The sequence below is a fragment of the Chenopodium quinoa genome, unplaced genomic scaffold, assembly GCF_001683475.1.
Source record: "Chenopodium quinoa cultivar QQ74 unplaced genomic scaffold, ASM168347v1, whole genome shotgun sequence".
Lineage (NCBI taxonomy): Eukaryota > Viridiplantae > Streptophyta > Magnoliopsida > Caryophyllales > Amaranthaceae > Chenopodium > Chenopodium quinoa.
In genome coordinates, this window is record NW_018743919.1 from 2,945,219 (window position 1) to 3,089,397 (window position 144,179).

At 35.3% G+C, this 144,179-nt stretch overlaps 14 protein-coding genes across 14 annotated transcripts; 6 read left to right on the plus strand and 8 right to left on the minus strand.

Moving 5' to 3' along the window:
- Positions 1-4,589: 4,589 nt before the first annotated feature.
- LOC110687521 (glycine-rich protein 5-like) lies at positions 4,590-4,934 on the plus strand. Its single transcript, XM_021864180.1, has one exon. It carries the CDS (start codon positions 4,590-4,592, stop codon positions 4,932-4,934), a length of 345 nt encoding a protein of 114 aa, XP_021719872.1.
- A 19,566-nt stretch (positions 4,935-24,500) lies between these two features.
- LOC110687522 (glycine-rich cell wall structural protein-like) lies at positions 24,501-26,342 on the plus strand. Its single transcript, XM_021864181.1, has one exon. It carries the CDS (start codon positions 24,501-24,503, stop codon positions 26,340-26,342), a length of 1,842 nt encoding a protein of 613 aa, XP_021719873.1.
- Positions 26,343-27,708: 1,366 nt separating this feature from the next.
- On the minus strand, positions 27,709-33,010 carry LOC110687389. Its single transcript, XM_021864036.1, has 7 exons — positions 32,792-33,010; positions 30,887-31,152; positions 30,674-30,793; positions 30,402-30,560; positions 29,369-29,541; positions 28,431-28,536; positions 27,709-27,909 (listed from the first exon to the last, which is right to left on the minus strand). The coding sequence occupies exons 2-7, from the start codon at positions 31,121-31,123 to the stop codon at positions 27,880-27,882; spliced, it is 825 nt and encodes a 274-aa protein (XP_021719728.1). The 5' UTR covers positions 31,124-31,152; positions 32,792-33,010; the 3' UTR covers positions 27,709-27,879.
- Positions 33,011-33,677: 667 nt separating this feature from the next.
- LOC110687388 (dihydrolipoyllysine-residue succinyltransferase component of 2-oxoglutarate dehydrogenase complex 1, mitochondrial-like) lies at positions 33,678-41,345 on the minus strand. Its single transcript, XM_021864035.1, has 15 exons — positions 41,167-41,345; positions 40,897-40,946; positions 40,710-40,793; positions 37,765-37,825; positions 37,649-37,676; positions 37,439-37,506; positions 37,276-37,350; positions 37,100-37,155; positions 36,969-37,013; positions 36,575-36,859; positions 36,363-36,457; positions 35,335-35,425; positions 35,107-35,217; positions 34,246-34,440; positions 33,678-34,159 (listed from the first exon to the last, which is right to left on the minus strand). The coding sequence occupies exons 2-15, from the start codon at positions 40,939-40,941 to the stop codon at positions 33,968-33,970; spliced, it is 1,431 nt and encodes a 476-aa protein (XP_021719727.1). The 5' UTR covers positions 40,942-40,946; positions 41,167-41,345; the 3' UTR covers positions 33,678-33,967.
- A 1,993-nt stretch (positions 41,346-43,338) lies between these two features.
- LOC110687523 (probable F-box protein At4g22030) lies at positions 43,339-44,604 on the minus strand. Its single transcript, XM_021864182.1, has one exon. The coding sequence runs from the start codon at positions 44,602-44,604 to the stop codon at positions 43,339-43,341; it is 1,266 nt and encodes a 421-aa protein (XP_021719874.1).
- A 4,277-nt stretch (positions 44,605-48,881) lies between these two features.
- On the minus strand, positions 48,882-52,923 carry LOC110687390 (peroxisomal membrane protein PMP22-like). Its single transcript, XM_021864037.1, has 7 exons — positions 52,620-52,923; positions 52,375-52,473; positions 51,231-51,332; positions 50,520-50,595; positions 50,067-50,137; positions 49,549-49,634; positions 48,882-49,428 (listed from the first exon to the last, which is right to left on the minus strand). Exons 1-7 carry the CDS (start codon positions 52,692-52,694, stop codon positions 49,377-49,379), a joined length of 561 nt encoding a protein of 186 aa, XP_021719729.1. The 5' UTR covers positions 52,695-52,923; the 3' UTR covers positions 48,882-49,376.
- A 4,295-nt stretch (positions 52,924-57,218) lies between these two features.
- On the plus strand, positions 57,219-58,553 carry LOC110687524 (probable F-box protein At4g22030). Its single transcript, XM_021864183.1, has one exon. It carries the CDS (start codon positions 57,219-57,221, stop codon positions 58,551-58,553), a length of 1,335 nt encoding a protein of 444 aa, XP_021719875.1.
- A 2,473-nt stretch (positions 58,554-61,026) lies between these two features.
- On the plus strand, positions 61,027-62,705 carry LOC110687089 (probable F-box protein At4g22030). The gene has a single exon (XM_021863715.1). The coding sequence runs from the start codon at positions 61,446-61,448 to the stop codon at positions 62,412-62,414; it is 969 nt and encodes a 322-aa protein (XP_021719407.1). The 5' UTR covers positions 61,027-61,445; the 3' UTR covers positions 62,415-62,705.
- Positions 62,706-65,592: 2,887 nt separating this feature from the next.
- On the plus strand, positions 65,593-66,858 carry LOC110687525 (probable F-box protein At4g22030). Its single transcript, XM_021864184.1, has one exon. It carries the CDS (start codon positions 65,593-65,595, stop codon positions 66,856-66,858), a length of 1,266 nt encoding a protein of 421 aa, XP_021719876.1.
- An 852-nt stretch (positions 66,859-67,710) lies between these two features.
- Positions 67,711-70,282, plus strand: LOC110687391. The gene is made up of 2 exons (XM_021864038.1): positions 67,711-68,377; positions 69,530-70,282. The coding sequence occupies exons 1-2, from the start codon at positions 68,083-68,085 to the stop codon at positions 69,901-69,903; spliced, it is 669 nt and encodes a 222-aa protein (XP_021719730.1). The 5' UTR covers positions 67,711-68,082; the 3' UTR covers positions 69,904-70,282.
- A 72-nt stretch (positions 70,283-70,354) lies between these two features.
- LOC110687393 (S-type anion channel SLAH4-like) lies at positions 70,355-72,684 on the minus strand. Its single transcript, XM_021864039.1, has 2 exons — positions 71,678-72,684; positions 70,355-70,931 (listed from the first exon to the last, which is right to left on the minus strand). Exons 1-2 carry the CDS (start codon positions 72,569-72,571, stop codon positions 70,662-70,664), a joined length of 1,164 nt encoding a protein of 387 aa, XP_021719731.1. The 5' UTR covers positions 72,572-72,684; the 3' UTR covers positions 70,355-70,661.
- A 2,337-nt stretch (positions 72,685-75,021) lies between these two features.
- Positions 75,022-76,534, minus strand: LOC110687090 (mitogen-activated protein kinase kinase kinase 18-like). Its single transcript, XM_021863716.1, has one exon. The coding sequence runs from the start codon at positions 76,459-76,461 to the stop codon at positions 75,175-75,177; it is 1,287 nt and encodes a 428-aa protein (XP_021719408.1). The 5' UTR covers positions 76,462-76,534; the 3' UTR covers positions 75,022-75,174.
- A 2,735-nt stretch (positions 76,535-79,269) lies between these two features.
- LOC110687394 (aspartic proteinase A2-like) lies at positions 79,270-85,626 on the minus strand. Its single transcript, XM_021864040.1, has 14 exons — positions 85,438-85,626; positions 83,857-84,228; positions 83,703-83,763; positions 82,825-82,919; positions 82,629-82,741; positions 82,158-82,326; positions 82,034-82,073; positions 81,778-81,842; positions 81,187-81,300; positions 80,714-80,778; positions 80,216-80,375; positions 80,013-80,132; positions 79,679-79,767; positions 79,270-79,582 (listed from the first exon to the last, which is right to left on the minus strand). Exons 2-14 carry the CDS (start codon positions 84,220-84,222, stop codon positions 79,498-79,500), a joined length of 1,542 nt encoding a protein of 513 aa, XP_021719732.1. The 5' UTR covers positions 84,223-84,228; positions 85,438-85,626; the 3' UTR covers positions 79,270-79,497.
- Positions 85,627-100,072: 14,446 nt separating this feature from the next.
- Positions 100,073-103,927, minus strand: LOC110687395 (probable WRKY transcription factor 31). Its single transcript, XM_021864041.1, has 6 exons — positions 103,138-103,927; positions 102,368-102,466; positions 102,090-102,263; positions 101,549-101,944; positions 101,337-101,450; positions 100,073-101,112 (listed from the first exon to the last, which is right to left on the minus strand). The coding sequence occupies exons 1-6, from the start codon at positions 103,561-103,563 to the stop codon at positions 100,411-100,413; spliced, it is 1,911 nt and encodes a 636-aa protein (XP_021719733.1). The 5' UTR covers positions 103,564-103,927; the 3' UTR covers positions 100,073-100,410.
- Positions 103,928-144,179: the final 40,252 nt, after the last annotated feature.

Sequence of the window (144,179 nt, forward strand, 5' to 3'; positions counted from 1 at the left end):
TATTATTTGTTTTAGAGGTAACGGACACCTCCCAGAATTTAACAGCCACGTTAGCTCATATCCACAATTGATCGAGTAAATATATATTCTCATTCATCAAAATGTTAGCTGAAATAATGTCAATTATATCTTTTAGTTAATCAAACTTTAAAGGTGTAACAATAATCAAGTCATATAGTCTAAGGTACTTCAAAGTGATCACACATCTCAGAAATATGTGCCATTAATCAAGAGTACAGTGAAATCCCTTACTTTTTTTTTAGTTATTATTTTCTTTTTCTAATAAACGTGATAATGGTTAATTAGGGGCTACTCCGAAAATGATTCTGCAAATAATGGGGGTGAAAGGCATAAGTTTATCTCATGTGAAGAGTCATCTTCAGGTACTCTATTTAATCAATAAAATTATATTAACCAATTTTTTTTATACTTGTTGTATAGTTTTCATGTCTCCTATAATTCTAATTTATTCACATTCTATATTTGTAAAATAGATGTATAGAAGCATGAAGCAAGAGCAAATTATCAGAGGTAATTATTTTCTGTATGATATCCTTATGTTGGCAAGGTAATTATCATACATATTGAAGAATAAATATGAAAGAGATTACAGTAATGATTGGATAGTACACATTAGGTCTACTAATTATATTTTAAGCACATACTCGTAACTAATTAATATATACTATAGAGTTGATCGGACTAATTAAGTTTCTTTTTCTTTTTAAACTAAACAACCGCTAAAATTTAACCTAAGATTGAGTATCAAATATGATGGCGAATGTCCCAAAGAAGTATGAAGTATTTTTTTTTAATAATTGTGAAATATTATATATGTACGTTTATCATTTCATTTTGAAGAAAAATACATGAAATCAACAAAAGTCTTCAATTAAAATATACTAAAACTAATAAATATAGGAAAAATCAAAGAAGATAGGTGCCATACATTCAAAATTATTATTGTTGTAACATCTGTTCATCTTCAAAAAAATATACTATGCCATAAATATATAATATTAATCTTGTTGTAGGTAGGCAATAAAATATAATTAAGCAATGTCAATATTACATTATACAAGTATATAATTTTCTTAATACATATTTTCAAACATTTTGTTACAACGAACTATTCATACGTCTATAGTCTCTACTAAATTTAATGAAAGAGCTCCTACGTAAGGTCATACATACGACAAATTTTCTTACACGAGAGGAATGTTTTTTTGTTCAAATATTCCTTGTAATAAAAGTAATTAGAATCCGATATTTCTGCCTTGGAATTTTCATGAAATTAAGTGGAGCCATAATCAAGTTGTGGAATTTTATTTTTACTTTAAAATGCACAAAAATATATGCCCAAAAACAGCCAAATTCGTGTGACTTTGGTTTAATTTCACGTGTATTGAACATTGAATAATAGAATAGAAATTACCAAGTAAAGAATTGACGAATTAATTTCAAACTACTACGAAAGTTCCTCTTTTTATGACTAACTATGTAATTTTCAAAATATACTATAGATTTAATGATTTTATCATCTAGGGCTTATTATATAAATTTGAAACCAAATTATGGAAAAAAAAAACCTACGGAGTACTTAACAGAACAACAATTAAGAAATACGTAAATGTAAGGAAAAATGAATATACCAAATAAATCTTTTATATTATCTCTGTCACTTTGTGTATACATCTATAGGATATCTTATTTAAAGAAGCGTTTATTTTTTACTTCGTATTACATCCTTGCACATTTACGTATTAATACGATGGTTGATTATGATGATAAACCCCAAACATGAATAAGCTTATTGAGCATATATATATGAAGTATGATGGATATATTAAAACAATGAAGGATTAGGAATTTAAAGGATTGAATGTACCTTCTAGACAAATGATCGATAACACCAATTTCATAATAGTGTAACATCGACCCTTTGTAAAGCTAGATATACAACCAAGTTATACCATATAACTATTAAGATCGATATAAAGAAGCGACATAAGGTTGTAAATTTAAAATGATAGATTATGTATTCTTTATAAGAATAATTGAAGTTTGTGTATAATATATGTCCATTCACTTCTAGAACAAGCTAAATATCATCGTGCAATGGTGTATTAAATTATGTCAAGAACAAAAAAAAAGAGAGAGAGAGATAGAAAATGGTTTTCATATAATCCATCACATTTACTTCGTAATATACATCCTCTATATTTCCTTTATTATAGAATAACATGAAAATTTAATTATGAAACAATTTCATCAAAAAGTATCTTTTCACCAAAAATATTTATTTTTCGAATATTCAACAAATAAATACTCGTATGAGGATCATGGAGTGGAGGGACGGTTTGTCCCTCTATCTTCCCCAGAAGTGACCTGGGTTCGATCCTCACCCCACCCCTCCTGTGATAGGAGGGACACCCCCCGTATCTTACCATGTAAAAAAAAAAAAAAAAACTAATTACTCGTATAATGTTATCTCCTTTTATATTTCTTCCAAAAAAAAGAAAAATACTTCGTATATTGGAAATGTTTGTTTCGGTTTGATTTGTTTGTTGCCTTGAATTTTGTTTGACAGATATAATTGAAGATCCGAAGATGAGTACAATTATGCAGGAAAACTTTCATTTCACTCCTTCACGTCCATTTCACTGCAGAAAAACTAAAATACCCATGTTTAAGGCCTTGGTTGATCAAAATATACTTGTTCATGATCATTTTACACCCCATGAAAATATTCCCATCAGTTGTAATTCCATGGTAACATCTCCTCATCAAGAGATAGCTACCACTTATAAGCAAGGTGACACGATACAACGTTCACATCCCTACTTATGCTTCCACGATTTCCTCAATAGTTGCCCTAATCTCGTAAGTGTTGCAATTTTTTGTATATCTATATACTCGATCTATATATTAGTTAGCTAGCTTAACTGGTAAAATTATTGAATCTTACATTTGAAGAATTTTAGCCTTGAATTGAGTCTTGTCTCCATTATCAATTGTAACCTATATACTCCATACAAATATAAATCCAAGAGATTTTATTTATTTTTTTTAGTTTTTTATATGAACAGTTAATTTTACGATGTAGTTAAGCTAAATAATGGACCAATGTATTAATTAGACTATTAGTGATATAATATAATTGATAACCTAATTATTTTTTTTGGTAGGGGCTAGGCCCTGAAAAACTAAAACAATAAAATAGAAATTAGGGAGGGAGGGACAGAATGTGACATAGCTACACCTACAACATCAATATGTAATATACGATCTAAAGCTAGAGGAGGGACTTATTGATAACGTAATATGAACTTAAGGTATAACTTTCGAAGTATATATGAGTATTACAGAAGAAGGTGGCCCACTTGTCTATACATCATCTTCAGTCAGGCCCATTTGTTGTGGGCTAAAAAGAGTCCAATATAAGTTTGCTGGATCTTTTTCCTATATAAGTGCCCAATACTCATTATTTAACCTTTTTTTTTTTTTTTTGGCAGAAGGGTTACAAGCAAGGTGAAGTGTCTGGATGTACGTCTTCATCATCATCGTCGTTATCGTTGTCGTTATTGTTAGCAACAGATGATGATCAAAACTTGAATACTGAAATTAATTTAGATTGGAACTCATCATGTAGGATTATGGCAGCTGGTGTTCAAGATGTTTCCCTAGACCTTACTCTTTCTTAGCTAATTTTATGAAAGTCATGTTTAACTAATTAAGAGATACATTATATATATATATATATTAGAACATTATAATAGCTATGTAAGCATGCATGTTGAAAGTACGTAGAATGGTTTGTAGCTTCTAAGAAAAATAATCTTCTTTATTAATTAGTGTCTTGAAATTAAACTCGAATAGTCAAACCAGATTATACAAGTAAATAGTATCGTTTTGTTAGTAAAATTGTTAGTTTTTTAGAGTAGAGAGAATAACAAAACGCAATGATATAGCCGAGATTTGATTCTATATACCCCGTAAGCTCTAACCAACGGATTTATGTGACGCCCATACTGCAATATACATCTAGCTAGCAAGTAGCAACTATCCCATCCACGCGCACTTCGATTTATCCACAAAAAGAAAACAGGAATCAAGTGATTCTCTTCAATTCCAACCGCTTACTATGTCATATATTCCTTTACTATAAATGGAAATGCATAATTGTAGTATTCACGATGTTTCTGTTGAGTACAAACCTAACAAAATTAATGTTTTGTACTATAACTCTTGTCGAAGGTACAAAGAACTAATCCCGACCATAAATATTACTATGAAAAGGAAAAATGACTGTTAAATTTGGAAAAAAAAATGGTCATATGTAGTTTTCAGAGCATATATATGATGTAACATAATATATACTTACCATATTTAGTAGGGCAAAGGTGGCACGGGCATCGAATGACTTAGGAAAAAAATTGATGTGTTGAATTTGTCAATTTTCCCTCATCTAGTTGCCTTGAAAATTTAATACGTAAAGTACCTATACATCTATATATATGCCCTTATTTGGAGCTACATTATACATCATCCATTTAGGTATAACGTATTACTATATTGTAAGAAAAAATATGGCTAGCAAAATTGTTGTTTTAGTACTCATGAGTGCCCTTGTTTGCACCACCATTGAGGCTAGGAAGCTCGTTGGTGGACTTGATGAGCAAAAGACCTTCCTTCCTAGTGAGCCTCTCCTCCCTGGTGGGGTTGGAATCGGGACAGGAGGAGGGCTCGGTTTAGGGATAGGTCTTGGTCATGCTGGATTGGGTGTTGGTAGCGTGTTTGGAGGTGGAGTTGGGTTTGGAGGTGGGGGTGGAACCGGAGGAGGGCTTGGCGGTGGTGTTGGTGGTGCCGGTGGTGGTCTTGGTGGTGGTGCTACCGGTGGTGGTGGAGGGCTTGGAAGTGGAATCATCCCCTAGGCTAAATATTCTTATGCTATTAACTAAATTTATTGGCAAATGTTGCTAGTAATTATTAACTTTAGTACATCTACTATTGTGCTTTCTAATTAAGCTTATTAGGCTATGGGTTAACTATGTTCCCAATGGTTAACTTTAGTCATTTGAATTATGATTATTGTTGAGTATTTGTTGTAGTTAAATCATCTGCATTATCTCCAAGCTAAGTAAAATAAAGTTATAAGTATGTATCAACTAATGTAAGTTGTGTACTCGATCACTTTTTAACGTGTTATGAGCGATAAAAACATGTATGTAGATTATGCGCCTTGTTATCTTTGTGCTTAATTTGCCTTTTTACATTGTTAGTTTTTAATTAGTGTATACATTCAAGCATATATGTTATTAGGAATATGATGTCAATGAGTTGATAAGCTCATAAACAAGCTTGTCAAAAGCACGTTCAACGACAATGGACAAACTTTTACTCATAGAACAAAATTTCAACCTTATTTAATAAATTAATTTGTGTTTGACATGTTTATTAGGCTCGTGAACAACTTATTTGTGTATAAACCAATAAAAAAGCTCGTTCAAACTTGAAAATAAAATTGAAATGATTGTTATTCATTTATAAGTACATCGACCACACCCTAAAATTAAGGTTAGAAAAATCAATGTCTATGCTAATTTTTGTTACTTTCCAAAAAACTTAAATTGTATTCTTAAAATTTATTTTATATTAGAAATTTATAATAGAGTTGTAAATTCAAGTGACTGGGTTGAATTCGATTGGATCTACACTACCTCTATTTTTATGCGAATTGAAGTATAATACTACTATGCATATACTTGTTATCAAAGCTGAACTTATTTTTTATTATTAACTTTGTGTGTGTGTGGATATATCTATATGTTTGTTATCTTGCTGATTGATAAAGGCTTGTTTATCAAAACTCCGTGTAATTTTGATCTAGCTCAGCTTGTGTTCGAACCTAAATAAGCTATTTGTGAGCCAAGCTCGAACAATAAAAATCTCAAACAAACCAAACTTGAATTAATAGGAAAATTACAATCTTAATTAGTTGAGCTTGACCCAATCGAACTCTTGTATCTCTTATCAAGCCTAACTCGGCTTGGCTCAGCTAGACACGTTAAAATCCATAATTATAATTACAGTACAGTTGCATCTTGTATATATGTAGTTTCCAAATTATTATAAAATTGTTAACATGTTGAAATTATATATCGAGACGTATAATAAGATTACACCTTAATATATTTTTCATATATATGTAGCGATGAAGACTCATCGTCAAAATCTTACTCTATATAAATGGAATAATCAATCTATATGTAGACAAATATTAAGAAACAAAGGGAGTAATTATCGAAGGAAAATCAAAAGGTAAATTAATATATGAGGACTATACAAGTGGTTAATTAAGTACTTTGCATTAATTAGCACTTAGCATAACATGATGCATGCTTCAAGAGCTAGATATTTCTTCATGCATACAGATTAAGTTAGGGTTCCATGTGAGATTTATATGTTTGACTTTTATAAAATAATCCTTTGATTAAACTAATTATCACAATTATAATGTAGATCAAACTAAGATCGTATTCTTTATCCTAATAATAAAAATTTGGACAACACTTTAAGGAGAAAAAATTAAGGAAATAAATTACATACGCTGTATTACTTTTTGCATGTTAATTAGTGAAGAAACAGCTGCAGAACATGTATGCATGTTCTACTTAATTAGCTCCTAATTATCGTAATAACTACTAATAATTATCCTGATATGCATGTTCTACTTAATTAGCTCCTAATTATCGTAATAACTACTAATAATTATCCTGATATAAATAATATAATATGGTTTAGTTTAACATACTTTTGGTTGTATTAATTCTTAGTTAATTATATTAATGAATAATTAGCCGCGGCGATTTGTTGGTTGTTAAATGAGATCCATATTTCTGGGATATTTGCTATTTGAAATAATAAATTTCAAGGTTTGCATGCGACATTTTATGGTGGGGAAATCTACTAATTTGAAATTAATACAGATAAAAAATATGAATATTAGATCGTATTTCAATGTAAAGCGGATCTTAAGCTATATCATCAATTATTGTTAAATTGCAACTACATAGCTTTACAGGAGAAAAATTAACATTACTATATGTAAATTAGATAAACTTTTTGGTCGGTTTGAATTACAAATTTTAGAGAACATGAAAATGATATTTGACTACTACCCAAGAAAAAAGGAGAAGTTTAGATCACTTATATGTCTAAAGAAGGTTTCATCCTAAAACTTATCAACTTTGAGAATTGATTAAATACGGAGTACTTGTACTGATATAGTTTAGCTAGAAAATAAGTTCATATACGAAGTAGTACAGTATAATTTTGGAGAAATAAATTAAGCCAAATAGATTAACTAAGCCCGTCTAGCTCAGTTGGTAGAGCGCAAGGCGCCAAGGCTCTGAACCTAACTAAGCATACTTGGTAGAGTTGGTGTAGAATTTAGTCTAACTCACCTTATGACTTTGAGGCCTGGTCACAGGTTCCAGCCTCCATTTATATTTGTTTGGGAGATGGGGAATTCCCTTACCCCTCTCTACTCTCAAGCGTTAACTTGCAGAGTTTGTACCGGCTTAACCTGTGAAAGGTGCTGGTTTAATAGGATTATTATATTATAAAAATATAAAATAAAGCAAAATAGAGTCTATGTAATTAGTTGCTCACGTGATTCTTGAAAACCAATAAGCTGGAATGTGAGAGATAGGGCGGCTGGAAGGTTGCCTAGCTTATTGTATTTGTATACTAGAGTAAACATCGTATAATAGATAGTGCAATAGATTAATTGCAAGGAAGTCTAGCTTAGCATATATATAGTTGTTTTGGTACTACATTAATTAAGATGCATCACAAACAAACGTCTAAGAGGGACATTTTAGTCTACCCTTGAGAACGCTTTTTTTTTTTTTTTTTTTTTTTTTTTGGAGGAAAACATATGATAGGAATATTATAAATCAGAATCTGCAAAAATTACAAGACTCTGGAGAAACGGATCCATACAAACAAATTCCGAGCAACTACGACTCCATAAGTATCCCATCTTGCTACAAGGTGACCCTTCTAACATGACCAGAAATAAAAACATTAAAAAACTTAGGTAGATAACATGCTAATATAATATTCCTTGAAAACGTTTAAATTAACACATGTACATATTATGCGATAAATTGATGGATATATAATAGAACCTCCTAATGATTTGAGAGATATTTGACAAATTAAAGCTTGGCTCAAGATATAACCTTCCTCCTTGCATGTCTTGCAAATTATTGTATGATTACAAAACATTACACTAATATATACTAATATACAAGTATGAGTTTAAATATAATTCTATAAAGACAAGGAATTCCACTTAACTGCACATCAAAATTGAGATTCGTGGTACTTGCACAATTTAAATTGATCTTTCTAGAACATATAGTAATTACAACAACAAAAAAAATGACATTCTTTTGACAACATTGATCTTATCTTGTAGCTAGCTTCAAAGTCAATGAACATTAGGTTGATAATATTGGTGGTATGGGTAGCACAAAGGTAGTGGACCTGCATGCATGTGTGGAAGCAACGATAAGCTAGACTAAATCAGCTATAACTTGGTCAATAGCATAATAACATAAATTTGATCTTGATATATTATGACAAAAAGAAAGGTTTTTTTTTTTAGAATAATGCTCTCATGCCTAAAAGGTAACAATATTGGGTTTACTTTAGTTCAAGTTCTTCCAAATCTAGTACCAACTCCCACTAGTCTAATTGCCTTAGGAAAAATGAGAGATTAAAATTAGTGAAATTTACTAAAACTTTGAATAATATATCCCAATCTAGCTACTAACTTTGCTTATCAAAGATCAGCCTTAAATACTACCTTTGCCTGAATTTTGTTGTCATATTACTAATTTGACTAGCGTCATATAAACATATATAACACGAGAATGGATTCGAGACTAGCTAAAGTATAAATTTATAAAAGTTTGTTGTATTCTATCTGATCCAATATATATGCTGCTTTAGACAATTCATTTGATTCACATTTATGTGTCATTCGAATATTACTTAAAATTTAACTTTGATATATAATGCTGTTTAATTTTATCTTTTTAATCAAATTATCAATGCATGAAAGTGGCTAACATTTGTAGGGAAAAAAAAGTAATTTGTACTTAATTAACAAATATCTGGGACCAAGGGATGTTAAATTAGATTATGAATTATATATTATAGCTAATTCTATCTTTGAATGCCAGATAATTAAAAGATTGTAACTACATTATTTTGAAAATTTAATAATGTAGTCTATTATTTTTATTATCAAATCTGATAAAAGTAATGTATTATATTATTGAGAGACAAAGACAAAATTGTATAAAGAAATTAAAATATGAGTGAAAAATTGTAGAAAAGCAAAAAAAGTAAAAATACAAACAAAAACCCAAAAATTTAATAATGAAAAAGCATATTTAGCTAGTTTCTCAAACAAGGTGTCACATGGGCTTACTACCAAGGAATGTGTTTGTTATTAATAATTTCTTTCTCTTCCAATTTCTATCAACACAAATCATACACAATTTGTGCAGTTATGCTGTCTTCCAATGTCTATTAAGCAAGACAAAATTACAATGTGGCCCACTATTTGGATATGTATGCCTGCCAATGCAAGTTACTATAAAAAGTGCTTTAGATTTTATTTTTTGTAGAAAAAATACCCATGTTTGCACCATTTTATGAGTTAACCCTAGTTAACCTGTAAAACTCATTAAACACAATAATTATGAAAGCAATATCATTGTGATTTAACTAAGACTCTGTTTACTTCACCTCATATCTTATAAATTGAATCCACACATTAAGTATGTCTGATTGCCTAAGATATTGTTTAGTTTAGTAAAAAAAAAAAAAAAAGTAGTAGTGGAGCCTTAAATAAGAATAATAAAACCTCATTTATTTCACCGAGTTTGAAAAAGCAAATGTAAATGCAAACGATTGCTAAGTATGCGCGGTTTTAAAGCGATTTAGATATCTAAATGAATCAAATAATGAAATTAATTATTGATTAAAGAATGGAAACATTGTCACCCAAATTATACTCTAAGCTGAGCTTTTAAAGTTAAGGGCTACTTATAAAAATGGGTGCAAATGTGGGAGATATTTTACAAAAAGGCTTAAATAATATACAAGTATAAGGTTAATTTCTATCTTATTTATAACATATTAATTTTTACGTGTCAACACATACCATTGATTTACATATCTATTTCTTTGTTGGTAAATACGTAATCTTCGATCAAATAAAGAAAACTTGAAATTTGTGGTACTTGCACATATATGGAGTAGTAATTTTTATTCAATTTGAAGAAAAACAAAGAGCATTTAACTAAGAGATGTTACATATCTCGGCTTAAGTATTTGAAAATATATATGAGAGTTCTAGGTGTTTTGTACTTTTTTTTTTTTTTATATGAACTTTGATTACTTGCCAACAATGAGATAATATTCGTATTTTAAAATTTATTTGAAAGGACATTCCTATATATATATATTTTTTAATCTACTTTCGTATATTCATTAGGTGTAGGATAATTAGAATTATTTAGGAAAAAAAAAAATTATAGCTTTTAGGTGTATTTTGATACAGACTTTGACATTTGCTCAAATCATTGGTAGCTGGTGCTAAGATGACCAATTGGTCTTTGCTTCGAAGGAATTTCATGAAGATACGGTTACCCACTCCACCATTTCTTGTTTCATCAAATATATAGTATGCACATTAATTAAAATCACCTATTTTTTGCCTACCTTTATAAAATAAATAATTCAATAACTTTACCTGATTATGCTACTATTATTATCTATAAAACATACAAAATAATCTAGTGGAAATATGTGCTAGGCAAGAAATTAATGTTGGTTTTCTAGTGAAGAAAATTTTAACATTTGACTAAAAATCAAGTGTGTACATCATGTAGCACAAACGATTGCTGACAGTACTACTTGATTAGGGGATTTTGCTCCCACCAATCGGAATGCGCCACGTGGGCCAATCAGGTCCTGCCAAGTGTTCCCCATTTGGACCTCTCAGGGCTTGCCACGTGGCACACGCTTATTCGTCCGCCTTGGACCTATTATGTCATGACACGTGGCATACTCCATGCCTAATGGAGAAGTCGGCCACCCAGGCCCAACTTCCGAGGGAAGCCCAATCAGCCCAAGGTTAACCTAAACCTAGATTGGCACGTTTCCCGAGGTTATAAATACCTCCCTTAATCCTCATTAAGGGAGATTACGCAGATTACACACATTAAACTCTCTCACCTAGAGAGACCCAATCACTTTAATTTCCGCATTAATTACTCCTTAATCAAGTACTAACTTGACCGTCGGAGGCGGATCTCCAATCATCCGGAGCATCCGTTTGTTTTGCAGGTACAGGCGTCCGGTTCCAGTCTCGGAATTGTAACTCTCCCGCAGGACATCAGAAAACCCCGAAACATTTTGGCGCCGTCTGTGGGGAGAGTACTTCTGAGATGGCATGCACGTTTGTACCGGCTCCTGAAGAGAGACGTCCCCTGGACGACCCTCTAGTTTAGTCGGACCACGATACTGAGAATGAATTTGAAGTTGAAGCTCACACAGCTTCAGACGGGACCCTAAGGGCTTGACGTACCCGTCATACCGAAAGGGGGGAACGGGAACATCTTCAAACTGGAAGCGAGCCAGCAGGCGCACCGCCTGTTCGGCAGCAGCCGACTGATGGGTGTGCTCCCATCACAAGGAACGAACTCATGACCTTCATGAGGAACTTCAAGGGAGAAATTCAAGAGTTGATCAACAAGAAGCCGCCTGCTCTGGACAAGGAGCAGTCGGCTAAGAAACCCTCCACTTCACGGAAGAGGAAGCCAGTTCAAGGGCGAGAGGCGACCCCTCATCCTAAATCTAGGAAGTGGGAGCCACCTGCCCTTGATTTCACAAAATACCGTTTTCCTACTCCAGGAAATAGGAAACCTGTTCGTCATATTCAGGCGGACGGGTCGAGGAAAACATACACAGACGCTCGGCTATTGCTAGAACAGAAGAAGAGTGACCGATTGTCAGAGTCGGCCTCTACTTCAAACTTCCAAGACAGTCTGCGAAATACCTCGATGAGGCATACTCAGTCGTATCATGAGAGTCAGTCAGGCGGCACCTCCCGTCAGTCCGGCTTTCATAGCGACCAGGCGGTACCAAACTTACCGTTTGTACCGCAACAACAGTATTTTTTACAGCCACCTCCGTTTGGTGGACATGCAGCAAAAAATGTCCAACCTATGGACTGGCAGCTACGGTTGCTTAGACTTGGTGAACAGTCGTCGGCCTTCTCCAAGGAAATTACTGAAGCCGCTCAGCCGGCCAAAGTGAAAAATGTATTAGTAGGCGCCTATGACGGCACTACTAACCCAGAAGACCATCTGATGGCATTCACCAACCTGATGTACCTTCAAGGGTTGGATGATCCCACTTGGTGCAAGTGTTTCCCAGCGACTCTCAAAGGAATCGCACAACAATGGTTCGGCAACCTGCCGACTGGTTGTGTAAATAACTTCAAGATGCTTGTTTACTTATTCACCTCCAACTTCGCCATGAACATCCCTGCGAAGAAGACGACCCTTGATTTAGGAACAATTCAGCAGGGCGAGAAGGAGGGGCTTCGTTCTTACATCAGGCGGTTTAACCTGATGAGAATACAGATTCAAGGGTTACCAGATGAAGTAGCCTATACTGAATTTTTCAGAGGTCTCAAAGACGGGTCGACCTTCAAATTTGATTTGGTCCGAAAGAGGGTGGCGACTCTTCAAGAGGCCTTGATTGAAGCGGAAGCTTATATACAGGCGACTGATCTTTGTAGTACGGTAAAACAGTCAGACGGGAGAAGGTCCGACAAAAGAGAAGGACGACAGAAACAGTCGTCAAACAAAGACGAGAAGAGAAAAGAGGTCTGGGCGGCTGATTCCTCTAAACAGCCGGCCCAGAAGAGGAAAAAAGAGTTCAAACCATACTCCCCAAAGTATGCGTTTAACAAGGATAGCCAATTTATCCTAAAGGAAATCAAGGGACGGATCTCAATTGAGAAGCCGATCCCCATGAAGGGTTCTGCAAACAACCGGAACCAAGAAAAATTCTGTGATTATCATGAAGATGTTGGTCATCACACCAATGAATGCATCAGTCTCATGCGGTATCTGGACCGCCTGGCTGAGCAAGGTGATCTTGACACTTATGTCAAGAAATCTACGGGGAACACTTCCTCGAAAAAGCAGTCGGCCAAAAAGAATCAACAGGCCGACAGCTCCGATACAGATGATGCAGTCGTCTACACCATTGCAGGCGGCTTCTCAGGAGGCGGCCCCACTATTAGGGGCAACAAAGACAATATCAGACGGTTAGATGTAAATTCCGTTCACCAAGAACGGCCCTCCAAATATTCATTTCCTGAGATTGTCATCACTGAAGAAGATCTAGGAGGGGTAAGAGGGCCGCATGACGACCCTATCGTTATTGAATGTAAAGTGGCCAACCAGAGAGTTGGACGAATCCTCATAGATACCGGAAGCTCCTCAGATCTCATCAGTAGCAAATGTCTGTCGAAACTAAAATATCAGACTGATTGCATACATCCGGCATCCCACCCTTTAGTAGAATTTGGAGGAGGAGGAGTCCACCCAGTGGGACGAGTGGATTTACCCATCCGCCTGGGCGAAAAAGGGGAAGGACGACACATGGTATTCCGGTTCCTGGTAGTAGAAGAACTCTCGCCCTACAACATGATTCTGGGACGACCAACCCTGAATAATTCCAAGGCTGTTATAATCCCATCTCTTATGTTGCTCAAGTTTGAGAGGGATAATGGAACAGTCGGGTCCCTAAGGGAAGATCAGAGGATGGCCCGAGAGTGTTATCTCTCGGATGTCAAGCCCACTGTTATGGCCACTGGGTCGAACAGTGGAAAAATAGACCTTGACAATGTCAAGGAGAGTGCGTCTGTTCAAGAAGCAGGCGGCAAGAAGAGAAAGGCATCCCAGACAGGGGCCGCAAGAAAAGACAGAAAATAGCAATCATTGGCAGAGGAGCGGTCGGATGAATTCCGCCCTCAGCCAGCTGGTGAGCATACGGACCTGATCTTAGATGACTCGCGTCCTGACAGAACAATCAAGGTTGGGACGACTACTCTAAGGGACCTGGGTGACGACTTTCACAAACTATTGAAAGAATACAAGGACATCTTTGCCTTCGAAGTCCATGAAATGCCAGACATTAGTCCTAATCTGGCGGTACATAAACTGGCCGTGGATCCGAAAAAGAAGCCGGTACGGCAGAAGAAGCGGAACCATGGCGAAGAAAGAAGTCAGGCGGCAGCCGCCGAAGTTAAAAAATTACTTGATGCAGGGTTCATTCGGCAATGTTACTTCCCAGACTGGGTTGCAAATGTGGTGCTTGTTAAAAAGCCGAATGGCACCTGGCGAATGTGTGTAGACTACACAGACTTAAACAAGGCGTGCCCCAAAGACAGTTACCCTCTGCCTAAAATTGATAACCTGGTCGACTCAACAGCCGACCATGCTTTGATGAGCTTTATGGACGCCTACTCTGGTTTCCATCAAATTCCTTTATGGGAGAAAGATCAGGAGAAGACGGCCTTCGTCACTGATCAGGGGTTATATTGTTACACGGTCATGCCGTTTGGTCTTAAGAATGCCCCGGCCACTTTCCAGCGAAAAACACTGTGTTCTTTGACCAGATTGGGAGAAATGTCGAGGCATATATTGATGATATGATTGTCAAGTCTAAACTTCAGAAAGATCATATGTCGGACCTCCGAGAAACTTTCGCCACACTCAGGCGGCACCATGTCATGCTCAATCCCAAGAAATGTGTCTTTGGAGTTGAGTCTGGAAAATTTCTCGGATTCCTTATCAATCAGAGAGGAATAGAGGCGAACCCTGAGAAGGTGCAGGCGGTCATCGACATGCAGTCGCCTCGTACCATCCGAGAGGTTCAGAAGTTAACAGGTTGTCTGGCGGCCTTGGGAAGATTTCTAAGCCGATCAGGCGACAAATGCCTATACTTTTTCCAGGCAATTAAGAAAAAGGCAAGGTTTGAATGGGGGCCGGATGCTGAGGCGACCTTCCAGAAATTGAAAGTTCACTTGCATTCCTTGCCGAGGCTGGTCATCCCTTTGCCCAAAGAAGTACTCTACATGTACCTGGCCGTCTCTGATCATGCGTTAAGCGCTGTTCTCCTTGCTGAAAGAGACGGCTGTCAGCTCCCGGTCTACTTTGTCAGTCATGTACTGAAAAATGCCGAGTTGAGGTATCCCTTAGTGGAGAAATTTGGTATTGCACTCTTCATGGCTGTTAAAAAATTGAAGCCCTACTTTTTGGCACATGCAGTCGTCGTGTATACAGACCAACCTATCAAGCGGCCACTGACCATCATGGAGTCGTCAGGCAGAATGATCAAATGGGCCATAGAAATACAGAGCCTCGAAGTTACTTTCGAGCCTAGAAAAGCAGTGAAGGGGCAAGCCTTTGCTGACTTTATTGTTGAGATGACTCGTCCTCCTGACTCTCAAGTTACAGACCAAGTCTGGAAGGTATATGTGGATGGAAGCTCTACTTCAAATGGTTGTGGAGCAGGAGTCATATGTCAGTCGCCAGAGGGCGACAGGTACGAGTATGCTTTACGCTTCAGTTTTCAGGCCTCAAACAATGAGGCAGAATATGAAGCTTTACTAGCCGGAATCCGCATGTGCAAGGCGGCAGGAGCAAGAAAAATAGACGCCTGTTCCGATTCACAATTGATAGTGAGTCAGTACAATGACGAATACGAAGCAACCCATCCGGCCATGATCAAGTATTTACAGGCGGTCCGACAAGCAGTCGGCTCCCTTGAGGATTTCCATCTGACCCAAGTGCCGAGATCAGAAAACAACCAGGCGGATGCACTTTCAAAATTAGCATCATCCGCCTCCTGTGATACTCCTCGAACTGTTTTTTGGGAAGTAATGGAGAGGAGAAGCTCAACCTGGATGGATCCAATCAGGGCATATCTGAAAAATGGTACCCTGCCGGATGATCATCAACAGGCGGCAGCACTGAAAAAACGAGCAACCAGTTTTGAAATAATAAAGGGAGAACTTCACAAAAGGGGGTACCTTCAACCCTTCTTAAAGTGTGTTACTCCAGAAAAGGGGCGAGAGATACTGGACGATCTTCACTCTGGTTACTGTGCTTCCCATATAGGCGGTAGGACGCTTGCTCAACGGGCAAGGCGGCAGGGCTACTTTTGGCCTACTTTAGAAGCAGATGCGATGGAGATGGTGAAAAAATGTGACAAGTGCCAAAGGTTTGGCAAACTAATTCACCGTCCGGCTACTGACCTCACTACCATTCATAGCCCACTACCGTTTGCTAAGTGGACATGTATATTCTGGGTCCATATACGCCTGCTACAGGCGGAAGGAGGTACATACTTGTTGCCGTGGACTACTTCACTAAATGGGTAGAGGCGGAGGCTGTAAAGGGAATCAAGACGAAGGATGTAATTTCATTCATTTGGAAAAATGTCATCACTCAGTTCGGGGTTCCCATGTCTATGGTTTTTGATAATGGTCCCCAATTTGAGACGCCTGTTCTCAAAAGCTGGTTGGGTGACCAAGGAATTGCACACTACTTTGCATCTGTCGGCCGTCCACAAGCAAACGGCCAGGTAGAAGCCTTTAATAAAATCATCTCAGACGGTCTCAAGAAAAAGATTGAACGATCAGGCGGCCTATGGGCGGATGAATTACCACATGTTCTCTGGGCCATTAGGACGACTGAAAAAGGGGCGACTGGAGAAACTCCATTCCTCCTAACTTATGGTGCGGAAGCTGTTCTTCCAATAGAACACTACGAGCCGACTCTTCGAGTAATGCTATATGACGAAGAGGAAAACTGGGAAGCCATGCGCCTGGAATTAGACTCACTTCCTGAAAGGAGGGGCAATGCTGTCTTGCGCCATGAAATTTACCGCCTGAGAATGACTAGATCATACAACAAAAAAGTACACAGGCGTCCACTCAAAGTGGGGGACTTTGTACTTAGAAAAATGGAAGCAGTTGGAAGGGCTAATGAGTCTGGAAAACTAACTCCCAACTGGGAAGGACCCTACCGAATCTGTGAAGAGGTCAGGGACGGTACCTACCGTCTGGAAACACCAGACGGCCAACCGTTGCCTCGAACTTGGAATGCAGATAATCTTAAGAAATATTTCTTTTGAATGATATAAATAGTCAAGGGCTACTTAATAAAAGTTTGCATACTTAATATTCAATTTTGTACTAAGAGGGGCACGCCTACTAACAAACAGTCGGCTACTCTCCATACTCAGTTTTCATTTTTACTTAAGAGGGGCATGCCTACTGACAAACAGTCGGCTACTCTCCATGTTTAATTTTTATTCTTACTTAAGAGGGGCAGGCCACCTATACATTTACAGTCGGCTACTCTCCATTGAGTATTTTACTCTATCTTCAGAGGGGCATGCCGTCTGTACCTTTACAGTCGGCTACTCTCCATTGAGTATTTTACTCTATCTGCAGAGGGGCATGCCGCCTGTACCTTTACAGTCGGCTACTCTCCATTGAGTATTTTACTCTATCTTCAGAGGGGCATGCCGCCTGTACCTTTACAGTCGGCTACTCTCCATTGAATATTTTACTCTATCACCATAGGGGCATGCCGTCTGGATATATAGTCGGCTACTCTCCATAGAAGAGGGCCGACTGGTTCCAAAGCACACAGCCACCCCCCTTATACTTAGCTAAAAATGATCAGGGCCTGGCCGACCCTGTGCCTAAACAGGCGGCTACCCTCCTCTTACTTAGCACCTACGTTCACCAAGAACTAACCAATTCCACAAGCCGAATGATCAGTCCAGGCGCCAAGCCAACTGATCCAATCTTTAAACTAATTCGACCTGTCCCAACATCATAGCAGGCGTCCGGCGGCATCCCTCTGGATGAAATTCGTCGCAGAGAGCAGCTCCCTTTTGGGTGGAACATTGCTCTATAAACTAATTACACGGCACCTATACGACTGTCCCCAAGGGCAACCACGTAGCCGTTTTTGAGACAAGGATAACTCTATCACTAACCAAACCAGTGGTAGCAGTTGACATCTGAGTCAGATGACCGCCTGTATTACTTGGGATAAATGCAGGGGATACCTCTTGAGTTAATAGCCAACAAACATTGGCGAATCAAAAGGTTCAGCCGGCCTCCGCCGCCTGGTACCTTTACTACTCAAGCAGGAGTGACGGCGACTGAGTAACACCAAATTTAACTCATAGTCACTCTCTCAAACTTAGTATGGAGCCTAAAAGGTATGAGTCGTCCGCCTATTTTTAGCAAACAGGGGCTCTCAACCACTACTCCTGCTAGTTTAACAACATACGAGTTAAAAACCAACAAACATTGGCGAATAAAGGGGAACAACCGGTACCCACCGCTTGATACCTCTACTACTCAGTTACTTGGTCACACTAGATTAAATATGACGGGGAACAGTCGGCCTAGACGGCCTAAAGTCTCTAGCCTAAAAGCATGACAAGTAGGAAACCACTTTCCTACTTGGTTAATTTTACAAATGACAGGACCGCCTGCCTAAAGGGGATTCAGTCTTTAAGATGTTTCGAATACCGATTGGATAAATGGCCGACTGATCGTCTAGCCTGGAAACAAACAACCAGTCGTCCAGGGGCATAGGCGGCGTGACTAACTATCCGTACCTGTCTGCAACTATCGGCCATGTAAAACAGTCGGTATAGTGTACAATTAGATATCAGAATATTCAATACTTAAACAAATTTGAAGCAAAACAAAAATATTCATTAAAAAGAAGCCGGTCATTAAAGACCGGCAAAATATTCAGAGCCCCGGCCCCCTGGCCGGGTAAATACAAACAAACGGCACGCAAGCCGTGGAAAGAAGACATAAAGCTTAAGAAGGGGGCAGATCTTCAATATTAGCAGCTGCCGCCTGGTCAGCACTCTTCTTGCTGGACTCGGCTTCAGCTGCATCCTTCTTTGATGCATTACCCCCAAGCGGCACAAGCGCCACTACCGGCTGCTCCTCCTCCTCCAACGCCTCTTCCTCAGCAGCCGCCAGGATCTCTTGATTATATCTATCAGAACACTGGCGGTACGTTTTTTCCCATGAGGCAAAGTCGGCATTGGGGAAGAGGCGGCCCCAAGTCATGCGCTGGATTTGAGCAGAGTCTTCCATCATCTCCCTGACCAGCTCTTTCTTTTCTTGCTCGGCCTTTTCCGAGAGCTCCTGAGTAAGACTCTTCTCCTGGGTCACCAGGCGTACCTTTACGCTCGCCAAGGATTTCTCCAAGGTTTCGTATGAGGACATCTTTTGGCGAAGAGGTCTCAGCTCGGCCTTGAGGTTGTTGATGGTCGCCTCCAGCTCGCTATTCCTCTTCTGGGCCGCCTCTAACTGAGCCCGGATAGCGGCGGTAGCCTGCGCTTGATAATAAAGAATATCAATGGTCAGAACTTCATTTTGGGCAATTTGAAACATTGCCTTATCACAGTCAGAGGCGGCCATAGCTTTTGCAGCCTTTACCTCTTTGTTCTTCCGGTCAAGCGGCTTGCGAAGGCCGTTCACTCGGAGCAGGGCCTAAGTAAAAAGGGGAACATGCGTCAGTTTCCAAACAAAAAAAGAAAACAGGCGTCCTGGAATTCAAATACTCAAAAATATGCTAAGTATACCTCAGCAAGGACCCCTGCAATCCCGTCTAGGTCAAGGGTGCCGACACCCCTGACCGCCTCCCTTTCAGCTGGAGGAACGGCCTTGATCATAGACTTGGCCACCTCGACCAAGTCAGGCTCCTGAGGGCCGGCTGCATCAAGCATAAACAAACGGATTAGACCTAGTAAAGAAGGGAGCAAGTCTAAAATTTACAAGGATAATTTCATACTTCTAGGTGGCCCAGCTGGAGTTTTAGAAGAAGTGGCCGACTGTTTCTCAGCCGCCGCATGTTTCCTGGCAGAACCAGGAGAGCTCGCAACAGTCGCCCTCCGGGCCTTGGGGTCCGGCTGTTGGGAAGAAGAAGCTCTTGGAGCGCCCGTCTAAAAAAGAAGAAAAGAGTCAGTATATGCATAAACACAACTCCAAAAAGAGGGTGAAAGGTTCGAAGCCCAACAAGGGTGCCCCCTTGTTGGGGGAGTCGGTTGAAGACTGTTGCATGATGGAGGCCCGCAACATGGCCGCCGCAGTCTTGGAGGCGGTAATGTTGCTCATGGCGTCCGCTGCAAAAACAAATAGCAAAGTTAATAAAAGTCATAACAAGAAATGCATGGAACAACAGAGTATTCGACAGGCCGGCTACCTCTTGAGCACCGACTGTTGAGGCCACAGGCGGCCAAAAAGTACTCGTCGTAGAGCCATTTGAAGCTCGGGACGCAGTGCAGGGGTACTTGCTCTCGTACCCCTGAAGTAGAGTTCACCTTTGACTCTACTTTGAAGAGTCCTTTATCTAGGATCTCTTTCTTAGCCTTGGGGGGAACAGGCGGCATGCTGCGGCCGCCTGCAAGAAGGGGCAGATTCCTGTTCCACCTGTTGAAGCGCTTGTTCAGCTCTGTGTCTGAACTCTCAATGATAAGGAAGGTGCTCCGCCAGTCCTTCCATTTGTTTGCTTTACCTCTCGTCATGAGGTAGCCCCTGTGGCTCGTCAATTGATACCAGCCGGTACCGCCTGCCTTAGGGGTCCGGCTGAGGTAGTTCATGTGGGCGAAAGCCTCGAAGTTCGGCTCCACCTCGTGCAGTTCGCACCCGGCCACATAGCCGAGTACGTTGACCCAGGAGTTCGGGGCTAACTGCCATAACCCCAACTCATACCCATCCAAGATCCGCTGAATAGCCGGATGTAGTGGGAAGCGCAGCCCAGCCTTGATGGCCGCCTCGTAGCAGCCAAAGCAAGCGCCATCATAACTGGTACCAGCCGGCCAGACGACTGTGTCTTCTGGATCCGGCACGAACACTAAAAAGCCGGGGCCCATTGTGTGGTTTGCGATAAAGCTCTTCACTTTCTCTTGCATGGCTGTGATCCGGCCCCGAGGTACCGTGCAGTAGTAGGGGGTATTTTGCTCTCGGTGAGAGGCGGATGGCTCCGCCCAATCGTCCCCCTTCTCAACTGCGTGAGAAAGCCTCGCCTCTTGTAGGCGACTGTTTTTCTCTTCTGTGTCCAGAGAAGCATGGCCAGAAGAGCTAGACTCGGAATCGTCCTCTGACGAGTCCGAAGAGGACGACTCCTCCCCTCTCCTGGAGGGGCCCGCCTCCTCTCCTTTAAAAGGAGCAGGAGAGAATGTAGAATTGTCAACTGTAAAATGGGAAGGGGTCACTTTGACTCCTCCCTCAGAACTGCCGGCTTTCAAGCCGCTTTGTTTCACTTCCACATCTGGCGCCTGGTCAGATGTTTCACTAATCGGCACCCTGTGGGAGGAGCCGTCTGAGTTTGAGATCCTGGCAGTCTTTTTTGTTCTGGCTATCATGCTCTGCATAGACACAGATACAGTCGGACTTTGTATAAAGGGCAAAGATGGGTCCAGAAAAGGGCAGGCGGCACTCCTAGTCCTAGATTCAGCCGTCCCCGGTGACCGGCTGATCACTAACCTAGGTCGTGTCGTGTGCTTCCGTGGTGCCATTTCAAAAAAGAATAAAGTAAAGAGAAAATTAAGAGTAAGAGAACCGACGGTTACCTGAACGAGTGACGATTGATGAAGTTCTGAAAATCCTTTGCAGTCGGCTTGTCAGAGCAGGCGGTAGGCAGAAATGGTCCAAAATGTCAGAGCAAGTTCAGGGGTCCGAATGTTCTCTCACAAAGTTTTTAAGTGTGAAAATGACCGAAGTCAACACTCCTTTATATAGGCGAAGTGAGAAGGCGAAGGGTCACTTCCAGAATTCAAAATTTTGGCGGGAGAATCTCTCGGCCTCTCGCCGAGTGACACCTGTAGCAGGCCGTCGCCTGTTACAGGGCGATATCTGTCACAGGTAACACGTGACCAGTCACGTGCCACCTGTGAGGGGCAAATGATTAGGGGATTTTGCTCCCACCAATCGGAATGCGCCACGTGGGCCAATCAGGTTCTGCCAAGTGTTCCCCAGTTGGACCTCTCAGGGCTTGCCACGTGGCACACGCTTATTCGTCCGCCTTGGACCTATTATGTCATGGCACGTGACATACTCCATGCCTAATGGAGAAGTCGGCCACCCAGGCCCAACTTCCGAGGGAAGCCCAATCAGCCCAAGGTTAACCTAAACCTAGATTGGCACGTTTCCCGAGGTTATAAATACCTCCCTTAATCCTCATTAAGGGAGATTACGCAGATTACACACATTAAACTCTCTCACCTAGAGAGACCCAATCACTTTAATTTCCGCATTAATTACTCCTTAATCAAGTACTAACTTGACCGTCGGAGGCGGATCTCCAATCATCCGGAGCATCCGTTTGTTTTGCAGGTACAGGCGTCCGGTTCCAGTCTCGGACTTGTAACTCTCCCGCAGGACATCAGAAAACCCCGAAACACTACTGTTGACATTTTTGGAGAACAAATATAAGTACACATTATGCATTTTATTCATTATATATGTATATTTAATTGTACATTATTATATATTAATATACTCGTATCATATATGTGTATTTGATCTTGGTAAACAGTCTAAACACTGATAAAGATTTGTACATGATCATTCTCTTTGTACTTCCTCCGTTTCTTTATTAAAAACCTATTTGGTTTTTTCACAAAAATTAAAAAAGTTGATGGAAGTAATAAGTGCACGTGGGGTTAAAGAGAGATACAGAGAAAAAAAAAGTGGTTGAGAATAATTGAAGAGAGTGAGAGAGAAAGTGTTGGAAATTGATGTAAAAAGTCATTATTAATACAGAAAAGTGATGACAACTCATCAAAAGTAGAGAATATTCTCAAGTAGTACAGCCTTAAAATAGAAATAAGTCTTTAATTTTGATTTGCCAAAAAAAGAATATAGGTGTATAATAAAAGGATGGAGGGAGTACAATACAATCGGTGGTACCCTATAAATGGTATAACCATGTGGTTATTTCTTTACCCACTTGTTTGCGACTTGTGAACACACGTGCCAAAAAATTGTCTTGGTTGAAAATCTATACCAGTTGTATAGTGAGTGTATATAAGTTCATGTTCATGTACGTAAAGAGGGTAATAGTATGACCATCACTGTGTCTTAGTTTATCTTTCGCCTTTAGGGAGGAGAGGTTGTTGATTAATCTTAGTAGGTTATACCGTACACAAAAGTATTATTAACCTTGTGTTATAGATCGATAAGACAGAAATTGCCTATGACTTTTCTCCCATTATATCAATAATAATAATAATTATTATTATTATTATTATTATTATTATTATTATTATTATTATTATTATTATTATTATTATTATTATCTCCTAATATATAAGAGATATTAAGTGTCATATGTCAAATAATAATAATAATAATAACTCAAAGAAAGGGTTTACAAATATGTGAATGGTTCGACGTGAGATGTTTGCACTTGAGATCTAGGCGATGATTCTTCGTTAAATTGAGTATATATACCTCAATTGGTATTATTATGAAAGAAAGACTTTGTTCTACTAAACTTATTTTCGTTAAATTTCTCTTGTATGTTTGTTGAAAAATAACATTTATACTTATTGGATTAAACTATTTGAAACCCTCCAAAGAAATTGGATAAAACTATTTTATATAAGCCAAGTTGAGCAAGTGACCTCCAAAGAAAGTTTAAACTTAATGCAACCACTAAAAAAAGGGGAATTCCCTGTTCTTCGTTGTGAGGAACAGGTTTTGTTCCTCATGGGATATGTGTCGAGATCTGAAAGTTCCACTCATTACACATAGGCGGTCCCCACAAGTGAAAAATATCACATTATTTTCCAAAATGTTATTATAAAGAACAAAAGTGTTTCTCATAACGAGGAACTAGGACTCCCTCTTACAAAAATCCTTAAAAGGGAAGGAAGATTAATCATAAATAATAAGACAAGAAACTACGATCATATCTATCTAATGTTGTATAAAGAATAATATTAAAAGGAATGTCTACTTAATTAAAGAATAAAACAAGAAATTACTAGAATTTTATAGCATTATACCCATAGTGATATAGTGGTTAGACTAGGCAACTCATAGAATTGACCAATGTTGTATAAAGAATATCAAAAAGAATGTCTACTTAAATCTAATCAAATCAATGATTGAATAAATGGTATTTGTTTATTGGAACTTGAGACACTTGACATGTGTATATAAAGTACGGAAACCTGGAGCAAAAAATCATATCTATCAAACAAAGTAGGAGCTAGTTACTACAAAGAGAATCTAATCATATTATCACTTACATACATAATAAGTCCCATTAAGAGACATGGCTTTGTCTGCCAAAGCTCTCTATTCCATTGCACTTCTTCTCATTATAACACTTACCTCTTTAAGTAATACAATTCATGGTGACGAAGAAGATGGTGGTGGATTATTTGGTCATTGCGCATATCGTTGGAGAGGTTGCGGAAGCTTCTTTAACAATGCATTTGGGGGTAGTAGCTATGGAGTTGGTAGTGGTCAAGGAGGTGGTGGTGATGATACCGAAGGTGGCGGGTCAGCTTTAGGGCAAGGGTTTGGATTCGGAGGTGGCATTGTTGGTTATAGTGCTCAAAAGACTATTAGTAGTGGTTCAATAGAAGGTTTAGGTCATGCAGAAGGCCATGGAGAAGGTGTTGTTGGTGGAGGTGGAGGAGGAGAGGGTGGTGGTTTGGCTGAAGGAAAAAATGGTTATGGGGAGGGTCATGGAGAAGGTGCTGGTGCTGGAATTGGAGACACAAGTGGCAATACTATTGGTGGAGGTGGAGGAGGAGAAGGTGGTGGTTCAACTGAAGGAATAGATGGTCATGCTGAAGGGTATGGAAGTGGTATCGGTGCTGGAGTTGGAAGTACATTTGGAGGTGCTGTAGGAGGAGGCGGAGGAGGCAGCGGAGGAGCAACAATAGAAGGATCAGGTGCACATGCTGAAGGGCATGGTCAAGGTCTTGGTGTTGGAGTCGCAAGTGGAGGCGTAGCCGGGGGAGGTGGTGGTGGAGGAGGAGAAGGTTCAACAGAAGGGTTAGGTGGACGTGCTAAAGGTCATGGAGAAGGTATTGGTGCCGGCATTGGTGTTACAAGAGGTGGTGCAACAGGGGGTGGTGGGGGTGGAGGAGGAGGAGGTTCAATAGAAGGATTAGGTGGTCATGTAGAAGGACATGGAGAAGGTGCCGGTGCTGGAATTGGAGTCACGGCTAGTGGTGCAGCAGGGGGAGGTGGTGGAGGAGGAGGAGGTTCAGCGGAAGGGTTAGGTGGACATGCAGAAGGACATGGACAAGGTCTTGGTGCTGGTATTGGAGTCACAAGCGGTAATGCCGTTGGCGGAGGTGGCGGTGGACAGGGAGGTGGCTCAGTAGAAGGTTTAGGTGGACATAGTGAAGGGCATGGAGAAGGTTTTGGTGCTGGTGTTGCACACACAAGTGGTGATTCTATTGGAGTTGGTGGTGGGGGCGGAGGAGGAGGAGGAGGATCATCATCACATGATTTAGGCGTTCATGCAGAAGGGCATGGAGAAGGAGCAGGTGTAGGTGGTGGAGTTGGAGGTGTAGGTGGTGGCGGTAGTTTTTCACAAGGTCTAAGTCATGGTGAAGGACATGGAGAAGGTGCAGGTGGTGGGTTTGGCAGCTCAAGTGGAGGTGGCGGTGGTGGCGGTGGAGGTGGAGGTGGAGGTGGAGGAGGGGGTGTTGGTGGAGAAAGTGGTGGTTTTGGAGAAGGTTTTGGCCACGGTAGTGGATATGGTGTAGGAGGTGGAGTAAATAGCTTTGGTGGTGGTGGAGGCGCAGGAGGCGGAGGTGGTAGTGGTAGCGGCTTGGGTTCAGGGAGAGGATTCGGTCATGGTTTTGGCTTTGGTGCAGGTTTTGGAATAGGTGGTGGCGAAGGTGGAGGAGGCGGTGAAGGTGGTGGAAGTGGGGGTAATGGCCAGGGGTATGGTCAGGGAGAAGGTAGGGGTTTTGGGGTGGGTGGTACTAGTGGAGGCAATACTGATTTGGGGCACGGTGGTGGAAAAAATTTTGGTGGCAACCAAGGAATAGGCATGGGATTTGGTATGGGTATGGGATTTGGATTTGGAATGGGTGTAGGTGCTAATAAACGTTTAGATACTAATAGTAATGTTGAAAATCACAAGCACTAAGTATCTAAGTAACAATATTCTATCACATTTTTCTGTTTGTCGATTTATTTATAGGTTAATTGTTACAAGTCTTACAACTAGTTAGTATAGTAAAGTACAAGAAGATGAAGAAAATTAATCGAAGAATTATTCTTCCATATGTAGAATATCAATATCAGAATTGTATTGATAAGATTCAAGAATAATAAAAACCTAGATTGATATTTTTCACGATACTTTTCTCAAGTTTAGTTTAGATTATGCATATACTTCTTTTATTATTGTAGTTACTTGTATTTTTTTTTTACTAACCTAAACTGCAAACATTTGACCATTTCTTTTTTTCTTTTTATAAAAACGCGACTGAGACTTTTAATTTTAGTCAACAGCTAGACAATAGTCTGCTATAATATAATATCTTCAACAACACAAAAAAACCACATCCAACCCAAACTAGTAGAGAATATTATTGGGTGGAGATGAGCTACAATATGAGCCGCCTTATAAGCTTCTCAAGTAGCTAAACAAATAATCTCTTACAGTAACACTACATTAGGAACCATCAAAACTCTAGATTTTAGCTTGTTTGATCAGCTGATAGCAGATTGTTGCTCTCCACCACATTATGTTTCGTACTGTACAGTAGAGCCAGCTGCATTCCAAGCTTCCAACAATACAGGTAAAAAAAAATTGCGTATACATAAAAATTAAGAAAACTTTGTTTATCATCATTATTATTTTTAAGAGAAAAACATACATTGAAACAGTATTAACACTTTTACTTGGATTAAGAAACTGTTCAAATGACACTGTTTGATTTTGAACTACTCTCTAGTAGCAATTTTTTCCTTCACGATGGAGTAATGCGTTAACAATTCTTAGTGGACATTGAAGTATTGAACCATATATATTTACCCTAAGACTTTGATCCGTTTATCCTATGTGATAGAAAGCAGACCTTATTAGAGTATTAGTGCTATAATAGGTTTACATAATTATATATTTGATCCCGACTTTGAGATAATATATTAAATATGGTGAGGATGAGAAATATATTATGAATCGGATAAATTCTTATACATACACCTAAGTGTTTGGTACATCTAAAGTGATACTTGACTATAGGTGCACAACACACATTAGCACTTCACATGAGTGGCGCCACATTAAATATAGCATTAGTTTAGACCATACACTTATATTTTTTGTTTTGTGCTAAGTTTATTAATTCAATTCAGTTTTATAAAGTTTAGACGCTTATTAGGTCACTTTTTGTTGAATCTTGTTCTCTTGTTTAAAACTAATGATATATCTATCCCCCATAAATTGCCGAGTTACTCAAAAAGCAATTGAAACCCAAAAAAAAATAATAAAAAAAATTAAAAACTAAATAAATTAAAGAAAATTTATAATAAAGATCGATGAAGGGTTCTTTGAAGCATACACTATAGAGCAATATGATATATACTCATTACAATGCACATATAGGATTTACAACCGCATTTTTGCCACTGTGAACAGATAACTAAGATCCTCACCCTTCAAAAATGATGTACAGTTACGCCTGAGGCCACTGTGGACTAACCACCTGCATTAACCAGAACTTGAGTAAGAATTCTCGGATTAACATAAAATCGCGATAGACAGAATCCTGGGCACATTATTTTTATTGAGAAAAGTAAGCTCAAACCTAAGAGTCCTCAAAAGTCTCTAAATTGAAGGAGAAAGGTGGGGTTCATCACTATCAGGCTCCTTACTTAAACCTTTTCTACCCCATAACCACTAGCTCTAAACCTTTCATATTACGAGTAATCATCCTCAGATCAAGAAGATAAAGATAAGCGCAAAATGAGATCAGCAAATTCTAGAGATTTTATACGACAGACTGTTTCTGATGTGTTGACTATCACATGTAACTTAATTGAATCATGCCCTTTCAATAGAAAATTCTACCACCGAAAAAAGTTCACACAACTTCTGCATGTCAAGTATGCTTTCAAGCAAAAGCTCACAACAGAATGTCATGAAACAAACAACTATGTATTGAGGCATCCTACAATGAAGAAAGTGGCAGCTATGGAGAGGGAAAAAGAGAATAAGAAGACTCACCTCAAGGGTACTGAATACCAAACGCATTCTACTTGCAACAACAGAAGGTTCCTCAGCATGCCCCGCCACTGCCATCTGCTCTAATTGAAGAGTCTTGACAGGGAGCCTTTCAGTCATGAGAAAAGGAGCCTCAGTAAAAAACTTGTAGTATAAAATCATCAATTGGTAGGAAAGTAAACACTATATTTGGAACAAAGTGAAATAGCACATACTATACGAGTATGCAACATTACTAAAATGGAACTATGTTTAAAAACAAGTTAGGCCAATGAATAGCAAATGGAGTTTATACAACATTTGATAAACGTATGTTTGCTAAGATCTTCACCTTTTCGAATGAATAGGGATTCTCTTCATTTCTTCAGTAACTGAGAATCCAATTACTGGGGAATTTGGGGAGCAAGTTTTCTTCAAAAAGTTCTTCTATAACATGGATGGTATCATGGTATGGTAACTAGAGAGAAAATTCACTCCTTTGGAAGGCAACCGGTTAAAAACCATAAAACCCATGGGCAATTTATATTGGATAGTTTAGCACTTTAGTTTTGATGAACAGTTTCAAATAAGTAGCTTGGCCTCCTGGATCTATGTTACAGTAAAAATCTTTTTAAAGTAACGCTGTATAGAAGAAAGAGAGCTACTTTGAGGAGTTTGGGGTACACCACAAACCACATAACATTTTCGCTATTTTCTATAGAAGGAAAAAAAAAAAAAGAAGATGAATAGTTCAATGGATATATTGACCGGGAAAAGAGTGCCAAGATAGGCAAAGTTTCCTCAGCATATGAAATCATTCTTCAGAACACAATAAGATCAGTGGAGATTGTGGACTAAGGAAGAGGAGCAAATGTATTAGGTGAACCCCACTACATTGTACGCAACAATTCAACATGATAAATAGTTAATCTTTAAAATAGATGATAAAAGATATCACTTACCAAGCCATTCCCCTCATATAATATGCATTTGCAATGATTGCACAAAAGCCTTTCCACAGGTGTAATACATCTTCAGAAACTGGAGGTGAAGCAGACCATCTAACAACTGTTGGTTGTGGTGTACACAAGATGGTGATGAATATAATGCTCAACCAAAGAATACACTCATCAACCTGCATTAAATATGCACAAAAAAAGTGCACTAGTCAACAAATCCCAGCTCAAAAATACAAAATGACCAAGATGTCGAGAAAAATATTCGCCTTTTAGGCAAGAGGTGGGCAGCAAGGCTACTGGTCACTTATAATCAGATAACAGAGTTTTGAGCATCTAAATGTCAAAAACACACACAGAGGAAAACATATAGATCAGAGAATAATAACTTTTGAGTTAGAAACAAATAAAGTCCTAATGATAGGGCCTAGATTTGATCATTGTTAAACAACTCAAAAAGTAGGAGGTGAAGCCCAAAGCCCCAAAGTGTTCTGTGTTTGAGTTGAAAGATAGGGCCAAGCTACTTTCATAGGCTCGGTAGCCGGTACACAGTACACTAATTACCTTAAAAGAAAATTTTACACTTTGCATTGACCAAATGGGTGAGAGGTAGTTAAAGTGTTGAAATACCAAAGGCAGTTAATTTTCTAATTTTAGAATTAGTGTTTAACTGTACACAAGTTTAAGCAGAGAAATGGTAACATAATAGGCACTTGTACAAGGGGTTTTAAAAATCTTGCTAATGTCTCCAACTGACAAGAAGCAACCTTATATTGAAAACTTTGGGTCCTGCCCAATCAACTTTCAGACGGAAATTATTTGATTAGACTTGCAATTGATCCAAACCACACACTAACTAAACCATAACTAACCTCATCACCTGTTTAAGGGGTCTAGATGTAGCACCATATGAACCACAGAAGCCAGTAAAAATGGTTCTAAAGCAAAATCACAGGATTCCAGAACACAACAGAATTCATCAACCACTCATTTAAAGATACATATAGCAGTTCAAGGTGCAATGGTACGCACAACTCACTTCCTCAGATAATATTTTAGACTTCAGACTGGTACTTCCTCCATAATTTTCCATTGATTCTATTGTAACTCCAGATTCCTTCATATTTGCCAGCTCTTTCCTCAAACCTTCATCAGTGCATCCTAATGCATATGCATTCACCCCAGCTTCAATGAATTCCTATATCATCAAAGCATGAAAGGAAATTCAAAGAAAATATTAACTAAATATAAAATGAATATAGTATAGCAATGTGAGTAGAAGAAAAATATAAGTTTAAAGGAATTCCTAACCTTTAAATTATCAATGCCACCACGATCAATCACATTTCTGTACCGTCTAAATAAGCTGACAGCAATATTAGTTGATGAACGATATTCATCATCTGATGAAGTTGGATCTGAAGACCGGCACTGCATCAAGTGATACATAAATATGTATGTATATAAGCAACCAAAACCAGATTGTTAAAAGGAATATTTAAATTTAAAATCGACTATGCATACCAGCCACCTCTTGGGAAGAGTGTCCTGAGAGACTTTCAATCGTCCATACCCTTGTCTGGAAAGAAAGCACTTGCGCAGACCTTCGGTATTGGAAAGACTTGATTGACTAGGACAGCTTAGAGGACTGAGCAATGGTATGACATTTGCAGTCTTGGGAAGGCCGAATTCCTGAAATATATTGCTATCCACGTAACTCAAGCAGTTTCCAATAGCTCCCCCGGCATGCACCGTCAGCATGGTTGAACCATGATATATGTGTCTTCAAGCTGCAAATCGCCAATCCAAGACCAAAAGTGTTTTAGAACCACATACACTAATAGTTTCTTAAAGTCCGTTTTAAAGTTCACAAAAGTTCATAGGTTTGTTTCTTAAAGTCTTTACTTCATGTAGGTGTTATTATGGTGAGTAGGTCAATGATACATAGAGTCATTCCTAGAATAAGTTAAGAGTCACTCAGAATTTCTCTGATTATTAACAAGTAATGTGCAAATTTTAGTTCTGTATCCTTATGAGATCCAGAAATCAGCTTAATGCCAGATCATGCTATGAGGAAAAAGTCATCAAAGCTAGGGGTCTAGGGATGGCAAGGCTCCCTATTGACCAAACAACTGGAATATACAGAGCATTGTCCAAATCCCATTATAAACGGTGTATTCTGTTAAAATAATTCTTCCAAGAAAAATAATCTTTTATCACCAGCTTTTAGAAGCCTTTTGCGACTAAAGTAGTGCTTCTCTTCAAAGGCACTACTTATAGTGTAAGTTGTGTGCTTAGTCAATCACAGCAGATCTCATACCAAGGTTTTATGTTTGCTGTAACTTCATTCAGTTCTGTAGGTTTATCCTGCTAGACCTCGCTAAACTAGTACTATTTGCTCACATAGAAAACCTTAAATCATATAGTTATGTAGATAATGACCTCTTCTTTCAAATTCACATCTCCACACTTCGGGAATGATTCCACTAAAGCAAGCCATGAGTCACAAGATAAAATTATTGAATCATACATTTACTTTTCCTAGTTCTGACCTTACAAAATTGTAAGGAAGGGCTACTATTCTACTAACCCAGCTCGTGGCTAGTAAATAAAGGTTTGGCTGCATCGACAACCATCTCTCTCACACAGGAGTACTATGGGACAATAAGTTAGGTAAGCAGCATACATGTAAGCACAACCATGCTTTAACAGCAGCAATCACATTTATAAGGAAAGAAGACTTTTTTGCTTGGAACAAAAAATTAAGATGTTCACTTTGCTAGACACTCATTAAGCATGACCAACATGGGATGCCTCCATAAGTTGCTGCTATTCTTTTAAAACCAGACCACCCAAACTCTCTGGACCCCCAATATTAACAAGGAATTCCACCATTGGATATAGTTGCCTTTCGATGAGATTTAATAAGTCCTCTATAGTTGAACCCTTAAAGACAATCCTAAAAATGACTCATCATCTAACATTGATTCATGCTGTTTCCACCATCTCGGCAATTCGACTGAAATAAACTTCATATCAAAGCCTTATCTTACTGGTTATGATTGACCTGGTATAATTGAATCATCTCAGACTAAGTTCAGAACCCAAAATGCAGAATAGCTTCTATGATATTGATTTAGGAATTCATGACATAATCAAGCGTTCAACTATGCTATTCAGCATATTGTATACTACTAATTATAGCTTCTAATACAGTTATCCATAGTCCTTAATCAGAACTAATAATAAAAATTACAAAAGACTACAACTTTAACATAAGAATAAATGGCATAAATCAAAGCATGGGTAATGAAGAAAATGGCAAATAATCCTAAGTCAAGAATATATAATATCAAGTAAAAATCAAAGCAATAAAAAATGGCAAGTTATTCACAAAATAAAAAATAAAAAATAAATAAATTAAGTCACCTTTTCTGGGGAAATATGATTGCCTGTGAAATTACTAGAGCAACCTGAAAGAAAAAATAACCTTGGACAATTATTTAGAGAGAGGATAGAAGAAGGATCAGTTGGGGATTTATGCAAACCACCAACTTATTGTATGGTTCCAAAATATTTTTGTGGAATTTTGAAATATGATTGATCGGAAAATGAAAGGAAAGATCTTTTCTCATTTTTTTTCTGGTGATAGAAAGACTGAAAATTTTGACTATCTATTTTCTCCAGATCGCTGCATTTGTCGTTGTTTACTTTATTATTATTATTATTATTATTATTTTTTTTTTTTTTTTTTTTTTTTTTTTTTGGCTAAACTTAACAATGGTCTTAGGCTCATAGGCTGTGCCATGCCGCTGGACTTAACCTAAACCCATTGGTTAGATGTCCCAAGCAAGTTCATGTTCACATTCACGGGTGCAAAGTTCACTTACTCGGTATTTTTATTGGGTGCACTATAATACCTTGAACCCTAAAATTTTGCAACTCGCATGTTCACATTCAGTCCAACCAAGATCAAAATTCACAAATGTTTGTGTCTTGTATTAACAAAAACAACGAATATACTATAATAATCAAATCTAACACAAAGTATAAATTTGTTTCTGTGTGTTATACTGTATTAGCAACCGAAACCACTTACACAGTTACACTCCTTTTAGCCGCTTAAAAAACTTCTTTCACTCCATATTTTTTGTATTCTGATAAATCAGTGCAATAATAACGAAGCAGTGATACTCTACTGAGCACTCTCTTGAGCACATAGGGAAGGAGACTTCCTGCACTCCAATTACCTTCGTCAAAAGCACATGCCATTAATCCACGCACAATTACGCTGTTAAAATGAAGATAAAAGCAGTTCATCAATTCAAGACCGAAATCATCAACTCAGTAGTCATTATTGCCCAAAAATTACAAACTATTATAAGGGTGTATCGTACTCTTCCTGAAAGAGTAAAATCTCAAAATTTTCAGAATAATCGAGCAAGGGAGTCTACAATTACATCCCTAGGTACTTGAGAAATATGCCAAAAACATAATGCACCAGTTATAAATAAAGGTAGGGAAGATCTTGACCCCCAAAATTATGTGATTACAAGACATGGAAATTTATTTTACTATGACTGAAAAACGGAACCACATTCCCTCTCATATATCAAGAAGCAACCTTCTGGGATCCTCCACCACATCCTTGACGCGGCGCAAAAAGAGGACAGCCTCTCTTCCATCAATCAGCCTGTGATCATATGTCAGAGCAACATTCATCATTGGCCGTGAAACTACCTGACCACCAACCACCATTGGACGGTTCACAATTGAGTGCATGCCCAATATTGCTGACTGCCAAATTGAAAAGAACATTAGACTGATAAAAAAAGTTTGTGCATTACTCTCTAATACATATGAAATATGAGAAATCCTCTGACCTGTGGAGGGTTGATAATTGGGGTACTCAGAAGGCTTCCATAAACACCACCATTAGATATTGTGAATGATCCTCCAGCCATCTCATCGATCGATATTGTGCCCTCATTGGCCTTCTTGGCAAGAGAGTTGATTCCCTTTTCTATATCAGCAAAGTTCATTTTGTCCGCATCTCGGATAACAGGTACCACAAGACCCTAGAAGCAACAAATCAGTATCCAAGTTAGAGATAACTACAGTTGACGTCGTGCAAAGGCACCCTAAATGTTTGGGTAACTAATAGTAGATAAATGAGCACATCTAACTTTAAGGAAAATCATATAAACCAAATAAGCCAACTCCACTTGACTTTACAGCATATGCGCGATATAATTGTATGTACAAATTCAATACAGTTTATCTGAATGTAAAGATGGTAAACCACTCAATGAAGGTCATGATAATATTAATATTCTCTCAAGCTGAAAAATGACTAAATGAGTGAGAAATGACAACAAATGTATATTTTAGAATAGTGGTCTCGATCAATGATTATGATTTACACATCACTTACAAGAGAACAATTCTTCTGGTTTTCCAATACTGTATTCTACTCCTCCATAGACCACGTAAAAAATGAAGAGTGGTAATCTAATTCACTTATTATTTGGCTTTATAACACAATTCAATGCATATCATACGGTATCTACAGTGTCCAGTCCATCAGCAAGTTTGACAAATAGCTAGAAGTATGGAATTTGTCGCAAATTTACAAAGGCATTACATTGGATCCCTAAGTGTATAGATATCTTTTCTTTCCAGGTTTTAATTTTAAAAAAATGTATATATAAGAATATACTAGATATGATGGATCAAAAGCAGACCTTAGGAGTGCCCACAGCGATACTAATATCAATATATTCTCGGTATATGATGTCATCCCCATCAATAACAGCATTAACAATAGGTTGGCTCTGGAGTGCACTCACTGCCCCCTAGAAATCACAATAAAAAAAAAAAAAAAAAAAAAAAAAAAAAAAAAAAAAAAAAAACAGCATTAGCAATTCTAACCAATCGCATAGCAAAAAACCACAACAAAGAAAATGACGTACTTTGACAAATCCTGACATGAATCCCAACTTCACTCCATGCTTTTCAACAAAGGCATCTTTATAATCAGAGCGCAGCTTCATCAAGTTTGTCCTAACAAAATTATATTGTCCACATTAGGCATATTAAATGACAAATCATTACCCTCTCAATGTAGAGATGCAATAATAAGCTTCTACTACAACTTATTTAAAAAGATGGACTTCTAATTTGAGCTGTTAGAAAACATGGTTAAAATTACATTGGATTGTGTAAAACCAAAAATGTGTCCTTAAGCATTGGTAATCACACTAATCAGTGAAAAGTATGCATGAATATATATTTCTTTGATATTCCTTTATATATTTAATACATCAAAATGTATCCAATTTTCGGGACAAGGTGTGAGGTAAAAGTGACACATTCATTTTCTTAACTAGAACTGTTATATTAAATCACAGAAAGCACATAAATACTACTTACTCGCTGCTATAAAAGCTAGTGATCATTCATTCATTCCATTTGAATGAACCTTTCTCGGTGGAGGATTGAGTTAATTTAGACACCAGAATGTGTATACACCTCTAAAAGGCCAACGAAATAACTACTGTACCAACAGTTTTTGGTTGCCACAGGTACACAACACCCAATTTTATGGCTGTTACTCCAGTGGAGTATATGAAATTCCCAGAGAAGAAAGTTCCTTCGTTATAAACTCATCTATGCCGTAGATGTTAATCATGTCATGAAGAATAGAGTTTTAAAAATGGCAGAGAAGAGAAACTACAATGATAACTAAAGCTGCGAAATCAGAGATTTGTGTAGTACCATACGTCATATTTGTTAGTTTTTTCAGCACAAGAGCACTACAAAATTACTCAAAATTTGGAAGTGAATCAACTAATTACTTATTATTTCAATATTTACAGTAAATTTTAGATTTTTTTTCCCCCTTGCATTACAATATACAAGAAAATTAATGGTTTAACTTAGCAAATTTTAAACAATATATTCAACTTATATTAATTACATCAGAGAAGTTATAGCTTACATATCAACTTCATTGAAAGTAGTCAACATGGCATAAGTGTTCTGAGAGTCTTTCAAACGGGTAGCAACTCGCTTTCTTAGTCTTGTCATTGGAACCTAAATATAATCACAAGTTCAAAAAACAATGAACTTCTAAATCAATGATTCAGTCATCAAAGATTTACGAATACAAGTAACCATCCCAAATGATTTTGGCAAAAGAAATTCACATACCCTTCTCTCTCTGTCCTTGGGAGGTAGTTGAGGTTCTGATGGTGAGGGTTTTGTAGATGGTGGAGAAGGAGCTTTAGGCTTTTCCTTGGGAGCAGAATCTTTTGATACAGGCTTTTCTTGAGCAGGAGTTTTAGCTTTTACCTTCTCATCCGTCTTGTCCTTATTAGTTGCATCAGCCTTGTTGGTTGGTGCCTCGGATGGAGCTACATGTGCGTGATCGCCAGATTTTGAAATGATAGCTATCTTAGTGCCAGGCTCTACAGTATCACCAACTTTGGCCAGAAGCTAAAGTTATAGGAAAGCCACATTAGTCAACAAGTGGGTGCAGTGTTCAAAAAAGGACCAGAGCATTACCCAAGAAATATAGAATAATTATTGAGACTAATTCACATACCTGTTGAATGATTCCAGCTTCAGGACTACCAACATCCATAGTGACCTAATAAAATACAAAAATTAGCCTACCCCTTTTTTAATCAGTGAAAAATTACACCAACAAGGTGGCAATATATTCCAAAAGGATACCTTATCTGTTTCAATTTGAGCAATTGGCTCATCAACTTCAACACGGTCTCCAGGATCTGATTAAAGTACGATATTGAGTTGCATGAGATATAATTTTAAGAAAAGATGAGCCTAAGCCTCCTTGGCCAACTAACTAAACTTTTCCTCACAAAACATTATGAATCAGAAAGACATACGCTTTAAAAATGAAGCCAAAGTGCCATCAGTAATAGACTCTCCCATGAAAGGTACAACGGCTTCCACAACATCACCTGTATCGGAAATAACAAACTTGATTATATAACCACCAGCTAGGTGCAAAGAATATCAACAGGGATCACTAAATAGACATTATCCCACCATCTGATGAGTAGGACCTCTTCCATATTTGCCTAGAAGGACCAGGTTGCAAACAAGATCCAACTTCCCTGCGCATCCATACATAAATAAACAAATATAAGCTAAGTCCAAATGTCATGGATGAATTGACATCAGCTCATATAGCAACATATAAATTTTTTGTCATTAGAATAGGTAAAGGAATTATTTAAGGCAAAGCGACAAACAAACCTTAGCGACCTAAGACTAGTCTGACAACCTGTGATAAGTATGGAGGACGATTTAGATTTCAGAACATGCATCATACTTTCATAATCAATTAGTTTGTTAATTGTAAGGAGACATACCCAAATTCCCATGTAAACCAATAATCCTGACGAGATTCGATCCTTGTCTGAGATGCAAAGTCTACACAATAACATGCACATTTAGCAAATAAGAATTACTAAGTAATCATCCAAACAAATCTCTGCTAATACATGAATTGTTAGTCAGGATTAAGAATATATGATTATATTAACCACAACCACACCAATAAAGATACACTCTTAAATGAACTTGGTCCACACTAATTTATTGTGGACCACTAATATTAGAGACACTATGGTTATTTTAGATATAAAAAAAAGATCACTATATTAAAATAAAGGTTATTATGTTGAAATAAAAGTCATTGTGATATTATTAAGGGTATAAGAATTATTTTATTTGTTTTAATAAAATTTGTTATATACCGGTCAATATAAATAGTAAAGGTTACTATGTTAAAATTAGGGTCACTATGTTTAACATAACGTCGTATTTCAGGTTCACAATGATATTAAATGTCACACAAGTTTTAATAAAAGTTATTATGTTAAAAATTAGGTTGTTATGTTAAAACTAGAGTCACTATATTCCATTTAAAGTCGGTTACGTGTGTATAAACCTCGGGTTCACAATAATATTATTGTGAACCAGGTCCACACAAGATTTTTTGACCAATAAATTAATATCGCAGTCCGGTGATTAGCTACTTTACATTTATAACCACCCAGATAATTGAGAGATCTAAATATCTGTTTTGCAAGATAAATGTGAAATTATCTCACTTCTTGAATCATGTCAGTGCATACTGAGCTGAGCATGGAAAATCAGAAAACATGATAAGAGTATAAGACAGTAGAGATTTTATCACAGCCCTAGCCAGTCTATTTGGAAATCATACTATATCTGGAGCTGTCCTTTCCAATATGGCAATATGTGGACTAGAGGACCTAGTTTCAAGGAAAGAATTAGGGACTTGAGAATGTTTGGAAGCACAATGTACATATTTCAAGTTGCACTAATTTGAAAAGGTATTGAATAAAAATTTAAGATCTTTAGCTGTTTGAACCTTGTTTGATGATTAAAAAAAATGCCAATAAGGCTTTCCAGAAGCTTGTTAAATGTCAATCAATGCTGCAAAATGACTTCAGACTTATTTAGCCAGTGATGTATATCTAGGAAGTACAAATATCCTAGCCTCGAGCTGAAGATAGCCTTTGAGGCAACAATCCAAGATCAAGTGGCTAAAAGAGTAGGATCATAACAAGTTTGTTTTCATGCTTGTAATACTTGTCCTGGGTAGGGAAAAAGCAGAGTCATTTTTTTTTTATCAAGGATGCCAAAGGTGCAGGACCAATTATCTTTGTGATGTGCCTTACAACATGCATAGACTATAACAACAGTCCTCTTGTAATTGATGTTATTCATAGAACTGCTGTAAATATTACACTAGTTTAAGTAAGCTACTTATCATAATGCTATGATGCGAATATTAGAATCCCAGACATGTCTAATATGCAATAAGATCAATTTGGTAAGGGCTACTTTGTCTTAAAAGAGAATTAAGGCGGCTGAGTGTGATGCTCTTGTTGAAACGTTGTTTAAAGGGAAAAAATATGGAGAGTGAAGGCATCCACCTTTGATGGGCAAACTTAAATTGTCGAGCTTTGTTATGGTGCATATGCATTCTTATTAGGCTGATTTAATTATGCTCACCAGCTTGCGGTTGGAATAAGCGTTGGATCATGCATGGCTTATTTGCTGGGTGACAGCCAATTCACCCCAAGAATCTCCTTGTAGATTGGGAAGTCATTAGTAAAATCAAGTCCATAAAGGACATGGGGTTGAAAAGTGCTTCATTTTGAATATTTCTGGTCTAAGGAAACATGTTTGACATCTTGCTTATAGACTGACCTGTGAAAGAGGGTTCATATTTTAGCCAGGGTGACTACTACCCTAACAGTAATGCAAACTGGACTCAGAAATGAGTATGTGAGTTGTTGAGCTAAAAGAAAGTATGAAAAATGGTTACTCTAGCAATGCTTCAAAAGATCAAAATCATAAATGATATTATAAACAATGGTCATGAATGATATTTGGGCTATGAAAATCATGTTTAGTGCAAGGATAGGTTTGAAGCTGATAAAAATGAACCTATACACAATTCTATTTGTTGTTTATCAACTAGACCAAAACCTAATGCAGAGGAAAATCTTAGCAAAATTGAAGTTTTTAATGGCCAATATCCGCACAAACTATTGGCCATCAAATCAAAGCATCATGTTTCCCTAGCATGTAATTATGTAAAACTTGTCTAAGGTGCGTGTACTGTGTAGACTGTTCTTGTATAATACAAAGTATTTGTTTTGGTAAGGATATATTCTCACTCACTCACCCAAACAAGAAAAGGTATTAGGCATGAAATTTGAAAGAAAAATCATTCATAACAATTATCTTTATCAAAATCAGCATTTCTTATTCTGATACATAATCCCATCCCAAAATTTAGCATGCAGAAAAAACATCAAAGATCTTTTTTCCATCCAAAACAATGGCATTTATAGATTAGGTTCCGGAATTACAAAATCAGGAGAACTATAATAATTACATAAAAAAGTACTCACTACTCCACAAAACAAAACAAAACCCTCAACCTCGTCCATACAACATGACATACACAGGGTCACATAGCAAAAGGTACTGTATCGACTACAAAAACAAGCCGCTTTCATACTTTCACAATCTACACAGCAAAGATTGGCATAAACAACAACAGTATGACTACTACATGAAAACATTCACATTCACATTCGCAACCTAAACCGCACCCCGTGAGGTGACCAGTCTAGGGAAAACCACACTCAAACAACATAAATTCCAGCTAAAATCCTCAACTTAGCAAAAACACACAAATTCCAGCTAAAATCCTCAACTTAACCAATAAAAACACAAATTTCCATCTAATTGACCTTTATCTAAGAACTACCTCTTTCGCAGCAGTGGCATAGCCGTGAGATCCGAAAGCTGGAGCAGATGGTCCAGAATTCCTCTGAATTTGACGCCCTAGCACCTGAAAAACATCGCAACAACAGCAATTTTCCATCAATGCCAAAATCACACAAACATTAAAAAAAATACAATCAAGAGAAAAAAATCAACACAATTTATTTTACCGAAACACCACCACGAACAGCTTTTCGCCGCGCAATCCCTAACATATTGTCTACAACAACAAAATCAACGCAACTTATTTTCAATATTTCTCTAATATCTGATTTTGAAAACTCAACAATCAAAAATTCATACAACAAAATTCGGATCTAGAAATTTTCGCTTATTTTTCCAGAGTCTTCAAACATATAGTAGATGACAAAATGAAATCGCATAAATCTAGTCTAAAATCTGAAATTTAATCAAACATTAAATGGTTACAATAAGTTTACCTAAAATGAATAATCGCAATTAGTTAATACGAAAAAAAGAGTAAGAGTTGCAGATAAAGTCTGGGAGAAAAATGGTTTCCCGTATTCGTCGGTTGTCTCCGTTTCGCCGAGCGCCGCGTAGCCAGGAGAAGAAAGGGGTTGAGTTTTTGTTTGTGTGTTTCTTCAAGGCTTTACTTGCGAAGGTTCTATATTTTGTCTGAAAATAATTTAAATAAATTTTTTTTAATTTTTCTCTTGGGCCATTGACCATGTGTCGCCGTTGTTTTGTTTTTTAATCTCTGTCCCTAAACAAACATTAAAAAAAAAATGTACATTTGTTATAATGTTACTTTAAAATGATCAAAAGTTACCCACTATATATAAGTTACTTGATATGAATAAAAGTTATTTATGCTTTATTGACAAAGTTATCCAAAAAAAGTCTAAAAGTTACCCAAAATTCAATAAAAGTTACCTCGTATCGGATATATACAAAAGTTTTTGTTGTCCCTTTTTTTTTTTAATTGACACGCTTTATTATTGTTTAAATTTTAAATGGTCGGGTTCAGGAACTCATTGAACCTCAATTGGATCTGTCATTGGAGTATGCTAGATTCAACCAACATGATGAACAGAAAACAATCATTCTTCTATGCTAAAAAATTGAGTAACAGTTTCTATCTATGGCTATATTGTCATGTGCTTTATATTCACTTTACTAGAAAAAAATACATTTTTTTTATCTAATTTAATGAGCTAGTAAACGAATGTCACAAGGGTAGGTCTTTATAATCACGAAAATGTTGCTCTCATTATGAACTTTAGTATGATAAATAAATGAGACAAATTTTCAGAAAAGATGTTCAAGCCAACGATGATATTATGCTTGTTGGCCAATCATAGTTCTTTGATTTGCATGAATACACTTTTTTTACTTGAACCAATATACTTTGTCACTTTGTTTACCTGCTTCGATTAGGGTTTTATATATGACACAAATCGTAACACAAGATGAAGATTAACATTCAAACTAGGAACATACAAGACAAACCTCAAAACTTGACCTTCTTTTTGGCGTTGTTTGATTACTCGATCTTGGGTAAACAACCTAGAGAGAAAATTATGTACACACTCTTGAATAGATTAATATTCCTAGTTATATGATTCTAATAACCAGTGGTCAATAATCCATGAGTAGAGCTACACTTATCAATTTACCATCAGATTTGCTAGAAGCATCATTGTTCTTTGAGGACATTAGCATATCAAACAATTTGCTTGTAGCATCATTGTTCTTCGAGGACATTAGCATATCAAACAATTGTTGTCATTGTTTATCTAATAATTGCAGATCCCACTGCAATCAACCTCTCCAATATGCTACCTAGTTGAATTACTACTGCCTAAGGCATTTCCATTAGTGGCCTCCGCCCTTGCCAGGCCAATGGCAAGGAATTCTTTTGAATGTGCCTTTCCTAGTTGCCTTACTACAAAAGTGTATGAGCCACTAGTGAGAGGCTTATCACTCCCCTTGCCATGTGTAAATCCACGCCCATGACTCCATGAGCAGCACCTTAGGCCGCAAAACTGCCTTGTTTTCTTATCTCCTTCGTCGAACAATGGAGTGATGTCTTTCCTCAAGCACTCAAACAATGCATTCTCGTTCTTTAACAAATGCAACATTTATATCACACTTCAACCACAAAAATTGACGTGTAAAATAAAACTTGTCGATTCATCTATCCCAGAGGACAACATAAAATATCTCTAAACTAATTTTCTCTCAGCTTTAATTTTACATAGAAAGAACAAAAGAGAACAGATGCAGTCTTATTTTTACGATCAAATTTTTAAAAAATTTGTCCATGAGTAAACTTGTATCCAAAAATTATTCTTTGTAGAGATTTACAAAAGTGTTTCGTTAGGAAGCTAACAAGTTAGTCATTTACAATTATCTTTACGGCTTTTAATCATAAGTTATGTTATTTTTCTCTTGCATTCATACATAAACTTGCTTTCACATTTATATGTACATCCAACTGATGACATGCAAGTATTTTCATTTCCCTAAACGTGTGCTATATACAATTTCATGTTCATACATCAACAAAATCACCTAAACATACATTAACAAACTAAATTTATGAAAGAATAAAAGAATTCTCTAGTTACAATTGCTCAACAACTAACAGATTAAAACAACTTGCTAGCAAACTCATCAACAGAACCTCCATTTCTTCTTGATTTGTCGGCGAATTCCCGGAGTTCAGACAAGCTCCGACCCAAATGCAAAGCCATCTTCAACTCGAAAACCTCTCCATTTTCTCTCTTTTGTAAGTCTCCTTCTTCCAAGGTAGACTTTACAGTTTCTTCCAAGAGCTTAAAAAAACCAGCACAATTTCTGTACATCTCAAACACCATTCCTACTTGTCCTCCATGCTCTATAGTATTCACTGCAGCTGCCATAGACCCCGCCACACCCGCCACGAGCCCTCCCCACGGTCCACCATGGCCTAAACAAGCAGCTCCCATGGCCGCAACACCGGTCAGAAGTGGCCCCGAGACAGCTAACATTTTGCTCAACTTCAATGCCTTGTTACCTAGCCTAACATAATCCTCAACATCCTTGCTCTTTGTCACGCCTACGATTTCTCGTATATCATCCTCCAACTCCCTAGTCCATCCATTCTGTTCATTACCTTTAGAAGAACTATGTTTTAGTGATGAAGTTGATCGTTTCTTACACGGCCACCACACAGCAGGCTCTAAACTCTTGGGGTACTTATCGATCATGGCGCCTAGGAGAGGCAACGGGTACGCTCTATCCAAGGCTAACACGCTCGCCATGGCCTCCTCGACATCTTCTTGAGTTGGTGTTCGGAGAGAAAGTGTAGTTTGGATACTATTTTGAAGCCTCTTGAACAACCTTACCGCGTTTCTTTGCTCTTCTACCAACTGAGATGGTTGAATCTTATTCATTATTAAAAGAATCCCTGTGCCCGCAACAAAGAGTAATGTTGCCGACACCTTCAACCCTAACCCGTGAGGTCCACTAGCCTCGGCTAGACCGGCCATTGTAGCCGCGGTTAAGGTGATCATGTTAACGGAGTTTAACAACAAGGAGTTCCAATTCTCACGTTGGTTACCGATGTTTTGATGCATCTCAATCCTATCACTAACAGCTTCTAAGATTGTATATAGTTTGATAGCTTCTTTCGTGTTTTTCGTGGTTGTGATGGTAATTGGTTTTGCATCTCTTAAAGGAAGGTTGGTTGTAAGCTTATCAAGCTGTTCAATAAGCTGCTGTTTTTGAGCATGATTTGGTAGTTTTGGGACTGTAATTTTGGGGTACCTTAAGTATTTTGGACCACTAATTGAGCTTGTGATCATTGATTTGTTTGAAGAAACCGAATTCAATGAAAATAACGAAAAAGTAGAGGATTTTTGTAAGGAATCCATGTTTTTTTGAAGATCTTGAGTTGAAACTTGTGTTTGTTGAATAATGTGGTGTGGTTGGTGCTGTTGATTATATATATAAATACTTGTGGTTCAAAGGTAGATCTAAGGAAAGGGCCAAAAAAAAAAAAAAAAAAAAAAAAAAGGAAAACTTGGTCAAAATGTTGAATAATATGTTAAATATTGACTAGTAAAGGAGAAAACTTTTTCATGGATTGTATACCATAATATTCAACTATTCATTGATTTGGATAATACGAGTAATTATAATGGACCCTTCAAAGTTTAACATTAATGTAGTAAAACTCATGACACTTTGATTTTTTCTAATTTAGAGGCTGCTATCTAAGCTTATAATTCACACTTTACTGCCATATAGCTAAATGAAGTCTTATATTTGACATGTTAGTGCTTAATTGGCATTGACATATACAATGTAATTATGTCACCAACGTTAAGAATTCAACTAAGATAAAAGAAGAATTACATCAAAATACTAAAGGTCAAACAAAGGTGTATAAATACAAAACGTGAATTTAACGCTCTTTCTCAATAGGGTTGACTTTTGCTGCTTTTAAATGTGAAATTCAACACCTTCCCATTCTCGGCTATGCATGACCAAACCCCCTCCTGACCCTTTCTATTCACCTACTAAACATTGTCCGTACAAAAAGTAATGTTCCTTTTTACTTCAACTGTATTTTCATACTCAACTAATTATCTAAAGTTACATGGTTTAAAACCGACCTTTTGCAAGTTGGTATGTAATTCTGCTTGAAAAAACTTAATCACAGAAATTGGGCAGCTCACAATCTCATTATTACCTCTATACTCTATTAGGGCAGTTTGGTTCGCAAAAGGTAAACGAAAGGGATTTGTTAAACGTCGCCCGCAAATCTCCACATAAAGCCCACAAATATTTTTACTTTGACTCTTTTGCCCTTTTTCTAATTTTTACCGAAACCGTAATTCACTCTCACGAAGAATGTGGAGCTGGAGTGGATCGCCGAGGGACACCGAAGAGCCGTCATCGTCGCCGGAAAGCGAGATAATGCGGGGGAAAAATTACGAAAAGTAGGGGTGGCGTCTGGTCAGGACGCCGCCACCATGGTTGTGGCGTCCTGGCCAGACGCCGCCACCATGGCTGTGGCGTCCTGGCCAGACGCCGCCACCATGGCTGTGGCGTCCTGGCCAGACGCCGTCACCATGGCTGTGGCGTCCTGGCCAGACGCCACCCCTACTTTTTGTAATTTTTTTTTTTTTTTTTTGTAATTTGTTATTTTTTTATTTATTTTTTTTTCTTTTTTTTTGTAATTTTATTTAAACTTTTTGTAATTTTTTTTAAAATTTTATTTAAAGTTTTTGTTTTTTTTTTTATTAAACATTAACACAAAAAATTAAACATTAACACAAAAAATTCTGATTTAAAAAAAAATATATACATTAGAAATAAAAACATTAACACATAAAACAAAAATATTAAACATTAACAAAAGAATTCTGATTTTCCAAAAAAAAAATATTAGACAAAAAAAAAAAAAAAAAAAAGTGGTAGGGCGCCTGGCCAGGACGCCCAGCCCCTGGTGGTGGCGTCTGCTCCGGCCGCCGGGACCAGGGGGCTGGCGTCTGACCTGGACGCCCAGCCACGGCGGTGGCGCCTATGGAAAACGCCACAACCGTGGCTAGGCGTCCAGGTCAGACGTCAGCCCCCTGGTTCCGGCGGCCGGAGCAGACGCCACCATCAGGGGCTGGGCGTCCTGGCCAGGCGCCCCACCTCTTCTGATTTTTTTTTAAAAAAAAAATTTTAAAAAAAACCCTGCCACCGTGAGCCGTCCTTCCCTCCGCCGCTGTGGCCGCCAAGTCCTTGCCTTGCTGCCTCAACACTGCCGTATTTTCGGGTGATTAGAGTGTGGGAATGGGTTAGATTTTTTTATTTTAGGTTTAGGGCAATAAGGTAAATTCAATATAGATTTGTGGGCTTTATGTGGAGATTTGCGGGCGATGTTTAGCAATCCACAAACGAAATGGAATGAACAAAGGGAAAGAACAAGAATGGAATGAAAATCCCCCCAAATTTACTACTCCCTCCGTCCCATAATATAGTTCTTATTTTCCTATTTTGGAGACCCAAAATGTTAATCCTGTTTTCATTTTTGGATAGTATGTAAAGACCCATATACCCTCATTTTTTTAACTTTATTCATTGTACTTCTTAAATTACCCTTGAATTTTGTACATGTTTTGTACCTTTTTCCACTTTCTTTCTCTAACTTTTGTCTATAATTGTACTTTTCATTTTTATTAATGTACTTTATCCACTTTTTTCTCCTATTTCTTAAATAACGTGAAAAACACAAACAGGAACTATATATTGAGACGGAGAGAGTATGTTATTCGTTTTGAATAACAAAGGGAAACAAATCATCACTTCCACCACCACAAATACCTATTTTCTACCTTCTCCAGCCACCACACCACTCGCCAACCCTCCCCCCCCCCCCACCCCACCACTCGCCACCCATCGCCAGAGCTCCCCCGTCCCTCGCCGCCCCTCCCTTCCCTCGAAAAACTCCACCACTCCCGCAAAAACCCTAAAAACTCATCCCCTTCCCCGTAAAACAGCCGGCCGGCCCTCCCCCCACCCTCAAAACCCTAGCTCCGGGAGGGGAGGGGCGGAGAGGGACGGGGAAGCTCCGGCGAGGGACAGTGGAGGCGAGGGTGGCTCGGCGGCAGGGGTAGGGTAGGATGGTGGTGGCTAGTCCGGGTATGGTGGTGTTGTGGTGGCTAGGGAAAGAAAATGGAAAAACCTGAGGGGGGGATGGGGAATCAAGTTGGAAGGATTTGGGGTAATGGAGGGAAAATGCCAGACAAACAACAATAAAGGGAATCAGGGCAGTATATTCACATTCCCTTTGATGAATATCCCCAACTAAACGGCCCCTTAGTATATTACATTCTTCCTTCGTCATTGAATACTCATGAGGATCAAGGAGTGGAGGGATGGTTAGTCGCTCCATCTCCCCCCGGTGTGACCGGGATTCGATCCTCACCCCATCACCCCTCCTATAATAGGAGGAATACCCCGTATCTTATCGTAAAATAAAAAAATAAAAACAAATAAATAAATGAATTGAATACTAGGAAAAAACTTCTGAACTCCATCTTAACATTTTCTATGTCAAATATTGTTATCACGTGAACGTCATGTTTATGCTAAAGTTGTTAAGAATGTTAACTCGGTTTAATGTAGGATGGTTTGAGGTTCTATTACTTCTATACACGTTGAGATGATACGATTGTATGAAGACAAGATGCCACCTTATAAGATGAATTATAAAAGTAGATTTCCCTATAATCTCCCTCTAATACTGTCTAGATTACAATTTTTTAGCCGTAAAAGGGCTTGACTAGAGGTCGGACTATGCTCGAATTTTAATAAGCTAATCTTGAACTATCCTTGGCTCATCTCGAAAGCTTATAAACATACTTCAGCTTTTTAATTTTTGAGTTGTACATATAAGGGGCCGGGGCTTGACTCAAGGTCAAATTTGGCTCCAATTAATGAGCTAATCCTGAGTCACCTTTGGTTCATCTCGAAAGCTTGTAAATATACTTCACCTTTTTATTTTATTTTTTAATGGATCACTTTTTGAAAGTTTTCAAGGGTTCACAGTGCATTTTTAAAATCTTGGGGGTACACAAAACAATTTCTCTTTATTTTTTAATACTTCATCAATTTACTTCTTATACTCCGTATATTTATTTTTTTCATATGTTTTTAACATAAAATTAGTTATTCACATATGGGTCTTGGACTCTTGAGACTAGGGTTAGTATTTTCGTAGGACATTTGGGCCTGGAGCCCAAAATCAAGTATTTGAGCTTCGGGCCCAACTTAGTGCCAAGCTTGATTAAGCCTGGCATCGAAAGCTCAAGCCAAGGCCAATTTTACAAGCTTGGTGAGGTTCTAACTCGAGCAGATCTCGGCTTGGTTAGTCAAGAACTCAAGATTCCTATATGGGACCATTTTTTAGGAATATTTTAGAGGTGATCATTGGGCATGCTGGGCCGAGCCTATGTCAAAAAATAGCCCGTGTGTCGGCCCGGGCCAAACTTCGGACTGAAAAGTTTATGCTCAAACCCGCTCAAATGGCCTGACCGTGTGGGCTTTTCGGGTCAGGCCCGGACCAACCCGATTTCGGGTCAGAAAAGGCTGCCAAAATCGGGCTGGGCCACCTACGATCAGCTCTAGAATATTCTAGGAAGGAAAACAAGGCATATAAAAGACGATAGATGGATTATTGAATATAAACAATAAGCATATTACATTATCATTATATCAATTCTACCACTCGTCATGATAACAAGATGAAGGCAAACTTTAGGGGAGGCAATGCCAACAATAAGCAAAAATGCTTTGTTGTTGGGAAGACTAGCCTTTTTTTGCATAAGGTTTTTTTTTTTTTAAGGGGAGCCTTTTTTTGCACAAGTTGCATTAAGGTAATTGAATCATCTCTAGGTTTAATTTAGCAACCACCTATGAAACAATAGGCTTTGCAAGAGACTACGAGAAGATTTACTGATTTACATGTACATTTCAGAAGATCTAGCTAGCCGAAACAATGTATTTTAACTTCAAATCTAACCATCTGTGCCATGCTGACATAATGTAAAAATAGTATAATAGGATACCACTGATTCCACTTGCATTGAACATTCAATGGGGTAGTACCGTAGGCTATTGTGAAGAGTTGGATACGTACGCTTTAGCTTAGTCAAGCTTTGGTAAGAAGCATAGACCTTGCTCGTAAGTTCAAAAATATCCCCCTGAGAAATTCAAAGGAAGTAAAGAGCTTATAGGTATCAGTTTTCATTTTAGATTCCATATATACATATATATAGACACGCGCAGCATAACTGGGAAAGATAAGAATATAACATCATTACCAGCCAAAAGCAATCATGCTCTGGAAAATCACCCGTAAATGCAATGGCACATACTGGTGGTTAATCCACCCAAAAACGGGCCAAAACTGAGCCAACCATCAAATGAAGAACATTAAATTAGCTAACAAGTAAGAATTTCACATTAAGGGGTTGTTTGGCAATCGGCGGTTGGCTGTTGGCTTGTTTGACTAGCTGAAAGTATTAACTGTATGAATTGGCTTTTTAAGTTAGTTGTTTAAGCCGGCACAAAAGTTTTTGGTAAAATTATCAATGGTTGTTAGTTGTTTATTAGTGATAAAGTGGGCCAACAAGCCAAAAGCCAATAGAAAAACCAATAAAAAAAGCTACTTCTATTAACTTTTGGCGGAAAAGCCAGCTTAAAAGCCAACAAAAAAGCCAACTATCAAATATATCTTTTGGCTGTTTGACCAAACTAAAAAGCCAAAAGCCAGGCAAAAAGCCAATTGCCAAACACCCCCTAAATAAATACAAAGTTCAGACAAATAGTTGTGTAATACCGTCCATGCTGTCAATTGCACTGATGGATAATCTTTCCTTATTCTGCTTCTGACCTGGGTCCATGGTCTTTCTGCAATTTACACGTTGATAAAAGTCATTCAATTTGATTAGTTAAATAAGATTAGTCAACTAGCAACTGATACTTTCAAACACAGATCCTCATGCTCATACGAGACACAACTGTACAAGTAGTTCATCAGAGTTGAGAGAAGAGGAGATGGCCATTGGAAAGTTTACGACTGTAAATCCAGTATGCACATTATTCATAAAGCTATTCAAGCTGAGTGGTCAGCAATCAACACGTGTTTTATGCAAATGGTGATAAATAAGCCATGATCATATTACACACATCACTACCAGTCCATAGAGTACAGGATCATGCATGATTCCGCAAACTGAATGACACAGGTGGTTGCTAAATTAAACCTAGAGATGAATTGAGATCAACTTACTCTCCACGACCCATCCATAATATATCATAAAGAGCATGTTGTTCAATGGGGAAACTGTCAATTGCTCTACAACAACCTGAAACATATAGAATATAGATTATTGAGCATTTATTTTACTCATTTTCCTCTTCCCGTTTGCAATAGAAAACGTGGTTGGGAATCAAAAACAGAGGTAATACTGCTCACCCAACAATGGCTTGAATTTCACCATTTCCTTCTCTCAACCCGAATTACCACCCCAAAGATGTTAAAAGCATGTAAAGATGATAATGATAAACAGACTTGACCTCAGTTGATGAGTTGCTGCATTCTCCACAGGATTATGACAAAAAATCAGTTTGACATGAACTCAGCAACAATTAAACATATGTTTGAGCTAATATCTGATTCTGATTTTTTTTTCATTCACTGGTCAATAAGGCAAAGCCTAAGGTTGATAATATTACCCAGTACCCACACTAGCCAGCTTGTATTGGATACAGATACTGAGATACATGTTCACACATCAGACTGATACATATTTTTAATTATATTGGTGTTTTTTCATCTAGAAAGAATGTGTCAAGTCCAGAGTCATGCTGGATGATCGAGCACTTGACATCGGTGCTTGAAATGAAATGAAAAGTCTGATTAATACGCTGATAACTGCAGTTTATAAACTTTTATTGCCTTTTTACCCAGTTTAGATAAATGAGAATGTCATACTGATACCTTCTTAGCCACTGTCTTTGGATCCTTCTTCCCTTTGAAAACCTTATCAAGCATGAGGTGAAAGAAATGCCCAAACGGTCCAAGATAAGCGAATCCTAAAAGCTGCATCGAGCCCACATAGGTTGGTAAATGGAAACAAGTTACAGATATTATAACAAATTGAATCACACATAACAAGATACTACCTATCTTCAATAAGATTGTCTATGCTCATTCTAATTGAATGACATATTGCATACTGACATACTCCATTTCAGTTATCCTCTAAAAAGGTCTTCTATGTTTATTCCGATTTGAGGTAGCATAGTGTGGATAATAATATCATAGTAGCCATCTTCTCTAAAGGTCATTATTGTTTATTCTAATTTGAAGTAAGGTTGGTAAATGGAAACAAGTAAGAGGTTTTAAAACGAATTGAATCATACACATAATTACTACAAGATGCTCCCTACGCTCATTCTAATTGAAACGATTAAATGCCATATTGCATACGCCATTCCAGTTATATTTTTATGTTTATTCTGATTCGAAGTATCACAGCCACAGCGTATAAACTAGCAATCTTCTTAAAAGGTCGTATTTTTTATTCTAATTTGAAGTAGCTTAGTGTGTATAGCAGCAGCAAAGATCCAGATACTAAGTCAAATTTCTCTCCAAACACCCATCAGATAACTATGAGCTTGACGAGACACTAATTTAGTCACTGCCGACAATGAGTTCAAACTAATTAACATTAGATAAGCCACATAACTGCACAAACTACAGCCCTTCATAATCTTCAATCTACTTTTATATTTTGACTTTCAAAGTTCCACTAATCAACTTTTCTTTTCTTGATTATCAAGCTAAACAAAAAGAACATGATTATAGTCAATTTGCTGCAATCTTGAATATTCACACACACACTAAGCCTAAAATTAGACTGAAGTTTGAACAGTTGAGAATTCATCATTCCTTGCGTCACAATTTAAGCCAAAAAGGGGGCAAAAATTAATAAGTCAACTACATATATCAATTAAAATTGGAATTTGGGATCAATTCAAAATTAACCAGTTGATCAAAAGAAAACCAAAATCCCAGAAATAATTGATTAATGGGTAGTTAAAAACTAAATCTACAATACCCAAAAGTGCAAAATTTATACCACTTTAAGCAAAAGGCGTCGAATTTGAAGCTTTTGAATACCAGAAAGTTTCTGAGAAACTATGTCACTAATTGCAGATAAAACCCCAGCTGTAATTGCCTGAAATTATCATCAAAATAACATTTAACAACAAAATTAACCCATAAAATTGAAAAATAAAAAATAATCAAACAGACAAACTAGAAAATGAACCCAAAAATTGAAAAGTAAAATACCCAGATTGCAAAATTTAAGGGAAAAAATACCTTAGTTCTTAAGGGGTGGCGCTGAAGCTGGGATAAATAACGTTGTAAACCTTTCTTAGCAAAATTGGCAGTCATTTTTTTTTTTTTTGGGAAATATTTTTTGAAGTTTATGATTGATAAAGACGAATGAAAATTGTTCAGCAGGTAGTTGTTGTTCAATTGTCCAATATTAATGTGTTTTGATTTATGTGTTTGTTAAAATATCTTTTTATTTGTGTTTGCAACATTGGTTTGTTGGGCATAAACATGGGCCCACGTACAATAAATTTCCTCCTGATTGCTGAGTGAATCTTTAATGGTTGAGTTGTCTCCAACTCTCCATTAATGCTTGAGTTGTATTTCCTAGTTTTATAAGTACCCGTATTCCCGTAATACAGTGGCTTTTGCACAGAGTTTTTTTTGAATAATTATACTCCTTCTGTTTTTTTTTTTAAATGTAATAGTTTGACCAACATATTTGTTGAGACATAAGTTTGACTATTAATATCTTGGAAAATTCTCAGTGATAGCCCGCAAGTTTAGCTAATTATTTTTGGTGGCCAAAAACTTTTTAAATTATCTAAATTAGCCATATAATACAGTAACTTAATTAATTATAACATTATAAACCATTATAAGCCACTTTTAAGACTAATAAGTAACTATGGTTAACTTAATTGTAATTAAATAACATAATTACTATTACACCCTTACTTATTACTTTCCCTCCAAACTATAACCATCATTTTTCCTCCAAAATCATTTTCCCTTCTTTATATAACCCTTAAACAGAGAAAACCCATTCATCTTCTCTGCCATTTTTATAGTACTCCGCATTCTCATGGCTTCATCTCATAGTTTTTCAGCATTAGTAAAAATTGTAATAAAATTATACGGAGTGTTTTGAAACTAGATATTATGACTAATATAATGATGTAGTATTACAGAGTATATAATAACATTTATTTATTTCATAGAGGTGAAAAAATTAAGTCAACCATAGTATGTACTAGACATTATGACTAATCTAATGATATATTATATAATAACATTTATTTATTTTATAGAGGTGAAAAAATTAAGTCAACCATAGTATGTGAATAGTACAAAAGTCAAAATGATGCATTTATAAAAAACAGAGAGAGTAATACGTAGATGGTGTATATTGTATCAATTTATACAAATTGCATTCAAAATTGTAGTTTATTCAATATCTTAAAGTGAAATTATACATACATCCGTATGTCTAAAATCCTATCTCAATTCTCAACTACCTATCCCCACAATCAACTTATTATTCATTTTGCATGCTCAATCAACTTTAATCAATCAACTATTCACCAAATACTTTTATACAATCAACTATTCCTCCCGTCCCTAATTTTTTGCCCCATAGCAAAAATTTAGGTCAACTTTAAAATATTTGACCATAAAATATCGTTAATCTATTTGATATAATACAATCATGTGGAATCTTGCTGGTTATATCTCATTGTATATTTTATTAATATTTAGTTTTCATGATTTTTACGTGTATGAAAATGTAGATAAAATGCGTCTTAATTACCGTGAAAAGTCAAATAGAGTAAAGTATTAAGGGACAGAGGGAGTGATAATAATTTAATACAACATCTAAGTAAAAAAATAGTTAATACAGTCAGCTTTAGCCTTCAAATTTTCACTAAAACGACCATAATCTTCTGCTATGAGACCCTTAACATATTTAATATTTACTATTGAACTGAATGCAATTAGCGTTCAATAAATGACGGCAAGAGATGTATCATAAATATATTTTCCTCTATGGGATATCTTTTTTCGAGATCCCATAACCATTTTTGAATCTCATTCTCCTTCTCCATCATACATCCTTGTAACATGGAAGTTGCCTCCCAAAAATTCATTAGTAATAACAATGGAGTCCTCATCGAAGAAACTTGTTCTCTCCTAGCTCAGTTTTACAATTGGAGTATCCACCATATATATCTACCTAGAGGCAACTCACGCAGCATTGCAACAATAATACATGTAGGCCGATTGGAGTATCCACCATATCCACCTAGCTCAATTTTACAATTGGAGTATCCATCATATCTACCTAGAGGCAAATCACGTAGCAAATTAATGTTTGTACATATAAGCCATTTAGAGAATTCACCATATCTACCTAGCTCAATTTTACAATTGAAGTACCCACCATATCTACATGTAGACCTTATAGTAATATTTGATAGTATATATGGACATTAATGTTTGTAATAATTCTATTCTTTTTACTATTCTATCTTTTGATACATTAGGAATTTTGTTCATGTGGGAAAAATGTTTAATGAATTCTTTTCTTACCTTTTTAAATAATAATAATAATAATAATAATAATAATAGTAATAGTAATAATTATTAACTAAATTTTTTTTAGTACAAGTATGGTACTAGTTCTTCAATTCTCTTAGGCCCACCAAATAGTAAAATGTAGATGGGAGAACTCTATTAAAGAACTTATCATTATTGGATTTTTTTTGTTTTGTTTTTTGTTTTTTTTTTTAATTTGGTAGCTAAGTTTAGTGTATCTCTTAGAGAAATATGGTGGATATAGAAAGAAAAGGTCATAAACCAATACACAAAGGGAGGGATGTTAATGGGATGAGGTGTGTTGGATTTGGTCTTTCCGTTTTTATCCCCACCTAATTTTTTCATCTCGTTCTTATGCCGAGATCAAAATTTATCTTTATCCTGACCCCATTAGATATAAATTAAATCTATCTATGCCCGCCCTACCATCCACCTGAGTACCCACCACTCGCCTAATCCCCTTCTCAAACCCGCCTCATAATAATTGTATGTGTCCATTAAAATTTCGTATAGTTAATAGTATAAAAAGATGAAACTCTAATTATCAAAATTAGTTTTTCTTATTTTACGTGGATATACTATAAGATTGACAATTTTAAGCTCTGATATTTTATATTATTATAAAAAAATATCAAGTAGAAATGGGGCGAATTTGGGGGGAGGGGGGTTACAACTTAAGATTCACCCCTACTCCACCAACTATGGCGGGTATGGTTTTCACCCCATCCTCGCCCCCACCCCATCACCTGCCAAATTTAGACCCATGAGCGGGGATAACACAGGCCTCCTAGTTGATCCGTCCCATTGACATCCCTAAATAGTAAATTAAATACACACTCTCTTTAAAATTTTTAAAAAATAGAGGTGATAATGGGATAGATTTGATCGAATGGGATGAATTCTTGTACGGTTGATCATGAGTTAGATTGGATCAGATGGAAATCATGGGATAAATCCTTTCCAATTTTATTTTACTACTCTCTCTGTTTTTTTCTATAGTGTTACACTTTCATTTTTGGCAAACAACTTTATTATAATAAAATTATTTCTCTCCTCACATAATCCCTATTTAAACCCACTACTGCTTTATTATTACTCCAATCGCATTAATTTTTTTCCCTCTCATATCTTTTACTTTTCAATAAAATATTAATTTTACTATTTGATGATTCTATGGTAGTCATCCTTAAAATAACTACCATTATACAAATTTTTTATTGGCTAATTTTGATTTATTTTTTAATGTCAAAATTAATTATAAATCATCTATCTAATTTTTAAAATTCATTTATTAATTTTGAAATAATTTTTGAATTATTTTTATAATTTTTCTAATTAATTTACAAATTTTAGTTTTTATTATAATCAATTATCACCCAATAAAAAATTAGTATAATGACTACCATAGAATTTTTAATTTTATTCTATAATTTTTTTAGTACATCAACAACTCTACTTACCGCTGACTTCATATTCGATTAAAGTGTGTAACACATAAAAAAACGGAGGGATTATTATATTTATCTCTCTCACTTAACTTTTGGTCCTAATTCAAGAGATTTGAAGGAAAATTTCAGATACAGATAAATGGGTAATAATTAGTAAATTTGCACTTAATTTGACCGGATGTCTCAAAGATAGAATAACTACCACTTGAGTCATTACGAAGTACTATATTTGAGAAAGCAGCTAGTAACCAAAAATTCATGTACTCGTATATAGTTGATTTATACTTACAAGTACTATTTTATGTTTTTTCTTATAAGGTAAGGACAAGATAAAGATAAATACTCCGTATCCCGAACGAGCAACCCTAGCAACGTACGGGATTGAATTATTGTAGGGAGTCACATATTAAAAACATTGCAGCAGTACTGATCTGAATTTTTCACGCATGCACATTGTCAGATTTCGTGACCCAAATTTGCAAGTTAGGAAAAGTATTTATTCCAAGTAGTAATAAAATTAAAAAAAAAAAAAGCAAACAAACCAAAGAATGAATAGGTCCATTCAATGGGCTTAATGAGTCAAACCTAATTACCTAAATGCCTTGTACGTTATTGGTCAACATTGTCAAACTAACGGTGTTCTCTTACCAACTTGCATGCATATATATAAGATAACGCCTCTTAGCATGAAAATCCATCTACAACCTCACATTTCTTCTCCTCTTATCACAACTTTCAAGAGACCCAAATTCATAAAAGTATTTTCATACAAAATCATTCATCTCTTATACACTACCCCTCCAAATTCGTTCTTAAATACATGTTTATGGCTACATTGCAATCTTCATCAATATTGGCTTCGGGGTCGTCTATTATTAGATCAGACCATGTTACACATTCTTTTATTCGTTTCGTGGCTCCTAGTCTCCAAATTAGATCTGCCTTATCAATCCCTAAGTTAACGAAAAGTAAGGTTTTAAAAGAGTTGTCCTTGAAAAATACCTTCTTGAAGAAAAACACAAATATAAACTTACCATTGGAGAACACAATTACTCAAGACGAAGTTAGTCGTGAGGATAGTGCAACATTGGAAACCGTTAAGTTACATGTGATTTTGGATGCTGTATTAGATAGGATAGAGATGCACCAAAATATAGGTGACCAACGTGATAATTGGAACTCCTTGTTGTTAAACTCCCTCAACATGATCACCCTAACCGCGGCCACCATGGCCGGCATGGCAGGGTTCTCCGGTGAGCCTATCTTGGGGTTAAACGTAGCTTCAACCCTACTCTTTGCCGCGGGCACTGGCATTCTTTTGATAATGAACAAGATACAACCTTCTCAACTAGTCGAGGAGCAAAGGAATGCGGTGAGGTTGCTTGAGCAGCTTCGAACCAAGATACAAACCATTATTTCTCTTCGGTCACCAACTCGTGAAGATGTAGAGGATGCCATGGAGAAGGTGTTAGCCTTGGATAGAGCATATCCTCTTCCTCTTCTAGGCGCGATGCTAGAAAAGTTCCCCAATACGTTCAAGCCAGCCATGTGGTGGCCTTCAAAGAAACACATGACTCAAGAACATGGCAATGATAGTAGTACAAAACAAAACTTGTTTGACAAGAAAGAGGAAATAGTGAATGGATGGACAAAGGAGTTGGAGGAGGAGATGAAACAAATTGCCGGAGTTATAGATAAGAGGGATACCGAAGATTATGTTAGACTAGGGAGCAAAGCATTGAAGTTCAACAAAACCCTAGCCATGTCCGGCCCAATCCTTATGGGGATTGCCACCATAGGATCAGCTTTCGCGGGGCATGGTGGTCCATGGGGTGGACTTGTGGCGGGTGTTGCAGGGTCCTTAGCTAGTGTGGTGAACTCCATAGAGCATGGTGGACAAGTAGGGATGGTATATGAGATGTATAGGAATTGTGCCGGAACTTTTAACCTATTAGAAGAAAAAATTGAGTCCACCTTACAAGAGAAAGATCTAGGAAAAAGAGAAAATGGTGAGTTGTTCGAGTTGAAGGTGGCTTTGCATTTGGGAAGGAGCTTGTCCGAGCTTAGAGATTTCGCGGCAGCTACAAGCTCCTCCGGTTCATGTTCAAGCGAGTTAGGGAGTCCCAAAGGCGAATTTGCTAGCAAGCTCATTTAAATCTCTATTGCATGCAGTTTAACTGTGTATATTTAGCTAGCTACAGCTTAGTTTGATGATGATCATGTAGTGTATAGAGAACTAGTTGATCAAGGTGTTTAACTAGCTTAGAATAGGATCGATATTTATTTATTCTTTCATTGATTCATTAAGTTACATTGTACACTTTTGTATAGGCTGTACAATGAACTTTCACCCTACCAACATTGTTTACTTGGTAAAATATCAAAATTAATTTGTAGTTCATTCTTTGAATAATCTTTTAACCTACAAAGGTTTAAGTTAAAAACATTGCAATAATAATACTTTATTCGATTTTAAAATTTTTCTTGTGTAAAGTGTAATACCATCACTCTTTTACAATTTTTTTTTTTGGTTAAAACACCCTTTTATAATTAGGATTCTAAGTTTTGAACAATTTCATTTCTCAACGTACCGATTTATTATTGGATTTAATATCAAATTATATAATGTGATAGATTGGCAGGTAATTATATACTTATATACGTAGTACTCCGTATGGTACTACCAAATAAGCTCTCATTGAGTCCAAGCTACATACAATATTGTAACTAATTTATAATTACTTAATACATACATTTTTCATCAGAAAGTTGCACCTTTTGTTAAGCTTGCATGTTAGCTTAAAAAGTATAATATTAAATACGAGTATAATATCTATCTATATTATTATTAAAACTCCAAGGCAAGGAGCCAAGGAGTGTCATCGCCATTGTCACTTTTCTTTATGTTATTCTACCCCATCATAATTTAAACTTGCAACATAATTGAATTCTGGATCTAAAACATCAGGCTTAATTAAAATTTTAGAATATGTCATTGTCACTTTGAAGGGCTAGACACGATGACAGGGAAAGGAATGATAGAATGATTTATATATAATGGAGCGCCAACAAAAGTTAAAGTTTAAAATTTGTCTAATGAGATATGATACGCAAATTCATTTTTTTTTTTTGAAAGTTTCTTTAGTTGTTTTGACACTTATATGTTTGTACTCTACGATATTGATGGAGTCTAAGGACTATACATACTCGTATACTTATCAGGCACAATTTTGATTGGAGTATATTTTACGGAGTCCACCATTAAATGAAAGAATTACAAACATCCAAATTCAACACTTCCCACATCCAACTACATTCGGGAGAGAGTTTTAAAACTGATAGTGTATATAACATATTCTTGAGCATGTCCTCAATCAAAAGCTTTTGAGTTGGTCTTTTAACATAATGTTGAAGCCAACATGACACAAAGATAAAAGTTAAATCTCATATCTACCTCACCTTTCAAAGTGGAGTTTATATATTTAATTTTGCGCTTAGTATAAGGAGGCTAAAGCTGCATCCACACTTCAAACCCAACAACTCTTGTGTGAGGAGACGTGATAAAGTATATAATTAATGTACGTAGTACTTATGAGTCTCAACCACTAGCTTAAGGTTAAGCTTCAAAACAATAAAGTATTACCTCCGATCCCTTAATTAGCCTCTCACATCTAAAACGAGTCGAGCACATTGTTGTTACCTAAATTGTGTACATTAATTATGCTAATTAGCAATTCACAACTACTACATAGCAATATTGAAAATTGATCGAGAACCCTTATAGAGCTTATTTCGAGCTAATCAAATATATGCAATACCTAATGGTTGGCCATATCTATAACACTTATTATATAAATCTTAAGAAGAATTCAATATAACTTATTATGTGAAAGTGTCTAAAGTCAACAAGTGTTAATTAAAAAGAAGCGGAGGAATTGAAATATACATTAGAAAATAGTACTTGATCTTTTGGTAATTACTTCGTATATGTTAACATTAGGTAATTTAGGTCCTTCAGTTGTGGCATATGTTTTAGTAGTTCATAGCAGTATAAATAAGTGATAATAGATTATTTGTCTACATGCCATGGTTTAAAAAAGATAAGGTAAAAATAAACCTACCATACTTCAATTAAGAGTTTAAGAGAGGAGAAATTCCTTCTAAAATAAGTTTGGTGAGAATTTAAGGGGGTCGCTGATAATTATTCGTATCGCGGGTGGGCCAGGTGTGTTGGCTAAAGGGGGGTGTTAAGCCATCCACCTTATATGTTTAATGTGGTACTTTTCCATTAGTTGAATGACTTGAATCTTGCATCAAGTTACATGGGCATTCTATATGCTCATGCTACTTAAGCACTACCATATAGGGGGCATTTACGTCAAATATATAGACCTAAGCCAAAAAAGTAAAGAGCAGTTCAAAGTGCATGTTCTAAATTTTACTACTGAGTACATTAACATTGAACAAACCACATCCCTACAATTCTACAAAGATTATAATCCGTAATAGTTGAATATTAGATTATGAAAAAGTCTTACACTTTACCCTAAGCTAGAATTTAGTTTAGACGACCAAGTCAATAATTAATTCTATATTAAATTAGTCAACATCCTCATATTTGACTAAGCTTCCAATTTTTAATTTTTTTAGTTCATTAGTTAGTTGTATAAATAATTAACAACCCCAACTAATTGATCTTCAATCATATTCACAATTCATCAACAAAAACCCCAAAAAACGCAGAGAAAACCAGAATTAATATTCAATTTTTAGATTTTCTAAACATGGTTTCTTTACTAACATCCTCTAAAACTTTTGTTACATCAAACAAATTCACCATAAAAAGTGCAATTATTGGTCCTAAATACATTAAGTACCCCAAAATCACAGAACCAAAACTACCAAATCAAGCTCAAAAACAAAAATTCATCGATGATCTTAATAAGCTTACAAACCTTCCTTCAAAAGAAGCTAAACCAATTACCATCACAACCACGAAAAACACGAAAGAAACTATCAAATTATATACAATCTTAGTAGGATTGAGATGCATCAAAACATCGGTAACCAACGTGAGAATTGGAACTCCTTGTTGTTAAACTCCGTTAACATGATCACCTTAACCGCGGCTACAATGGCCGGTCTAGCCGAGGCTAGTGGACCTCACGGGTTAGGGTTGAAGGTGTCGGCAACATTACTCTTTGTTGCGGGCACAGGGATTCTTTTAATAATGAATAAGATTCAACCATCTCAGTTGGTAGAAGAGCAAAGAAACGCGGTAAGGTTGTTCAAGAGGCTTCAAAATAGTATCCAAACTACACTTTCTCTCCGAACACCAACTCAAGAAGATGTCGAGGAGGCCATGGCGAGCGTGTTAGCCTTGGATAGAGCGTACCCGTTGCCTCTCCTAGGCGCCATGATCGATAAGTACCCCAAGAGTTTAGAGCCTGCTGTGTGGTGGCCGTGTAAGAAACGATCAACTTCATCACTAAAACATAGTTCTTCTAAAGGTAATGAACAGAATGGATGGACTAGGGAGTTGGAGGATGATATACGAGAAATCGTAGGCGTGACAAAGAGCAAGGATGTTGAGGATTATGTTAGGCTAGGTAACAAGGCATTGAAGTTGAGCAAAATGTTAGCTGTCTCGGGGCCACTTCTGACCGGTGTTGCGGCCATGGGAGCTGCTTGTTTAGGCCATGGTGGACCGTGGGGAGGGCTCGTGGCGGGTGTGGCGGGGTCTATGGCAGCTGCAGTGAATACTATAGAGCATGGAGGACAAGTAGGAATGGTGTTTGAGATGTACAGAAATTGTGCTGGTTTTTTTAAGCTCTTGGAAGAAACTGTAAAGTCTACCTTGGAAGAAGGAGACTTACAAAAGAGAGAAAATGGAGAGGTTTTCGAGTTGAAGATGGCTTTGCATTTGGGTCGGAGCTTGTCTGAACTCCGGGAATTCGCCGACAAATCAAGAAGAAATGGAGGTTCTGTTGATGAGTTTGCTAGCAAGTTGTTTTAATCTGTTAGTTGTTGAGCAATTGTAACTAGAGAATTCTTTTATTCTTTCATAAATTTAGTTTGTTAATGTATGTTTAGGTGATTTTGTTGATGTATGAACATGAAATTGTATATAGCACACGTTTAGGGAAATGAAAATACTTGCATGTCATCAGTTGGATGTACATATAAATGTGAAAGCAAGTTTATGTATGAATGCAAGAGAAAAATAACATAACTTATGATTAAAAGCCGTAAAGATAATTGTAAATGACTAACTTGTTAGCTTCCTAACGAAACACTTTTGTAAATCTCTACAAAGAAAATGGAGAGGTTTTCGAGTTGAAGATGGCTTTGCATTTGGGTCGGAGCTTGTCTGAACTCCGGGAATTCGCCGAAAAATCAAGAAAAAATGGAGGTTCTGTTGATGAGTTTGCTAGCAAGCTCTTCTAGTCTTCAAGTCACCATGCATGCATGCACATATATATAGTTGTAAAATTGTAATTAAGAAATTCTTTCATTCTTTTATTTGTAAAAAGGTTAAATTGAAATTGTAAATCAACATGACATTCTAAATCACTTCTACAGAATTAGATGCAAAGATTTTAGCCATCACACTTTAATTATAAAAGTTAAATTTGCACGTAGATGCATGTGATTATGTGGATGCTAGTGTAAAAGTGTATTCCACAAAAACACTCTTTAAGAGCAGCATATTTGCACATTCGAATCCGTAATTTAAAATTTCTTCAAACCATGTTGCATTGTTACGAGAAGCCAATAATTGAATCGATCTACAATTAAATTAAAACAAACGTTAGTATGTAGGTTGTTTGGTTTTGTTACTGGAAATTCTGTATAAAAGCCTCGAATGTTAATGCATATGCACATATATTTGGGAGTTACTCCGTAATACATACCTCCTCCGTTTTATAATAATCGCAATAATTTAACCGACATACATGTTAATGCATAATTTTGACCATTAATATTTGTAATTAGGTAGTATATATTATCACGAAGCTAAGTATAAAAGCTTGATCTAATGAAAATATACATAAAGATTAATCCAAAAATGTTTTACGCGGTATATTGATAAAAAGTAGAGTCAAAGTAAATGTTGCGATTATCACGAAACAAAGGAAGTATTGATAATAAAAGAAAACTTCCTTTGTAATTTTTACTTGCAACATTATTTTTTAGTGTACACTATTCTTCCAATTCACTGTAATTGTATCAATCTCTTGATTTATACGAAGTATATACTTAATGAAAAATATAGTCATATATCGAGGTAATTTTGTTAGATCCGTCTTAGTGTATATTTTATTAAAATTTATTTAGTAGTAATCCTAAAATTATTGAGGACTATTGTATCAAAATATTTTGAATTGTTGAGATTATTTAAATTAATTATCATAAATCATCAAGCTAGGCTAGTCTCGAGTAGGTTTGACTCGTACTTGGCCTGGTGTTGTCCGAGATCTTAATGAGCCACGTGTTATAGCTATATTTGGCTTGGCTAGCAAGTAATGTGAAGAAGAGAGACAACTAGGTCAATTAGCCTAATTTAAGCTAAGAGACACGGTCAACCGAATATTTTATACTAGTACGTACTGTTACAAATTATGAAAATTACAAAATTATATATAATATTCCCTTCCTTCCCTTTTGTTTTTTATGTTTTCATTTAAGGTGTTCAGTTTTATTCTCTACATTTAGTTTCTTTCCTTTTTTAGTCATAAATTTTGAACAAAATTATCCTTACTTTACAATATAAATACTCAATTGTCATGTCCTTACTTTTCCATGTGCAATTGTATTTTTTGTCTTATTTTAATGGTTTTTCAATACTCATCATTAATACTTTCTCTTTCCTCTCTCTCAATTTCTTAATAAACGATGCGCATAATTCCAAACGTCAAAAACAAAAGGGAACGGATGGAGTACTCCATAGTAGTTATCAATCAAGTACGTAATTAGTGGATTAGTCTAATTAATTATTTATGTCCTAATTTAAATGATTTAACAAATAAAAAAAAATCAAGTGTATGTTCGGGTCAGTTGTTCCAGTCATTTTCGATTTGGGTCAGTTTGAGTCAATTTATTTGGGTTAAAATCAATTCGAGTTTGATTCGTGTTTTAGATTAGGGTATGATTGTTTCATCTATCTAATTTTATCTTATTATTTAGAAAAAATAAGTGCAAATTAAATAAGATAAGTTTAAAATATACAAAATAAAATAAGTTCAGATAATATAAAAATATATAAAATAAGTATAGACAAATTAAGTTCAAAAAATTTATAAGTAGTATAAAACAAGTTAAGACTACGTAAAAATTTCAAATAAGTTAAAAAAAAAAGTTCAAATAAAATAAAATAAGAATTCAGACAATTAAAATAAAGCAAAATAATTTCATACAATACTACATTAATTAATCAAAGTAGTTACCAAACGGAGTAATTTCAAGTCCAAACCAAGTACTAGATTGTGTAAATGGGTAAGAGTACATCAATATTGTTAGGTCTAGAAACCCCTCTTAGAAAGTGACTGAAAGTCGAAGAGATAGCCAACATAACTATTGTTTACTATACTTATCTGTCTATTTTATTATAATTGATACATTATTCCACTTAAGTCGAGTCTTTTATGTCTATAATTACATTGAAATATATACACCTCCATACCAATTTCCAAGCACTAACGTGTCAAATATAAAACCTTGACATGATGATGGCAATTAATTGTAATTATAGGCTCAAAGTATTTACTTGAAGTCTCAAACTTAGAATTAAGAACAAATCAGAATGTTTAATTTTATACCAATTACCCCCTCAAATTGAACGTTGAAGAGACCAAACCAAAGCCCCCCCCTCCCTCAAACCCAAAGACATGGATAATTGAATTCATTAAATATATGAAAAAGTCTAACCTATCATAGCTCAATGGCCAAGTCAAGTAATCCAATTTGTGCTACTAGTCAACATCTCAAAAATTATTTTTTTATTTTAGATGAACCTTTGAAAAACAAGTATAAATAACAACCCCAATCCACCGTCATAAATCATAAACATATACAGAGTACAAAATCATCAAAAAAAAAAGTTCAAAGGAAAACTAGACCATTTTTTTTTCCCAACTTTTATTTATACACAAACACAAAAACAAGATCATTCAAACTCAAGATCTTCAGACAACATGGTTGCCTTACAAACATCAACAACTCTTTCGTTATCATCGATAAACTCGGTTTCTTCAAAGAAATCTATGATCACAAGTTCAATTAGTGGTCCAAATTACTTAAGGTACCCCAAAATTACAGTCCCAAAACTACCAAATCATGCTCAAAAACAGCACCTTATTGAACAGCTTGATAAGCTTACAACAAACCTTCCTTTAAGAGATGCGAAACCAATTACCATCACAACCACGAAAAACACGAATGAAGCTATCAAATTATATACAATCTTAGAAGCCGTTAGTGATAGAATTGAAATGCATCAAAACATCGGTAACCAACGTGTGAATTGGAACTCGTTGTTTTTAAACTCCGTTAACATGATCACCTTAACCGCGGTCACAATGGCCGGTCTAGCCGAGGCTAGTGAGCCTCACGGGTTGGGATTGAAGGTGTCTTCAGCGTTACTCTTTGCTGCAGGCACCGGGATCTTATTGATTATGAACAAGATCCAACCTTCTCAGCTAGTCGAGGAGCAAAGGAACGCGGTCAGGTTGTTCAAGCAGCTAAAAACTAAGATCCAAGCCACACTTTCTCTCCGAACTCCTACTCAAGAAGATGTTGAGGAGGCCATGGCGAAGGTGTTAGCCTTGGATAGAGCGTACCCATTGCCTCTCCTAGGCGCTATGCTCGAAAAGTACCCCGAGAGTTTAGAGCCTGCTGTATGGTGGCCGTCTAAGAAACAATCAACTTCATCACTAAAACATAATTCTTCCAAAGGTAATGAACAGAATGGATGGACTAGGGAGTTGGAGGATGATATACGAGAAATCGTAGGCGTGACAAAGAGCAAGGATGTTGAGGATTATGTTAGGCTAGGTAACAAGGCATTGAAGTTGAGCAAAATGTTAGCTGTCTCAGGTCCAATTTTGACTGGTATCGCGACTGTTGGAGCTGCTTGTGTAGGTCAAGGTGGACCGTGGGGTGGTCTTGTTGCAGCTGTCGCCGGGTCAATGGCTGCTGCAGTAAACACCATTGAGCATGGAGGGCAAGTAGGAATGGTGTTTGAGATGTACAGAAATTGTGCTGGTTTTTTTAAGCTCTTGGAAGAAACTGTAGAGTCTGCCTTAGAAGAAGGGGACTTACAAAAGAGAGAAAATGGAGAGGTTTTCGAGTTGAAGATGTCTTTGCATTTGGGTCGGAGCTTGTCTGAACTGAGGGAATTTGCCGATAAATCAAGAAGAAATGGAGGTTGTGTGGATGAATTTGCAAGCAAGCTGTTTTGATCATGCATATAATAGTAGTGAAAATAGTACAGTAATTAGGAAATTCTTTCATTCTTTCAACAGTTCAAAATTTAGATGATTAATATTCCTTAAAAAAAGGAATGTTTGTAACACTGTATATCAGTAAGTATAGCCTAGTTTAGGTGATCTTGTACATGTAGGAATGAACATGACATTGTATAGCCTAAGTAGTAAGTACAGTAATTAACAAATTCTTTCATTCTTTTATCAGTTCACTATTTGAGTCTTATAAAACTGTATGTTTTGTATTTATAAAAACAGTATTGTTATAATCACTCATGATTTGTTAGCAGCTTATCATACCAAGTTCTCAACTTTTGCCTTTCGGAGGTATCCTTATAATCCATATCACTCTTACAACTAGGCATCCATTTATGAAGCCTAAGACAAAACATCCCAAAATACTATTAGGCTATACTAGGCAAATCTGATCGGACTTGATCATCTCTACTTTCATCCTGGTTAAGCCATCCAAAAAAATTATTGACTACCCTAATTTAATTTAAGTAAATAAACAATGGACCTCTTATGAAAAACAATCAAATCTCATTTGTTAGGTTGTTAGACTTGAAAAGACTAACTCAGACCTATATTATTCGATCATTAAATGAAATCTCTTCACCCAGTCCGATCCGAATAATCCCAAAACCCATAATTTATGTTTATAGTAGTAATTTCTATTATACAAATCAAGGCGTGAGGTAGAGGTATATCGGTGTCTACTTGAAATACCTTAAATTCCCTTAGCTTTTTTTCTCCCTTATAAATTGATTAGTGTATGTAAGTCTAGAAAACTTAAAACACACATTACGTGCATATAGATCTAGTTATTGTATTAAGATAAGCATATTGCCAATTTAATAAAAACAAATCAACTCAACTTAAACCAAAAATCAATCTAAATGAGTCTTATTCTATCCGAACCCGATCCAAACAACACATTTGCCACTGTCAGGCTCTAACATTTTACATTTTCTACTTTCCTATGGCTCACTATAGTCTATACCAACAACAAAAATATAAAATAAAATAAAATAAGAGCCCCTGAGCCGCCCAAACGAAACACCCAGAAATAGTATTGCCCCGCATTACTCTTCTCCATTCCTCTCTTCTCCTTTCTCTCTCTCTCTCTTTCTCTTTTCATTCATCTGCATTTCTCACCCAGAAAAACCAGAGAATTACATAACAAACAATTGAATAAAGATGATACATCTTCTATACACAGTAATCTTCATTGAAGCAGCCATAATTTTGCTGCTACTTTTCAAAACTCCATTAAGAAAGCTTGTAATTGCTGTTCTTGACAAAATCAAACGTGGTCGTGGTCCAATTGTCATCAAAACTGTCTCTGCTACTATCGCCATTGTTTTCTTTTCCACCATTTATAGCACTCTTAAGATCCAACGTCGTGCTATTGGAGAAGATGGTGGGCCCGATACTCTTAATCCCACTGATCAAGTCATCTTTTCCAGGCATCTTCTTGAAGCTTCTCTTATGGGTATTCTTCAATTCTCTTTATTACTTAATTACTTTTTCTGGGTTTGTTTTGATTTTGTCCTGTTTTTGGTAATTTGCATTGAATTTTGATGATTTTTTGGGATTAAACTTTGGGTTATTGATGAATGACCTTTTGATTATGGTTGGTTTGATTGTTTTATGAATTTTTTGTTTGGTTGAATTGTGAAATATTGCATCTTTTTGAAGATATTTTGTGGGTATTGATCACAATTTTGTCTTTTTGTCCCAATTATTTTTGGGTCGGTTTAGATTTTTATTTTTTGCCCATATTATTTGGCATTTAAAATTTGGGGTTGATGGGTTCTCTGAATGTGTGATTTTGACATTTTGTTGTTGTCAATATTGCATTTGGCTACAATATTGAAAACTCCGATGAATGCCTTATTTGGTGTTGCTATCCTATGAATTTGAGAAATTGGATTGATTTGCTATGTTTTAGCAAAAGATTGCCAATGCTAATTTGTATTATACTTCTATGTTGTATAGTATATGGTTTTGTTGCTATTTATAATTCAAATTATTGAATGAATTCTCCATTAGTTTGTTGCCAAATATCGAATCTGAAAATCAGACTAGTTTTGTTTTGTTTAAAGTAAGTAGAAACATATCTTGGATACTGCTGTATGGATGGAATTTAGGAGAGCATTGTGCTGTCATTCTCTATGGTTTAGTGCAACATTGCCATTGCTAATCATTCTTGGGATGCCAAAGTGAGACAGACAAGGCTATGAAGGCCAGTCATTATTGAAGATGGAGCTTGATATTCTAGTTTGAGATTTTTGTGATTGAGGACCATGACATTCTTCTTGCAAAGTGACCTCCTCGATCAATTCCTAGCTTAGTATTGGAAATGGAATTTGAATTTAGTGTGGTATCTCAATATACAATACAAAGTATAAGTTATTAGAACCTTTGCTTCATGTCATTGATTGTTCCAAACAACATTATTCAGGATACGGGGTTTCCATATATGTTTTGCTGTTACAGTTTGTTGGACTTATTAGCTTAGTTGATAGCTTCTTTAGGACAATCTTAAGTGATTTCATATAGAGTACCATTTCATTATTCACGCTCTCGTTGTAGATTACTAACTGTAATAGTCATTTTATGTGATGTTTTTTTATTGCTGCAGGATTCATCTTGTTTCTGGCACTAATGATTGATCGTCTGCACCACTACATCAGAGAACTTCGTTTGAGGAGAAAGACCATGGAGGCTGTGAAGCGAAATGACATGAAATCTGCTGGCCCTAGCTCTGAGGAATTGAAAGCCAGAGAGCAGCAGGTAGGCACATTTAAAGATATGATTAGGCAGCTGGAATCAGATCTTGAGAGCAAGGTTAAGGAAGCAAGTACATCAGAAGCTACTGTTGAGGCTCTTAGGAAGCAATCGGAGGGGCTACTTCTTGAATATGACCGTTTGTTAGAAGAAAACCAAGAACTTCGGAATCAGTTGCAGACGCTGGACCACAAAATATCACTTTCCACTGGCAAGAAGGACTCGTAATGGATACTTTGCAACCCCCTGTGAAAGATTTTGTAGGCTCCTTGGTCTTCCTTTGAAGCTACACAAGTTTTTGATTTTGTTCATTATACTTTACATCATTGTGACACTTGAGAGAGCAAGATGAGCAAGATATAGGACGAGAAATACTGACACGCGAAGGAATACAAAAATAGTAATCCTGAAGTGTGTGTTCGCTCATTACCATTATGCATAGGTTTTTGATAGTTTTCTTCTTCCTTTTTTTTAATATTCTTTTTCCTGTTACTATTCAGTTTTATGTTTATTGATACATAGAGTTCTGTTACTTCAATCTTCCAGCATGTCAGACTCTGTTATGCTTGCTCTTTCTGCTAGAAGAGATTCTCAACTTACTAATTTATTGGTTGATGGTTCTTATTCATCTTTGTGCTGCTGCCTCGTTCTTTTTTTTTTTTAATTTTTTTTTTAAATATTATTCTTCCTGGTTTAGCAGATAATTATGGTTGGTGTATGGAATATTGTGAATCTTGGATACAATGCTTAGGCATTTGATGGCCTATTCATACTTGTATCTTTGAATTGTCTTGAGAAGGGCGTGAACTAGATTGCTGATAGTACTTGAGGAGATACTCCCCGGGGATTATAGATATGGGCATATTCACCTATGTGTGTCGTAGAATGCATCAATGCATGCAACTCTGCCGAATTTGTGCCCAATGCATAAAAGCATGCTGTTGCATATGATATAAGACATGGATTGCTTACATTACTTGTATTTATCAAGCCATCGGATCCTGGGAGAAGCTTAAAATAGGATCATTTCTGCGAAGCAGCTTAGCAACATTTAGCACAGTAAACAACAGCAGTCCGATGAAAACTAGGAGCGAGAGTCCTGAGGTTGTGAGCATCAAAGCTGCTGCTGCATGGCTCTTTACCTCCTGTGCATACTCTGCAGATGCAAGTGCTAGCATGGTTAGCGGGGAGGAGTATGCCCACCATGCGATGTTATACCTCCTCATCGATTTCTTGAATAAGGTTGGTCTGCTCGCCTGAATTACAAGCCAACAGATTGAAGTCAACATATAAAAAAAAGTAAATTTATGATCTGTTTATGTTTTTTGTAGTCAAATTAAATGACGAATGTTCTGATCCATTTACATCAGATGATTCAACTTTAAGGAAGATTAACTTATCTCCAGCTGTAATTAAGCTGCCACTTATATAAGACAAAATAAAGATTATGTTCTTGATTAGCATGTACATATAAATATACGCGTATTACCACTGCCTTAATCTTTCTTGTTGCTTCTAATTTGAATGATTCCATTAATCATGTACTGTTTAAGTTAATGTAACGGCCTGTACACGCAGAGTTAGATTGTTTCTTTTTCCCATATTTTAAATTATTATTGTATCCTTCTGTGTTAATCTTTAGTTAATCGATGCCTATGACCGGTGGCTGAAGGTTTGTTCTGCATCACTGCTAGTTTTTAGTTTATGGTTTTGAGAATCCAAAAATAATTAGTATTCGGAGTACTAAGCTAGTCGTTTTGTGTTTCTTTTTGTTATAATCAACTTGATTATCTGCTTCCTCAGCCTATCGATGCAAGGCTTTCCAAACTGCAGGATGCAAGATCTGTTTTTGAACCATACGGTTGCTCTTCGGTTGCCCTCCCTCTTCAATATGCAAAAACGATCACTGAAAAAGGTGAGACGTGGGCAATAGAGCAGCACCTCTACAGTTGTCCCTTCCTGTTAAGAAATCTTCATAACCTAGAGAAGTAAAAAAAATTACCAATGATGCAAAGAGGAAGAGTGAGAGAAAGAATAGCATCTTTGATTCAGTATTGTATGATCCGGAGATAGATTTCCAAGCCGTGCTAGCCATGCTTGGGACTGCGAGGAAGAGGAAGAAAACAGGACGGAGCATGGCAGGAAGGCGGTCTCCACCAGACAACCTTTGGTAAAGTGTGACGAATAGCACCAAGTAGTGAGCCATCCCTAAAGAGAACATGCAAACCGCACTTTCCTTCCATCCCATTTGAGCTGCGGCCCTAGCCCCCACTAGATTTCCTAGGACCGATAATTGGCTTGTAGGGTTTGCCACCATCGAGAGGAACTTCTTCTCGGTGGTGAACCATTGACCATAGATTTTTACATCGAGGGCTATGATTGGGATGGAAAATGCCCACCAGAGGATTAGATGGGGGATGGTCTTTGGTGCAATGGCGATAGGGGTGGATTGGAGGAGGAGAAGCCAAGAGGTCCAAGGGGCGTAAAGGTAATTCACATCCACATGGTGTGAGAGCTCTGCTTTCACCAAGTGGAAGTGAAAGAAGCATCGAAGGCCGTAGAAAAGGGAGAGTAATATTAGGATTAATAGAGAGATGCACCATAGTAAAAAGGATAACGACGATGGGAGAATGTGAAAGACATCTAGGAGAGGCGATGGCTTGTCACCTGTACTATGATTGTGGTTTTTAGTTTGGAGAAGGATTTTCCATAGGAGTGCTTGGCTTCCAAAAGCGAGGCTGATTCTAAAATACCCTGCATGGAGTCGAGCTAGAATAGGAGACAACGATTTCCTCGAGGAGAACGAAGGGTTACAATTTGCTCGCGGAGCTTTAGTAGTGGTGGAAGAATCGATAACTAGCTGAATAGAAGGGTGTTGTAGTTCGCTACCGGACATTTTGTTGTAGGGTGAATTTATATTAGAGGTTTATGTTTTGTTCTATTGCCTAGATGTGTGTTTATATAAGCTAACAAAAGGTTAAGATTATGACAAAGAGTATCTTTCTAGATAGTGACTAGGAAGAATTAAACCGATGTTCTCCCTCTTAGTTGGTAATTCAATATTTTCTGCATGATATGATATGTTACGTAACATTATTGTAGATTATATGTATAGTATACAGCAAGTAATTGAACAAAGTATATTCGTAGTATGCACCTTTGGAGCTAAATGAGTTTGAAACCTATGCCCAACTAGGGGGTTTAAATGGGCACAAATTGTAATTTTCATCAAAGTCAAAATGTTTTAAAAGTGACATAATGCTTAAATTATAGAAGTCAAACACTTTAAAAACTATAAATTATAGAGAATAAAAGAGCTCATGACAAAACTTATAGACCAATAAAAGAAGCAATGGAGGCCAACTTTTCGTGTACAATTTCAATATACAACTTTGTGATCAATATTCCTTTTGTATTTTAATTAGTTGGTACATAATTTTTATTATTAAAACATTAGCTAAGTTGATTCATATTTATCACTTTCATTAAATTTATGTAGCCAACGGCGTATTATAAAAAGTTAAGCATATTAGAAAATTTTGTAAACTGTATTTTCATCTTCTAAACAAAAGCAAATATTACATGTGACTATTAATTCCCTTTAGAGAGAGTAGTTGAGCAATTAAAACCGCACCTCATCTAGTCATAACAAATGGAGTACTTCTACGTACTTAATTAGTTAGAGACTTCATATTCTTTGCCCCTTTTAACTAATTTGGTCGTCGTAATAATGTTCCTAAATCTACTCAATCGTGTTACTGGACACAAATGAGTCTTTCATAAATAATGTTCAATTTAGGTTGCTTTACGTAGGTCACATTGAAGTGATTTGTCACTGAGTTGTTATACTTCGTATCTCATTATATTATCTACTAATAATGTACCCCTATATATATATACAAGTATTACCATTTTTTCAATAATTGTAACTATAAAAATATACCTGAAAGGCTGAAACATATGCAATAAGCCAATAATTAGATAGCTAGCATGATGAATTATCATTTAATCTAACAAAAACAAAATACTTCACATGCAAATTTTATGTGAGTAGATATTTTCAGTGTACAGCAAGACGTCTATTATAGTGATGTAATTTACTATACAAAAGTATCAAAATTATTCAAAAATAAACATTATTGATGAATATATACTACCCAATACTTTATTAACTTAACTAGCTAGCGAACATCCACAATAGTCGTCGAACACTTACTTGATTGCGTTATGCCCGAAAATTAATAACAGATCGAAACTACATTGTTTAGGCATATATAGGTGAGCCATCAATTAAACAAGGGGCTTTGCAAGTTGCTTGAGTGAAACCGTGACTATGACTAGAAAAGCTGAAGTAAAGGTAAAGAAAAACAAACCAATGGCTCACAATTACAAAGCACAATGACTCTATATGGTAAAGAGGCAAAATAAAGAACCCTTGGTATTTTTCCAACTAACATAAAAGTATAATGTGTGGTAAACTTTCATCTTTGCTAATTGCTCGAAATTAGTGGAGTTTCTATGGTTGTTAACTTTGACGTACTCATGTACTACATGTCTTTAAAAAACAATAATCATGTACTACATAATTAGTATAAACTCTATTATATCTATTCTATTAATTGGAATATTTTAATAATGTACATAAAAGCATAATATATATCTATGAGAATATAAAAAAAAAAAATCACGTACTACGTACATAGAAAACGAATAACTATAAGCTAGAAGAATTACTCCATATATTAAAATTAACTTTAAAACCACAAAAATAAAAAGAGCATAATTTTGAATAACGAAAGTAACATAAAAAGTATGACGTACGTTGTATGTCAAATGCTAATGCTGTTACATGGTCTTTAAATGAGTTGGACAACTTCCTCTTTTGGATGTTGTTTGAAAAGGAGACACAAACTTTGGTTATATTTGGTTTATATTTGTGCATTACCATTCAACTTTATATTATTTTGGCGTTATTGATCAATTCATGTAATATGACCCTTTGTTCCTAAAGAAAGTTAGTTGCCAAGATACTTAAAAGAAGTAACAAAATTAAAGTAAAATGTGTGGTCGTTCCCTAAGGTAGACATACAATATTTTAGTACTCAATTTATTCATCTATTCGTTCTAAGCTAAGGTTTACGTTATACATGAGTTTACACCTCATTTAGAATATAAGAATATTTCACTCTATAAACAATCGTACGCAGAGGTTGATCGATTAATATTTTCGACTAAGATACATTGATCATCAACTTGCTTGTTTGATTTGCATTAGATCTCTTACAAGATTCATTGCCATTAGAGGTTGATCGATATGCTAGGTGGCGATGATATGAGGGTGACATTAGTTACCTACATGGTTTTAAGAATCACAATTCGAATTACCAAATGCGAAAGTGTTATGTATTGTATTGTAATATATGTTATGCGATATTATCTGGTTACTAAGGACTTAGTTCTAAAGAATGTTGTTCGTAAGATGCTAGCAATCCTAAGCTACTAAGATTGGCAAAAAATTGCTTGAATTTTTTTTTTTTTATTATTTAGATGACATAAGATTATATAATTACAAGTAAAATCACAATTTATACAATAAGTATACATGCTACAAATTGTATCTCTACAACAATTTAACATATCAAAACTAACAAATGGAAGGTTCTGCTCAACGGATGAGCATAATAACCCAACTGTAAAAATGAGATTTCTACTTGACCAATTGGGCTTGACATTTTGGGCAAAAGAAAGGCCCAGCCCACTAGTAACATTTTCTGTAGTTTTGTTGCATCTCACTGTGATCCAATCTTCATCACTGGCCCAATTAGGAAATTCTTCCCAATCTGAATTTTCCACCAATTCCTTTATTCTCTCAATTGGAGATTTGGTAGATCCTACTTGAGCCTCATTTTTCTGGGCTGAATACGATATCTCCCAAATTCCTTGGTCCAATATACTGGTTGGAGTGTCTGAAATAGGCCCATGGTCTGGCCCAACATCTATTATAAAAGGATGCTTAAGGAGTTCAGCAACTGACCACCTTTCTTTTGGGTCTCTCTTCAAGCATTTTGACAAAAAGTCCGTGGCTTGATCCGATAAGAGGCCCGGTATTTTGATTTCGGGCATAGCACCCGAAAACCCGATATGATAGAGGGCTGAAAGTGGGTCTTGGCTGATATTGGGCCATGGACTCAGCCCAGTAGCCATTTCAAAAACAGTGCAGCCCAAAGCCCAAACATCGGACTGGTAGCTCTGCTGTTCGCCACGTGCCACCTCAGGGGCCATGTACATTGGGGTCCCACTTATCTCCGTAACGGACGAATTGAATCCAGCCATGTCATCAACCTGCTTGCAACACCCAAAGTCCCCAATTTTCACCCCATCATTTGTTACCAAAATGTTAGCACCCTTAATATCACAATGTACTATACCTTTAAAATGTAGGTACTCTAGACCTCGGAGAATTTCGCTGGTATACCGTCTAACCAAGGGATCGCTTAGGCTACCGCCTTTTTTCTGAATTGCATCAACAAGCGTACCACAAGAGGCATACTCTAGGAGAATATTGTACAAGACCTTACCATTCTCATGAGTAACATCATACCCTTTGTACTCGATAATTCGATCACATCTCAATCTTGAATGAATTTCTTGCTCCTTTCGAAGGGCATTTGACCTCGAATAAGCCATAGACTTGACCGCGAGTAATTCTCCACTAGGGAGGCACTTTCCTAGGGAGACAACGGCCGAGGAGCCATGGCCAATGGCCTTGCCTCTACTCCATTTCATTGCAAGCTAATAGGCTTTGTAGGAATTCAAAGAAGTTTTTTCTTTTCAAAGAAAGATAGAGCAATTATGATTCTTGTGGCGTTGGTTAAGGTTTGTTGTGAGATCCAATTGAAGTCATCATTTATATATTAAGAATTTGGTTGAAAAGAGAATTTAAAATTAATGATATTAATTACTAATTCTCTTGTCCAATGAGTGGCGTTCTTTTCTACTATACTCTATCCAAAATATGACGGCTCCTTTTAAATTTGAAGGGATCTTCACATGCCAAAAGCAAAGAATAAAACATAGGAGACGAATTGGAAGAATAGCATATTTAACATGGTTTAGGACGGCGGAAATTTAATTATTTTTTATTAATTTTTTTTAAAAAAATAAAATAATAATTTGCCCTTTCAAAAATTATGTTTAATGAAATAAAAAAAAAAAAAATATTCAAGTACATATTTTAATACAAGTAAAGAAAATAAAATATACCAATTATAAAAGTTATGCAAGTACATGCAAACCAAGACTTGAGTATGCAAAGGTGTTACCTCATTGGATAGCACACAAGAGAATATACTTTTGATTTATCAATGTTATTGGCTTTAATTATTGATTAAGAAACTAACATGATTGAAATTTCAAATTAGTTTACAATAAAATTGTGATTATTCTTTTAGCACCTCAATCTAGATTGAATTATGAGTAGAACGATTGATTTCGAATAGATGAGTTGTTACACTTTCTTTTTCTTTTCTTTTCTTTTTTTTTTTTTTTATTTTGAAAAAATACGTGTAAGTCATATATAACATGAAATTGATGATCCTCGTACTCTCAATGTCATAATACATTCAAAGAATGATTTTAGTTGAATTTTTATAGGACATTTCGTCTAATCTTATAGAAGAATCACTCAGGTCTCATGATAAGTTACTCCGTATTATAAAGTCCTCGTTGGTAATCTCGTACTCTAGCCTCGTACGTATACCAGCGAGGACTTTGTCTAGATTTAACATATAAGAGAGCCAATTTGGTGGGGTTAGGCAGGTACATGGAGCCAAGGCGCGGTTGCTTATAGAAGTGAATGATACTCCTCATTGATTTCTCACATGGCGGCACGTGAGCACGTGCTATGAGAGCTACGGCCAGATGACCTGAATCTATGTTGAAAATATTTCAGCTTCTAGCTGTACGTCCAAAAATAAAATGAAAACCATAGATTATTTCCTGTATAATTGGTAGACTTCTTATATTATAATCCTGATAATTATTTTGTACATTGTATTATAATTAGATGGCTTGTTTTGAGGAAATAATTAGCGGTAAAAAAATTGGTCCTAGGATATTAGAATAGACTGATTTGCGAAAGTCTATGTATGAGATCAGATAATTTAAACTACATTATTAGTCTTCTAATCATTAGGATTATAACCCTTTCATTGTTTCTTAAGATTAAATAACATGCAACGAATTTAGACTTGAATGTATATTTATTTTATGTCTGTACACTGTAGCACAAGTAGCTGCCAACTATAAATAATACTATTACGTACAAATGATGGCAAATCGGCTATTTTTAACGCGGTTTACATTATTTAATTTAGTTATAGTTCTATTGTTGATTTTTGAATAATGGCACACTTTATTATGAGTGTGATTTATAATGACGTTCTTCTTTTCGAGTCAAGAAATATATATATATATATATATATATATATATTTTTCAAAATTTATGGTGCAAGATTGTTAAAATAACTCATATAAAGAGCGTTTTTATCTTGTATAGTAGTATGTACTTTGTTAGAAATCAATGAATTGGACATATTTAAATTCCGTATATCTCAGTTGTGCAAGTTTCTACTCATTTTAAAGATAACAAGTCGAATGTCCCTCACAAAAGTGATGGTTGTAAGCAAAAAATATTTCTTCAAAGTAGTGAAAATTGTGTGAACAAATAAGTTGCAAAGAAAGAATACTGGAAGTGTAATTCTGAAGCAAAGTTTTGTTTTTGAGTTGAGATTAAAGACCAAAATAGTGAAATACACGTTGAAAGTCATCTTCTTTAACATAAGCCTAACGTTAGCACATAAAGTCTACCAATTTATTTACTCTGCTTTTCTTTTCTGTTTTTTCAACTGACTTTGTAGCTAATTTGTGAGTTGTGAATTTGATGCTCCCACTAAGAAGCAATAGTGTTGAACTTTTTATTGCTTTGTTGTTACTGATGCAAACTATATTAAAAGTGGGATTCAACTTTCAAATCTAGGGGCGAAGTAGCATAGATGTACTGAAACGCGACTGTTTGTATCACTTTGTGTACCTTATGTATGCTACTTTTTTTATATCGACCTAAGGGTTGAAATTAGTTTCATATATACTATCACAGAATCGAATAACAAGTTTTCTGTTTAAAACAGGTCTAGGCTAGGATGGCTGGGATTGGAAAATTGTAGCTGTACATGGACCATTTTACGTCTGAACCAGACTAGGCATGGACACAACCTACCCACCTCGTTCCATCACCGGCTCAAACCAATTCTGTTCCTGTCACACCAATCAGTCAGTCGTTGGATTTTGTTCATGATCACGATGTGAGTACTGTAGATATTTGGTCATCTTTTCATAACTTATCTAATGACTAAAGTAACTTCCATCTAAGAGGACGTCCATAACCCTGCTTTTCAAGTCGAGTTTTTTTAAAAGTATCCTAAGTTTAAAATTTTAAAGTTTCCTTTGAACTCTCTTAATTATCAACAGGAAGAAATTGTTCCTAAACTCTGATAATAGTTAGCACCACAGAAAAAAAAAATCTGAACTATCATACAGAGTAACGGGAGTATTGCTTTATAAGCGAAAGCTATGATGATTAGCCATTTGTATTGCTTTAACTTAAGTAAATAAAACTAACATTCAGATATTTACAAAAGCATATCTGCCATTCTACAGAATAGTTTGGTTACTTAAAGAAGCGAAAATTCCAGTCACAAGCTTACAAGGGAAACCATGGCTTAACACTAACTGAACACGCGAAATTAGGCATACAAGGCAATATTATGCTGCTTCAGCAAATCCAACTCGGAGATTTCCATAGTCGAATACAGTATGATACCGCCCCATGAAGATATCTCCCAGAATCCTGCATCCAGTTTCGAGTGCATGAGTTGAATGTCAAAATGTGTTCTCTCTATGAAAGTGAAATACATTTTCAAGTTGATGGATACAAAATACATACCAGATTGGTCCACGGGGAGGGGGAACATCCAAAGCGGTAAATCCACTGATACACTGTGCAGCAGAACCCTCACCAACCTTCAGTATGTACTGAGCATAAAAACACACGAAAGTGTTAGTGTAAGTGACATTATGCCAGTTTATTTGCTATCATCATTAAGCATTAACACGACAAGTTAATAGCGTAGAGTTAAAAGAAGCATGCATTGCTAAAAACTGATTTCCAATTTCGTATGTATGACCATTAAAAATAAATAAATAATAATAAAATAAAAATAAAATAAAAAAACCTCTTCCCAACATAGCAATTACAATGCATATAAAGCATACTTTACCTCCTCAGGTCTAAGTACGAACTCCTTCCCTGAAATAGTAAAGGCCACTGGGGGCATCTTAGAAACTTGGGAACAGTCAACACCTGATTGTCCCAATTGGTTTGGAATTCGATCACATAGCTGCGTGTTTTCAAATAGCAGCGTTAGAAAGAACAATAATTTCTAATCGAGAGTTATCTTACAACATTCTTGAGATGACCCACCTGATCGGCATAACTTATTACACAATCCTGAGTCGCATTCTGCTTGAGTTGACTCTCCATCCACACAACAGCCATCTCACAAGCAGAGCACATACCATCACGCAACCCATCAGGTGAACTGTCAGAATTCTGCTCATCTACCACAGACTCGATCCCCATGCTGCAAGAAGTAAATTAACCTCGTTCAATAATCACAAAATTTTCAATGATCCTACATCGTTTTATAGCCATGATTGACTCTTTTAATGTCACTAAAATGGATGTTTGACAATATTTCTATAAGATCATTTGAACATTCATTTTCACATATATTATCCAAAACATTTTAGGTTGCAACCTTCTGAATTTTCAATTTTACTACTTGTAAGAAAGGCATTGGCAAAGATATAAAAGCTCGACGTATAGAGTCAGCTAAAAGCATTTAAATTAAGGACTAAAGAAATACAATATATAATTTGATACATATCACAAAATAGAATGTTCAGTTCCAACACCTACCTAACACCATGTCTGCCATCATAAGCACAGACACCAATTTGAGAGCAGACCTTTTTAGGGGATTCCTATCAAAACAAAAAAAAAAAAAAAAAAAAAAAAAAAAAGGTAAAATCAGTAAGTACAACACAAAATTTCTACTCTAGTAGAAGTATTTATAAATGCCAAAAAAATGTAAGCGCCTAAATTTGGCACACGTTTGCAACTGTGTATGTATTGACAATTGAGCATCCATGGAAATGCAGCGAGTTTAACTGATAAAGAATTTTTTGTCATTTTCTTTTAACATTATATTATTAAATTTCAACTTAAGGCTACAATAGAGACAATCAAGAAAATTTGAATTGTTCATGTACTCCTTAGTCCTTGCCTCCTCTACCTCAGATTCTTCAGAAAAGTAGTTAGTAATTTTTACAGTCTTAGCAAGAGCATGAAGTACCAAACAAAAAAAAAATGTAACACGAAACTCAACTCACCTCTGAAAACAATAGATTGATCATTGTTTGTCCGTACTGCTGAACTACATTCTTACACGCCCGACTTGCAACACCTGAAGCCCCAATAGCCTCGTTTATCTGGGTAATAACGGTCTGCATACAATGTGACAGCCAAATGTGAAAAGTTACACGTAAATTCATCATCTAACCAGATAGTACCATATGCAAGTAGTTTTAACATACAATGCTAGCTCCACATTTCCTAAATAACATGCATATCCAGATGACACTCATAGAGCCATATCTAAAGTGGAGACTGTCATGCCAAAATTTGGTACGAATATACAACCTACGTTACTCTGACTCAATTATTGGTGTTAAACATTAGCGTGCAAGTATCATGCAACAGAATCAGCTATTCACAAATATTTCCATGAGCTTCGAACCAATTTAAGTGTCAAGTTTACATACCCATATCGCAGTGTCTAGGATCAGACATGAGTATTTAAGTAAATTATCGAGTCCAAGTAACATAGTGTACAACATCAGCAAGCGTGAGGCTAGGAGCCTAGGGCACCCATCTTGTAGAGTTACTATATAGTGACATTACAGATGACAAAGAAGACTAACCGTAGGGCCAGCCAACAAAGATGTTCCAGAATCTGCAATAGCTGCGCATCCACCAGAGCAGTACCCTACAGATAACAGCAGAGTCCATCAGCATCATAATTAACAAAACAGAGGAATTTTAAAACAATTGACAAGTTCCTTAATGTTGAAGTGTTTATCTTGTTGTTAAGAATTTAGTCCAATAACTCCACTTTCCCACCGCTAATAATTGTTATAATTGGCCAATGCCTGCATTTTATAGTAACAAGATGCATACCTGTAGTTTTACCATTGATAAGAACATCACCCATATCAAACTGCCAACAAACAGATTATTGAAGTAAGATCCATGAATATATTTAATTTGTCCAACATAAACTTTTCACAAATCAAACAGATACCTGCCAATAACCCTTCCTTGTTACAGGAGCATATGTGTGCTTGCCTTTAAAGTGCTTTGGGTCGACCCCTCCAAAGACAAGTTCACCACCTTCGTTGTCTTCTTCTTTACGGTTAAGCCAAAATGAAAATACAGGCTCCTTGATAAGCCCTTGCTTAATCATATTGTACCTTGAACACAAGTATTGTAAAATTAGTTTTTCATTATATTGAAATGACAACTGCCCCAAACTATATATCCTACTTATGATGAGTGTAAGTCAAATTAATATGTTATTGTACTTAATTATATTGTACAAGATAAAGTACTGTATAAGACAATAAAGGGATATGATAACATATTTTTCCTTTTGGCTTTTGACATTAAGGTATTTCAAAATCAATTGTCTATGATTCTCTTCGATGCATAGAGAAGATTATATATACGAGGAAAAGATTATGATTGTAGTTCATGGGGTAACTGCAAAACTTACCAAACTGGAACAGCATTCCCAACTGCTATTTCTTGGAACCCTAGTCCAAGTATCCCATCAAACTTGGCAACCACGAATGTGATGCTAGGCTCTCTAGTGGTTTCAATGAATTTCTGAGAAATAAACACAAAGTTATCAAAAGATGACTAATTAGCCAATTACCACTAAGAACTGAAGTTAAGTTGATTCTACTTGCCTGGTCCTTTACAACAAGGTCACCGACCTCCACGTTATCTTCACTGAAGAAACCAGATACAGATCCAGAACCATATTGAATGGCAGCAGATTCTCCTGCATTGGATATAGTCAAGAATTAGATCCATGAGAAATCTCAACAATGATCAGTATGATGTTAAGAAAAAAACAAAAGGATACATGCTCATGTTAGCAGAAAATAGTCAATTACATATTAACGATCCGATCATAATTTACACATAAGACAATTACTCGTATAAGTTTATAACGGTATAATATTATGATACAGCACTGGACTTCTTATACAGTGTACAGAGTAGTGAGTAATTCTCCTTTTTTCTGCTAGTCTGTTCATTATCATTTGTAACATTCCTATCAATACTCCAGCAATGGTACCAAAGACAGAAAATAGAATCCCAAGGGAATCAGAAATATATATCACCTTGCTACAATTCAAGCACACACTCGCACATGAGTACAACAAAAACATACCAGAATACAGGCAAATAGCGCAGAGACAGTCATTATCATTTGTAGAGGTATAAAGTTGTAAAGACTGAAGTGATAATCCTAGAACCCTGTAATCTATAAACGGAATAGGCAAATACAATATGCAAAGCATCAAAACTTCATGAAGTTAAGCTAATTGTGTCCATCAGACAGAATTGAAAAAGGTATGTATGTCAACATGTCCAATTACAGTATTACACCTAACTTCACAATGAAAAAAAGGGCATACTGAACAATCATAAAAGTGAGCCAGTGGCCGTCTTGGCCAAGTACATACTTCGTATTTCATAAGCTGTTCGATATATTAATTAGGGCATATCAAGAGAACTAAAACAGCCCCAAAGAGATTGATGAGGAAAGATAACATACCATCCTTCTGGTAAGTACTAGAAGAGCCAGAATTGTACTTGGCATGGAAGAAGCAAGCAATCTGCACACAAATACTCATGAGCATAAGACATTAAGAAAATTGATATATCGGGGTGACAAATATTAGCCATAACTGTTATCATTCACTACTGACCGAGAAGTAGCACTTTGATGAAGGCACCCACAAATTAGAGCTACCAGTATCAAAAATAACAGTGAATTTCTGAGGAGGAGTACCAACACCAATCTCCCCAAAGTATTGAGCATCCATATAATTCTTCAGGGCGACAATATCACCCTCCTCTACATCTCTAAGTTCGCCAAGAACATATTTCCCTAGGGAGGATCTCAGTTTCTCCCTATCTTTCAACCCAAGCCGAGAAGCAACACGAGTATTCTGATCAAATGTCTTCTTTTTCAATCCAACTCTAAGTAATCCATCATTGGATGTTGAAAGGACCAGTGGAATCAGAAATAATGAAAGAAACAGCGGAATCACAAGCACCTTAACTTTAAACATCTTTACCTATCAATGAATTTGCAGTTTACATCAGATGATGAATGCTACAAAACGAACTGCAATAGACAGGAAACAATGACTCTTAATTCTAGAAAAAAGAGTGATCATGTCCGGTTTGTAAGAAGTAGACCTTCCTTCTGCCTACTTAGCGCATTTTGCCAACCAAACAACTTTAAATTTCTTACTTACTAAGAACTTCTATCACCTTTTAATGGGAAAAAGAGTAGCATACATAACATAATCATGTTCAGCATTCTATATAGGCTTTTATAATCCGCTCAATACTGTTCCATACAAAAGCAAGCTAGATTTCGGGTACTTCCATAATTCCTATGCACTAATGCACGTTTATGTCAACCAAACAAGCACTCGAACAGATCTAGTCATTTCTTATGCATACTGTCTAGCTCTATCTCATCAACAAATTTAACCCTAAAATCAAATGGGTGTTACACTAATAATTATTTATGTATTCATATAGCAAAAATCTATGATGCTCACAAGTCACAACATTATCTTTTCCTAATTAAGCTAATAGTTAAACCATGCCTTACAAAAGTGCCTTACTAATTATAATGCTCACACATTATAACTCAAAAAAAAACATAATTTTACAAAAATTAATGGTAAAAATTAGTAAATTTGACAGCCAGATTATTTCAAAACAGAAGTTAAAATCTCATTTTATAATTAATCACCTACCAGTCTAAATAATTCCCTACAAGCCTAATGGCATCCACAACAGTACTGAAAATCTGAAACAAACTCCAGGGATAACAAATTAAATAATTTTTTTCTTTTCTATTGAAAATTAAAAAATGGAACACACAAATTATACAATGCCAGAAAATTCTGTCTTTATTTTCTCCTTATTTTATGATGCACACCATAAAGATGGCTCCTTTATAACGGCTAAATATCAGTAAATACAGCTCAATATTTTTGTGAATGAAATTATAACTAATTATACAATGCATGCACTCAGAAAATGACCTTAAATTTTTCTAAATTAATACAAAATTGAAAAAGAAAAGAACCCAGGACCAGAAATTCCCAAAATTTCAAATAAAAATTTCATCAACTTTCAAATAAAAATTTCATCAACAAAAAAAAACGTACACAAAAAAATGAAAGATTCAAAATTTGAACAAAAAAATAGCTGAAAATTATAATAATTTCCGCTAATTAATCAAAAGAAGAAAGAAGAAATCTTACCGAGTTCTAGAGATGATGAGAGAGAGTGTGTGTAAGTGTAGGAGAGAAGAGAAAAAACGGTGAAGTTTTTAAGACTTTTGACAAGTTATTTTTAAACTCCCCTGCTTTTTCAATTTGTAGAGACAGAAGTTTATTTATATAGAATTATTATAGACTGGTAGGTGATTAAAATTAGCACTAGTACTACCAAGTTGCCAGGAGTTTTCTGTTTTGTTTTGTTTTTTAAATGCGTTCGATTAGTTATAAGCATTAAATATATTTTATACACGATACGAAGTATGCAATTACATGTTGATTGATGCATTTGTTTATTTAATGATTTTCCCGTGATTTCAGATGAAATATGTTTTTTTTTCATGTTCGTCAATTCACATTACAAAATATTAATTAGTACAAGTAATATTTTTAATTAATGAACAAGGAATTTTAATGTAAAAAATGATAATTTCGTATATACAATGAATCCAACTTTTTTTAAAAAAAAAAAAAAAAAAAAAAAAAAAAACAAAACCTCATATAACTATATTTTTTCTTGTAAGTTCGAATCACCATAATTAATAATGCCAAGGGTGCAATTTATTCACATAACTTTTATTTATCTGAATCCATTAATCTAATTTTAACTAGACTAAAATGATTAAACCTTATTAAAATTGAGTACCTGAGTACAGATACTCCAAAAAAAAAAATGCGCGTTTTGTGCACGACTAGTCACACCATGTATGTAACCGCTTGTAAAAGAACAAATAAACGCTATAATATTAACCGAGTTCTCGTATAACATTGAGCGAGTAACCCTTATAACATTAACAAAATAACCCCATAATGATGTGTGGCTAGCCACATATAAAAGTTGGTGAAATTTATAATGTTTTACCTATAGTAAAACGGAGGAAGTATTTTTCAAAATAAAATTTAATATACTTAGCACATAAGGTTTTATTAATTAAATGTATTTAAAAAAAAGGCCAAAAAAGCTTGCATGTAATGTAGGTCGTTCGTTCTAAAAAGTGTATTGATCCTAATATAACCGTTGGATTAGGATAGAGTGGAATCGTTATTGAGTTGAGTATGTCACTCAGAAACTCAGTGAGTCGTAATCACGAAGTGTTCGTTTTGTTTAGAGGGAAAGATCATGTGTGTTAAGGTTTAGATGGAACATGGAAATTGACGGTGAGGATGAACTGAAAAGTGGGTTTGTGGGACCCACTTTTTTGGAGTAATGGATTTCGTTGGTTTTGTGAACGACAAGAGAGTTTGGAATTTAAAGAAAAAGATTGCAAGAAACAACAACTAAATTTAGATTACGTGGCTTTGAAGTGGGGTGTAGTTCGTTTTACAAACCTTTTTTGCACTCATCATATTTCATAATTCCTCCGTTTTATAATCGCAACGTTAGGAAGTACATATAGTTTAACAAAAATATAAAATTGGCTTGTAGACTTTAATAAAATAATATAAATGGGCAAACTTTTTATAATATAGAAAGTATAGTTAGTATGAGAGAGAAATAATAGAAAAATAGTGTAAGTAGGGTTAGTAGGAGAGATATTCAATAACACATCATACTAAAAGCGAATCTGACAAGACAATTATCATGTTCTGATTAAAAAAATTCCCGCCACTTTTATTCTTTTTTTTTTGTTAATTACAAATCTTCATGAATATTAATTTATATATCCTATAATATTTGACTTTCAATTTGATAACTATGTACGAAGTATATTTTTAAAAGAAATTCAATTATTTGTTGGTTCCTTATTTGTTTTAATTTAAAATATTATTTTTTAAAAAAATTAGGTTAAAATGACATTGTAATTCATAATTAGGTTAAGTAAAAACTATGCATTGCACGGCACTTAAATAACATAACATAATACTAAAAGCGAATCTGACATGACACTTGTCATATTCTGATTAAAAAAAAATTACCACTTTTATCTTTTTTTTTTTTTTAAATTATAAATCTTCATGAATATTAATTTATATATCCTATAATATTTGACTTTCAATTTGACAACTATATACGAAGTATATTTTATATTGCGTTCAATGAAAATATTTAAACATATCTTTCATATATTTGTGTTTTGTTAATGTTTAATGATTAATAACTTTTGATATCAATATAATATAAAATTCAAGTTAATTTTTTTAAAAGAAATTCAATTATTTGTTTCAATTTAAAATATTAATTTTTTTATAAATTATGTTAAAATGACATTGTAATTCATAATTAGGTTAAGTAAAAACTGTGTGTTGCATGGGATTTAAACTAGTTAATAAAATAATAGTGGGTCTTTACAAAATAAGAAAGTGTTGCAATTATTATAAAACGAACATAAAAGAAAAGTGTTGCGATTATTATAAAACGGAGGAAGTATATGACTACCACCTTTTTAATTTGTATCGAAACAAGTCTTTTTAGTTAAAAGATCGACACAACATTAAAAATAATCAATTATAAAAAATAAAAAAAACAGTGGTCTTGCGTCAAGATTAATCGAAATAGAAAGTGTTATAAGTATTCAAGATTGACCAAAATAGAAAGTGTTGCGAATATATTGTTTTTTGTACATGATCCTTAAAAGCATTTATTTTGATTGGAAAATTTGGTTAGCCGAAAACATGTGAATTGAATAAGGTATTACATCACCAAATAAGGCTTAGACCTTATTTAGTTCAATTTATGTTTACTTATTTCGGAAAAAATAAGTTTAAATCAGAAAAAATAAGTTCAGATTAGATCAGATCAGAAAAATATAAGTTCAAATCATATCAACATTTTATGTGCATTTTTTATCGCTAAATGTCTTCAATTACATAATGAAAAAATTATAAAAATTACATATTAATAAAATACACATTAATACGAATCTAACAAGACCCCACTTGATATTTTTTCTTTATAGATTATCGTACACATAAGGTCAAAGTTTGGTAAATCAGACAATCAGATCAGATCTGATTAGACCAGATGTCGTCCCCATTAAAGTCACTTTGAGATGGAGATTCCCTTACCCTTCACCTCCACTCTTAAAGGGCTAAGCCTACAAACTCGGATTTGGTGTACCTATGAGAGGTTTTGTCTCGATAGTACCCTTTTCTTTAACAACCAAAAATTGGGTAAGAACCAATAAATATGAAATTAAGCAATAAAAAAATAAACAAAGAGAGTATTATGGAATCCTCGTAGTAGCTTAGCTAGTAGGAATGCACATATGAAACGGTTGGCATATCTTGTCATGCATATACCCAAACAAAAAATGTAGTGTTGCGCCCGAAGTAAGGTGTAGAGTGCAAGGAACACGTAGTTTTAGGTAACAATGTTGTTTGCACGCTTTGTACTTAGCAACTTGCTATCAATTTAGCTACTAGTGGAGCCAATTCAGATGTTAAAGCCTTTAAGTAGAGGATACCTTCTTGTTTTTCAGTTATCTCATATTTCATATTAGTGGATGTGTAATGCGGTGATGAGGTAATAGCTGATAGAAATAAACATTTTTAAATACTTCCTCCGTTCTTTTTTTATCGCATCACTTATTACTTTAGGAAGTTTACTTATTATTGCATCATTTTATTTTTATGATAAAAAATATCTATGTTCACACTGCAAATACCCAACATATCCTTACTTTTTCACATTTACCTTTTATTTTATCTTACATTACATGGACAATTTTGTATTTTTACGTTTCTCTCTCTTACTTTTTTCCACTACCAAATTTTGCCTCCAAAACCCCTATGATGCAATAAAAAAAACGAAGAAAGTATGTTATACGCCAAAAAATACGTCAACTCTTCTAATTTTACCGCTATGTCTACAAGTAGATTTGATTTTTTGTGCTGTAATGCGTGTTTAATACTCCGTACCACTACATAATAACAGTAGAATTCGGAATATTATAGAGATGTCAACGAGCTAATATGTAGGAAAACATACATCCCTTTGTTTAAAGTTGCATATGTATCGTACCATACGCCTAATTCACAATAATTTGTTATAAGTATTTGCCCGAATAACTAATGCCCATACTCCTTACTACCTAACCTATACCAAAAGTGGTGAATGATTTATTTTTCCAAAATCATCAAGTATTATCCTCTCTTCTTCCAAATTTAAGTGTTCCATTATCAACCATTAATAGCTTATACAAGTATAATTTAAATGTAATTGTTAGGATTATGTTTGAAACCAATTGGTGGGAAATATACTCTTACCTTTTCTGATAGAGTAAAAAAACATATCCCTGGATCTCAACCATCGGCTTAAACTTTAGGTTGAGTTGGCACTTTAACATGATATCAGAACCAACATAACACAAAGGTCAAGTTTTCAAATCTCATTCATCCCTACTTTCAAGTGGAATATTTTACATAGGGTATACAGAGAGCCCATGCTACATTAAGAGTAATAAAGTATATAATATATTTTTAGGCCTTAGTCATCAGCTTAAACTTTTGGTTTGAGTTGGTCATTTAACATTTTTCTTACTCTTAACTAGCCTGTTAATTTCCATCAACATGAGATGGGATGACCTTTGCAAAAAAATTTTGGCTCCGTAGGACTTTCTCTATATATATTAAAATAAAACTATATTTTTGGTGAGATAGATGGGCTGAAAGGTAGAGTGAGTTTAGAGTTTAATAAGCCCAGTCCAAAGAATGCTAACTACTTTACAAAGGTCTCATAGCCTTAATTATTAGCCCAAATTTGAGCCCAAAGTTAAACAGCTAAGCCACAAAATGATAATTTATAAGGCTTGCCTATATTATTTGGGCTGGTCAAGATATACAGCCCATTTCATAATCGAAGAAAATTCAAATAAAAATTAAAGTTGCTTTTAGTGAGTAAAATGATCCAACTTTTCATTTGTTCAAAATACCACGACGTAAATTTTAATATTTATATACTACTCCGTAGTAAATATTTTTTTTAAGTTATGTTGCTTGACAAAAGGAAGAGAAATGTCAAATACAAATATTCTTTGGGTTATTTATTGCTCCATATAAACAAAATATGAAGTATTAGGCTCGTAAAAATTCTTTAAAAGCGAATTAAATTCTTCATACACATACTAGTATATAAGTTATAAAGAAATGGAGGTTAGTTTGAGATTGGATATCTAATGTTATTTAGTCATTACTTTTTTCATCTAAAGTATGAGTATATGTCGAAATTATTTAACTTTTTAGCAATGTCTTACTCTCTTCGATCTTACCTTTAGAATGCTAATTTCCTTCAAGTTAAAGATAAAAGATATGAACGTTTTCTGTCTCTATTTTATAATGGAAAATCTATTATTAGATACAAGTATATTATAAGGTTAGCAGCCCTAAGAGGGAAGTAGAAGGTTACTTTTCATTTTAGCCTTTCGATAGAAGTCATATTTCTTTTGAAGGTATTAACCATTAATTCATTTCATAACTTCAAATCTTTACACGTACAAATCAAAACACCCCAGTAGGAAGCGAAAGGCTAATATCTTATACTGTTGTTAATTAGCATTTCCTTAATCCCAAAAAGCCATAAATTCTATAGACTTTTTCTCACAATGCTTTTTCTTTTTCTTTTTTGTAATTTTGTCTTATTTCAGTAGTTAATTAGCTTTAGAAAGCTTCAAGAGTTCATGATACATTACATCAGTTTCTATTGAACGTACTCGATCATTTCAGTGATAGAGATGCAAATAAGGATGATGTAGAGTCTGTAAACTGTCAACGAGCTAAGTTCCGAGTACATTAATTAATTTAGACTTCAACAACAAACCTAGTTGACATACATCCACGGATTAAATGAATAATACAGTACGTTGTAGCTATCTAAGTTCTTACGTTCTTTTTACCAATTTTTGTCAATGTTAGACCGTTGTTATATGATCAACCTAAGACATTAACGCTGGTTAAAATAATCATGACGTATATATTATGATAGCATGATGCAAGTAAACTTGACAAACATATATACGAACATTTAGTCATTGCTGTGTCTTCTAGCAACGTCTTAAAACAGCTGTTATTTTCTCAATCAGTTGTCAATTACAGCTAGTTTTCTAACCATATTCTAATAGTTTATATTGTACAAGAAAGTGAGAACACGAAAAAATATAATCAAGTTTAGTTTTAATAAATTAAGACTAATTGGAATCCTTAATTTTGATTAGGGATGGGATATGCGTGGACCAAAGACTCCAAACGTCAATTAGATGATAAATTTTATATTAAGCGCTAGAAACGCTCAATGTTCGTTGAAAATGTTAATGCTTTAAAGAGAGTCCTTCACATTCAGATAATCTAGCAGGCAATCTACATGTATTTGATTTTGAATAATCAGTACTTATTTTTTGAACAAGTTTAAATTATAAATAGTGTACGTTTGATGAATTTGTCTAATTACTTAATGATATGGTTATACACAATACACTTATACACGTGTATATGAGCAGTTGAGCATTATGGACTCCTAAGAAGAGTACGTGCTAAGTTGTTCTATGCTAAATTTCGATCCATAGATTATCCTATACGTATTACAAATAATATTTTACTACATGTTATTTACTAAGAGAGTTAAAGTCAATATGTTTTTGGTCCAGTATTGATATTATCAGTTAAAGCCTTTGAGAAATTAAAATCTTCCATCGGTTTATCTTTACTTGATGATTGTATATAATATAGTTTGAGGAAAATTGAATAATTAAGCTATATTTCAAACTACACAATCAATTGTCAACACCTTACGATAACCCTATGAATAAGTTGTCTAGATCAGTACGTAGTATAGTAGTCTTAATTAACTGCATCTTGAATAGAAAATTAAAAGTTAGAAGTAGAGTACATACAAATATATCTAATGCAGTACGGCAGTACGTTGTTCATGTTTTGACAAAAGTTGATTGCAATACTCATATTTTTATATTGAGATTTCTATTTTTATAATTATATCACATAAGATATAATCTAGCTTCATACGTAGTGATGTACATATTGCTTGACCAATTAAGCTATATAAACGCTCAACTTTGCTAACCTTAGCTTGAAAATAATTTCTTGATTTTTGGTTGAAAACATGCTTAACTTGTCCTAATAGTTGGTTTATTTATTAGGTTCAAACTCAATCGTACATACCGCCTTGCTACAATGATACCAAGATTCAATATGTTGTATATACAGTGTGTGTATTTGAAAGGTTCAAACTCTCTAGATCCATTTGTACATATCGTCTTAATTAACATCTATCAGATTGTTTATTATTTTATTAGGAATTTCAAGGACTACTAAATCGTACATACCTTCATATATAGTACCATTATCCAGTCATGAAATATGGAACATAAGCAAAAATGCTAAAATGACAATTGACTTGATTGCGTTGTTGACTTGTTGAGAGTTGAAACTAGAAAGTGGTTGGGCAGCTTATAGGGCCAACCGGCCAAGTGCTTTTGAGCTGAGGATAATGTGTCGGCCCAATCTTGAATGAATCAAAATCTACAAGAACTATAACAATACAAGGCTTTCCTCTTTTCTTTCTTTTTTTTTTTTTTTTTTTATTGTAATTGTAATGTTAAAAATTATACGTAGTACATTTGCTAATACATATCCTTAATTTTATAATATCATCTTTTATAATTTTTACTTATTGACAATTTAATTTTTTTATTTATTTTTATTTTTACTTATATTGAAGAATATTGACAATTTTATTAATAATAACTATATATTCCTTATGTGTGAAATCACCAAACATGTTCCAAGCATTTGAATAATCTTGATATTGTTGTAATTCCCGTCATTAGCATATACTATGTGTTTCCTGTTCAATTTTTTTGATATTTATATATGCATAAACTCCATCCTCCTTAAATCCTTTAAATTATCACCTTCTTCATCCCTAGTTGTGAAATTAAATCTTCAACTACGTTCCGCTAATGAGGCCGCCACAAACTTGGATTTACCATTGAAAGGTTATTGAGAGCTAAATCAGCAAAAACAGTATTTATAGGATTCTCAAAAGATAATATATTTTTAGCAACTTATACCAGTAGAAAAATTTTATCATACGTCAAACTAACTGAGTCTAACAAACACAATTTTTTTGGAGAACACTAACTTATATTATACGAGTACTTCGTACTTTATATTTATAAATCTATTATAGTATATATTGGCTATCGCATGGGCCACAAAGTAGTCACTCCGTATTACAACGTAAATCCACGTAATAGAAAGATGATTAAGGTAGGTATTGCAAAATTACCAATAACTACGGCTACTCGTAGTATCCAAATATCCACATGCAAGCACGTGTAGAAGTTGACTGAACGTAGAAAAAGAGACATGGGGAGATGAATGTACGGTTTGATTAAGTACGGTTTCCTAAACTCCGATCCCAATTCATTTGTTTTATTTGCAAAATATCCACTACTATTCCACGTTCACCATCAAATCCTTTTTTCATTACTTTATTCATTACCAAAGTCCTAACTCCTACGAACTCATCATTGATTAGGCTGAGCAGCTATTCGTTAACGTCAATTCCTGCACAGAAAGTCAACATTTCTTTTCTTTCTAGCTTGCTTCTTCCAATTATATACTCCTTACTTTTTTTCGTTCCTTAATACTCGCTCCCATCGATCTACCGCTCTAATTTTAAAACGGGGCAATATTGTATACAACTCTCACAAATATATATATATATATATATATATATATATATATATATATATATATACTTATTAAATTTTATAAAAACTTATTTTAATTGTAATTTGTAATTGGATAACTCTTATAATAACTTATTATAGCAACATTTCACCTTCTCATTGTCAAATAATACTAGGATCATTACTCCACCTTACAATAACCATACAGTAACAAATAAACACGTATACCAAGTTCACATCATTATACAAACAGAGTACAACCACATAAATACATACTACTCCACCGTGATACTTAAGTTAATAGCCAAAAAATTTATATAGTCTTAGGATAATTAAGAGATTTAGACTAGCAATCACAAATAATAGCTTGTCTAGATTTTTTCGGGTAACTGAAATAAAGAGGACATAGAATTCGAAACATTTCACCTCCAATTTCAGGTTTTTGGCTGGAGAAGTTATTCTCCGGCCCTTGGGACTCAACAACATCAGAGTTGACCTCTATATATAGCAGAAGTACCAAAGTCGATAGCCCTATTTAAACCCCTAGATCTGAGCACCCCCAGCCTTCTAGAAGGGATTGAATTGCTACCGCCTTTAGTAAAGCTTGGTGGTCGGGCAGACTACATGCGCAATGGTGTCTTCGGCACCTGAATCAGGGCTGAAGGTGGCGAGCTAGTGACAGTGGTTGCAGGGGTGTTGGGGATAAACTCCTCTTCGTCATCATCGGAGTTGTTTAAGGTAGGGGTATGGTATAAAAACAGATTTTGCTTCAAGAAATCATAATCCTCATCATTTAACTCCGAATCAAACCCACCCTTACCATGAAGCCCATATCTAATTAGATCTGGAAATTAAACACCACAGAATATACGAAGTTTGGGTAGAAATTATTCAAAACAAAAAAATTCCCCATATACCTTAGTTAGAGTTGTCCCTAGAAAAATCAAAACGAAAAATCAAAGGTTTTCTAAAAATGAAAAACAAAGACGAATCCCAGATTAAGTACCAAGCCGGATTTTAGTGTTCCGACATCGTAGATCTAGGTTTTGAGGGATTTCAATCTTATTAAAAAAAATGGAAGAGAGAGAAGAGAAATGGAAGTGAGGGATTTCAATTTTGATGGGGTTTTCAGATAACAAAATGAATGGCGAGGAAGGAGAAGCAGCCTCGGTTGTATCGGAGGAAGAAGAGAGATGGTGATGGAAGAGAGAGAGCCATTCGCAATTGAGGAGAGAGAGTGGGTAAAAGGAGATCAGGGGAGAAAAAGAAAGGCTGATGGTAGTGGGTTTTAGTGGGCTAAACGAGATTAGGGGAGGATTATGGACCAGTTAAGAAGATGGGACCATGGCCCAAAATAGAATGAGGCTAAAAATAAGGGACTACCACTAATGGCAAATGGGGCAAAATATAAGGGATGGAGGGAGTACTACTTAGTACTCACTCCTTTGTATAAAGTGGATTATTTTGGGAGCTTGTCGTGATGGGATTTTTGCCTCTATTGAAGATTTTCCACATTAAATACCGTGGGTCACTCTTTACTATTTGTCTTGCCTTTATTTATTTGTATTATTATTTTTTTACTCGTATTATCAATCTCTACCTCTTTTATCTAATTCCGCTGAGCACTCACTAATCCTAATATAAACCTATACAACTAGCTAGAATATATGATTAATTTTGTGGAAAATTCGAAAATAATATTGGTTACCGTTAATTATTCCAATCCAAGAGAGTATTGTACTCAATCTATTAAGAAACAACTCTAGGGTCGTGCACAACCAGCAGTCGTTCTCCGCCAACAATTTTCTTATTATGGTTCTGTTTTTCCTTTCTCAATCTAAGCCTTTTCTCTTTCTACTTTCTTTATTGGGGTTTTAGTTTATGTTGTTGCACTTTGAGTTTTAAGTTGTGTTTTTACTAATTGTGGCTATTAGTAATTCTTTAATTTCAATAGGCTCCATCAGGGTGCTTTGAGTTAGAATTTGCAAGTGATTATTTTGTGTGCTTCTCGCTAGTGGTTGTTTCAAAAGGCACTACTAGAAATAGGCCGATTTCCGACGGACTGTTTCCGACGGACACTTAATTCCGTCAGAAACGTCAGAAGTTCCGATGGATTTTCATTCCGACGGAATTAAAATCTGTTGAAATATAAGGGTTTCCGACGGAATATTCCGTTGGAAAATTACTTTTCCGGCGGAATTATAATCTGTCGGAATATTAATATTTCCGACGGAATTAAAACCCGTTGGAAGATACCGACGGAATATTCCGTCGAAAATAAAGTAATTATCAAAAAAAAAAAAACCCTAAAAAGACGTTCCCCTAATCCCCTTCCTCTTTCTCTTCTAATGCGCCTCTTCCTCCCTCATTTCTCTTTCTCTCTCCTCTCCTCCCTCATTTCTCTGTGCGCCTCTCTCTCCTCCCTTATTTCTCTTTCTCTCTCCTCTCTTTCCTCTTCTATTTCCCCTTCTCTTTCCATCAACGAACCACCTTGTTTTTAATTCGATCTCCCTCCTCTCATGCTAGTTCGAAAATCACAAAAATTCAATGTTTTTTATCTCCTTTTTTTGGGCGAAATTCATAAAATAAGGGTTTCGATCTCGGCGCATTCATCATCAACAACAACAACGACGCATTCATCAACAACTACGACCAACAAACATCAACAACAACGGTGTAAGCGTTTTCGATCTCGGCTTTTGCGCGAAAGTTTCATATTTTTGTAGATCTAGTTTAAATTTAAGTTAGATTGTAGATTAACTTAGTTGTTTATATAATTGTAATTTTGATAATAAATTTGATTAGATAATTGTATTTTCTTTAATTTTAAATGTATAATTGTCGGTTTTTTTTTTCATGAAATTCTAATTAAATATGTAAATCTACTGGTTTTGATTTGTTTGTGTTAAATTTTTCGGTTTTTTTGGCTTAATTTCGTAATTTGTTTCGATTTTTTACGAATATAGTGAGTGATGTTTTCGTGTTTTTATTTTTATTTTTTGGGTGAACGGTGGTGGAGCTGAAGTGGTGGGGGCTTGTGGTGAGTGGCGTTGGTTAAGGGGAGGGTGGGTGGTCTGCGTGGGTCAGTGTGTGGGGGGATGGGTGGTGGTCCTGGTCTGTGGGGTGGGTGGTGTAGGGTGGGTGTTGGTGGGTGAGGTAGGTTGTCTTCGTTGGTGGGGGTGGTCTTGGGTGGGTGTGGTGGTGGGTGGGTGTGGGTGGTCTGGGCAGGTGGGTGGGGGTGGGGGGCTTTTCTTTTTCTTTTTTTTTTATTGAATTTTCCGGCAGATTCGAATTTCGTCGGAAATTTCCGACGGACTTTCCGGTACCGGAAAACTTATTCCGGCGAATTATTTTCGTCGGAAATAACTTTTCCGACGGAATTCCGTCGGAAGCCACTGTTCCGACGGAAATTCCGACGGAATTGGCCGTTTTTCCTACAAAGGGTGTTTCGACAACCCGTTCTGACGGAAATTCCTGTTTTCTAGTAGTGGGGGGCTCTGAGTTTTTTGTTATGTTTAGCTAGCTTGTAAATCCTAGTTGTTCTTTCCGTTTGATATCTACCCCGTCGGTTTTTCGGGTTTTATTGAGGGGTGGTATTTTGAAATGGATATGTGTCTTGCTTTTGTTGAGTTCCATCTTCCTGATGGGTTTAATGACAAGCATGTTGTTCGTATCCTTGATTCCTTAGCTTGTCCTGGTGATGTTTTGGTCTATTCTAAAGTTTCCAAGGAAGAAGGTAATTCCTTGCTCCGAGAACGCAAGTTTAAACTTGCTTTTTCCAAGTATGATTTAGCGAGCAAATTGCTTTGTTTTAGTTTACCATTAACTCTGGAGGCTTATGCTATATGTTTACATCTTTAGCCTTTGCTTTGAATCTCAACCTGGCTGCATGTGCCCTGAAATTACAGGACTTTGATAAAGTAATTAGGTTATGTTCATTTGTGTTAAGGTATGATACCTATCATACCAAATGCTTGTTTAGGAGAGCTTTAGCTTTTAAGGGATTAGGCGATCTAAGTTATGCCAAATTGGACCTATGAAAGGCAGTTTATTATGATTCAAAAATTTTGGAAGTGATGAATGAACTACAGGAGGTTGAAAGGCTTTTAGGTTGTGCCTCTTCTGTAGATCACTCTTTAGGTAGCTCAAAGACTACACCATTTGTTGAAGCTGCTTCTTTAGACAAGCAAGGAGTTTGTGATATGGAGGTCATTCCGGAAGCGTTGCCTAGTGGGGATAACATGGAATGTGATGTGGATTGTCCTGTTACTAGGGTTTCTCCGATGGTGTCGGATGAAAAAGTTTCTAATAGTTTGGAAAGTGAGTCTATTCCGAGGGTTAATCCAGTGAGATAATGATTTGCATCAGCACCAGTTCCAATCCCGCGGATGTTTTGGTTCATCTCTTCGGATTACTTCCTCTAATTTGCAGCGTCTTATGCAGGTGATGTGCTCAGTTTTTTTCATTCAAGGTCTATGTTAGTTGTGACGATTCGGGTTATCCTGAGTAAAACTCAAATCTTGACAGAGGTCCCCCTAGGTGAAAAATCCGGGGAAGCAAAGACCTCTATTCCTTCAGTTCCTCCTTTTAATGGTTTAAAGCACCAAGCGGTTCCCTCTCAAAAGGTCTTGTATGCTTCTTCTCGGTCATCTACAGTTGATGCAGCTGCAATCGGGTTTCAGAAGAGTTGGTCAAGGTCCCGACAGTTCAAGTTAGTCCTCCAACAGAATCTGCTCTCGGGGGTTTGTAGGCAGTCTTCAAAACTCAAGGCTTAGGATTTCGTCTCGCGTGAATCGCCAACGGACTATTTCTCATTCTCGTCTTCGGGCATCAGGTAAGATATGTTGTGAAAGGGTTTCTGAAGGTTACAAGATGGATTGTGTGAACACAAAGTGACGTCCGGCTTCGTCTCTTGATCTGGAGTCCAACAAGTTCGCTCGTGAGAAGCATGCTCGCATTGGTCCTTCTTGGGGTTTTGTTTTTTAATGTAGTTGTCGTGTGTGTGGTGTCGTGTTGTTTTTCGTTGATAGTTCTCTTTGTCAAAAAAAAAATAAAATACATTTGGTTAAAGATAAATTATTATAGACATTTTTATAATTAAGATTTCATGACTTGCTACAAAACCTCCTATCTACCTTACGTGTCAAAAGACCATTAGCCGGTATTGTTGACCTTGAAATGCAAGAATATACCTTAGACTTGGCCTTTTCTTACTTAAAACTTTTTTCCTTCTCTTAAACGTCTACTATCTTTCTTCTTCGGTCTTCGATATTGATTGGGACCACACATATATACCAAGTTAAAATATTGTAATATGACTTAAAAGAAATCAAAAGATCAACATTGAATTCTGCCTCGTCTTATACCTTAATTATTTTTCTAATTAATCTTGATTTCACATTAGCCAATTAATTTATTTAATTAAACAAAATAATATCTTGTGTACAGTAAGAACGTGAAAGGTTCAGATTTTGATACCACACGTACGTATGCAATGTTACATCTCTCTAGTTATAAGTTGACACTCCAACAAGTTACTTCTTACTTTATTAGTGCATCTCCTATTGAAATAAATTTTATGGTAATTCGTAAAGTGTCTTATGTTGTGTAGGGATGGAATCAGAATAAAAATTTGTAAAATTATTGTAATCAAAATAAGAATTTGTAAAGTTAATGTGAAAATCATATTTGGTAAGACTGCTGATTGTTGTTATAAGTGTATCATTTAATATATCTTTTATCATATCAAACTAGAACCTATATTCAAAAAATATATAATTAAACTAATAATAAAAACTACTCCGTACATAGTAAATTTCCTAAATTTTAGTTCCTAGTTTATAATGATGTTCGTACAATTTTCAAAATTGCATCATCAGCTAACAATAAATATAAAGCTAATTAGAACATTAAAAGTAGAAATTGTATAATGCGTGAGGAGTAACAATAAATGAAACATCAAAATGAAATGACAATTAACTTAAATTTGTATATCTCATATATATTTATCCGAAAATGGGATAAATTATTCAAAAACAAAATAATGATGTGATTAAAGAATGAACTTGTCTTCTTCTCAAAGACCTACTAGAGAGAAAAAAAAAGGAAAAATGAAAAGAAAAAAAAAAGTATATGAACATTTTTTTACCTCATTCTTATCCTTTTCCTAAGAACTACTATGATAAGTAATATACTAAACCAAAAGATAAAGGCCAAAAAAATAAAAAATAAAAGTTTAGCTAAACACAAAGCAACATATTATCAAGGTAATAATATTTGTCTATTTGCATAACTGCCTCCTTTTGTTGCCTTTCTATTGTTGTTGCATGCTACTACTTGTAGTGACGTTATTAGCATTGTTCCCACTAGTAGTGGCATCACCAGCGGCATTATTGTTTTCGGCCGGGGCACGTGCCCCACCGATGATCGACGAGATGGCAGCCGCCAGTGCAGCTGTGAAATTCGGGTCGTTGGCGATGGCAGCAGTGGCTGCGTTCAGAGTGTCAGCGAAAGCCGGGTTTTGGTTAGGGTGTTGCAAGTGTGAAGCGTCCAACCCTTGGGGAGACGTAGTTTGTAGACCAGAAAATTTTGATTGGTTGTTATTATTATTAGAATTTAGCAAAGCTTGACCAAATATTTGAGGAATTGAGCCCAAAAAATTGGGCCCCACTTGGGAAGTTTGAGGTTGAAATGGTACTTGGAAAGGGCCATTTGTTTGAGGAACTGATTGCCTCATTTGAAGAGGGTTTGGTGAATGGGTTAAGTCCAACGTAACAGTTGGAAAAGGCGCTGAAGCTGATATTGTAGCCATACTTGATGAGCATGGAAGTATGGTCCTAGCTAGGAAATTCGGGTTCATAAACCCGTCCCCACTCGGCATTGATCCCGAGAGGAGCATACTCGCCGCTGCTGAGGTTGTCGAGGCCATCGCCATCGCTGCTGGTGGTAGTGGGTGGTTGTGGTTCCCTTCATATGTTGTGATCAGAATTGACCTGTCCTCCGCACACCTTTGAACCTACAATAAAATTGTTGACATGCTGATTATTAGTCTTTTATTTTCACCTTTTTATGTTAGAAAATGTAATAATTTCTAACAATGTACATGTTCTTAGTCATTATGGATTTGTTAACTTAGGTATGACCATATTGACCATCTAAGAAATAAAATTAGCAACAAACAAAAGTAATTTATAGAGAACTATTAACTCTTGCAATTTGGAAATTAAGATGAGTACATACTTGTTTTCGGACGGGACAACCAACAGCCATTGTGCACCGATAATAAGCTCTAGGGCAAGGGTTACCCTTCGCCATCTTTTGTCCATACTTTCGCCATTGACATCCATCGCTTATCTGCATTAATATCCAAACATATATTAGAATTCGTAACATTTTATTTGATCATGTGAAATTATCAAACTTCATACGTGCATGAATACTAATAAACTAACCATAGGTGCTTCAGATCGAGCTCGAACTGAGACACGAGCTTTCCTCATTGTAGCCTCGGCTGCTGCTTGATCCACAGGAGGACTAGTAGGCTTGACAACATTGTTCATCAACTTAGGCACCTTATTATGCCCCCACCCTTGCGCGTCCGATCCTTCAGGACTTTCTTCCCTTATTCTCTTCCCATTATCATAATTAGCAAGGTTCAACTCCTTATTGTTAGCCCTTGATGCTACTTCCATGGAGTTTAACGGTGAGCCAGAGCGATCGACCGTCCTCTCGTCATCCGACAAGGTTTGAGACGTTCGCTCATCGGTCTCAGTATTTGCACCCGAAACCAAGTCTAAGAATTGACGTGGTACCATTGGCTTCTCCTCAGCCTTTCCTTGCATAATTGCCTATATATATGAAATAAAATCATATCATAAGTACAAATTGCAAAAAATGTAATAATAATAGAGAATACGCATAACACGTAACCAAAAACTATATCAAATGTCCAGAGTAACGTATTATTCTGTAATCGATGGTTGTTGTACGTACCTCATGTTGCGAATTTTCGCCCTTTCGAAGGTTTTGTTGTTGTTGCTGCTGTTGCATTACAGTTACGAGGTGCATTTGAAGAGTATTGTAATTGTTGCTCACTTGATTTAACATGGATTTCAACTTTTGATTTTCAGTATTCATACGTTGTAGCTCAGCTTGAAGGACTACTAGCTGATAATACATAAATATAAGATATTAATGAATAAAGATGAAAAAATAATTAATGGTTGTCAAATTAAATTAAGTTAAATTTCTTATTACATTATATTAATTACCTCATTTTTGTTTCTTTTGTCTTCTGCATCCGAAGAAGTACCATCATCTACCGTAGATTGATTGCTTCCCGTATTAGTGGTGAGAAGATGTAAACCAGTCTATATATTGAAATAAAAATAAATAAATATGTATAAACTAAAATTTATCATTTAATAAATTATATACAAATTAACCCAATACACACGATTTCTCAAACTAAAATTTTACTAGACTATATCGAAATATTTACTATTATTATGATCAACTTAATTTAATGACATATTCGATTCCCATATTAGTTTTATAATTACAACAAAAATTAAGCATATAATTTTAATTTTATTAACTAAGACTAAAACTCTTTCATTCTTAATTAAGAAAGTACTACTGTATATAATAGACTTAACCATCGTAATTCACCTAATTTTACAAAAAAAAAAAAAAAGTTTCTCCTTTTATTACAAATTTCTACTTTGTACTAATAAAATGAAAAATAATAATAATAATAAATAATAAATACACTGTCATAACAAAGAATAGGATCTTAAGTACTCCGTATGTCTTAAGGTTTTTATTTTATTTTTTTTATTTATACATATTTATTTATTTTTGTGAAATTATCACCTTCGTAAAGGTAGAACAACATATTTTTTTTTGAGAGAAAGTAGAACAATATTTAGTTAGACAACAAGGGAGAAGATTATAAAACATTTTATCAAGAATAAAAGATTAGGTAGGATCTGAAAATAGCAATAAATGAGGAAAATAAAATAAAAAGAGAGAAAATTACATTAACATTATTATTATCGAGAAGAGGTGCGGAATCAGGAAGAGCAGGAGTAGCAGTAGCAGTAGCAGATTGATGATGATCACGAGAACAAGTCTCCTCTTTCACACGATTTAGAGGTGCACCAGAACAAGATGTAGACCTATGTACTGTATTATTATTATTACTCTTCTTATCAGAGAAGAAATCTACTTCACCAACAACTTTCTTCTTATTGTTTTGATCATCATATTCTTCATCATGATCGTCTTCGGATGATCGACGGTGGAGGTTCATTGGAAATTCTAGGCTTTGGAACACCTGATTATTATTCTTGTTGTTGTTGATGGTATGTTTTTTGTGATGAAGGTGGTGGTGGTGGTGGTGGAGAAGATCGGACGGTGATGATGATGATGATTCAAGAGCAAGACCCCATCCTCTGCCGTCCATTTACGAGATGATTTTTGGATTTTTAATTTTATTTTATTTTATTTTTTGGAGAGGAAAAATGAAAATGAAAATGAAAAATGAAAAATGAAAGAAATGGGTTTGGGTTTATAAGAGAGACAAGAGAAAGAGAGGAGAAGAAGAAATGTTTGGAAGTCTCAAGTCTTTTAACTGAAGAGCCTATAAAAAGGGTTTGGAATGAAGACCAATGACTTTTTTTTTTTTTCCTTTCTTTCTTATTTATTATTTTATTTATATTTATTTTCATTTTCTTTGTTTTGAAAAGAAAATACTTAATTGTATTGGTAGGTGTAAATGTGTAATACTAATATACTATGATAAAAATATGCTATAACAAATTAAATAAGTACACACGGCAGGATTTTCCTAATGATTATTTATCTTACCTTATATAAATATATAAAAAAAAATTATATCTGATAGAATTTGTTCTTTTTGTCTTATTTAATGTGTTTTAATATGAATATGAATTATTTATATTTACAATTCTGTTTGGTGTGAGGTCTGAATTTTTATGATCTTGTCTGCTTTTTATTTATGTTTTGACTCATTATATTGTGTAATTATATGCCCTGTTTGATTTCATTTTAACAAGATTTAGAAATCAATGATGAGGATTGTTGAATTGACTACCTTAATATTTTGATGATTGACTTACGTAAAACAAACTCTGACTAATGATGTTTATGAGTCTTGGTTGAACAGAAAGATTCAGGTACACAAATACATGTTCCGAAGTAGGAACAACAGAGTTTGGAAGACTTGATGATGAATGCAAGCTTTCAAGATGTCCTCACAACTCTATATACTTAGTTACTCAGTGTACGAGCTTAAGAAACAAAAGTGTTGGAAGGAATTAAGAAGAAACTCGAAATTCCTGAAGGAACCTGAAGTTCCCGAAAGAACTTGACGATTGACTCAGAAAGTTTTAAACGAAAGTTTTAAAGCAGTTTTCATATCCCTTAATTTAAGGAAGTGATAAAAATCAGTTTTGAAAAAGATTTAAAAAGATTTTATAAATAAATAAATAATTCATTAATTTAAAAATATAAGTTTTAAATTAATTAATTATTTATCTTTTAATTAATAAATAAATAATTATCTTTTTTTAATAAATAATAATTATCTTTTGAATAAGTCTTTAACTGATTTTTAACTTGATAAATATTGGCTGCTTAAATTAAGGAGCACGTTGAATTTAGGAGTCAAGCTAGGGAAATCATGTTCCTAAATTTCCTCTGCCTACATCCCAACTTCTCAGTCAAAGAGAACGTGGGATTAAGGGGGAAGTGGGAACTTGATGGAAGCTTGGTTTAACTCCTTATAAAAACAGATCAACGTTAAGTTTTGAAAGCGTGGAAAAACAATCTTAAGTATTCTGAGCATAGAGTTTCAAAGTGTTTCAAAGAGAAGTTCCTTCCATCCTTAGTCTCTTAAGTTCTTTAGGAAATATTTGTAATCATTGTGTAATTGGGATTGGGTTGTGAGAGTTGTAAAGTGTGAGACTTGAGAGAGTTGTTTACACTGTACAAGTGATTCGGAGTAGAATCACAAAGTGTGAGAAACTGTGATTGAGGGATCACAGTTGGGTAACTTGAGTTCCTCACGGAACTTGAGTCTAGGCAACGTATTAGTGATTGTAAATCATTTTTACATAGTGAATTTATTCATTGCCTATCTCAATGTCTTTTCTCTTAGTAGTAGATTTAATTCCGCAAAATTTACCATAGTCTACATACACTACAATTCACCCCCCCTCTTGTAGTATACATTGTTCTATCACGGATACGCCAAGATGAATTGAACAATGTTTATGGATGTAAATTGAGTTAATTACTAGATCATCTACAAGTAGTTGGGTAGTTTATAGTTGATTAATTAATTACTCACGTTGTCAAAAGGGTAATGACGATCAAGTAATTTGATTGTCATGGCTAAGTTGGGTCTAAGTCATATGTAAGTTCATTTCGTGTCAATTTAGCTTATGATGGTAATGCCCATGCGATGTATTAAACGCTGCAGGCTCATGTCAAGTTGAGTTAGTTCATCTATTTAAAATGTGATTTTAGGTTGATTAGGAGTCATGTATGTTTTTTTCAAGGTATGTATATTTTATGTTAAGATTGTAGTAACTAGTAAGAATAAGAACAAATAATTAGGATAGATTCAATCCATAGATGTATAGTCATTAATCAAATCAGATGATAATTTAGTATACTCCATAACACAATCAAAATAGAAATGTGTTTCAAAATAGAAAAAGTCTATAAAATTAAAGATACACGACGTATTTGTAAAAAGGAAAGATATGCGAAGTATAAAATATTATTCACCCTTATTATTAATAGTTTTCATTTAGTATTATCCTTTATACTATTTAATAAGTTTATGTCCACACACTACATACAATGAAAGATTTTTAATTTAGCAAGGAAATACAAACGAAAAAAAGTCAATATTTAACCAATTAAAACGTCATCCTATGCGTAAGAGTGAGAAATAAAATAAAATAAAATAAATAGTCTTAAATAGAAGAAAAAAAAAAAACAAAATAAAAATAGGAGAGTTTCGTCTACATTTCGTCAAAAAGGAAGTTGACTCATTCTTTCTTCAAAGAAATACCACCGCCCCGTGGGATACGGCGCCTTCCACGTGACGGTATTCAACTGTCTTCTTCACTACTCCAAACACGACCTTATTACTCACCTTAGCTTCTTACTACTTCGTATTATTATACCTACTAGTATTTCTGTACTTGCTTCTTTATGTATAGACGTATAGTACACTTTTATCAAGAAAGATATCGGATAGTACACATTTATTGTTGAAAGTTGAAACCTATTGTATATCAAATAAACACTTGTGACTTTGTGAGTATTCCACATTAGAAAAAAGAAGAAATGATTTCACACTTTTACTTTATAAACTTTCACTTTATAAGGTAAAAGAGTTATTCTTACTACCACTAATTGATTTTAGTATAGATCTTTTTGTATCTTATGGACCAACGTTTCTCCTTTTTATCAGAGTAAATTGAATAGATTCAATGTTAGTAAATTGAATAGTTTCAATGTTTGGGTGATGAGAAGATCTTATGTTTAATTTCGTACGTAGTTATAAAAATGCGAATTTTTTATATTTGAAATAAAAGGGTATATAATTACAAATTAATAACTTTTTATTTGATTATTTCATTTTCATCTTATAGATTGATGTATAAATAGAATCAAAGTTTAGTCAAATTTAAAAGTCGAATCAGACAATTAGGTGAAACTAAACATAGTCTAAATCTAATTACAAGAATCGATAATCTTGGTTAATTGAGGTTCCAAATGTAACCTCAAGGGTTCAAGTGTCTAAACTCTGACACTACTCATAGACCAAAAAAATTGTAAAGGTTGATATTTTAATTTAAAATTTTCTTTTAACTCTAAAAACCAAATGTAGCCACATAAGGTAGGTGGAGACCTAACCCTCATGCACAACTCCAAATCTCAATTACAACCTAATTCCCAGAAAAAAAAAAAAAAAAAAAAAAAAAAAAAAAAAAAAAAAAAAAAACTTTCTTTTATTATCGTTCCTCTCTTATCAATTTGCAAAAGTAGTAATTAAACTCCATCAATAATTTTTGCTATCGCAGGGATTTAAGCTCATTAACTCAATTTACATTAGTTTCAACTCAAAATATGATTTAATATGTAATTTTGATTATAATGCATACAATATTTATAAGTATCACATAATTTATTACAAAATCATAAGTTAATTAATATTATTTTTGATACGAGTAATTACTTAATATTTACTGCAATTAAGGCCAGATTTATCAATTTTCATTAAATTAACTTGTAATAAATAATGTCTTAGAAATAATACTACGTATTGTTTTTTACAAGTTATTTAAGAGTTCTAAAAGAATATATATATATAAGAAAATGTAACATTTACGATCAAGTTTAACAACCATACGCGTTTCTGGTCGTAAAAAATAAGCAATTACGATCAAATTCTTAAAATAGTCGTAAATAACTTAAATCAGTTGCGACGAGATGAGAATCTCCTCGTAAAAGACGAATTCCTGTCGTAAAACATAAAAATCTTAAATCTTTTGCTGAAAACAAAAGTGGGAATTTCCCGGTTTGCAACTTAGTAAAAATTTAAACCTACCTATTCATTTCCATTCATTTATGATACTTGTCCTTATCTTTCAATAGACCAAAAAAATCCATTGTTCTTCTATACTCTCTCCTTCGACTAATTTAGGCTGAAATTTTTTCTTAAAAGCTAACAATTAATAGAAAATTTGGTGGTTAAGTTTACTTTCTCCTTTTGTAAAAACTTTTGTCTTGAATTTTACTATTTTCATGTCTAAATTAGTTAGCATATAACCATCTACCAATGGCGTTGTGGCAGTGGTTTGGATCTTTTTTCTCTTTCTCCTTCCATCGATCTCTATATGTTCTACTTCTTTTTTCTTTTGTTGATTTCGTTCAGATATATAAAGATTTTCACATTCACTTTCTTCTACTTTTTATCAGTTTTTGTTTTGCACACTATGTGTTTGTTGAAATGCTTGTGTAATTTTTTTTTTTTTTTATTTTATTTTAATATTTGGTCTTTGAAATCTTGTTCATTTTATTTTTAAGTGCTTTTTAAATGATTCTTAGTTCAGTTTATGGCAGTAATGTACAATGTTATGAATTTACTAACTTATACCTTTGTATGAATGCAGGTATTTTATGAAAACAATTGAAAGTTGTTGAAGGCTCATTATGCAGATTTAATTGTATATTTCCAATGTTCATGTATTGTATTGTATAGAAAAATTATATATATATATATATATATATATATATATATATATATATATATATATATATTAACTTTTGTAATCAGCAAGTATTATATATGAATGAAATTGATAGGTCTTTATTTAGTGTTAAAATAGTCAACAATTTCATAATGTTTTGATTGTATTGTAGAAGATGTTAAAGAATTTTGTAATATTAACTTATAGATTTAGGCACTATGAAAAAAATGCAACAATAAATTGTGGCTTAATTTGTAAATGTAAAGATTACAACGAGATATTTGTATGTGAATGTAATTTCGATTAATTGAATAATTAGGAATTACAACGAGGATTTTGGTCGCAATTGTGTTAATTAACGACCCGTTTTTAGACTGGTCGTAAAAACATATTTATGATGACTCATTTAAACAGGTCATAAAATTATTTACGACAAAGCCTTTTGCGACGAGGGACAACCATACGCGTTTCTCGTCGTAAAAGACCTTTTACGACCAAAACCGGGCTTTTTACGACCTAAAATCTCGTTGTAGATGAAGCATTTTGTTGTAGTGTTTCACACAAATGGGTTAAAGTATGCTCTTGATCCATTTTTATTATTTTGAGAAAAATTTACATATCCTCAGTCGATATATACTTTGAAAAATAAGAATTCAATCACCCGTTCAAGATTATTACGACAAATGATGCCTACTCAATGTGTATAGCACCTCTATAACCCATGATATCACCAACTTTTTGTGTACAATTCATATATATATATATATATATATATATATATATATATATTATATATATATATATATATTCAATTAACAATTAAGCCAGCTTAATTACAATTATTGTTTGACTTTTATACAATTCACATTTTAACTTTGAACAATTGATTTTGCAAAATTTATTTTATTTTTTTTAAGTATCACTTGATTAGTGTAGATCTATATTTCAATAGATTCAATATTAATAACTTTTAAAAATAAAAAAAGTAAGATAATAATGGTCAAAGTTGTACGTTTCAATTTCAATATTAGACTTCGAGGTTTGTTGACTTGATACAAAGAGAGCGGTAGATTAAAGGTCCAATACAAAGGGTAAGAATTGTACACGTGATAATCAAATTGTTAAACTAGTAATTTTAAGAAGGATCTTGCTAACGAACGCCTTCGGGGCGACATTAGATAACCCTTTAAAATAATTTCTTAAATGGTATTAATTTGGAAATACATGTCAAAATCATGCGTCAATCGGTATTATTAATGTTTGTTTCAAGATTATATTTATTCTTTTAGTAATCTTATCTAACGCCCCTGAGGCGTTTGTTAGTTTTTGTCTTTTAAAAAAACGGGGAAAGTATACCAAGAAAATAAAAATACGAGTAAAAATTAATGCAATAAGTAGTAGTGTACTGGATACATGTAGAAATGTGGGGAAAAATAAAGGAGGAAGAGTTGACTGGGCCCACAAAGAAGAAGAGGTGCGATGCAGCCTATGCAGGTATGGAGAGTTTAAACAGCACGTTTTCAGATCTTGCGTGAGAGGAAACAACAAGACGAGGATTAGCTGATTACATTGACTGTTTTTACGGTTTTTGCCGTGACAATTTTATTTTATTTTTTTTAATGTGGGACCTGCTTATTTTTTAAAAATATTTTAAATAATTTTGTTTTTTAGAGAGAGGTGGGCCCATCTAGACAAGCTGTTGACTAGGGTATCATACACATTGATGCAGGTATTAATTTTTGTTTGATTTTTCTTGTATAAAAATTTAGTAGCATGTTGTGGAAAAGCATAAAATTCAAGGGAAGTTGGTTAATATAACTTACAGCTATATACACGAAATAGAAAGAATAATACTATTCCCTAGTCATGTGAGAGATAAGAAATGATTTTGGATGGAAAAAAAAGTTCTACTATATTATAAGTATATATTATCTCCGTATTATGTTATTTGCAACCTTAGGTATTATTCATGATAAATAAAATATTCTAATGCAAATAATATAAAATGGAGGTAGTTAATATTAAAGTGGTGTATATATTATATGAAAAAATTAAAGGAAAGGAAAAAAAAACTTATTACTATCGGTGGCATGATTATTTATCATTACAAAATTTAAGCATGTCTATTGATTTGCTTGCACAAATCACTATTGATTTCCCTCAAGGAAAAAAAAAATGTATATTGATTTAAGTCATTTAACACGTGAGGATATTGTTTTTGAGATGATTTTAGAATGTAAAAAAGTTGGTAGTTTATTTAAATTTAGAAATCGTAAAAATAAACTTATCATGTATGATTTTGTTGGATTTGTTTTAAATGTAGATTGCAAGTCTGCAATAATTTTGACGTTGGTAATAAAGTTTGAAGAACTGGACTTCGTTTGCTTGCACGGTTGCTCATTGTCTGAATTGAAACCGAATTTTAACAACACAATTTTTCATGCTTTATTAGTCAACATCTTTCAGCTGCAAATATCAATTTAGTAACTGATAAATATTAATGTGTATATCACTATATGTATATATATCCAGCTCGCGATAGTTTTTGGACCACATTGTTTCATTGCCAGTATTTACTAGGAAAATCAGAATAGGTGCAAATGAAATTCGGAGTATTGAATCACTAGTATTTATTTTCCAAGTGATTAAAGAACAATCATACAAACAGATGGTGTAATGATCGATTGAAATTTCACTTCATTTAATATACAAGCACAAAGTAATTTTGTAGAAAAAAAATATAACATAACCTTATTCAATGAGTGATTTTGTAAGAAAAGAAGTCCATTTTTTAGCATACTAAGGTATGCTAATTTAGCCAAGCATATATAGACTAACAAATTATTGGCTCATTTAGTAAAGTTCTATTGCCTCATATCCTAATGATCTAGGCTTAAATCCTGGCAGAATTCGAATCTCGAACCAAACCTCAAATGAGGTAAATATATATATTTATTACTCTGTAATATATAACATTTACAAGGCTTATTGAGAAAATTCCCTTATCAGTTGATCCAAATATGTAATGGTGTGAGGTGCGATATATGGTCCAGAGTCTGATCCGTCGTAGAGAACACTTCTCAAGACTACAATTTGGATGGCGAGGCTGTCAAATTCTAAAGCTACCGCGCAATATATATGAATATTACACTTCTAAGTGACTTAAAAATATGAAGAAATTGAAATTATTAGAACGGGTGAACAAACATACTGAGTCAGCAATTACAGGTAGTATTAACCACATGCGCAAATTTGGCTCCACTTTTCATTTCAACGTTTAAAAGGCAAGTACTTTTCTTCTCATAAAGGTCCAACCAACGACCGTATTAGTCAATTAATTAATTAATTTGTTAATTACTCTATAATTTTCTAATGATACCTTATAATAAGCACTTGTGACTTGCCCCACTCATATTTGTTCCAATACTCACCTAACCTAGCTACCAAATTATTAAATTGTAACCTAAAAACTATATACTATCATGATAAATTATGTAAGCTTATCATTTTGTGTAGGAAATTTTCAATGTTGAAATCACATATTTTGTCATTAAGTGCACAAAATTTTCTTTGTTATCACTGTTCTTCTTTTGGCTGCCCTGATCTAGGGTGAAACTGCCTATTTTAGTGATTAAAATTATATCTTTAAATTGCTAACAAACAAAATACATATCTTTAGAGGTTAAATCTCTAGATTTAAGTCTAAATAATTCACTTTAATTTGCTTTAAGCTAACAAACAAATCACATTAATCCAGCAATGATGTAGATGGGCTTTGAAAATTAGACCTTGATGAGAACGGGGTGCTCAATATTGATTTCGAACAATAGTACTATTTGACAAAGAGATGGAGGATGATAACCTTTACTTTGTGCTATGACAACAACTAACACTATTATTAGCACTGTCAAAACGGTTTGACAGTTCGATTTCGGTTCGGTTTGAAATCGGTTCGGTTTGAAATCGGGTCGGTTTGAAATCGGTTCAAATGTCTTACGGGTCGGTTTCGGTTCGGTTTAAATAATTATCGGTTCGGTTCGGTTTCGGTTTATTCTTGAACGGTTTAAATTCGGTTCGGGTTATAAACGGTTCCGTTAGTAAACGATTCGGTGCAAACGGGTTGCGGTTTGTTAACGGTTCGGTGTAAACGGTTTTTAACCCGGTTTAAATTCGGTTCGGGTTGTAAACGGTCCGGGTTGTAAACGGTCCGGGTAGTAAACGGTTCGGTGCAAACGGGTTGCGGTTTGTTAACGGTTCGGTGTAAACGGTTTTTAACCCGGTTTAAATTTGGTTCGGGTTGTAAACGGTTCGGTGCAGACGGGTTGCGTTTTGTTAACGGTTCGGTGTAAATGGTTTTTAACCCGGTTTAAATTCGGTTCGGTTTGTAAACGGTGCGGGTTGTAAAAATTCCAGGTAGTAAACGGTTCGGTGCAGACGGGTTGCGGTTTGTTAACGGTTCGGTGTAAATGGTTATTATCCCGGTTCAAACAGTTTCAGGTTGGAAACGGTTCGGTTGTTTTTTGGTTTAGTTTTATTTTAGTTCGGTTATAACTGGTTCGGTTCGTTCACGGGTTTGGTTCTTCTACGATTTAACATTATTTAGATCGGTTTTATTTCAGATTTACTAAATTACGGTTCGAGTCTGTTTTTGATTTCAAAAAATTTTGTACTACTTTCTAACTTTTTGCTAGTTAACAAGTTTTATATCAAGCCGAGACTTCATCACTTCATATTGAGGCATCATATTATATGCAAATTCTCATTAATTTTATAAATACATATCATGTTATGATTTAAGTTTAGCTATACTGATCTTACTAGTTTATTATGAAGTAGATTATAAAAGTTTAGTGCATTAATGTATTATTGTTTTACTATCAGATTATTATCTGCTTCTGATTTGATCATTTAGTTAATAGTGTCATAATCATGATTTGATGAGTTGTTGTGACATCGAAATTTGCAATTTGGTATTCGATACTTAATTAGTCAACAAGACTGATAATTAAGACTCGTTTATCATTATATATTTGCATAAAGTTATACATGAAGATATATTACAGAGTAGTTTGATTTGTATAATGAAAGAAAACATTAATGAAGAAGAAGGTAATGTTGATTCCTTCAATCGATTATACAGATACATAACATATAACCATCTCATATTCTCATAGTTAGATATTATTAGTATAAAGGGATGAGAAACATAAGATTATTATATTTTTGTATATCCTTTACTGGTTTACCCTTAAGGCTTAAGTCACTAATTAGTAATTAGTAATTACTTAATTAGACTAACAAGTTAATCAGAAAGAGTAACTTTTAACTTGAGTCTAGTAGATCAAATACTGAAATGGTATTAGTATATTACCGAGTATGATAGTCTAGTACGCTGCTAATCTGTTATGCAGCTATGCTAAATTGACAATTGCTCATATAGTCATATTAGTCAATCACTCATGTAGACATAACTCATATCTAATTAAGTAATTTGTATTTATGTACTAATCTACTAGTCAACTATATCATTTATAAGTTTACACGATTACAAGTGTATTGCTTATAGGTACAGCTAAACTGATATAAATACAACCATATAACAAATCTGTAGTACTTCTAACTCTCTAAGATATGACATCATTATTTATTGAACAATTTTCGATTTTTTATTAATCGCAACGCCTAGAAATTACACGCTAACCGATTCACATTTTATAATTTAAAGAACTTAATATTTTAATGTGTGTGTTAAAAAAATTATAAAAGCTGATATTATGAAGGTGAATATCGTTTTATCGGGATCCGAGAAATGTAATTAGTTTTTTTTTTAAGTCATGTAATTAATTAATTGTATAAAAGTTTGTTTAATGTTATTAAAATAAAATTAAAAATTTTGATTTTTACCAAGTGGAAAATTAATTTCATTTTTTTGGTTGACAATTCCAACAAAATATGGTGGGAAATTTCCCTCCAAAAACCAAAAGGAAAAACACATTTTAGATTTAGAATTTAGATATTTTGATTCTTTAATAATTAAATAAACATGTGGTTCATATATTATGCAAAAGAGAAAAAAAATAAAAAATTAAGTGAAACGTGAAACTGTGAAAGATTGAAAGGCAATTAGGTTCTTCATTCATCCTCTTCATTCCACAGCATTCACCGTTCTTCTTCTTCATCCTCAAATCGAAGCGTTGAATCCTCACTCACTCTCAAGTTCTCAACTCTCAAGCTCTGAACTCTTAGCCTTCAATAGCTCAAAGGTAAATTTTAGTTAATTGTTTTTGTTTTCGTTTCGTTTTTTTCGATTTTTTTTTCGATCTCTCCATTCTCGTTTTTTTTTTCATTCTCCAGTTCTCCATCTTCAAATCTTCCTCTCCTTCAAGCCGTCACTGCTCAAAGGTAATTTTATGTTAATTTTTTTGTTTTCATTTCGGTTTTTTGTTGCTGATTCGTTGTTTGCAGGATTTGCATGTCTTTATTTTTTGATTTTTACTTCTGATTTGTTCATATAATTTCATATAATTTCTGATTTGTTCATATAATTTCTGATTTTTTTATGTTGTTCATGTAATTTTTAATTTTATTGTTCTTGTTGTTCATTTAATTTCTGATTTTTTAATTTTATTGTTCTTGTTGTTCATTTTTTGTTATATCTATTTGTGAGGTGTTCTGGCCTTACCAGCTTTGGCTATGCTCAGTTCTGATCAGGGTTGTGGTTGTAGTACCATGAGCAACAATTGAGTTGATTTGGTTACCTTATTCATGCTCGTGGTTTCTTTTCGTGTTATTAATTGTGCTTGGTTTTTTTTCAGGCTGCTGTGTTGTTGTTGGTCTGCCTTTGTGACTGTTTGATGTTTGTTGAGCATTTAAAATGTATGGCTTTGTCTATAATGCTCTATTAGTCTTCAAATATACTGAATGCTATCCTTTGTTCTATCAGCTGCATTGTTCTCTCATTAGTGTTTCAGTTTATGTGGGTTAATGCTGAATGCTAGCAGGATTTTTTGATTTAAGTTTGGGTTTTGTTTTGTTGCAAAAGTGCAAGTGCATTCAGATAGGAGTTGTCTAATAGTGTTTAGTATATTTTAGGACTGAATTGTAGATGGACTACCTCAGCTTAGAGCATGTAGTACTAGCTAGGGTATGTCCTGTGTTGCTGCTGTTCTAATGTCTGGCCAGATCTGCTAGATGTACAAGGCTAGATTGTAGGATCTGCTGGGTGTTTTCTGCCCTGTTCAGAGCAGAGTCTTTCTGGCCATGGTTTGTGCTGTCCTAGTTGATGTCTCTGCTGCAGGCTGGGTGCTGGGGTTGGTTGCTGCTGGTTTTCTAGGGTATTGCAGCTGTGGTTTTGCTGTCGTCTTGTGTTAGCTGGGTTGTGTTGTCTGTCTGTTGCTGGGCTAGGTTGCTGGTGTGCTTTGCTTGAAGCAAGCAGGTCCGGAGCTGCTGTGTTAATTTGCCTATTTTTTTTTATTTGCCCTTAATTTGCCTTTTTTTTTCACTTGATTTATACTGTTGTGTTTTTGTTTTTTTCAGCAATGGAGCAAGAGTTTATTGGTTTTGATGAGGATTCTACTGTAAAGAATCAAGATTCTACTGTTCAGAATCAAGATTCTACTCAACGTACCACTAGTGGTAGTAAGCGTGGACGAACATCAGATGTTTGGAGGTATTACACCTTTTTTGATAAGATGGTTGGTCTTGCTCCGATAAAATATGCTCGATGCAATGTTTGCGGTAATGAATATAAAACTCCAGGTAATGCTGGTACTTCAACTTGTAAAGCTCATACTAAGACATGCATGAATAAAAATCCACACCATCCTGGAAATCATGAAAGTGGTGTTGAGCTCCTGTTTAATCAAACACGTCATTTACAATTGCTTGCTAGAGCTATAATTTTGCATTCCTATCCTTTAAGTATTGTGGAGCATCATGGCCTTAGGGAAGTTTTTACGAATTTGAACCCCAACGTGAATCATGTGTGTAGAAACACTATTTTGAAACATTGTATTGATGAGCATGATAAGTTTAAGTCTTTGTTGTTGCAATCTTTTTCGGGAATTGAAGGTAGAGTTAGCTTCACTTGTGACTTGTGGACAGCATGTACTAATCGAGGTTATCTTACTTTAACGACACATTATGTTGATAAAAATTGGTGTCTTAGGTCTAAAATTCTGAATTTTAGATATTGTGGTCCTCCTCATACTGGTGTTGAGGTAGAAAAATTTGTGTTAAAACTTATTGGGGAGTGGAACCTTCAGGGTAAAGCTTTTGCAATGACTGTTGATAATGCTCGATCCATGGATGTTATGGTTAACCTTTTGAAGAAAGATTTAATGTTGACTTCTCCTCTTCCTTGTAATGGTAAATTTTTTCATATTCGATGTTCAGCTCATGTCTTGAACATTATTGTTCAAAGAGGTTTAAAAGAAGTTGATAGTAGTGTTCAAAAATTGCGTGAGGTTTGTAAATATATTGATTCTTCAGATTCTAGACTCACTCAATTTGAGCATGCTCTTCATGAGGTTAACTGTGTGTTTAATGGAAAGTTACGTCTTGATGTTGTGACTCGTTGGAATGCCACATATACGATGATTCGAAAAGCTTTGGAAGCAAAGGAAGCCTTGAAATTGGTTATTGATAGGTTTATAGGTTATGAATTCAAACTTTCGAATGATGAATGGGATACCCTTACTAAAATATGTAATTTCCTAAAGCCATTTCATGAAATCACTGTGTTATTTTCTGGTTCAGAATATCCTACTGCAAATTTGTATTTTGCTAGTGTTTTAAAAATTGAGCACACAATAAGTAAAGCCCATATAGATCCTAAACTTGCACCCATGGCAAAAGTTATGCTTGAAAAGTTTGAGGGCTATTGGGATGAATATAGTTTGATCCTATCAATTGCTATTGTTCTTGATCCTCGTTATAAGCTTGTTCGAGTGATGAAGATGTTAAAAGTGCTTTATGTTGATGAGGCATGTGTTGAAAAGGCGAAGGTGATTAAAGATGCTCTTTTGGAGTTGTATAACTTTTATTCTTCTTTGTCTTCCGGTTTTACATCAAGTACAAATGCTCCACCCTCCATCCCAGCTGTTATCGAAAATTCAAATAGTCACTTGGATGATGATATATTCAAGGTAATCAATTTCTGATTATTGTGGTTTACAAAATTAATAATTTTATGTTTTAATTTTATTATTTAATAAAAGCATTTTGTTTGAACTTTTCTAGTATGTTGATAATGATGATGATGAGGAGGATGACACATCAAATCGGCCATCGATGGAGATTGATTCTTATTTGTGTACTCCTCGACAACCAATTTATGAAGGGCAGAAGTACGATGTTCTTAAGTATTGGGAATCTCAAAGTAGTGTGTACCCCATATTAGTTGTTATGGCTAGGGATGTTTTGGCCATTCCTATTACATCGGTAGCCTCAGAGTCTTCTTTTAGCATGGGTGGTCGTATTTTAAACAAGTATAGGAGTGCGCTTTTGCCTAAGAATGTTGAGGCGTTGGTGACCACACAAAATTGGTTACGTGGTTATGATTGTGATATTGAAGAAGACGTCCTTGAAATTGGTAAAGAAGTGATAGATGAAAGTTTTGCATCTAATTAAGAAGACATGGATGTTGTATTGTAGTGAACTAGTGATGCTTAATATATATTGTGTTGCTTCATTGCTAAAATGTTTTAATCTCATAAAACAAGTATTAATAGTTTTAGTCACATTACATATTGATATATTGTTCCTTTTTTTATCTCGAGTTATTGGTTATTATTTATGTCCCGCTAAATATTCATCTTGACCTGCAACCGACTCACTTCGTAAATGATCTGCATTGACCCACACTGACCCACCCAATAACCACTCCTAGTAGTAAGTAGTTTGTAAACGGTTCGATTTATAAGGATTCGGTTCATAAACAGTTCGGTTTATAAATGGTTCGGTTTATAAACGGTCCGGTTTATAAACGGTTCGGTTTGTAAACGGTTCGGTTTGTAAACGGTTCGGTTTGTAAACGATTCGGTTTATAACGGTTCGGTTTATAACGGTTTTTATGCCAGTTTAAACGGTTTCGGGTTAGAAACGGTTCGGTTTATTTTTGGTTCGGTTTCCTTTCCAGTTCGGTTTAGATTTGGTTCGGTTCTAAAACGGTTTAACATTACTCGGATCGGTTCGGTTTCGGGTTTACTAAAATGCGGTTCGGATCGGTTTTCGGTTTCAAAAAATCGGTTTTTAATCGGTTCGGTTCTCATTCGGATCGGTTTGAATCGGTTCGGTTTCACCGGTTCGGTTCGGTTTTTGACAGTGCTAACTATTATGAATAACATACATCACAACATATAACTAATTTTACAATTGTAATTACAGATTGTTAAAATTACACTCACAATAAAAAGAAAAATCATTTAACAATGTCTTAGCAATTTCAAAACGAGGACTAGTAAAAAAGTGTACTAAATTTGTCATCTTCTCTCATTTTTGCTATCTTTTCTAAATTAATTTTTATAGTTAGTCTCTCATATGGACTTGTAATACTAGCCTTCCACTGGGGATGCTCTATGTATATTACTCAAACTTTTTAATTTATTACCTATAAATTGAGATGAAACTTTTTATATACATCTGGGTATACCGTGCACCCAAAGATTAGCTTTTGTTCTTTATTTGATGATTAAATGAAATAATAAATGTATAAAGTGAGAACAAAATACTCACGGGTACACCGTACACCCGGATATATATAACAATCTCTCAAATTGTGAAAGATCGTATGTATATTTGTTCTTTTGTTAGGAGGCTTAGTTGCCATCCTCTTATTAATCCATTATTGCTTATATCCTACCTAATTAGTTATTACATATTACTGATATTATTATCTTATTTAAGCTATAAATTGTTACTATTTTTATTTAAGTGGTCCAATTAAAACTTAGAATTTTAGAGAGGTATGGAGCTGACTGAGATTGATGGGTGTTGACTAAAACACCAACTACTCACGTGGCTTACTTGCATGATTTAGAATTTAAGTTTATTTTTTTGGGTTAGGTTAAGAACTTCAATCAATTAACTTTGATTAACTAACAAAGAATAGAAACTCCAAAGACTTCTTAGATACCTTATTGAAAGACCCCAATAGATAAACTAGATAGTATATGAATATTTACATCAATCAAAACCCATTTTCACATAGTAACATACATGTGAAACATTTTTAATACTATGTCTCTACTTGTGAATTATTTTAACGTTTTACCTTTTCACGTTTAATTTATCAATGTAAAAATTTGACCATTAATATCTCTAATTATATACAGATTATATTGAAATAATTTAATAAAACGTCATATGAAAATAATTTTAAGGTATTAAACTGCTTATAAATAGTAAATTATAAACCTTGAACAATATATTGAAAGTTAAAATTTCCTTTTACTCAAAAAAAAGTTAGATTTTTTTCTCTTTTTTAGACTTACTATATACTCTAACTGGTATGCAAATGATTAACTCGATCCATTTTAGCTACTAACTAATAAAAAAAATTGCATCTTTAATTTGCATGTACATATATATAAGATGACAATTTTTTTTAAAAATTAACTTTATATTTAGAAAGTAATTAGTTAACCACATATTCACATCATCCTTAATATTTATATACATGTTCATACCACCTTGTTTGGTGCCATGGTTGTGGTAGACATCTTGGATACTTCCTTCACCAAAACAAGGCATCTTTTGTTGATTCATGTTGGTCAATATTAATAATACTACGTAGTACGTATAGACACTAACATTATTGATTTATTAAGTGCCCTTTATATTATAATATTTCACATAGAACTATCTTTGAACCGACAAAAATTAAATCATTCATAGTCATACAGGTATATAGTTACATCTAGATATATTTTTTTAATTTTCTTAAAGGAGCTATATGTATTCTAGTGAATTTAACATTCGTTGAAATATATATATAATTTAGATAATTGAACACCTAAGAAATGAAGAAAAATGCTGTATATTAAATTTGTTCACAAGATTCAGATTGTCAATGTAACAGCTAGCTTGTTCCTCGTTTCACGCTCCTTATTTCACTTGATTCTGCATGCATGGGCGATTTTGAACATTATACTAGTAATTGGTTGAATTTGGAAGTTGGAATATGACTTTGGACCTTTAACTTGTTTTGTGGTATAACCTTTTCATAAATCAAACTTATTAAGGATGTTGATCGAACAATTGAAATCATGGTTGGCAATGAGACTTGTGAGTTTCTATTCACTCAAAGTCATTGTATTCTAACTTAAGCTATTTGAATGTTTGTTGGTTTTAGTTGAGATATGATATTTATGACGCGTTTTGACATCATTATTAGTCTTCCTCTGATTTTTATTAAACTGAAACGATATTATTAATAATATAAAATATCTTTTTATTGATCAAATAAATCTATTTTGTCGTCCTAAGCTAATAGAAACACTTTATTTAGTGTTTTTTTATTCCTAACACGCGGTTGCCCTATGTAGACTATAGAGGTTTCATCCAATCAATCAATTTCTTTGATAGAGTATTAAATCAATCCTGCGCTTTTATTCAACAACTATCAGCTTAGACTTGTAGTTGAATGGCTCTACTAGCATGGTATCAAGAGCAAACTTGTAAAAAGGTCATGAGTACAAATCTCATCTTTCACTCATTTCAAAGTGGAATATTACGTATTTAGAATTGGGTATTAGGAGGCCCATGCTTCATGTCAGGGGACTGATAGAGTATGAAACCATTCTTAAGGTAGGCTTTAATCATCAGTTTAAGATTTTGTTTAAATTGGTCATTTGATCTTTTTTTTTTATACTCTTTGAGTCTTTGAAAATGTTATTGTACTAAATGTGAGTTCATTTTATTCACCTGATTTTCATTTATTTGAAAGTAAGAACTTCTACATGTGTGTATCCTAGTATAACCAAGTATAGAAGGTTTCCCTACCTAGCTTACCACAATTGACCTTAGCGTTTTTGCATTGTGTATCAAACAAGTGCATGGGCGTCCTATTCACATTTTTATAGGACATGTGGTTACAGAAGTTTACATCAACTATGGTTTTAAATAGAGTATATATACACATAAAATGTTACTTTCTCTCTCTAAAATTGAAGAATAAAAAGGGTTTAATTTCCTCATTTCCAAAATTGCGGCATATACGCGCGTAGTACAATATATTCTATGCTTTTGTCTCTATACAATTATACATATTACATTGTACAAGTATTATTTTTTAGTCTGAAACTAATACTAGGTGGCACTTTACTTGTTGACCATTGACTTTTCATTACTTTTCAATAGGTTAGATTACTTTTGAGCAATAATTAGTTGAAAAACATCAAAAGTTTGTTCTACTTGGATTATACTTATCGAAATTTTATTATATTGTAGATGTGGATATACTTGAGTAATTTTTATTGGACATTATATTACTAAGTGAATATATTATTGGACATTATACAAGAATAAAGAAAATAAAAATACACTCACATAAGAAAAATAATATGTTAAAATTGGTTATTATTTTGACTCTATTGTGAAACACATACAAAATATATTATTTTATTTCCCGTAACTTTCTATAAGTTCATGAATAAGAGTTTGAAGCTTCATTATTCTTATTAATGAAGTTTCCCATAAATTGAAATATGGAGCAAGAGTTTGAATATAACATTATTATTGAATATGAATAAATGATGAGACGATGTGTATGATATGCCAAATAGAGGATGTCAAATGAAAAATTATAAGATATTAGATGATACCTTTAAACCATATATATGTTGTACTTGTACCCCGGCCCGTAGAAAACACACACACATAGTTGTCAAAATGTGAAATTAAAAAACTTGCTTTTTAATTTTAAAATGAATATTACATCCGTAAATAATAAAAGTTTAGAGCAATTACGTAATTTTAATTTTTTTTTTGTATACCAAATCTCTGATCGTAATGCATTTGTAATCTTCTTGATCTTTTCAATCACTTAAGTCATTATAGATTGTAAACTCCCTCTCCCAATAAAAAGAAAAAACTGTGAGCAACATATGAAGAAATCTAGTTGCTACATGTATATTGAGTTATTAATTAGTAGGTCGGATTATGACAAAAAGATAATATTGTTTGAATATATTTCTCCTGAGATATAAATATTATTTGATATAGAAACAGAATCACGGAGTTCATAGTTTATATCTTTGAATTCAACGTTTAAGATCAATATATACTTCAATCCTTTAAAGGATCATCAAATTATGTTGAAAGTTAAAGCTATATGGTTAAGACAAACTTGAGACAGAAGGTTGAATCATGCATTACCAGTTGATAAGCCTGTCAAATCCAAGAGAAAGCCATAGACTTTCACGTTAATAGAAAAGGATGTTCGTGACATCTTTAATTAGACTTTTTAATGAAAATTGGTTTTATACCATTATTTGGCATTTGCAAGTTGAATGATGCTTTTCACACTCGTCAATGATCAAAGATTCAAAGAAAAAAAAATCTATTTTCTTTAAAATGAATGCTAAAAAGTCCATAACAAAAATTTTCTTTAAAATTAATGCCTAAAAGTCTATAATATTATTTTGATGCTTTGTTGAAATTCATATTTACATAATTAATGAATTTTTTTAAGGTGTATGTATGAATATTCAACATATAGCAGCTTTAGATTTTAAAAGTTAACCTTTTTTTCCCCCTCGATTCTATATAAAGAAAAGTAGTTACCTGATTTATAAATTTACGGTAGTTTAAATTATGACTCATATAATAAGGAGTTTAGTTGATCGAAATGATATAGATTCAACCTGACCCGTACTTATTTTGATGCTCATTATTGTTGCTATAACAACCCAAAAAAAGTATTATAAAATAATAGAATTTTGCCCATAAGATTTGAAGGAGATAGAGATACCACCTCCAAAAAGGAATTTAAGTCACAAAGTGTAAGAGAATTAAGTGCATGCATGGGCAATTATCCCAATTTACACGACGAAGACTTTGTGTGGGTCGTAACATCGACTTTTTGCTACAAAATTATTATTGTGTCTTCTTTCTTTTTCTTCGCTCTTTCTGAGTGGTTTCCATTATTGTTGTTGTCAACTAACCTTCAAATTTAGTCCAATGCTAAATGAAATGACATTATGATTGATTTTATTGAGCATGCAATTAACTTATTGACTTATACAGTTGTACTAGCTATATTCTATATAGATCAGACATTTAAAGGCCTAGACGATTAATACCAAATACTTTAGTCATTTGATTATTAATCATAAATAGTGAAATGTAATTTCCTTCCTCAATCCATTTTGAAGTATTTTATGCGTGTGTTTTTATATATTATTGGCAATGTTAATGACATTGCTATATTGAAAAAATAAAGTTAAATCCCAATCTATTTACTAATAGAGTTGACTTCATAAATGAGCTTCTCTTTTAATTGAGATTTGCACTTTTGACCTTTAAAATACCCAAAATCTAATCTGAATAATTATATCATGTCTGATTTCAATATCATGAAAATATGACACCCCTAACTTAAATTATAACGTATATCTTCCGGCATTTATTTGATTAGATGGTTTTAAATTAGGAAAGGTGAGGTCCATGGTGTAGTTGTGTTAAGATTTAATGACTATTTGAAGAAAAAGTTCGGTCTTGTTAAGACCCACCATACATACAAGATACAAGTACTCTATTACTTCGAGAATTCCGTGACCTTATTCGATTACAACTTGCCAATTTGAGTATTGTTTAATTGTTTGATTACCACAAGTATTTGGATTGTGACCCCAAATAATTATGAAATTAAGTGGAAACCATAAAGGTGGGCCATGTTCTTATACTATTTTGTACTCATATTCATATTCTCATCCGTTCCAATTTAGTTGACACATTTTGATATTGACCATTATTTACATAACTTACTTTAACTTCATTTTGTGATTTATGTTTAAGAAAACATAGTAAAAAGGGGTATCGGTTGATTCATTTCAACGATTATTTCCCAAATATCAAATTTATAATATATGGTTGTATATAATTGAAGAAATCATTATTTAAAGTTTTACATTGACAAACGCGTTTAAATGAAATAATATGTCAACTATCATGAAACGGAGGAAGTATTAGTGATCAAGATATTTAGTCAAGATCCTTCAAACTATTGGTAGCGTGTGTGGGTGAGGCGATCACCTTGATGTTAGATAGTCGGAAAGAAAAGTATTATAAGTAGAGTGGCAAAAAGTTGTGTCGTGTCATGTTTGTGCCTGATCTCTTGTATGTTTCGTGTTCACAAAATCTCTAAAAAAAACTATGTATCATGTAAGATAATTGTATAATTTGACCAAATTATTAAAACAGTGGTTTTGGGTCATATCGTGTCGACTTTGTGTTTTCTCTCAATAACTTAGTGTTTGTGTCCTGTGTTGGTTTCGATCGAGTTGTTATGTTGTGTTGTGTCGTGTCGTGTTAGTGATTGTCCGCTCTAGTTATAACTTATAAAATTTGAATAGAAGCTTCGTTAAATGAGAGAGCTTTGGTCGATTCAAGATTGGATCTGGCTAGATCAATGGACTCAAGCATGGATTAACAAGATGATGAAATGGCGGGTTCGAACGTTTGTGGGCTCAGTCTAGTGGGACTAGTCATTTTTTCCAATTTATTTACAGTATTAAAAATTTGCTCAAGTGATGAATTATATGGGCCTGGTCAAACTATTGTGAGCCCACCCAGTTATTACCCAACTCTTACTGTAGTCAAGCCCAATACAATTCTGGGTTTGCAGTTAGCCCAAATAACAACTCCACTATAAATGATGTTGTGAGCTGTACTATTTATTTTACTTTATAACATACTGTATTTAAAACCAAAAAAAAAAAAAAAAAAAAAAAAAAAAGAGCACCAAAGGTAGGCAATATATTAATGGAGATGAATTACAGTACAACTTACCACAAGATAATACCAAATATCCTACAAAATTACTAACTAAATCATATCTTTTTCTTTACTTCACACAAAAAAAAAAAAAAAAAAAAAAAGTTAAATATTTTACCAATAGAAAGATGTTGGAGAGTAAAAGAAGTAAAGAAGTAAAAGTAGTGTAATAGTATTGCTCCGGATAAATTTTGCTTGTATAGTTCACAATAGTGAACTTGTCTTTTTATAGGCAAATTTTCTTATTAAAATATTTTGCATGATTTTACTTTGTTACAAATTATTGTACTAGTTTACATGCTTATGTGAACTTCACTTGTAATTTTTCTCAACACTCCCCCTTGAATGTTCACATGAAATGGGGTGTGAGTTGGCTCATTAAAAATCTTGCTAGATAAAAACCCTATGGGATAAAAACCATAGCTAGGGAAAAAGAGTACAGCAATATTATTGTATTATATGCTTTGGTATAGTGCCTCGTTAAAAACCTTGCCAGGAAAACCCAGTGGGATAAAAACCTGATCGAAGAGAAAAAGAGTGCAGTGCATATAATACTCCCCCTGATTTCAGCAAGTTCACGAAAATGTCGCATTCCAATTTTGTGAACTAATTGCTCAAATTTCTTGGAAGGAAGTGATTTGGTGAACAAGTCGGCAAGGTTGTCACAAGACTGAATTTGCTGGATATCTATTTCCTCATCCTTTTGCAGATATGTGTGAAGAATTTTGGGGATATATGTTTTGTTCTATCTCCTTTAATATATCCTTCAGTTACTTGAGAGATGCATGCTCTATTGTCTTTAGAGATGAAGGTTGGATTTTCTGTTATTGCTTTCATTCCACACTCTTCTTGGATATTACTAATCATCGACCTCAGCCATACACATTCTCGTCCTGCTTCATAAAGGGCTATCAACTCTGCATGATTTGAGGATGTCGCAGTCAATATCTGCTTTGTTGATTTCCATGATATTGCAGTGCCGCCATAAGTGAACAAATATCCAGTTTGTGACTTGGCATTTTGAGGATTCGATAAGTATCTAGCATCTGCATACCTAATGAGAGCAACATCTTGTTTCAATTGATAATATAAACCAAGGCCTTGTGTCCCTCGTAGGTACCGGATTAAGTGTCGGATTCCCTTCCAATACCTATATGTCGGTGCATTGTTGTGCCTGGATAACAAGTTCACAAAGAAAGCTATGTCGGGTTTAGTGTTGTTAGCTAAGTACATTAAGGCTCGAATTGCAATTAATTATGGTATTTCTGGACCCAGAATTTCTTCATTTTCCTCTCGTGGTCTGAATGGATCGTTTTTCATATTCAAAGAATGAACAACTATTGGGAAGTTGATTGGAGTTGCTTTGTCCATGAAGAATCTTTTCAAAACTCTTTCTGTATAGTTTGATTGATGGACAAAAATACCATGACTCAAGTGCTCAATTTGCATTCCAAGGCAAAATTTAGTTTTTCCAAGGTCTTTCATCTCAAATTCTTTCATCAAGTATTTTGCAGTTTTCTCAAGTTCATTTGGGGTTCCGATGATATTCAAATCATCAACATAAACTGCAATTATAGCGAATCTTGATTGTGATTGCTTTATGAAAACACAGGGACTAATTTGATTGTTTTTGAACCCTTCTTTCATAAGGTATTCACTAAGACGGTTATACCACATCCTTCTAGATTGTTTCAATCCATAAAGTGACCTTTTTAATTTTATGGAAAGTAATTGTCTAAGCTTGTGGTTTTCTGGTAGTTTTAGTCCTTTAGGGACTTTCATGTAAATGTCTATATCGAGTGGCCCATACAAATACGCAGTCACTACATCCATTAATCTCATTTGCAGTCCTTTTTTGACTGTCAAACTTACCAGAAATCTTAATGTAGTTGCATCAACTACTGGAGAATATGTTTCTTCATAATCAATCCCTGGAATTTGATAAAATCATTGGGCTACAAGTCTTGCCTTGTATCTAACTATCTCATTTTTCTCATTGCGTTTTCTCACAAATACCCACTTGTATCCAACGGATTTTACAGCTGCTGTTGTAAGAGTTATTTTCCCGAAAACTTCTCGTTTTTCAAGTGACTTTAACTTAGCCAACATTGCCACCTTCCACTTTGTCCAATCACTCTTGTGTCAACATTCTTCCACTATTCTTGGTTCAACATCATTTTCATCAGACACAATGTTGATTGCAATGGAATTTGCAAATGATTCATCCACGATAACATCTTTCCTATTCCACTGAGTCTTGGTAGAGACATAATTCATTGAAATTTCATTGTTATCGATGTCTTTGTCATCTTGTTCATTCCCCTTAGGGTTGTCTTCTTGTTCGTCCCCTTTTGGATTATCATCATTTTTTTTACTTTCATCCACATTTGGTCTTTCTTGACCTTCTGACGGGGGAACATCATTATCATTAGTCTCATTTTCTATTCCATCCAATCTTTTCAATTTCCTTGGCTTAGAATCTTTTGAACCAAGTGGTCTCCCCGCTTTTTGCATGCTTGAGATTCATTTTCAATGGCCTTATTGCCGGTTGGAATTTCAATACGTGCAGAGGCATTTTCTGCTGGTATATGTGATTTTGTCACCTTCTTTGTGTTTACAAATGCATCAGGCAATTGATTTGCAACACTTTGTAAATGAACAATTTTCTTGATTTCTTGTTCACACATATTTGTTCGTGGGTCTAATATCAACAGTTGTGTTGCATTCCAAATAAGTTTTATTTCTTTCTTGCGTGAGTCCACTTTCTCTCCCCCTAAGGCTGGGAATACTGTTACATTAAAGTGTCAGTCGGCCGTAAATAAGTCACTAGTCAATAGTTCAAGATATTTGATAATAGAGGGGGATTCAAACCCGACATAAATTCCCAGCCTTCTTTGTGGACCCATTTTTGTTCGTTGGGGTGGAGCAATGGAAACATATACAACACAACCAAAGATTTTCAGATGTGAGATACTTGGTTCTCGACCACGAACAAGTTGTAGTGGTGAGAATTTATGATAAGTTGTAGGTCTCAATCTAATTAGTGCTGCTGCGTGTATTATAGCATTTCCCTAAGCAGATGATGGCAATTTTGACCTCATTAATAATGGTCTTGCAATCAATTGTAATCTCTTAATTAGTGATTCAGCTAGACCATTTTGTGTATGAACATGATAAGCTACTGGGTGTTCAACAACAATTCCAATTGACATACAATAATTATTAAATGTTTGGGATGTAAATTCCCTAGCGTTGTCGAGTCTTATTTTCTTTATTGTGTGATCTAGGAATTGAGCTCTTAATTTCATAATTTGGGCAAGTAATTTTGCAAAGGAAACATTTCTACTTGAAAGCAGACTAACATGTGACCATAATTAAAACCATGAAATATCGAAAAGGTCCACATGTAGGATTAATTGGCCCACAAATATCTCCCTGAATTCTTTCCAAGAATTTTGGAGATTCAATAGCAATTTTGTTCATAGATGGCCTTATTATTAATTTTCCAAGTGAACATGTAGAGCGTGTTAATTCATCTGATCGAGGAATTTTGACATTTCTTATTGAATGTCCAACTGAATTTGCTATTATTCTTTGCATCATCGCAGTTGCTCGATGTCCCAAACGATCATGCCAAAAAATAATCAAATGTTTGTCATCTAACTTCTGGTTAGATATTATATTGATTTCCATGGGTCATATGTTTATACGATATAATCTTGAAGAATATGTTGGCAATTTCTCATAAATGTGTTTCTTGCCATATTTTCCTGTCGTGAGGCATAAATACTCCTTTTGACCTGTTGTCATTGTTTCTAAATGATAGAAATTTTGGCGTACATCTTTAAAGCTTATGAGATTTCTTCGAGATTTACTCGAATATAAAGCATTATTGATTATCAATTTTGTCCCATTTGGAAGCACTATACAAGCCTTTCCAGATCTTTCAATTAATTTAGCTGACCCTGAAAATAATGTTTACATTTGCTTGAAACAACTTTAGCTGTGAAAAATATTATCTATCCTTCAAGATAGTATATGTTGTTCCTCTGTCTAAAAGGCATTGATATTCGGAACCAACTTCGGTCAGATCCATATCTTCATAAAATAAATATGAGATTAATTTAGAATAATATCATACAAACTTTTATTGATGATAGAAATTAAAAGTACATGACTAGAAATTTAAAATACAATACATAAAAGAAAATATATTAAAACATAATATATTTTACATTAGTAGATGGGAAATCTAAGCATTGTTATTTTCTCCAAAGATGAAATCATTTTTAATTTCAGCATTATCCCCATGAAATAATCAGACACATCAAGGCTGGGACAGGGAGCATTTTCTTCGTTAACATAATTTGCTTTTGTATTTTTCCCTTTGTCTTTTACAGAAGCCTGGTAAAGATCTACCAAATGTTTGGCCGTACGACAAGTACGTCCCCAATGCCCTGTCATGCCACATCTGTAACATGTGTCTTTTCTTATTGAAGGAGTTTGTTTGTGGCTTCCAGATCACTGTCCTTTCTGTTTCTCAGAATTTTTGAAATTTTTGTTTCTTTGAAAATTATTTCTACCACGTCCACAGCCTCGTCCGCGATAATTTCCACGGCCTCTTCCACAACCATTGTAATTTTCATGTCCACCTCTTTGTGTAGCATTTGTCTCGGGTGGAAAAGAATTTGTTGCATTTTCTTCATGAGTGGCCAAAGACCCAGTTGGTCTAAGATTATGATTTTTCAACAAAAGATTATTATTTTATTCAGCAACAAGCAATACACTCATCAATTCATTAAACTTTTTGAAACCTCTTTCACGATATTGTGTTGCTTGCATGAAAGGTAGTGAGTGTTTTTTCAATCATCTGTTCATCGATGACTAGATGATCACAGTATCTCAATATAGATACTATCTCGTGTATGGCTGAATTGTAATCAATTACAGATTTGAAATCCTGGAACCGTAAATTTGTCCAATCAAATAATGCCTTAGGAAGGACGGAGCACCCTTTTGTGGTGTCCAAATCTTTCATTAAGGCAATTCCATAACTCTTTGGGATCTTCAACTATCATGTATTCAATTTTAAGGCCTTCATGTAAATGATGCCTTAGTAACACTAAGGCTTTTGCTTTTTCTTGTTCAGTAACAGGTTTTACAACCGTCATTGCAGAAGTGGGAGTATTAGATGTTTGACTAGAGGGACTTTTATTATCTTTAATAGTGTGCTCCAACCCTTGACCTTTCAAATTCATCATGGCATCCACTTTCCATTCCAAAAATTTCTTTCCATATAAATCTAGGATGCTAAATTGTCTTTTCATAAGATCTCCCATTTTAACTACAACAAATTACGTGATAATTAGTTTATAATAATAAATCATATGTACAACACATATGTTTAATTCTTCCATATTTATAGTTTGTTAATGAAACACGTGATAATTAAATTTATTTAACAATAATAAACCATAATTTATTTCCTTTCTCCTCCTTGGTTTATTATTGTGAGTAATTATATAATTAGGCAAAAATAAATCATATTAGTCGCATAAACAGCAAAACGACAACAACAACAGTAGTAACAATAATTATAATAATAACGGTAATATTATACAATGATGATTAATAACAACAAAACAACATAATAAAACAAAAACAAGCTTTTAATCTAAACGAAAAAATAAATGAGTTTCATTTGTACATAATGACAAAAATTAATATTGCTACTAACAAAACTACAAGCACCATAATTAGAAGAAAAAAAAATTGTTTTATATTCCTTAGATCTTCCTCAAAAGTGAAGATGAGGGTGTTTTGGTTGCCGTCGGTGGGAAACATATCGAAGAAGAAGGGGTGAAAAAAAAAATTTGGGTGATTTTTGGATAAAAAGTGGGAAGGGATAAGGGATTTGTGGTGATATCGGGGAAAAATCTGCCTTTTATAGAGGTAGGTTTATCCGTTACTATTTTATACAACTGTAAAAATATCATATAATAGTCTAATGTACTGACAAAAAATTATGGTTCAAATATAAATATTTATAGTTGTGAAAGGTTATCACACTAAGAATGCAAAGCCATAGTGGTCCAAGAGCCCTAATATCTTTAAAAGATCATGGGTTCGAAAACGGAAAGAAACAGAAAAAGTACGTAAAAGAAAAAAAATAATAAGTATAAAAAGGCTACATCTTTAATAACTAAAATCAAATTTTACGTAAAAGGTGAGTATGTAATATCAACATGCATGAATCAAACTAAAAACCAAAGTACCAACATGAGTTGAATAAAAAGAACAAGGGAGGATAGTAACGATTTCATAAGTAAAGGAATATTTTCATCGTTGTTTTTGAGATATAATTTACACAATATATAATATAGTAAATATTTGAATTTCTGGTATAGAGGATCCCAAATATGGGCAACTATAGAGCATACTCCTCAAAACATTTAGAAAAAGATAGTATTATTTGTTATAAATTTTGAGAAGTAGGTATAAATATACATGACTAAAATTAGTGCTGATAACGTGTTAAATATTTTACCAATAGAAAGATGTTGGAGAGTAAAAGATGTAAATAAGTAAAAGTAGTGTAGTAGTATTGCTCTGGTTATATTTTGCTTGTATAATTCCCATTAGTGAACTTGCCTTTTTATAGGCAAATTTTCTTATTAAATATTTTGCATGATTGTACTTTGTTACAAATTATTGTACTAATTTACATGCTCATGTGAACTTCACTTGCAATTTTTCTCAACAAAAATCACTTTTTCTTAGATAATTGAAGAGAGATTATCTCTCACAAAATGAAAATATTCCTATATTCAAAACCTCAATATATCTTCATAATCACAGTTTAATTTATCTGTTCATTGACAAACAAATCATGGCGGACGACAAACCTTCACCAAAAAACGTATCATGTACACAAATCATCAAATTATTTACAAAAATTAAACCTCTAAAATCGAAAAATAAGGAGAAGAAAAATAACATAGTAACCTCTTATAGCAGTAGACGGCTTGAACGCCTTCCTCTAGAGCTGGAATATAATATTCTCGAAAGGCTACCAGTTAAATCTCTTCTCCGTTTCAAGTGTGTCTGTAAGTGTTGGCGCTATGAAAAAACACCACTTATTTCATATCATCACCCGCACGTCGAATTCAAATAAATAAACCAAACTCTACTACCTTCGCCATCCGTGATCGTAATCCTACGTCGTCAAGGTCACCGGACATATTCTCCCTAGATTTTCAATCTCCTGGAAAACTCGAAATTTTATCAAGTCATTCTTCCAGATACATTATTTACTCTTTCAAATGTGGGTTTGTTGGTTCGAGTAATGGCTTGCTTTGTTTCCGAGAACGAGAGAGTTTTTATAACCGCACAATATCGCCTACCAGGTTTACGATCCTTAACCCAGTTATCGGTACGCGTAACAATTATATTCCTCGGTCGATACCAATTTACAACTGTTACAGTTACGAGTTGGTCGGATTTGGATACGATTTTGTTAACGACGATTACAAGATTTATTATTGTATTTTAAACAAAGGCGGAATTTTTTGTTGGCTTTATAGCTTGAAGACTACATCATGGAAAATCATTAAACCTCATCCTATGCTAAATAATGATTATGTACTTGCGGGATTTGTAATACCTATGGTACTGTCGAATAACGCGTTGCATTGGATGGTAAGTAAGCCTAGTACACGTGAAAAGTATGTACTTAGTTTTGATCTAGGAAGTGAAGAGTATCATCAAGTACCTATGCCCGTAACACAATCCAATTATGATTCGATTTCAGAGCTTTTCGCGTATGATTGGGATTTAGTCAAATTACGGGGTTGTTTGCATCTCATAAATCATGTTATGTATTTTAATAATGATGCTGATGTGTTCAAATCACTAGATCAGTATGACTTGTGTATTTGGGTTATGAACCACAAGAATCATGGTTCAGAACAGTTGTGGGTTAAATTGATTGATCGTTTGTCACTGGTACAAGTTTTAAAAAGTGTATCATTCAAACGCAATCGTCGTCGTTACCGGTATTCAAAGCTAACAACAACATTATCATATAGTCCGGGACTGCGGCCTTGCGCTTATTCGAAGGATGGACATGAAATCTTAATAATTATAGATGGAATGGCTTTTGTTCAATGTGATCTACGTAGTGGTAAGGTAAATAATGTCATAATTCGTGGTTTACCTTATGATGGCAAGGATGCGTACCGCAAATATGATATAATACCATGGGTTGGTTCCCTTCTTTCCCCTTCTTATAGTACTTAATTAATTATACTCCACTAATCAAGTTAATTCAATTCTTTCTTTTGTTTAATTTTTACTTGTTCGTTACTATTCATGTTCATCGACATTCAATTTAATTGTAATTCTATTCGACTAATGAAGGTAATTTCTTCTTTTGTTTGTTTAGTATTTCCTTTTTCATTACTTCATGAATTTGATTGATTAATAAGTAGCTAGTTAGTTGCACCAAGTAAGATGTACTGCACATTAGTTGCATATAGTGATTACTGATTATGAGGCACGTAACTGAATTAATCAACACTGTAAAATATTAATTGGAGTGCCCTATATGAATATGAATTTATGAATATTTATGCTCAAAGTGTTGCATTAACAAACGTGCACAGTCCAAATGGAAATGAAGTATCTTTTGTCAAATAATGAATGGCAGACTTGGCTTTTCATTCAATTTTTTTATTTAATTTTTATTTTTTTGAGGAATTTCATTGAATTGGAATTGCAATATTATTATACAACCCTAGGAAGATAATTAGGAAACAACTAGGAAACTACAAAAAATTTATCCTAATTGATAGGATATATCTCAATATCTTTCTAATATGTATATGAAAAATTTATCCTACAAATAAAATTTTCTTATATTCAAATTAAACGCCATTATATATATAAATCAATTTAAACAATCAAAGTTTTTGATCACACTTTCTCCAAATTAAATTGTATTTGTTCGTTCATTAATAAATCATGGCGGACAAACCTTATAGCAGTGGACGTCTTCCTTTTGAGCTTGAATCGAATATTCTCGAAAGGCTACCGGTTAAATCTCTTCTGCGTTTAGAGTGTGTTTGTAAGCGTTGGCGTGATGAAATCAACACCACCTATTTCATAACATCACACACGACGAGTTCGAATAAACGAACCGAATTCTTCTACACTCGTCTTCCGTTAAATTTTTGAGCTGGTCATGGGACATTTTCTCACTAGATCTCCAATCTTCTCTAGAGGTCAAAAAATTATCTCGTTATTATTTATCCCATGATAATAACTACTCTTACTCTTTTTGCCATGCGTTTGTTGGTTCGAGCAATGGCTTGCTTTGTTCCGAGAAAAAGCGAGTAGTGAACAATTAAGTATAAAATTTTCGATTTACAACCCAGCTACCCGTATCTGTAACACTCAACCTAAGTCGTATTCAAATTACCAATGTTATTCTACCACCCATATGTTCGGGTTTAGTTATGATTGTGTTAATGACGACTACAAGATTTTTTATTACACAGGTGAAACTTCTAGTTGGCTTTATAGCTTGAAGAATAATTCATGGAAAAGCATTACCGTAAGACGCATGGTTCCGTCGAATAACGCGTTTTATTGGATAGGTTGTAATCCTGTTACATCTAATACATGTGTACTTAGTTTTGATCTAGGAACTGAAAAGTATCATGAAATACCTCTACCACAGCCGTATCTTGATTCGCGTTCATGGGCTAATTGGAGTTTAGTTGAATTACGGGGTCGTTTGCATCTCATAAAATATAATATGTATTATGCATTATACACTTTGGCACCCAAAATATATAAGTATAACATTCGTATTTGGGTTATGAACAAGAACAATCATGGTTCGAAACAATTGTGGCTTAAATTGGCTGATCGTATTTCACTCAAACAATTTTTACAAAGTGAATTGAAATGTAGTTTCCAATCTCCACGTTATTATCGTCCGCCACAGCCTAGCGCTTATTTAGAGAACAGACGAGAAATCTTAATAGATTTAGGGGGAATGATCATTGCTCAATGTGATCTACGTAGTGGTGAGGTTAAAAAAGCCGAAATTCGTGGTTTGCCGGTTGATGGTGATTTTGTAAACCCTAAATATGATCTTATTCCATGGATTGGTTCTCTTGTACTTAATTCTTCTCAACTAATGAATGAAGGTAATCCCTTCTTTTGTTTAATTTTTACATGTTTTCCTTGAAATTTTATTTGTGTGATTAAAGTTTTTTTTTAATTTTTTTATATTTTTTTTTGTGTTGTTGTTGTTGTTGTTGTTGTTGTTTCTATGGTAGTAAAAGGAATAGTTGTAAAAGAGAACATAATGAGAGAGGATTTGTTTGGGGGGGTGGGGGTGTGGGTTTGTCTACTATTATCGACCTTGTTTTAAAAATATGTTTCCTATTGTAATTGAAATTAATTGCACCACCATACATATCTAAGTTACAATTGACCAATAATATTTTTTCTTAGGTATAATTCACAAATATTGGTCAAAATAAACGGAAGGAGTACTATATAATTAGGTGAATTAAATACTGAACCCATAATGGATATGGGAAAATTCGTAACTTTGGGGAAAAAAATAAAAAAAAAACTAAAGGTAAATATAATTGCAATGCATTTATATGTATTGTGTAAGTCCGTGGATCAGTGGTCAAGATGTTCAAATTATGTACACTATCAACTCTTTGGACGCGCGGATCAAATTCCAAGTTTATCTCAAACTAAAGTATGAATTATATGGTACAGAATACAAATAGTTAGCAGTTAGCCGTAATGACTACACATAATCTAAGGTAAAGCTATACCTATCATAAGGAGCTGACTAGTTTGACTAGGAAAAGATAAAGCTAACAAAATAACAAGAAACAACTTTACAAGACTCAGAAAAATTAGGCATTGATAAATACACAAATTATTCTTGTTTATCATTAATAAATAATGCAACTAATCTTCTAGATAATTAGAAAACAAATCTTAACACATAACAAATTCTCATATTAAAACGTCATTATTATATAAATCAATTGAAATTATATTAAACTTAATAATCACAGTTTTATCTATCTCCAAGTTTCTATATGTTCTTTAATTTGACAAATTATGGTGGACGACAAACCTTCAGAAAGCGCATCATCATCATGTATACAAATGTTCCTCAAATTATTCACAAAAATTAAGCCTCTAAAATCGAAAAATAAGATGAAGAATACAGTAATATCTTATTGCAGTACTAGACGCCTTCCTTTTGAGCTTGAATCTAAGATTCTCGAAAGGCTTCCGGCTAATTCTCTTCTCCGTTTCAAGTGTGTTTGTAAGCGTTGGCGCGATAAAATCAACACCACCTCTTTCATAACATCTCACACGCGACAAGTTCGAATAAACAATCAGAATACCCTCGTTCTCCGTTGTCTCAATTCAATTTGTTATGGTCATCGGATATTTACTCACTAGATTTCCAATCTTCTCTAGAGCTCAAAAAATTAACTCGTTATTCTTCTACCCATAAGAAGTACTCTTACACTTACTCTCATGGGTTTGTTGGTTCGAGTAATGGCTTGCTTTGTTTCCTCAAAACTGAGACATTTTTAAATAACGGCATAGGCAAATCAACTAGGTTTTCGATCTATAATCCAACTATCGGTATATGTAACACTATACCTCACTCGATACCAAGGCACAACGATTACTATTACTTGGTCGGGTTTGGTTATGATTGCGTTGGTCAAGTTTACAAGAGTTTTCACTATGTTACACGTGTTGACGGCGGCAAAACTTGTTGGCTTTATAGCTTGAAGACTAATTCATGGAGAGTCATCGAACCACCTCCGCCACCTTCTGGTTATGTAGGTAAGAAACGCATGATTTTGTCGAATAATGCGTCACATTGGATAAGTCATAACCCTAAAACTTGTATTATTAGTTTTGACCTAGGATGTGAAGAGTATAATCAAGTACCCTTACTGTTTCGGGGTAATCTGATGTCCTGCGGGAGAGTTACAATTCCGAGACTGGAACCGGACGCCTGTACCTGCAAAACAAACGGATGCTCCGGATGATTGGAGATCCGCCTCCGACGGTCAAGTTAGTACTTGATTAAGGAGTAATTAATGCAGAAATTAAAGTGATTGGGTCTCTCTAGGTGAGAGAGTTTAATGTGTGTAATCTGCGTAATCTCTCTTAATGAGGATTAAGGGAGGTATTTATAACCTCGGGAAACGTGCCAATCTAGGTTTAGGTTAACATTGGGCTGATTGGGCTTCCCTCGGAAGTTGGGCCTGGGTGGCCGACTTCTCCATTAGGCATGGAGTATGCCACGTGTCATGACATAATAGGTCCAAGGCGGACGAATAAGCTTGTGCCACGTGGTAAGCCCTGAGAGGTCCAACTAGGGAACACTTGGCAGGACCTGATTGGCCCACGTGGCGCATTCCGATTGGTGGGAGCAAAATCCCCTAATCATTTTCCCCTCACAGGTGGCACGTGACTGGTCACGTGTTACCTGTGACAGGTATCACCCTGTAACAGGCGACGACCTGCTACAGGTGTCACTCGGCGAGAGGCCGAGAGATTCTCCCGCCAAAATTTTGAATTCTGGAAGTGACCCTTCGCCTTCTCACTTCGTCTATATAAAGGAGTGTTGACTTCGGTCATTTTCACACTTGAAAACTTTGTGAGAGAACATTCGGACCCCTGAACTTGCTCTGACATTTTGGACCCTTTCTGCCTACCGCCTGCTCTGACAAGCCGACTGCAAAGGATTTTCAGAACTTCATCAATCGTCACTCGTTCAGGTAACCGTCGGTTCTCTTACTCTTAATTTTCTCTTTACTTTATTCTTTTTTGAAATGGCACCACGGAAGCACACGACACGACCTAGGTAAGTGATCAGCCGGTCACCGGGGACGGCTGAATCTAGGACTAGGAGTGCCGCCTGCCCTTTTCTGGACCCATCTTTGCCCTTTATACAAAGTCCGACTGTATCTGTGTCTATGCAGAGCATGATGGCCAGAACAAAAAAGACTGCCAGGATCTCAAACTCAGACGGCTCCTCCCACAGGGTGCCGATTAGTGAAACATCTGACCAGGCGCCAGATGTGGAAGTGAAACAAAGCGGCTTGAAAGCCGGAAGTTTTGAGGGAGGAGTCAAAGTGACCCCTTCCCACTTTACAGTTGACAATTCTACATTCTCTCCTGCTCCTTTTAAAGGAGAGGAGGCGGGCCCCTCCGGGAGAGGGGAGGAGTCGTCCTCTTCGGACTCGTCATAGGACGATTCCGAGTCTAGCTCTTCTGGCCATGCTTCTCTAGACACAGAAGAGAAAAACAGTCGCCTACAAGAGGCGAGGCTTTCTCACGCAGTTGAGAAGGGGGACGATTGGGCGGAGCCATCCGCCTCTCACCGAGAGCAAAATACCCCCTACTACTACACGGTACCTCGGGGCCGGATCACAGCCATGCAAGATAAAGTGGAGAGCTTTTTAGTGTTCGTGCCGGATCCAGAAGACACAGTCGTCTGGCCGGCTGGTACCAGTTATGATGGCGCCTGCTTTGGCTGCTACGAGGCGGCCATCAAGGCTGGGCTGCGCTTCCCACTACATCCGGCTGTTCAGCGGATCTTGGATGGGTATGAGTTGGGGTTATGGCAGTTAGCCCCGAACTCCTGGGTCAACGTACTCGGCTATGTGGCCGGGTGCGAACTGCACGGGGTGGAGCCAAACTTCGAGGCTTTCTCCCACATGAACTACCTCAGCCGGACCCCTAAGGTAGGCGGTACCGGCTGGTATCAATTGACGAGCCACAGGGGCTACCTCATGACGAGAGGCAAAGCAAACAAATGGAAGGACTGGCGGAGCACCTTCCTTATCATTGAGAGTTCAGACACAGAGCTGAACAAGCGCTTCAATAGGTGGAACAGGAATCCGCCCCTTCTTGCAGGCGGCCGCAGCATGCCGCCTGTTCCCCCCAAGGCTAAGAAAGAGATCCTAGATAAAGGACTCTTCAAAGTAGAGTCGAAGGTGAACTCTACTTCAGGGGTACGAGAGCAAGTACCCCTGCACTGCGTCCCGAGCTTCAAATGGCTCTACGACGAGTACTTTTTGGCCGCCTGTGGCCTCAGCAGTCGGTGCTCAAGAGGTAGCCGGCCTGTCGAATACTCTGTTTTTCCATGCATTTCTTGTTATGACTTTTATTAACTTTGCTATTTGTTTTTGCAGCGGACGCCATGAGCAAAATTACCGCCTCCAAGACTGCGGCGACCATGTTGCGGGCCTCCATCATGCAACAGTCTTCAACCGACTCCCCCAACAAGGGGGCACCCTTGGTGGGCTTCGAACCTTTCACCCTCTTTTTGGAGTTGTGTTTATGCATATACTGACTCTTTTCTTCTTTTTTAGACGGGCGCTCCAAGAGCTTCTTCTTCCCAACAGCCGGACCCCAAGGCCTGGAGGACGACTGTTGCGAGCTCTCCTGGTTCTGCCAGGAAACATGGGGCGGCTGAGAAACAGCCGGCCACTTCTTCTAAAACTCCAGCTGGGCCACCTAGAAGTATGAAATTGTCCTTGTAAATTTTAGACTTGCTCCCTCCTTTACTAGGTCTAATCCGTTTGTTTATGCTTGATGCAGCCGGCCCTCAGGAGCCTGACTTGGTCGAAGTGGCCAAGTCTATGATCAAAGCCGTTCCTCCAGCTGAAAGGGAGGCGGTCAGGGGTGTCGGCACCCTTGACCTAGACGGGATTGCAGGGGTCCTTGCTGAGGTATACTTAGCATATTTTTGAGTATTTGAATTCCAGGACGCCTGTTTTCTTTTTTGTTTGGAAACTGACACCTGTTCCCCTTTTTACTTAGGCCCTGCTCCGAGTGAACGGCCTTCGCAAGCCGCTTGACGGAAGAACAAAGAGGTAAAGGCTGCAAAAGCTATGGCCGCCTCTGACTGTGATAAGGCAATGTTTCAAATTGCCCAAAATGAAGTTCTGACCATTGATATTCTTTATTATCAGGCGCAGGCTACCGCCGCTATCCGAGCTCAGTTAGAGGCGGCCCAGAAGAGGAATAGCAAGCTGGAGGCGACCATCAACAACCTCAAGGCCGAGCTGAGACCTCTTCGCCAAAAGATGTCCTCATACGAAACCTTGGAGAAATCCTTGGCGAGCGTAAAGGAACGCCTGGTGACCCAGGAGAAGAGTCTTACTCAGGAGCTCTCGGAAAAGGCCGAGCAAGAAAAGAAAGAGCTGGTCCGGGAGATGATGGAAGACTCTGCTCAAATCCAGCGCATGACTTGGGGCCGCCTCTTCCCCAATGCCGACTTTGCCTCATGGGAAAAAACGTACCGCCAGTGTTCTGATAGATATAATCAAGAGATCCTGGCGGCTGCTGAGGAAGAGGCGTTGGAGGAGGAGGAGCAGCCGGTAGTGGCGCTTGTGCCGCTTGGGGGTAATGCATCAAAGAAGGATGCAGCTGAAGCCGAGTCCAGCAAGAAGAGTGCTGACCAGGCGGCAGCTGCTAATATTGAAGATGTGCCCCCTTCATAAGCTTTATGTCTTCTTTCCCCGGCCTGCGTGCCGTTTGTTTGTATTTACCCGGCCAGGGGGCCGGGGCTCTGAATATTTTGCCGGTCTTTAATGATCGGCTTCTTTTTAATGAATATTTTTGTTTTGCTTCAAATTTGTTTAAGTATTGAATATTCTGATATCCAATTGTACACTATACCGACTGTTTTACATGGCCGATAGTTGCAGACAGGTACGGATAGTTAGTCACACCGCCTATGCCCCTGGACGACTGGTTGTCTGTTTCCAGGCTAGACGATCAGTCGGCCATTTATCCAATTGGTATTCGAACCATTTTAAAGACTGGATCCCCTTTAGGCAGGCGGTCCCGTCATTTATAAAATTAACCAAGTAGGAAAGTTGTTTCCTACTTGTCATGCTTTTAGGCTAGAGACTTTAGGCCGTCTAGGCCGACTGTTTCCCGCCATATTTAATCTAGTGTGAACAGGTGCTGTATGAACACCTTTTTAGTTTCATACTAAATTTTTAAGGAGTGACCAAGTAAACATGATTGTTACCTAGTCGCCAAGTAACTGAGTAGTAGAGGTATCAAGCGGTGGGTACCGGTTGTTCCCCTTTATTCGCCAATGTTTGTTGGCTTTTAACTCATAGGTTGTTAACCTAGCAGGAGTAGTGGTTGAGAGCCCCTGTTTGCTAAAAACAGGCGGACGACTCATACCTTTTAGGCTCCATACTAAGTTTGAGAGAGTGACTATGAGTTAACTTTGGTGTTACTCAGTCGCCGTCACTCCTGCTTGAGTAGTAAAGGTACCAGGCGACGGAGGCCGGCTGAACCTTTTGATTCGCCAATGTTTGTTGGCTATTAACTCAAGAGGTACCCCCTGCATTTATCCCAAGTAATACAGGCGGTCATCTGACTCAGATGTCAACTGCTACCACTGGTTTGGTTAGTGATAGAGTTATCCTTGTCTCAAAAACGGCTACGTGGTTGCCCTTGGGGACAGTCGTATAAGTGCCGTGTAATTAGTTTATAGAGCAATGTTCCACCCAAAAGGGAGCTGCTCTCTGCGACGAATTTCATCCGGAGGGATGCAGCCGGACGCCTGCTATGATGTTGGGTAAGTTCGTATTAGTTTAAAGATTGGATCAGTTGGCTTGGCGCCTGGACTGATCATTCGGCTTGTGGAATTGGTTAGTTCTTGGTGAACGTAGGTGCTAAGTAAGAGGAGGGTAGCCGCCTGTTTAGGCACAGGGTCGGCCAGGCCCTGATCATTTTTAGCTAAGTATAAGGGGATGGCAGTGTGCTTTGGAACCAGTCGGCCCTCTTCTATGGAGAGTAGCCGACTATATATCCAGACGGCATGCCCCTATGGTGATAGAGTAAAATATTCAATGGAGAGTAGCCGATTGTAAAGGTACAGGCGGCATGCCCCTCTGAAGATAAGAGTAAAATACTCAATGGAGAGTAGCCGACTGTAAAGGTACAGACGGCATGCCCCTCTGAAGATAGAGTAAAATACTCAATGGAGAGTAGCCGATAAGAATAAAAATTAAACATGGAGAGTAGCCGACTGTTTGTCAGTAGGCATGCCCCTCTTAAGTAAAAATGAAAACTGAGTATGGAGAGTAGCCGACTGTTTGTTAGTAGGCGTGCCCCTCTTAGTACAAAATTGAATATTAAGTATGCAAACTTTTATTAAGTAGCCATTGACTATTTATATCATTCAAAAGAAATATTTCTTAAGATTATCTGCATTCCAAGTTCGAGGCAACGGTTGGCCGTCTGGTGTTTCCAGACGGTAGGTACCGTCCCTGACCTCTTCACAGATTCGGTAGGGTCCTTCCCAGTTGGGAGTTAGTTTGCCAGACTCATTAGCCCTTCCAACTGCTTCCATTTTTCTAAGTACAAAGTCCCCCACTTTGAGTGGACGCCTGTGTACTTTTTTGTTGTATGATTTAGTCATTTTCAGGCGGTAAATTTCATGGCGCAAGACAGCATTGCCCCTCCTTTCAGGAAGTGAGTCTAATGCCAGGCGCATGGCTTCCCAGTTTGCCTCTTCGTCATATAGCATTACTCGAAGAGTCGGCTCGTAGTGTTCTATTGGAAGAACAGCTTCCGCACCATAAGTTAGGAGGAATGGAGTTTCTCCAGTCGCCCCTTTTTCAGTCGTCCTAATGGCCCAGAGAACATGTGGTAATTCATCCGCCCATAGGCCGCCTGCTCGTTCAATCTTTTTCTTAAGACCGTCTGAGATGATTTTATTAAAGGCTTCTACCTGGCCGTTTGCTTGTGGACGGCCGACAGATGCAAAGTAGTGTGCAATTCCTTGGTCACCCAACCAGCTTTTGAGAACATGCGTCTCAAATTGGGGACCATTATCAAAAACCATAGACATGGGAACCCCGAACCGAGTGATGACATTTTTCCAAATGAATGAAATTACATCCTTCGTCTTGATTCCCTTTACAGCCTCCGCCTCTACCCATTTAGTGAAGTAGTCTACGGCAACAAGTATGTACCTCCTTCCGCCTGTAGCAGGCGTATATGGACCCAGAATATCCATGCCCCACTTAGCAAACGGTAGTGGGCTATGAATGGTAGTGAGGTTAGTAGCCGGACAGTGAATTAGTTTGCCAAACCTTTGGCACTTGTCACATTTTTTCACCAACTCCATCGCATCTGCTTCTAAAGTAGGCCAAAAGTAGCCCTGCCGCCTTGCCCGTTGAGCAAGCAACCTACCGCCTATATGGGAAGCACAGTAACCAGAGTGAAGATCGTCCAGTATCTCTCGCCCTTTTTCTGGAGTAACACACTTTAAGAAGGGTTGAAGGTACCCCCTTTTTTGAAGTTTTCCCTTTATTATTTCAAAACTGGTTGCTCGTTTTTTCAGTGCTGCCGCCTGTTGATGATCATCCGGCAGGGTACCGTTTGTCAGATATGCCCTGATTGGATCCATCCAGGTTGAGCTTCTGTCTAGGATTTTAATAGGGTCTTCCTCGATGCTTCTCTTCTCCATTACTTCCCAAAAAACAGTTCGAGGAGTATCACAGGAGGCGGATGATGCTAATTTTGAAAGTGCATCCGCCTGGTTGTTTTCTGATCTCGGCACTTGGGTAAGATGGAAATCCTCAAGGGAGCCGACTGCTTGTCGGACCGCCTGTAAATACTTGATCATGGCCGGATGGGTTGCTTCGTATTCGCCATTGTACTGACTCACTATCAATTGTGAATC

What these genes read in the sequence shown, in the direction of transcription:
- LOC110687521 (XM_021864180.1), top strand. Translation starts at nt 4,590, where the DNA reads ATGGCTAGCAAAATTGTTGTTTTAGTACTCATGAGTGCCCTTGTTTGC.
- LOC110687522 (XM_021864181.1), top strand. Translation starts at nt 24,501, where the DNA reads ATGGCTTTGTCTGCCAAAGCTCTCTATTCCATTGCACTTCTTCTCATT.
- LOC110687389 (XM_021864036.1), bottom strand. Translation starts at nt 31,123, where the DNA reads ATGCTGACGGTGCATGCCGGGGGAGCTATTGGAAACTGCTTGAGTTAC. An exon ending in CTAAAATATTATCTGAGGAA is followed by an intron (nt 29,542 to 30,401) that starts GTGAGTTGTGCG and finishes TATTTAATGCAG; the next exon opens with GTTGATGAGTGTATTCTTTG. An exon ending in TGGTATTCAGTACCCTTGAG is followed by an intron (nt 27,910 to 28,430) that starts GTGAGTCTTCTT and finishes TGGTTAATGCAG; the next exon opens with GTGGTTAGTCCACAGTGGCC.
- LOC110687388 (XM_021864035.1), bottom strand. Translation starts at nt 40,941, where the DNA reads ATGTTAGGGATTGCGCGGCGAAAAGCTGTTCGTGGTGGTGTTTCG. An exon ending in ACTTTCAATGAAGTTGATAT is followed by an intron (nt 35,426 to 36,362) that starts GTAAGCTATAAC and finishes TAATTTTGTTAG; the next exon opens with GACAAACTTGATGAAGCTGC. An exon ending in TCGCTGTGGGCACTCCTAAG is followed by an intron (nt 34,441 to 35,106) that starts GTCTGCTTTTGA and finishes TGTTGCTTCTAG; the next exon opens with GGTCTTGTGGTACCTGTTAT.
- LOC110687523 (XM_021864182.1), bottom strand. Translation starts at nt 44,604, where the DNA reads ATGGATTCCTTACAAAAATCCTCTACTTTTTCGTTATTTTCATTGAAT.
- LOC110687390 (XM_021864037.1), bottom strand. Translation starts at nt 52,694, where the DNA reads ATGACTGCCAATTTTGCTAAGAAAGGTTTACAACGTTATTTATCCCAG. An exon ending in TTATGGATGGGTCGTGGAGA is followed by an intron (nt 50,138 to 50,519) that starts GTAAGTTGATCT and finishes TGTAAATTGCAG; the next exon opens with AAAGACCATGGACCCAGGTC. An exon ending in TGCAATTGACAGCATGGACG is followed by an intron (nt 49,635 to 50,066) that starts GTATTACACAAC and finishes TGGTTGGCTCAG; the next exon opens with TTTTGGCCCGTTTTTGGGTG.
- LOC110687524 (XM_021864183.1), top strand. Translation starts at nt 57,219, where the DNA reads ATGTTTATGGCTACATTGCAATCTTCATCAATATTGGCTTCGGGGTCG.
- LOC110687089 (XM_021863715.1), top strand. Translation starts at nt 61,446, where the DNA reads ATGCATCAAAACATCGGTAACCAACGTGAGAATTGGAACTCCTTGTTG.
- LOC110687525 (XM_021864184.1), top strand. Translation starts at nt 65,593, where the DNA reads ATGGTTGCCTTACAAACATCAACAACTCTTTCGTTATCATCGATAAAC.
- LOC110687391 (XM_021864038.1), top strand. Translation starts at nt 68,083, where the DNA reads ATGATACATCTTCTATACACAGTAATCTTCATTGAAGCAGCCATAATT. An exon ending in TCTTGAAGCTTCTCTTATGG is followed by an intron (nt 68,378 to 69,529) that starts GTATTCTTCAAT and finishes TTATTGCTGCAG; the next exon opens with GATTCATCTTGTTTCTGGCA.
- LOC110687393 (XM_021864039.1), bottom strand. Translation starts at nt 72,571, where the DNA reads ATGTCCGGTAGCGAACTACAACACCCTTCTATTCAGCTAGTTATCGAT. An exon ending in TCTTCCTCTTTGCATCATTG is followed by an intron (nt 70,932 to 71,677) that starts GTAATTTTTTTT and finishes CTTGTAATTCAG; the next exon opens with GCGAGCAGACCAACCTTATT.
- LOC110687090 (XM_021863716.1), bottom strand. Translation starts at nt 76,461, where the DNA reads ATGAAATGGAGTAGAGGCAAGGCCATTGGCCATGGCTCCTCGGCCGTT.
- LOC110687394 (XM_021864040.1), bottom strand. Translation starts at nt 84,222, where the DNA reads ATGTTTAAAGTTAAGGTGCTTGTGATTCCGCTGTTTCTTTCATTATTT. An exon ending in GGGAATGCTGTTCCAGTTTG is followed by an intron (nt 82,327 to 82,628) that starts GTAAGTTTTGCA and finishes CTTGTGTTCAAG; the next exon opens with GTACAATATGATTAAGCAAG. An exon ending in TAATAAGTTATGCCGATCAG is followed by an intron (nt 80,133 to 80,215) that starts GTGGGTCATCTC and finishes GAAAACACGCAG; the next exon opens with CTATGTGATCGAATTCCAAA.
- LOC110687395 (XM_021864041.1), bottom strand. Translation starts at nt 103,563, where the DNA reads ATGGACGGCAGAGGATGGGGTCTTGCTCTTGAATCATCATCATCATCA. An exon ending in TCGATAATAATAATGTTAAT is followed by an intron (nt 102,467 to 103,137) that starts GTAATTTTCTCT and finishes TTCAATATATAG; the next exon opens with ACTGGTTTACATCTTCTCAC. An exon ending in ACAAAAGAAACAAAAATGAG is followed by an intron (nt 102,264 to 102,367) that starts GTAATTAATATA and finishes ATGTATTATCAG; the next exon opens with CTAGTAGTCCTTCAAGCTGA.